The sequence below is a fragment of the Arachis ipaensis genome, chromosome B4, assembly GCF_059453495.1.
Source record: "Arachis ipaensis isolate K30076 ecotype BB chromosome B4, ASM5945349v1, whole genome shotgun sequence".
Lineage (NCBI taxonomy): Eukaryota > Viridiplantae > Streptophyta > Magnoliopsida > Fabales > Fabaceae > Arachis > Arachis ipaensis.
Window position 1 is genome coordinate 138,428,821 of NC_142439.1, and position 136,453 is coordinate 138,565,273.

A 136,453-nucleotide genomic window follows, 5' to 3' on the forward strand; every position below is an offset into this window, starting at 1 on the left:
CATCCATCTTTCTGACTGGATGCATCGGTCTTCTTCTCACATGTCCAAACCACCTAAGATGCGATTCAACCATCTTTTTCACAATGGGTGTTACTCCAACTCTCTCTCTTGTATCTTCGTTCCTTATTTTATCCAATCGCGTATGACCACTCATACATCTCAACATCTTCATCTCTGCCACACTTAGCTTATGTTCGTGCTCCCCTTTAACCGCCCGACACTCCGTACCATAAAGTATAGCCGGTCTTATAACGGTGCGATAGAATTTACCTTTAAGTTTTAAAGGTACTTTTTTGTCGCATATAAAACCAGATGCACTCCGTCATTTTGACCATCTTGCTTGGATCCTATGATTCACATCCTGTTCAATCTCTCCGTTATCCTGTATGATGCACCCAAGATACTTAAAACTTTGAACTTTTCATAGGATGTTTTCTCCAATCTTCACCTCTATATTAGGATTTTCCCTTCTCGAACTGAATTTGCATTTCATATATTCCGTCTTGTTACGACTTATGCGTAGACCATACACTTCTAAAGCTTCTCTCTTGTTAACAAAAGAAAAAAAATTTCCTTCGTAACTTAGATAAAATTGTTATACAATTTTTTTAAACTCAGCTAAATAAAAAGTTTTAAGTATCATTAATCAACATCATAATACTGTGTAAACAAAATATTTTAATATTATAAAAAAATTATTATTCTTAATCTTAACTGTTTTTTAAATTGAATAATTAATTTTTTCCATGATATAGATTTTTTTTTACAGTTTATCTATTTTTATTGACATAAAAAGCCAAGTATTAAGTGACTTTGGATTATTAAGGAGGTCATCAAAATTATTTTTTTTCTTAAATGATTATTATCGGCTGTTATATATAAATTGTTGCATATATAATTAAAAAATTAAACACTATTAGAAGAAGACATTAGTATTTTAAGCCAATGAGTAATAGTTCAAATGGCATAGTCTCCCCATACTCAATTAAGAGGTTGCAGGTTTGAGTCTCATATCTTTGGTAAAAAAAAAAAGACATTAGTATTTTAAATTATATTGTACTAACAATCACGTTTTTTTCCCTTCAAAACATATCAATTATAGTATAAATTTAAGAAATAAGGTAAGCTCGCGGAAAACCAAAATTAAATCTACCACAACAAAAATAATTAACAACTGTTACGATAAAAAAAATGACAATAAACAGTCAATTTTTTGAGAAAGTAAGCTACTTTTGATCAAATTAACAATTGGTTGTATTTGGTTTAGCGGTGAAAAGAAGAAAAGTACGTCTAACATATAAAAATATATGTTATTTTTAATTTAATAATTAAATATTAATTTTTATTATTAATTCATAAAATTAATATTTTTTTGTAAATTCTTATTTAAAAATAATTTTAAATAATATAATTTAAATAATATTTATTTTATTATAATTTATTTTAATATAAAATTATCAAACATAAATAACGTTAACACCAATTTATTTTTAATCAAAATTATTTTATGCAAATTCTCATTTACAAATCTTAATTCAAACACACACTTAGAGTCACAAATATCAAAATAGGCAACGTAACAAGATTGGTTCTATAGTAGTAAAAGTATATTTGAATTTTAGTGGTCCAAATAGAATCTTTTATCTTAACCATTAAAAAATAGTGATGAATGATTTAGATTAAATGATTATTATATATTAAAAATTATAATAATATAAATAAATTATTCAACATTTGTAAAATTTTTATTTTACTTTTTTATTTCTTTTTCTCAATTTGTTCCCTCTTTATCCTATCATCCATCTTACTATCTTTCTCTTCTTATAGTAAATTAGATATAATTATGAATATTTTTCTCTAATTAATGTAAAATTTGAAGCAAAAATAGAAGCTCCTCTAAAAAACAACACGCATCACTTACTTATCATGGGTATGAAGCATTCATAGCGCTTTTGACCAAGTGAATTCGTCCTTTATTAAGGTCTAGTCTAAAATACAATATATTGGATCTGTGAAGTGGCAACTAGCAAGGCATTGAAATTGTATATTAGTTACTGTTACGATGGGTAATCGGAGATTAATGGGCTGGATGGCGTTGGTTGGCCCAAACGTATGAAGGAGGAAGCTTTCGAGTGAATCTGCAACTCGGTGCCCTCTGTCCGACTTGTGTGTGTGGAAGAATGGGGGGTGGTACCTGCAAAGACACTCCGATGCCTAAGTTAGCAAGGGTGTGAGCAGGTTTAGAGAGTATTGGAACTTAAAGATACCTGAGGGGTGTCAGTGTATTTATAGTGGTGAACCAATAACCACCGTTGGAGTAGTGCCACTTTTCTAAGGTGTTAACCGTCCCTTTATCTTAGGGAAGTTAAGATATGGCTCGTGGAAGTGGTTAGAGAGATTCTAGGGGCAGTTACTCATTCAAATGAGTGCTTATCTGCCAGCTAACCCTTGTTACCGACTTCTTTAGAGCAAGTCGTGACGAGTACCGACTTCGTAGTGGCTGATCTGGTGAAAGGTGAGGTCAACCCTTTGGGTTGGGCCTTTTTACTTGGATCCTGGGCCTTAATCGTTGGGCCAGGGTATGAACAGTGCCCCTACTCGAGGTTGTAACCGACTTGTTGGAGGACCGACGTGATGGTCTAAAACCGACGTGACTTTTCGTGACCTTTTTGTTCTGACAGTTACGTCTAATCAAGCGTCGCGTCCGTTAGGGATGTGCGTGGGGATTGATGGCCTTGGAAACGATGCGTCTTTATTAATGACTGCCCCGTTTTTACCATTGTGCCCCTAACGTACTTATAAATACTTTTCCTCTCTTTCATTGTTTCGTTTCTGCGATTTTTCAAATTTTCCTTTCATTCGTTCGTGCTGCATTCTTGCATCTTCGAAGGCTTTCGTTTCCTCCAACCTTCATTTTTGGATAAAGGTTAGTTCTTTTTGTATCATGCTTTTCTATTTGCATGCCTTTATTTTGTAGATAGGTTGGTTTGTAAACTTTAGTTCCGCATTCCCTCCCTTTAGAGACCGTGTTTTTGATTTTCCTTTTCTTTTTCCCTTGTAGGTTTTTGTTACCCTTTTTAAGAAAAAGAAATGGCTTCCGTAGATGTCCTTTCCCAGTGGGTTGATGTCACGGTCCTAGGGGAGGAACCCTTGGTCGATACTGAGTTTATCACCAACCTTCGTACTCACCACAGAATTTGTACTTCTGAGGAGGACAAGCCGAAGTATGAGTTGGTAGTCCCGGGTCCTGAAGACCGGGTTTGCTTTGGGAGGGTCAGTGAGGCGGCCCCTCATTTTTTCTTTATGTATGAGTGTATGATCACCCGTTTGGGTGTTTTCCTTTCTTTTTCAGACTTTGAGATATCTGTTTTGCATCACCGCCGAGTTGCCCCTACCCAGCTTCACCCCAACTCTTGGGGTTTTTTGAAAATTTATCAATTTATTAGCCAGGCTTTGGAGTTCCCGACTTCTTTGAAGATTTTTTTTCTATCTCTTTCATATGACGAAACCCTTCAGTGGGCTAAACAATAAGTAACAGTGGGTGTCTTTCCGAGCCATACAGGGTCGGAGAGGTTTTACCCTTTTTGACGAATCCTTCCATGACTTTAAAAATTATTTTTCAAAGTTCAAGCTGTAGAGGGTCACCACCCCTTTTTTCTGGATGATAATTCTTCTCCCCGCTTCCCTTTGTACTGGCTGGAGGCCTCCCCTTGCGAGAAATATGGTCTCGATGACCTGGATGAGGTAGAAGCGGCCATTGTGGGGTTCCTCCGAGAAGTATGGGGGAGGGCCCCATACTTAGACACTAAAAAGTTTCTCCAGGGGTCTCCGACCTTTGTCCAGGCACAGCTAGGTAGCTTTTATTTGTTTGTTAGGTTACCGACTTGCTTGACCTTTCCGACTTGTCTTAACCTATTATCTTTTGTTTTTTCAGAGATGGCGAAGACAAACGCGCAGGAGTCTTACCAGAGGGTCCAGGAGGCTAAAGCAAGGTCTCGCGCCAGAACTGGCGGTGCTAGGGCGGTTATCTCTCCTCCTCCTCCTCCTCGGAACGTTGGAACCCCCTCTCAGCCCATTGTGATTTCTTCTTCAGCTTTCTCTCAGCCGCCCCCCTCCGCCCGATCTTCTCCTGAGCCAGAGAAGAAGAAGCGCAAGACTTTAGAGTCTGGCTCCTCTGGTGAGGTTAAGGCGGATGCTCTTGCATTCGTCCGAAAGAACATCTATCCCCATGCTCGTATAAGCATGGATGACGCTTCTGTTCGGCGCCACCTTACTACTCTGGTTGAGGAGAGCCTCAAGGCGGCGGGGGTTTGTGGCAAACTCTTAGATATTTTTGAGAAGGCTCCTCTCAGCTCTTTAGGGATGACGTCGAGGGTCGAGGAGCTGGAAGGAAGGCTTCTTATATATCAAGAGAATGAGGGGAAGTTGAAGGAGGAAGTCGCCAAGCTGAAGGAGGAGAGAGATAACCTCCGGGAGAAGGAGAGGAAATTGCAAGCCCAATGTAACATGGAGGTGGTCTTGAGGAAGACAGCACAGGACAGCTATCAAAGTTTATTTAACGATCTTGTGTCTGTGAAAAATGATCTGCTGAATTCTCGGAAGGCATATGCTGAGTTGGAGGACTCTATTGCTGATGGCGCTGAGGAGGCTTGGAGGATCTTTAAGGAGCAGGTCGGAGTTATTGCTCCTGACTTGGACCTTTCTCCTTTAGATCCTGATAAAGTTGTCATCGATGGTGCCATTGTGGATCCCCCTGTCTCCGAGGTTATTTTCGAGTCAGAATTGAAGACTCGGGGGCAGAGAATTATAGAGTCCCCTCCTCGCCCTAAGGACGCCCCGAGTTCTTCTACAGTTCCTCCGACCTCCTCTTCATCTCCTATGGATGCCTCTCTTCCTGGTCCTAGTGGCACTCCTCCTGCCTCTGGTGGTGGTGATCTGTCTACTCCTCTTGCAAAAAAGTAATTTGTTGGCTATTTGGGGGCCCGGCCTGTGGGTCCCCTCTTTTTTAAACTCTTTATTTGTTTTTTGGTAGTGTTTGAACAATTTTTTGGCCTTTTAAGGCCGTAAACAAAACACTTTATAATACCCTTTTTAATAAGGGTTTAAGTTAAAAAATAAGTACCCTTTTTGGATAAGGGTTTTAAGTTACCTTATGCGTGCATGCTTTTCTGATTGCGATTTTTTCGAATTCCCCTTGATCTTTTCTGAAAAAACCTTTTTCCTTTGCTTGTCTGCCTTTCTGAGCCTTTTTTGTTTTAAGGATCTTTAGGACAGCCCTTTAATCTTTTCTTGGGTTTTTTCCTATCTCTCTATTGTTATTCCTAGTGCTCAATTTCATTTCATTGAGCTTTTATGACTTAGGTTATTTTTGCGATGCGTTTCCTTGTTTCTCGGTTTATCTGACTTGTAAGTCAGATAATTGCCGAGTTTATTACGATCGACTTTTATAACCTCTTTACACCGACTTGTACCTCGTCGTTTTATCCTGACGACCATCTAGGTCGGTTCATGGGATTTTCACGCTTTGTCGAGCTTAAGTTGGCGCGTTTCGTAGAAAGAAAGAGAAAACCACAACAAAAGGAATTTATAAGAGATATTTGTAAGATGAAAAATGATCTTTATTAATTGGGGAGGTACTTCATTGCTACTAAGGGTTTTTGACAATCTATTTCCCTTAGCCCCTACTATGATGCCTCGTTAAAAATCCTTCTCCAGAAAAAACCCTTTGATTTTGGGGGAAAATCAGGGAGTAGAGTTCGCTTTTAACTGTAGTACCTTTTCATATTACAAGCATGCCATGACCTCGGTAACTCGGTTCCGTTCAGGTCGGTTACTTTATAATAACCTTTTCCTAAGACTTCATTGACCTTATATGGTCCCTTCCAATTTGCAGAGAGTTTTCCTTCCCCTGATTTGTTGACTCCAATGTCGTATCTGATCAATACCAAGTCGTTCGGGGTGAATGCTCTTCGAATGACTTTTTTGTTGTATCTTGTAGCCATCCTTTGTTTCAACGCTGCTTCTCTTATCTGGGCTTGTTCTCGTACTTCGGGGAGCAGGTCGAGCTCTTCTTTGTGCCCCTGTATGTTCCCGATCTTGTCGTGGAGAGTCACCCTTGGGCTTTGCTCATTGATTTCTATTGGTATCATGGCTTCTATGCCATAGACCAGTCGAAAGGGTGTTTCTCCAGTGGCGGATTGGGGGGTTGTCCTATAGGCCCATAGCACTTGTGGGAGCTCTTCAGCCCAGGCTCCTTTTGCCTCTTGTAATCTTTTCTTCAGCCCTGCCAGTATGACTTTGTTGGCTGCCTCGGCTTGCCCATTGGCTTGCGGGTGCTCCACCGAGGTGAACTGGTGTTTGATTTTCATACTGGCTACTAGGCTTCTAAAGGTAGAGTCGGTGAATTGGGTTCCATTATCTGTAGTAATGGAATGAGGTATCCCATACCTTGTGATGATATTTTTGTAGAGGAACCTCCGACTTCTTTGTGCGGTGATGGTGGCCAATGGTTCTGCTTCTATCCATTTTGTGAAATAATCTATTCCCACGATCAGGTATCTGACTTGTCCTGGCGCCTAGGGAAAAGGTCCTAACAAATCCATTCCCCATTTTGCAAAAGGCCATGGAGAAGTGATACTGATGAGCTCCTCCGGGGGAGCCACATGGAAATTTGCATGCATCTGGCATGGTTGGCACTTTTTCACAAATTTCGTGGCATCTTTCTGCAAGGTCGGCCAGTAGAATTCGGCTCGGATCACTTTCCTGGCTAGTGACCTTGTTCCGAGATGATTTTCGCAGATCCCACTGTGGACTTCTTCCAACACTTCGGTGGTTCTTGAGGTCGGTACACACTTTAATAATGGTGTTGATATCCCCCTTCTGTAGAGGATATTTCTCACCAAAGTGTAATGTTGTGCTTCCCTTCGGATCTTCTTAGCCACTTTCTCCTCCTTGGGGAGGATGTCGAATTTCATGTATTCGACCAAGGGGTTCATCCAACCGAGGTTTAATCCGACTACCTCAAGGACCTCTTGTTTGTCTTTTTCTTTTACTACGGAGGGTTTCTGGAGAGTTTCCTGGATCAAGCTTCTGTTATTCCCTCCTGGCTTGGTACTTGCCAACTTGGATAGGGCGTCTGCTCTGCTATTTAGATCCCGAGTTATGTGTTTGACCTCGGTTTCTGCAAAGCGCCCAAGATGTTCCAGAGTTTTTTCCAAGTACCTTTTCATATTTGGGTCCTTTGCCTGATACTCTCCACTTATCTGGGAGGTCACCACTTGCGAGTCGTTGTATATCATCACTTTTGTAGCACCGACTTCTTCCGCCAGCTTCAATCCAGCAATCAAGGCTTCATACTCTGCCTGATTATTTGAAGCTGGGAATTCAAATTTGAGGGAGACCTCTATCTGGGTTACTCTTTCATCCACCAGTATTATGCCTGCACCGCTTCCTGTTTTATTTGAGGATCCATCTACATAGAGTTCTCATGTAGTTGGTTTCTCCTCTTGGTCTCCTGCGTATTCTGCGATGAAGTCGGTGAGGCACTGGGCTTTAATCGCCGTCCGAGTTTCATACTTCAAGTCGAACTCGGAGAGCTCTATTGCCCATTGAACCATTCTCCCTGCAACATCCGTCTTTTGGAGGATTTGCTTCATGGGTTGGTTCGTGCGGACTCTTATTGTGTGAGCTTGAAAGTAAGGTCGTAGCCTTCGTGAGGCTACCACTAAGGAGTAGGCGAACTTCTCTAGTTTGTGGTACCTTAGCTCAGGGCCTTGTAGAACTTTACTGATGAAATATACTGGGTGCTGTCCGACCTCGTCCTCTCTTATCAGGGCCGACGAGACGGCCTTGTCTGCTACAGATAAGTATAGGACGAGGTCTTCCCCAGCTGTAGGTCGGGTCAGAATAGGAGGTTGGCTCAAGAATCTTTTGAACTCCTGGAACGCCTCCTCGCTTTCAGGAGTTCATTCGAATTGACATCCCTTTCTCAATAAGGAGAACAGTGGAAGGGATTTTAGTGCTGATCCTGCCAAGAATCTGGAGAGGGCTGCAAGTCGGCCATTCAGCTGCTGGACCTCTCTTAAGCAAGTCGAGCTTTTCATCTCCAGGATAGCTCTACACTTGTCGGGGTTAGCTTCAATCCCTCTTTGTGTTAGCATAAACCCTAGGAATTTTTCTGCCTCTACCGCGAAGGCACACTTTGCGGGATTTAGTCTCATCCCGTGTAACCTTATGGTGTCGAAGACTTGTGAGAGGTCTGCCAAGAGGTTGACTTCTTTCTTGGTCTTTACCAGCATGTCGTCGACGTATACTTCCATTAGGCTCCCAAGGTGAGAGGCAAACACCCTATTCATCAGCCTCTGGTATGTGGCTCCTGCGTTTTTCAATCCAAACGGCATGACCACGTAGCAAAAATTAGCTCTGGGCGTGATGAATGATGTTTTCTCCTGGTCTGGCTCGTACATCGGGATTTGGTTATACCCCGAGTAGGCGTCCATGAATGACAAGTATTGATACCCTGAGCTGGAGTCTACCAGGGTGTCAATACTTGGCAGTGGATAAGGGTTCTTGGGACAGGCCTTATTTAATTCGGTATAGTCGACACACATTCTCCATTTACCATTTTGTTTTTTGACTAGCACTACATTGGCTAGCCATGTTGGGTACTTGACTTCTCTAATGAAGCCGGCTTCTAGGAGCGCTTGTACTTGCTCTTCTACTATTAGGGCTCGTTCTGGACCGAGCTTGCGTCTTCTTTGTTGTACAGGGCGAGACCCCGGGTAAACCGAGAGCTTATGGGACATGAGCTCGGGGTCTATCCCAGGCATGTCGGAGGCCTTCCAGGCGAAGAGATCGGAATTATCTCTTAGGAGCTTAGTTAACCCTTGTTTTAGGGTTTCTCCTAGGTTGGCCCCTATGTGAGTATTTTTTCCCTCCTCTTCGCCGACCTGTATCTCCTCGGTTTTTCCTCCCGGTTGTGGACGCAGCTCCTCTTTAGCCCTTGCGCCTCCGAGCTCTACTGTGTGAACTTCTCTGCCTTTTCCTCTCAGGTTTAGGCTTTCATTGTATCATTTCCTTGCCAATTTCTGATCTCCCCTTACCGTTGCTATCCCCGCTGAGGTCGGAAATTTCATACAAAGGTGAGGAGTGGATACCACCGCTCCGAGTCGATTAAGGGTAGCTCTGCCAATTAAAGCATTATATGCTGACCCTACATCGATGACTATGAAGTCTATGCTTAGAGTTTTTGATTTTTTCCCTTTTCCAAAAGTGGTGTGGAGGGGCAAAAATCCTAGTGGCTTTATTGGCGTGTCGCCTAGTCCGTAAAAGGTGTCGGGGTAGGCTCTTAATTCTTTCTCATCCAACCCTAGTTTGTCGAAAGCGGGCTTAAAAAGGATGTCCGCTGAGCTTCCTTGGTCTACTAGGGTTCTGTGGAGATGAGCATTTGCTAGGATCATAGTTATTACCGCTGGATCATCATGTCCAGGGATTATTCCTTGCCCATCTTCTTTTGTGAAGGAAATGGTGGGGAGGTCGGACGACTCTCCTCCGACCTGGTAGACTCTCTTGAGATGCCTTTTGCGAGAGGATTTGGTGAGTCCCCCTCCCGCGAACCCTCCTGAGATCATGTGGATATGTCTCTCCGGAGTCTGCAGTGGTGGGTCTCTTCTATCCGTATCATCTCGCTTTCTCTTCCCATGACTATCCGACCTTTCTATGAGATATCTGTCGAGCCGACCTTCCCTAGCCAGCTTTTTTATCACATTTTTAAGGTCGTAGCAGTCGTTTGTGGAGTGACCATATATCTTATGGTACTCACAGTAGTCGTTGCGGCTCCCCCCTTTTTTATTTTTAATGGGTCTGGGGGGTGGCACCCTTTCCGTATTACAAATCTCTCTGTATACATCCACTATAGAGACTTTTAGAGGAGTATAAGAGTGATATTTTCTTGGTCTATCGAGACCGAGTTCTTCCTTCTTCTTGGTTTCCCTCTCCCTCTCTTTTGTTGAGGGAGGGTGCCCAGGTCGCCAGCTCAGGTCTCTCAACTTAGCATTTTCCTCCATGTTGATGTACTTTTCAGCTCTTTCCTGCACATCGCTTAAAGAGATGGGGTGTCTTTTGGACATGGACTGTAAGAAGGGGCCTTCTCTAAGCCCATTGACTAACCCCATTATGACTGCCTCTGTGGGCAGGTCTTGGATCTCTAAGCATGCTTTGTTGAACCTTTCCATGTAGGCTCGTAAGGATTCTCCGACCTCCTGCTTTATTCCCAGGAGGCTTGGTGCATGTTTTACTTTGTCTTTCTGGATAGAGAACCTCATCAAGAACTTCTTTGAGAGGTCTTCAAAACTGGTAACCGACCTCGGGGGGAGGCGATCGAACCACTTCATCGCCGCTTTCGACAAGGTTGTCGGGAAAGCTTTGCATCGCGTAGCATCAGAAGCATCAGCCAGATACATCCGACTTTTAAAACTGCTCAGATGATGCTTCGGATCAGTGGTTCCGTCGTAGAGGTCCATATCGGGGCTTCTAAAGTTCCTCAGAACTTTTGCCCTCATTATGTCCTCACTAAAAGGATCTTCCCCCCTAGGGGCGACTCTTCTCTACCGTCACGGGAGTTCTGACCTTTGAGGGAGGATTCTAACTTTAAGAGTTTTCTTTCTAACTCTTTTCGTCGCTCCATCTCCTCTTTTAGGTTCTTTTCAGTTTCTTTTTGTCGCTCCCGTTCCTGTTCTAACTGCTCGAGGCGACTGTGGACTAATCCCATGAGCTCAGTTACATGGGATGGTCCCTCTTTCTCTGATTCGCGCCCTTCTGAAGAATTCACCTTCGGATTTTTTATTCCGGAGGTGCCTTCCCTGTGTTGGTCATTGGCTTCCTGGTGAAGGGTCAGGTCTGCCTCATTGTTTCCGGTGTTCAGATTCTCTTGTTCAGAATCTGTCTCTACATGACCCTCTTCAGGGGATCTATCCACCATCTCTGGTTGATCTCTCGGGTCTCCGGCAACGGCGCCAATGTTACGATGGGTAACCGGAGATTAATGGGCTGGATGGCGTTGGTTGGCCCAAACGTATGAAGGAGGAAGCTTTCGAGTGGATCTGCAACTCGGTGCCCTCCGTCCGACTTGTGTGTGTGGAAGAATGGGGGGTGGTACCTGCAAAGACACTCCGATGCCTAAGTTAGCAAGGGTGTGAGCAGGTTTAGAGAGTATTGGAACTTAAAGATACCTGAGGGGTGTCAGTGTATTTATAGTGGTGAACCAATAACCACCGTTGGAGTAGTGCCACTTTTCTAGGGTGTTAAGATATGGCTCGTGGAAGTGGTTAGAGAGATTCTAGGGGCAGTTACTCATTCAAATGAGTGCTTATCTGCCAGCTAACCCTTGTTACCGACTTCTTTAGAGCAAGTTGTGACGAGTACCGACTTCGTAGTGGTTGATCTGGTGAAAGGTGAGGTCAACCCTTTGGGTTGGGCCTTTTTACTTGGATCCTGGGCCTTAATCGTTGGGTCAGGGTATGAACAGTTACCATTTAACAAGGCACAACCCAGTCATCAAAGATAAGTTCAGTTTAGTGTTAAAAATTGTATAGAAATTAATTATTACTTTTTACCACTGTTTTTATCTCAAACCAATTTATGAAATCTATGATTGTGGAGCATTGGAATTGAGCTAAGAAACCTTGTCCTAACAATATAAAACAGAAAAAACAATAATTAGTAATAATATAGTTAATAATGTTGGTTGTAACTTGTAAGTACTGTGGTGATTGCTATTGTTAGAAAGAAAAACAAAGATACAGCAAGTGCATGATGGTGATTATTATTATGAAGAAAAACAAGAGGAAGAAGATGATGGTACTTAAATAATTTACTATGTTATTTTTTAGTTTTTTTTATTTGGACCACTAAGATATATACCTTTCTCCACCTAAGACAAAGTCATATAAACAATACATAGACAAACCAAATTGACGATTCGGATGAAAAGTATTATTTAAAAAAATATTATTTTTATTATTCATATATTTCATCTATGATTACAAGATTCTTACCAATATATAGACTAAAAGTACGTTAAGAGTATCCTCGTTATGGAATAATATCCTAATAATTACATTGATTTTTTTTAATTCTCTTTGATATTTTCCTTATTTTGTTTTCTAATTATGATATTCTAATACTCCTCCTCAAGGTGAGTAGTAGGATCACCAATACTCAGCTTGGTTAGAACTTTAGCAATGACTTATCTTAAAACTGCTTTAGTAAGAATATCAGTCAACTAATCTTCTGATCTCAAAAGTGAAAGCTCAATAACGCTATTCTCAATTTTTTCTTTGATAAAGTGTCGATTCATGTTGTACGGGGTTCTCTAAAATGCTTATTGCGATTTTATTGTCACATTTCAACTGTCTTGACAATATCTGAAAGTCGTAGCCAAAATAATTATTAAAGCAGAACCAAACATTGTAAATTAACAATAGATCCAAACACAATTTTCAACTACTGCTAAAGATAGATCGAAACATAAGTTTTTCTATTAAAATTAGAAAAGATAAATCGAAACAATTTTCAACTACTGAAGTACTCAAAATTAAAGATAGATCGAAACATAAATTTCCACTATTACCTAAAAATAGAACTTCCGAATCTCTCAATAGAGTAACATTATACTACAGGATCAGAACTCAAAACACATACTAGTTAAATTTTTCTAGAACTTCAACTACTTCCTTTTTCAATGCATCATTCGTCTGAACAAAACAAAAGAAAAAAAATGATTCGATAAATATCTCAGGTAAATATGAAAATCTACTTTTAAAGATAAAATAATAAACAATAAAATTATACCATCTCAAAAATCTCATTTGGGTAGGAGATCAAAGTATTAAAATATCAAAATCAGGAAACAAAATCTGGAAAATGTCAAAGAGAATTAAAAAAAATCAATATAATTTATTAGGATATTATTTCATAACGAGTGTACTCTTAGTCTATGTATTAGTAAGAACCTTGTAATCACATATGAGAAATATGAATAATAAAAATAATATTTTTTTAAATAATTCTTCGTTTCTTCCTAAACTCTTTGTACCATAGTAACATGATTTTTTTTTTTAACCAAAAACTCCCAATAACCAATATTACCTCTTCTAAGAATAATATTCAAAATTTTTCTACACAGCAATGTCAGCTATAAAATAGATGAATACAATTAATTATGAATTTGACCACAAAGGAAAAAAAAATAGAAAACCTACAAAAAGAAAGTATGCATCCGCAAATGAGAAAAAGTTGAACTCAACTTTTGCCATAAGTAATCTGGTAAGTTTTACGTCATAGCGTGGTGGGCCCATAACCCACAGGTCCGTATATCAGAACTAGACTCTGATACCATGTTATAATGGTACAAAGAGTTTAGGAAGAATTGAAGAATTATTTAGAAAAGTATTATTTTTATTATTCATATTTCTTATCTGTGATTCCAAGGTTCTTACCAATATATAAACCAAGAGTACGCTAAGAGTACACTCATTATGAAATAATATCCTAATAAATTACATTGATTTTATTCTAATACTCTTTGATATTTTCCTGATATTGTTTCCTAATTATGATATTCTAATACAAAGGCATGCTTGTTAGCGCACATATTCTCATCATCACAGAAACAAGTTGGATTGTAAACAAGGCGGGCAACAAAACATTTGCAAACGCCGTCATTGCAGGGAGCGTGGAGACAGTAGCAAGATGTCTCCGGCTCGGCTACCGGAGCCTTTAAACGATTTCGACAAATACTACTCTTGCACATACAACCATCATGGCAGCTTGTTTTGTTAGCTTTGCATGGACATGTTTTCTCCATACAGGCACCGCTGCAGGTACATCCTCCTTGTTTTCTTCCTTACCTTTTTCTTTGTCCTTCTTCAGAGGAGCCTCTAACAAAAAAATATCCAGTAATTGGACAGACATTTTTCTTTTGGTAGAAAATTAGATAGAAGAAGATATGTATACAACCAAATATTTGATGTTATGAAGTATATATAGACGGTTCAGTATGTATACCAGCTACTATTTTGGAGGATCAAATTCCAAGTGGGATCCGGTTACAAGGTATTATTTTTATTATTCATATTTTTCATATGTGATTACAAGGTTCTTACAAATATATAGATCAAGAGTACGCTAAGAGTACACTCGTTATGGAATAATATCCTAATAAATTACATTGATTTTTTTTTCTAATTTTCTTTGATATTTTCCTGATTTTGTTCTCTAATTATGATATTCTAATACAAAGACATGCTTGTTAGCGCACATATTCTCATCATAGAGACAAGTTGGATTGCAAACAACGCGGGCAACAAAATATTGGCAAACGCCGTCATTGCAGGGAGCATGGAAACAGTAGCAAGATGTTTCCGGCTCGGCTACCGAGCCTTTAGACGATTTTGACAAATACTACTCTTGCACATGCAACCATCATGGCAGTTTGTTTTGTTAGCTTTGCATGGATATATTTTTTACATACAGGCACTGCTGCAGGTACATCCTCCTTGTTTTCTTCCTTTCTTTTCTCCTTGTCCTCCTTTAGAGGAGCCTCCAACAAAAAAAAATTCAGTAATTGGGCAGATATTTTTCTTTTGGTAGAAAATTAGATAGAAGAAGATATGTATACAATGTTATGAAGTATATATAGACTGTTCAGTATGTATACCAGCTACTATTTTGGAAGATTAAATTTCAAGTGGGGTCCGATTATTTGTAATTTATTTATCTTGTAACTTTGTTGTAATGTACAAGACTAACCTTATTATGAGAGAGAAAAAGACAAAATCGGACATTTAGGTAGCGTTTGTTTTCGGGGACAGGACACAGAGACATATTGTTTAAAAAGAGTTTGGAAGCAGAGACATGGACAGTGGACATATTGTCTCCAAGACAGTTTTTTATACTTTTGTGTCCACTCTTTCACGAAAGACAATGATGGACACGGGATTTGGAAGAGTGGACACCGACAATTTTATAAATTTTGTTTTTCTTTTTTTCCACTATTACCTCTTCTTATTTTTTCTATTACGTTGTTCAGAGATACATTTTTCTTCCTATTCTTCCTCTATCTCTTTCTTTTTCAGGTACTCTCTCTTTTATGTAGAATTTTTTTATTGGGGGTAGATAATTCTTTTCTTTTTATCGTTTTACTTCAATACCATTTTAACCTTATATTATATTATTTGATTTGTAATAAAAATAATAACAAAAATAATTAATCTTAAAACTTTTGAAAGATAAATATTAGTAAAAGTAAATTGATCTTTTAAAATGCTAAAAAATAATTTATAAATTGTAATTGATTTTATATAATTTAAAGAAAAATCAATTTTTTATAAAGAAAAATCAGTTTTTAGATAAAAAAAATTAGTTTTTTTTTAATAAAAATAGATTTTTATATGCAAAAACTAATTGTTTTTCATGTAAAAATGGATTTTTTTTAAAATTAATTTTTTATTTAAAATTAATTTGGCTTATTAACTTAAACAAAATTTTTTATTAATCAAACTCAAATTTATTTTTTTTGTTAATCTTAACTATATGTATTCCTACATATTAATAATAAATTTTAAAATAAAATAATTATATTTATAAATTTTATTTTAATATAAATACTAATATATTTTTTTATTAAAATTTTTTGCCTCTTCAAATATTTTTTTCAAGTACTCCTACGTACTCTCATTTTTTATTAAATTAATTTGTATTGATGTAGAAAATTTGGAATCACAGAGCTATTTTAGTCATTTCATATAATATTTTAGTCTTGTCCATGTGTATCCAAACATAATACTAGACATTACATTAGTGTCTTGTCCATCGTATCCAAACACAATACACAAAAGATAATTTTTAGTGTCTCCGTCCTATTTTCTCCATTTCAGTGTCATGTTCTGTCCTGTCTCTAAAAACAAACGCAACCTTAGTGTTATGTGGCACGGCATGATTGTGATGTTATTTATTTTATTTTTTTTTACCAAAATAAGAGATTCGAACACGTAATCTCTTAATTGAGTATGGAGAGACTATACCATTTAAATTATAACTCATTGGCTTGTGATGTTCTTATTCCTTCTTTGAAATGATGGACTTTGATTAAATTATAAAAATAATTACATAGGGGTATTAGTAACTTATGCAACAAATTATATAATATAATACTTTTATAAAAGAAAAAAAAAAGATTAACACATAAATAGTTTTGTATGTGAAATAATTTTAAATATCATGGTTTTTTTTTTCTTTAAATGTTAAGATAATCATAGTTAAGAACTTAAGATTGTTAAATTTTATATGTTCATGAACTTTTAATATGGTTAAAATAGTCAATTTTTACAAATTTTTGTGTGTTAAAATAGCTAAATCAAAAATAATACTTTATTAAAATAATTATAAATTTTTCTATATCATAAAAATAACAAATTATTTCTAATAAATAAAAAATTGTTTTTATTTTTAAAATTTTAAATTATTTAATACCTCAATAATTTTTTAAAAAAATGAGAATTAATTTTTACTTTATTTATAAGATATTAATTTGTTATTTTTTATTTAAATAAAAAATATTTATTTTCAATTTGTATTAAAAAATATTTATATTTATACATATTATTTGTTAATTTAACAACATAAGTTATAAAATTAAGAAAGAAATGAATATTTACAGGCACAAAAATACGAAATAATAAAACAAAAAAATCACTCTTATTTTCACAGGCTATTAGGTAGAATTATGGTAACAAATATTTAATTTTAATCATAAATATCAATAAAAAATATTTTAGTTTGTATTCAAATAAAATATCAAAAAATTTAAAAATTAATAAAAATTTAAAAACTAATAAAAATTTAAATTCAAAATAAAAAAATTACGTTCTTAAAAATCTATAAATTTAAATTATGAATTTTGATTTAAAAAAAAATAGACCTAATATATAACCATCTATAGTAGTACATGAACTTAAACTTTAGATATTTTAAAATTTGAAATAACAAATAATCATAATAAAACAACTTAAAAAGATCAACTAGATTTATACCATATATGATTATAAAATGTTAAAAAATAACATTAGTCAAATTATTACTATTATTTAATTTTTAAAATAAATATAATATAACAAATATTTTGATATGACTATCTGGTAATTCAAATTCAAACTCTAAAAAATTCTAAGTTTGAGTTGTTTTGTCCTATGTCATATGGAAGGTTATATCTTAAGTGTATTTTTCTTTTTAAATCAAAAGTCTTGATAATAGTTTCTTAGCTGATAATAAATTAAATGATAAATTTTAATAAATTGTATAAGATGTTAATCATTTTGTTTTATATTCATAAATGTGGTAAAATACAACTTTACTAAATTTGAATTAAAGCACAAAATTTAAATTCTTATTAATTTATTTTTTATATTTTATTTAAATTTAAATAGAAATACTTTTTATTAACATTTATATTTTAAAATTTATGAAAAGTAAAATAAATAATTAATTTAAACATAAAAAATATCAATGTCAGTAAAAATCTCTTTTATCCTATTTTATATGTATAGCTTGTGAAAAATAATTTAATTTTTTTTATTTTAAAATCAGTATTTGTAAAATATATTTTTTTTTAATTTTACAGTATACACCTACAAAATAAAGCTATTTGCAAAAATAACACTACCTGTAAAATAATAAATAATACACCTAAAAGTAAATAATTAGTTGTTTCCAACACAAATTAAAAATTAGTTTTTTTTATTTAAACAAAAAATTCTAATTTATATAGTATTCTAAAAGATTAAAAACTAATTTATTGTTGTTGTTATAATTATTGTTGTTAAAAACTGTTTTTCCAATTTTTTTTTATTAAAACTTAATCAAAATATTTTATCTTATATATGTAATAATTTATTAACCAACAACATACTCTTGAATAAAACTATATTTAACTAAATATCAATTTAATACTACTTTTAACATAAGCCAAATAGAAAAAATGTGACTCATAAACATAAAAGGTTAAAAAAAAGTTTGATTTTGGATTCAGTGATTATATTTATCCATATTACACTTATTTTAAATAAAGTACTTGTTATAAATTCTAGTAACTTGCGTTATTCTCCCTTTTCCGAAGATTTAAAACTCTTAACAAATTAATTAACTTTTTATTCTTTTACAAAATATAGCATTATTTTATTTTTTAAGAGTTTAATTTTTGATATTGTAATAGTATAAAATATTTTACACAATCATACAATCACATCAAATTTTTTTGAATGACCATTCACACCGCTAATAAAAATAATAGTTATTTTTAGTGATATAATATTACGTGATTAGATGCATATATAAAACTACTTTATATTAACAGAGCATCAAAATTAAAATTTTTAAATAATAGAAATATAAACAAAATTAACTATCCTAGCATCATTTCTCATTGCCTTTTAAATAAATGTGTAACACCCTACCACACAGAGCCTTACGCTTAAGTTGTAAAGCAGAGGTGGCGAGGTATTACGACTTCTAAAAAAAAATAAAATACATACTTATAGTAGTAGAAAGAAGATAATAGACTAAGAGCCTTGAAAAATGGGTAAAACAAAACCGCAAAATGAAAAGCGCCACGCTCCGGAAGCGGAATAACTTGCGTGTGAGTCAAACTATAACTATCAAACGTAAGATAATAAAAGTATGAATAGAAAGCCAAAGGTACAAAATAACAAGCTCCTCACTCAGTCCGCGAAGTCAAGGCTGGCTGGAGAATAATATATATATATATATATATCCAAAACCCAAAATGTACATAAACAAAACCCTGCCTCTCCATAAATCTCTAGGAGGATCAAAAAGAATAAGTTATGCGAAGAGAAAGCTAAGTACGTGTATATACATCACTACACACCAAAATAACCCAGTAACCACTTCGCTTCAGGTGTCCAGACGCCTAATGAGATACCTTTCGACCTGCATCTGAAAAACAACAACATAGTATGGAATGAGAACCGGAGGTTCTAAGTATGGTAAAGGTGCCCGCATGGTTAATATAAAAGGCCCCGGGAGAGCCAGAGGCATTCCTAGAACTCTGACACTCAGAATCATTCTTAAGGAAAATAAACTAAACGAAAAGTTAGGTAAGCTATCTAAGGTATTCCAGTTCTGAATCTAACTTTAACTTAATACTTCACTTTCTGACTCCTCCAATCCTCCGAGACATTGGTGGAACAACCCTCTCTCCTCACACCTTCGTCAAGAGGAATTTCTAAGAAAACATACACATACAGTTCAAACAAGAAAAACACAAATAGAGAAGCATTTACAGCAAGTAGAACAAGTAGCGGATAAGCAGAATTAAACAGTTAAGCAAACCAAAACAATGCACACTCAAGCAAACAAACAAATGCATATGATGTATGCCTGTCCTATGGCTGATGAGTCTCATCTGTCGGTTATACAGCCAACTCAACAAGTCCTGGTAGTTAACCATTGGATAGTCCCTCTGTGCGCGCATCCCCAAGCTCAATAATATTCCATGGAGTCAAACTCCAAGCTCAAATATAATATTCCATGGAGTTAAACTCCAAGCTCAAATAATATTCAATATTCATATTTATATGCATGCCCATGGGGGAATCCGGAGAGTTAAAGTGCCCGGTCACATCTTGCGACAGAGGGTCAACAAATAGTCTCAAATACACAAGCCACATAATAATCTCTTTCCCTTTTAAAATATTACCTCCAATCAAAACTCCAATTCTTAAAGAAACTTTGGCGATATCTCCTCTACGACTCAAATTTATGCCACCCTTCAAGGGTCCCAACTATCAAACCAAACACCTCTCAGTCACTCAAATCATTTTCAGTAACAAATTATTTCATAATCAAACAAATACCAATATTAAATCTTTTTCCAAACCGACCAACTTCAACAGCAAATTATTGACAACAGCTAAACCTCACATTTTATACCATATACACAATCCATCAATTATTCATTCATTTCACTCCTATCTTAAGGTCTTCTAGCCTATGTTTTCACGAGACATTAAACATTAACTACGAGAAACCAAAACCATACCTTCGTACGGAATCAAAATATTCAAAGCTCTGGAGAAACTTTCTGACCGAGCTATCGAAGAAGAAAACGTCCAGAATCGTCTGTGCCTCCTAAATCTTTCGTTAGCCAAACTCAAAGAGTATAGGAGTTACGTCACCGTCAACTTCTACCGATCAAAAGTGGTGCCAACGTGTAGAGGAAGAGGATACGAATACTTTTATCGGATTAGATTTTTTGTTGGAGTTACGAATTGCAAGAAATTGAAACTAGAAGTTTAGTGGAATTTACGGTTTGTTACGTTCTTCTCTCTCTCGTTTTCTTTTTCTTTTTTTTTTTTCTCTCGCATATGCTCATCATGTACATATATATGCATGCTTAATTAGTAAGCTGTTAAGCCGCCTTTGGCTTTCTTTTTTATTATTTTATATATATATATATATATATATATTCACAATGATAATGATAATATATATCTAACTTAATGAGAAATATAAACCGCCTTTGATCTCCATGCTTCATAATTAATAATAGTAACGATCATACTAGAAATAGTAATGATAATCATGTAATAATAATAATAATAAACATAATAATAGTAATAATAATAGTAATGTAATGAATATAATATATATAAACTTATAATGCAATTTAATACTTACTGTAATTATATACAATGTTAATAATAATAATAATAATAATAATAATAATAATAATAATAATAATAATTTGATTAAATTTAAATTATTATAAAATTAGTTCATTACTGATAATAAAAATAATTTCTAAAAGTAAAAAGCTTCAATTTATGAAATAAATTATAATTTATTTATATTTATATTTTTAAAACTGAGGTCGCTACATTCTACCCACCTTACAAAAATTTTTGCCCTCGAAAATTGATATAAGATGGAAAAGATTCATACTAACGTAACTTCCCTTCTTAAACATGTCAAAGAAAAACAGAAAAATTTGACATGCTTTGTTTGTAAATCCAGAATATTCTTATGGCTTGAAAGTCTACGCAAAACAAAAGGTACAAGATAAACTAGATGCAGAAAGGTTATAAGGCAGGTTGGTAATAGAATAACGGGTTTATCACTTCTAATACTCACTTCATCTAGCTCTTAAGTTCTGCCAATTCTATTGGTGTCACCTTATGTAATACAATCGAAACTGGTTCAGCCTCTGACACTGAATTTATCACAACTTACCCTTTCTCTCGGCACCTAACTGGTTATCAAACAGATATTTCTATCGGCCTAAACTCCTAGTCCGTATCCAAGTTCAAAACTATGTCCAGTCTTTCCAGTCGTAAACTTCCCAATTCGATTATGCAACCTAAGTGAAAGCGGGGTCCTAGCTCTACACAGAACAAATCCATTCTACGCATTCGGTATCATACTTACCTCGATCCTGTCGTGGCCAACCCGCATCTGCGGCTCTCCCACGCGAACAATCCCTAGACATATGTCCCGGTGCTCCACATCGAAAACACATTCCCAGTCCGTACCTGCGCGGCTCCTCTGGAGTGGTCTCACCAAAGCCTTCCTATAGCAGTGTCCACTTTATGGAGCAATCCTCTGTGAGCTGGCTCTTCTTAACCAACTCAGTGAAATTTGTTAGCTTTTGTGGATACACGTAATTAAAGATGTCTCTCCTTAGTCCTTTCTCATACTGAGCACACTTCCATTCCTCATAATCGGCTGGATTTCCTTGACAAGTTTTTGAGAAACGGCACAGGTTGTCGAATTCACGGGTATAGTCAGCAACAGACATATCCTTTTGCCTCAACTGCATTAACTCCAATTCTTTTGCAATGCGAAACGCATGCAAGAAATATCTCCCATAAAACTCTGTCTTGAATCTATACCAAGGGACATCCGTTAACTCCACCTGCAAGGTATGATACAATTTTTGCCACCAATTCTGAGCATCTCCCTCCAACATATGAGTCACTATCTCTACTGACTGTACTTCAGGAATGTGCTGAGTGTACAAAAACCTCTCTACTTCTCGAAACCACTGATCAGCCTCCAGGGCATTGGCATTTCCGTTAAACCGAGGTGGACCATTCTTGAGGAAATCAGTAAGGGTCATTGACCTATAGTATCGACTTACGTTACTCGTACTAGCACTAGAGTTTCCACCTCGACGTCCTTGCTTTGGTTCAACCACGGGATTTCCTCTCCGTATACCTCGTTCGGATCCACGAGACGACATTTGGTCCCTGTTCACACCAAACAAGTGATATTAAGTTGATCAGTCTCAATATCGCAAGTTTAATGCTTCAAGTTCCAAATGCATGCTCATGAATATTTATGCCACATATATCAATCAGATATCCTAATAGCACATACACACACCCAGAGTATGCCCAGAAGCATAATCAGTCCATCCCTCAGGCTCTATAGGAACGAACTGCTCTGATACCATAATGTAACACCCTACCACACAGAGCCTTACGCTTAAGTCCTAAAGCAGAGGTGGCGAGGTATTACGACTTCTAAAAAAAATAAAATACATACTTATAGTAGTAGAAAGAAGATAATAGACTAGGAGCCTTGAAAAATGGGTAAAACAAAACCGCAAAATGAAAAGCGCCACGCTCCGGAAGCGGAATAACTTGCGTGTGAGTCAAACTATAACTATCAAACGTAAGATAATAAAAGTATGAATAGAAAGCCAAAGGTACAAAATAACAAGCTCCTCACTCAGTCCGTGAAGTCAAGGCTGGCTGGAGAATATATATATATATATATATATATATATATCCAAAACCCAAAATGTATATAAACAAAACCCTGCCTCTCCATAAACCTCTAGGAGGATCAAAAAGAATAAGTTATGCGGAGAGAAAGCTAAGTACGTGTATATACATCACTACACACCAAAATAACCCAGTAACCACTTCGCTTCAGGTGTCCAGACGCCTAATGAGATACCTTTCGACCTGCATCTGAAAAATAACAACATAGTATGGAATGAGAACCAGAGGTTCTCAGTATGGTAAAGGTGCCCGCATAGTTAATATAAAAGGTCCCGGGAGAGCCAGAGGCATTCCTAGAACTCCGACACTCAGAATCATTCTTAAGGAAAATAAACTAAACGAAAAGTTAGGTAAGCTATCTAAGGTATTCTAGTTCTGAATCTAACTTTAACTTAATACTTCACTTTCTGACTCCTCCAATCCTCCGAGACATTGGTGGAACAACCCTCTCTCCTCACACCTTCGTCAAGAGGAATTTCTAAGAAAACATACACATACAGTTCAAACAAGAAAAACACAGATAGAGAAGCATTTACAGCAAGTAGAACAAGTAGCGGATAAGCAGAATTAAACAGTTAAGCAGACCAAAACAATGCACACTCAAGCAAACAAACAAATGCATATGATGTATGCCTGTCCTATGGTTGATGAGTCTCATCTGTCGGTTATACAGCCAACCCGACAAGTCCTGGTAGTTAACTATTGGACAGTCCCTCTGTGCGCGCATCCCCAAACTCAATAATATTCCATGGAGTCAAACTCCAAGCTCAAATATAATATTCCATGGAGTCACACTCCAAGCTCAATTGTATAGTATTCCATGGAGTTAAACTCCAAGCTCAAATAATATTCAATATTCATATTTATATGCATGCCCATGGGGGAATTCGGAGAGTTAAAGTGCCCGGTCACATCTTGCGACAGAGGGTCAACAATTAGTCTCAAATACACAAGCCACATAATAATCTCTTTCCCTTTTAAAATATTACCTCCAATCAAAACTCCAATTCTTAAAGAAACTTTGGCAATATCTCCTCTAAGACTCAAATTTCTGCCACCCTTCAAGGGTCCCAACTATCAAACCAAACACCTCTCAGTCACTCAAATCATTTCCAGTAACAAATTATTTCATAATCAAACAAATACCAATATTAAATCTTTTTTCAAACCAGCCAACTTCAACAGAAAATTATTGACAACAGCTAAACCTCACATTTTATACCATATACACAATTCATTAATTATTCATTCATTTCACTCCTATCTTAAGGTTTTCTAGCCTATGTTTTCACGTGACATTAAACATTAACTACGAGAAACCAAAACCATACCTTCGTACGGAATCAAAATATTCAAAGCTCTGGAGAAACTTTCTGACCGAACTATCGAAGAAGAAAACGTCCAGAATCGTCTGTGCCTCCTAAATCTTTTGTTGGCCAAACTCAAAGAGTAGAGGAGTTACGTCACCGTCAACTTCTACCGATCAAAAGTGGTGCCAACGTGTAGAGAAAGAGGATACGAATACTTTTATCGGATTAGATTTTTTATTAGAGTTACGGATTGCAAAAAATCGAAGCCGGAAGTTTAGTGGGATTTACGGTTTGTTACGTTCTTCTCTCTCCCGTTTTCTTTTTCTTTTTTTTTTCTCTCTCGCATATGCTCATCATATACATATATATGCATGCTTAATTAGTAAGTTGTTAAGCCGCCTTTGGCTTTCTTTTTTATTATTTTATATATATATATATATATATATATATATATATATATATATATAATGATAATGATAATATATATCTAACTTAATGAGAAATGTAAACCGCCTTTGCTTCATAATTAATAATAGTAACGATCATACTAGAAATAATAATGATGATCATGTAATAATAATAATAATAAACATAATAATAGTAATAATAATAGTAATGCAATGAATATAATATATATAAATTTATAATGCAATTTAATACTTACTGTAATTATATACAATGTTAATAATAATAATAATAATAATAATATGAATTTGATTAAATTTAAATTATTATAAAATTAGTTCATTACTGATAATAAAAATAATTTCTAAAAGTAAAAAACTTTAATTTATGAAATAAATTATAACTTATTTATATTTATATTTTTAAAACTGAGGGTCGCTACATTCTACCCACCTTACAAAAATTTTTGCCCTCAAAAATTGATATAAGATGGAAAAGATTCATACTAACGTAACTTCCCTTCTTAAACATGTCAAAGAAAAACAGAAAAATTTGACATGCTTTGTTTGTAAATCCAGAATATTCTTATGGCTTAAAAGTCTACGCAAAACAGAAGGTACAAGATAAACTCGATGCAGAAAGGTTATAAGGCAGGTTGGTAATAGAATAACGGGTTTATCACTTCTAATACTCACTTCATCTAGCTCTTAAGTTCTGCCAATTCTATTGGTGTCACCTTATGTAATACAATCGAAACTGGTTCAGCCTCTGACACTGAATTTATCACAACTTACCCTTTCTCTCGGCACCTAACCGGTTATCAAACAGATATTTCTATCGGCCTAAACTCCTAGTCCGTATCCAAGTTCAAAACTATGTCCAGTCTTTCCAGTCGTAAACTTCCCAATTCGATTATGCAACCTAAGTGAAAGCGGGGTCCTAGCTCTACACAGAACAAATCCATTCTACGCATTCGGTATCATACTTACCTCGATCCTGTCGTGGCCAACCCGCATCTGCGGCTCTCCCACGCGAACAATCCCTAGACATATGTCCCGGTGCTCCACATCGAAAACACATTCCCAGTCCGTACCTGCGCGGTTCCTCTGGAGTGGTCTCACCAAAGCCTTCCTATAGCAGTGTCCACTTTATGGAGCAATCCTCTGTGAGCTGGCTCTTCTTAACCAACTCAGTGAAATTTGTTAGCTTTTGTGGATACACGTAATTAAAGATGTCTCTCCTTAGTCCTTTCTCATACTGAGCACACTTCCATTCCTCATAATCGGCTGGATTTCCTTGACAAGTTTTTGAGAAACGGCACAGGTTGTCGAATTCACGGGTATAGTCAGCAACAGACATATCCTTTTGCCTCAACTGCATTAACTCCAATTCTTTTGCAATGCGAAACGCATGCAAGAAATATCTCCCATAAAACTCTGTCTTGAATCTATGCCAAGGGACATCCATTAATTCCACCTGTAAGGTATGATACAATTTTTGCCACCAATTTTGAGCATTTTATATATGCTCAGAATATACATATATATTTACGGTTAGTTACGTTCTTCTCTCTCCCGTTTTTTTTTTCTTTTTTTTTCTCTCTCGCATATGCTCATCATATACATATATATGCATGCTTAATTAGTAAGTTGTTAAGCCGCCTTTGGCTTTCTTTTATATATATATATATATATATATATATATATATATATTCACAATGATAATGATAATATATATCTAACTTAATGAGAAATGTAAACCGCCTTTGATCTCCATGCTTCATAATTAATAATAGTAACGATCATACTAGAAATAATAATGATGATCATGTAATAATAATAATAATAAACGTAATAATAGTAATAATAATAGTAATGCAATGAATATAATATATATAAATTTATAATGCAATTTAATACTTACTGTAATTATATACAATGTTAATAATAATAATAATAATAATAATAATAATAATAATAATAATATGAATTTGATTAAATTTAAATTATTATAAAATTAGTTCATTATTGATAATAAAAATAATTTTTAAAAATAAAAAACTTTAATTTATGAAATAAATTATAACTTATTTATATTTATATTTTTAAAATTGAGAGTCCCTACAAAATGAATTCAATAATATAACTTGCATACAAAATCTCATTAATTAAATCAATAATATGTATCTATATATATTTTTTCGTATTAAATCATACATTTTTTTTATATAGATCTTTAATTACCACAATAATTAAAACTTATTTATAATAATATACCAAATAATTTTTTATCAAATACTAAATACATATTTTTTTACGCAATAACTAATTTTTATTTTTTTACACAATAACTAATTTTTGGTGTATGAAATATGAACAATATAATTAAAAATTAATACAAGATACAATAAAACAAAAACAAAAATAGAATAAACAAAAAATTTCTAACACTGAGTGCATTTCGCCAAAGCCATATGGTTGGGAGAAAAAAGGCATTTTAAGCTTGCAAGAAGAGTGGAGGACAAATTAAGAATTTCAACCTAAAAAAAACTTGAGAAAAGAAGAGTCAGTTGTATGATCTATAAACACTCCAAACCTTCATATGCATAATATGTTTCATCCTTAAATCTGAGCCTTGTGTATTATTTAATGTTATATCTCAATGGTAATAATAATTGGAATTTCAGACTTCCAAAAAAAATACATGCCTAAAAGTTTTCTTATACTATTCACTCTTTGTTAATTTCCTAACTTATTGAACTGTATATAAATTATTGAGTATTAATAGGAATATTTAACTAGTAAAATTATCTTTATTAAATTTTTAACGAAGTTATATATTAGTTTTGTTTAGATATATAATTTTTTATATACGTATTTTAATTTATTTTTTAATAAATAATCTCATAATAATATTATAATTTTTATAATAAAAATTAAATTAATTTTTTATCATTCTAAGTATGTAAAAAAATAAAGAGAATAAAAATATTAGAAGATTAAATTTTATTTTTTATTAATTCTATCCATACATTACAGAATATTGTTTTGTTATACAAATAACAAAGTAGAAATACTAACCTTTTAATAAGGCACATATAAATTAAGTGTTTTATAAAACATTATCATAACTAGCAATTTGTAAGTAGTTGAAAACCTTTGTTTCTGAATCTTTATAATCTGAAGCCATAAACCTTAATTCATTAAAACTAGTTATGTATTTAATTTTTCTGTTTTGTTAACGTATGAAAATTAATCTTTGATCTTATTCGTATATATTTCATTATCTTAATTAAATAATATATGTTAATGTACATTGATGTGACCATATATATATATATATATATATATATATATATATATATATAATTGACTACTTATTATATATGATATAAATTAAAAAAAGAAAAGAAAAAGAGTTTACTTATTGTAACAAATTATCCTTTTAGATATTAAAAGTAAGAATCGTATCTTTCACCAAACGTGTAATTTTAATTGTGGACACATATGAAGTTATTTAGAATTCGTTTATAGAATCAAAATTTTTTTATGTATTCTAAATCTAAAAAATAAATACATACTCTTTTTATTTTTTGGTATGCACATTTTCAAAAAAAAAAAGATCTTGTATTTTTCTCTTTATCTAAAAAAATATTAAATTAAAAACTGAGTGAACAATTTATAATAAGTAACCTATCTTATTTAATTTTTCTGGTTATATCCGCACATGCCTTTTATTATCATCGGTGTTGCACACTCACACGGTCACTTCAAAATATATATATATATATATATATATATATATATATATATATATATATATATTAATTAGAAGTGACTCGAATCGAAAGGTGAAGATGGAAAAATTATGTTATTTGAGTTATAATTCGTTGACATTTATTAAAAGATAATGTTATCTATAATGCACAAACATTGACACGGATAGGATACGGGACACGCAAACACACAAATTTAATTTAAAATTCTTACAAGACACAGAAACACGACATATATATAAAATATAAAGTATTTTTAAGATAAATTATAATGATATTTTTATATTTTATTAATATTAATATATAAATTACTTTTTAAAGTATTTTTTATTTATATAAAATATTTAAAATATTTATTATTTTAATAATTAATAATATATAGTATTTTTATATTGATTTAAAGAATATATGTTAAGACTAAGAGTAAAGCTAAACACGCTGTTTAGATGTGTTCAAATGTGTTCGGAGAAGAATTTTTATTTTTTAACACGGTTGGACATAAAAGACACGCGTATGAGACGAGTATTGATAAGTGTCGTATTTAAAATGTGTCTGACATGCGAAAAAACAAATTAAAAAAGTGTTCGTGTTTTATAGATTATAGACAATAGAAATGGATAAATATATAATATAGTTATAAAAAAATTAAGAAACAAGAGTATATATAGGTATATTTATATTTAAGTCATTATTCTACTTAAATTGTTGAGTATTAATAGAACTGTTTAGCTAGTAAAATTATCTTTATTAAATTCTTAACAAAGTTGCATACTAATTATTTTTAGATATATAATTTCTTATATATATATTTTAATTTATTTTTTAATAAATAATTTCATAATAATATTATAATTTTTATAATAACAAAATTAAATTTAATTTTTATCATTCTAAGTATGCAAAAAAGTAAAGAGAATAAAAATATTAGAAAATTAAATTCTATTTTTTATTAATTCTATCCATACATTACAGAATATTATTTTCTTATACTATTAACAAAGTAGAAGTATTAACCTTTTAATAAGGGACATGTATATCAAGTGTTTTATGAAACATTATCATAGCTAGCAAAATATAAGTAGTTGAAAACCTTTGTTTTCTGAATTTTTATAACTTGAAGCCATAAACTTTAATTTACTAATATTAGTTATGTATTTAATTTTTCTGTACGTATGAAAATTAATTTTTATTTACTGTATATTAGAGTGTATTTACAATTTCAAATTTTACGAGAGTTTTTCTTTTTTAAAAACTGGAACACACAAAATAACATACGTTCCAAGTAGAAAAAGATATTTTTATCCGTACGATTGCAATACTGTAAACAACATGAATGCATTAATTTAATTTTACAATGCCTTTGTTAATTTAAAATTAAAATATTATACACACAAAAATTAACATATATATATATATATATATATATATATATATATAATATCTTATGAAAATAAAATTTTTAGATGAAAATGTAAAATTATATTTATTTATTTTTGTAATTTTTCATCATTTTTCTCTTTCATTAATAATAAAAATCCAATATACAAACTCAACACTTATGAACATCTTACTGTCTTAGTGGAATGAGAATCATTATAAAGATTTATATCACTAAAAAAAGCATATTCCAAAAAAAGATACTCTAATATCGCCATGTGTCGAACACAAGTGTAAAAGAAATAATTTAATTTGTGGTCAAGAAGATAACAAAGCCTCAAATTTGTGGGTAAAAATAATTTTTTTTCGTTGTAAAATAAATCGAAAGGTCCAATTAGCATGTTTAAAAATTTTTTTAACACTAAATACAAATTTGAGAATCAGATTTGTATATTTAAAAAATTAAAATACAAAAATAAATTTAACTTTTAGATTTGTATGTTTAAAAAAATTTAAAAATCACAAATTTAAAATATAAAAAATACAACTAAAACCACAAACACCAAAATTAATAAGATTTGTAATTATTTAAATTATGCTGAGGTTGTGTTGAGATTTCAACTTTAAATAAAAGAAAGTACTAAAATAGAAGTAAAATTTTATTTGATCAGATTTAGATAATACTCATAAAAAATATTTAATTAGTACGAAAATTATACAATACCAAAATAAAATAAAAAATTAGTTTCTCTCTTTATTTAGGTGAATTATGTTTTTCTCTTTGATTTATTTCCTCTCTTTATGATTTAAGATATTCTGTTTTGCTGTACACTAATAATAGTATAAATCTCAGCATTTCAATTATTATTGTTACACTTATTTTTTGTCCGTTAGAATATCTAAGTGCTTAATTTATATTGTATCAGGTTATTATAACTTTTTTTTCTAACAGAAAACATTGCTGATTTATTTTATGTGAATATAACTTTATTTTATTTCGACTACTTGATTAATGATATTTTGTATTTTATCTATCACTACAATTAAGTATCTTTTTAAAAAATGTCCTTTATTTAATCTTTAAAAGAGAAAAAAAATAAAAAACAAGTAACTTTTATTCTATATTAACGGTGTAAAAGTGGGTATAAAAAATTAAAATAATATTATTAAATTTAAAAATTGATCAAAGGCTGAAATTTAAAATAATAATATTTTCATTGATATAGTCTGTATTCTACCATTTATTTTGGTGAAACACTTGATAGCTTCACTTGCCTTGACCCATGCAAGGTCCCTACAACTAACACACCAACCAATCACAATCACCATATCAATATGTACAGCATATGGATGGCTAAGTTGGTAGCACTGAGCTTTTGCAAAAATATGATGATGATATCACTAGATTTATAGAAATCCCATTGCACATGGGTGAGTATATTATTATCATCCCTACTATTCACTACTATAATACAACTAAAAGTATTAGCCATTTAAGAGTACCAAGATGCACTTGCTTGCTTGCTACATTAAATTAACAAAGAATGAATTATATAAACTGAAACCAGCCTCACCAATCATTTATACATCAGTTTCAGTTTGAGCAACCTCATCCGCAATAGCATTGAAAGGAGTGCTCTTACTCCACATCCATAAGTACCGTTTGGCTCTCATGAGCACCATGAATCTCCTCCATCGAGAAAGCACCACCACCATCCTTTCCAACAGTCAAATCAACGACCTTAGTCATTGAAGCTAAGCAATTTTCCTCTTCTTCCCTGCACCTCGGTGAACCACAGATTGAGCACCCTCCATGTTCGTCCAAGACGCCTCTTTCTCACTTTTCATTTGTTTATTCACAAAAGCTTTCAAATTCGCAGTAGTCAGCGTCGGAGCGTTCTCACCTGAAATACAAACCCAGCACTTGTTACCTACATTACCCAAAAACACACAACAAAAACCATGCCCATTTTACCTAAATAATCCTCAATCGCCTCACTATCACCTTCAAGCTCCAACAAACTTGAAATAGACAGCAACTCACACGACGCTAGGAGCACAATTCAATTGAAACAACACCCCACATTAAATATCCGTAAAAGGAAGTCTCATCCCCAACTCAGTCAACATGCATGTATATAAGTAAAATTACGACCAATCCGAGCTTTTCTCACACACTTTGTCAGTTCCTTCGCAAGGTAAGAACTCTATTCCCAACTACTGCTCCCCACCCCTAATCCATCTGACCTCATTCAACTGAGACACCAAAGACACATTACCAAAAATAGAGGCACGACCCCTAAGAGAGAGAAAAAAAAAAAGCCTTGCTGTTGATGCCAATGAAGAAGTCAAGGAGGAGGCCAAGGAGGAGGCTAAGGAGAAGACCGACCATTTTGTCCCTGCAGCGGTGGCTGTAGGACGAAGACTTGCTCCTGCAAAAGTGCCGACAAACAATGCCAAGATGCTTGCTTCTAAGCTTTCATGAGTCTACCATGGACCACCATTCGGGTCCTTGCTTATAAGCTTTCATGAGTCTACCATGGAATCCAATTTCACATTATTTATTGCTGATCTGTTCTGCCTCAAAATGTCACTGGAGAAAGGAAATTTTCTTAGTGAGTAACATATGGAAGACCAATCCAACCATCTGTCGAAGTGATTCATTAATATAAATATAAGAGAGAATAATTTGTGAAAGGCTATGATAGCAGCCTACCTGGCATAAAACAAGGCATGATCTGTTGGCATCTTTGCAGGAACAGATCTTCTTCCTTCACCCACCGCTATAGAGACAAAATGATTGGTCTCCGCTCTCCTCCTTGGCCTCGTTCTTGCCTCTTCTTTGGCCTCCTCCAGAGTCGAAGTTGTAGATCAACTTGGACGAAGAATACTTTTTTTTATATTGGCATTGTTTCGGTACTAGTTATTATGTATTTAATTTTCCTGGTATGAAAATTAATCTTGATCTTATCCATATACATGTCCCACTATCTTAATTAGATAATATATATTCTACTACTTATTTTATAGGATATGAGTCAAAAAAGAGAGTTTACTTAGTGCAACAAACTATCCCTTTAGAGGTTAGAAGTCAGAACCGCGTCCTCTACCACAGGTATGATTTTAATTGTGGACGTACACATATGAAAATGCATATAAATTAAAAAAAATTACACACTCTTTTTACTTCTTGGTATACATATTGACAGGGAAAGGATCCTGTATTTTTCTCCTTATCTAAAAAAATAATAAATTAAAAACTGAGTTTTTCATTTGGCTTTTTTGGCAATAAGCGTTGAAAACGAGTGTATACGAAACGGACACTGAACAATATATAATAAGATATCTTATTTAATTTTCTTGTCATATTAGGGTGATAAGTAAACTCCGCCTATGTTACACTTGCGGTACATAGCCGGTCCCAAGCCCGGATAAAGGAGGAGGGTTGTGTTAGGTCTTCGGCAACCAACATAAAAATATAGCCGAACCCCCATGACATGAATCAAAGACATTATTGCGCTAAAGCTAGGTCGTTGCCCGGAAGCAACGCGCCGTATGGCTCGAGTACGGTGTCGAAGCAAGAGCCGCTGCATCGGTGCCCGGATGTAGTGTTAAATGAGCAAGGGTTCTCGCGTTTTCGTGAACGGACGAGGGTAAATAAACTAGTTCACAAAGGAAAAGGTAAAGGTCGAAGCGACAGAAGGTTGAGATTTGGGACATGGAACATAGGCACTCTAACAGGAAAGTCCATGGAGGTGGTGGACACCATGACAAGGAGGAAGATTAACATTATGTGCCTACAAGAAACGAAATGGGTTGGTGCAAAGGCTAGGGAGTTGGATACTTCTGGTTTCAAACTTTGGTATACAGGAAAGGTGAAGAATAGGAATGGGGTTGGAATAATTGTGGATAAGCAGTGGAAGAAAGACGTAGTGGATGTCAAGAGGGTGGGAGATCGGATCATCTCTATCAAACTTGTGGTAGAGGGAGGTGCTTTCCATGTGATTAGCGCCTATGCACCGCAAGTGGGTTCGGACGAACAACACAAGATAAGGTTTTGGGAGGATCTAGAGAGTTTGGTTCAAGGCATACCTTTGGGAGATAAGATTTTCTTAGGAGGAGATTTAAATGGCCATGTTGGGAGAGAAGTGACTGGATATGGGAGTATTCACGGAGGCCATGGTTTCGGGGTGATCAATGCCGAGGGTAAAACTATTTTGGATTTTTCCTCAACTTTTGATCTTCTCATCGCAAATACATGTTTTAAAAAGAGAGACGAACATCTTATAACCTATAAGAGTGGCATGACAAGCTCTCAAATCGACTTCTTCTTGTTGAGGAGAGTCGACCGGAAATTTTGCATTAACTGTAAAATTATCCCGGGAGAGAGTTTGACAACACAACATAGGGTGCTCGTCCTGGATTTTCGCGTTGAGCAAAAGTTGAGGAAAAGACATCATACGAAGAACCCAAGGACGAGGTGGTGGCGGATGAAAGGGGAGGAACAAAGAAGCTTCCTAAGACGGGTAGGAGAAGAGGCAAAGTGGGATGGGAATGGAAGCGCGGAAGAGATGTGGAGGGAGATGGCAGAAGTTATTAGAAGAACAGCAAAAGAAAGTTTTGGTGAATCTAAAGGAATAGGACCAAGAGACAAGGAGTCCTGGTGGTGGAATGCGAGTATACAAGAAAAGATAAAGATAAAAAGGGAATGCTTTAAAGAGTGGTCTTTATGCCGCAATGCAGATAACTGGGAAAAATATAAGGCGGCTAAGAAAGAGACAAAAGTGGCTGTAAGTGAAGCAAGAACAAGAGCATATGAGGGTCTCTACCAGTCTTTGGACACGAAAGAAGGAGAAAAATGTATATATAGAATCGCAAAGAGTCGGGAAAGAAGAACGAGAGATTTGGATCAGGTTAAGTGCATAAAGGATAAGGATGGAGAGGTGTTGGCTCAAGAGGAGAAGATTAATGAAAGGTGGAAGAGCTACTTCTACGAGTTATTTAATGAGGGACAGAAGACTCTTCCGAGCCTTGGTCGATTATGCACAAGGGAAGAAGATCAAAACTTTAACTACTATCGAAGGATTCGAGACTTCGAGGTAAAAGAGGCTCTAAAGCAGATGAAAAATGGCAGGGCAGTAGGACCTGATAATATCCCGATTGAGGTTTGGAAGGGTCTTGGAGGAAAAGGCATCAACTGGTTAACCAAGCTTTTTAATGAGATTTTAAGGTCAAAGAAGATGCCTGATGAGTGGAGAAAGAGCACCTTGGTACCTATCTACAAGAATAAGGGGGATATACAAAGTTGCGGAAACTATAGAGGGATTAAGCTTATGAGTCATACTATGAAGTTATGGGAAAGGGTGATAGAACGGAGGTTGAGAAAAGAGACACAAGTAACAGAGAACCAATTTGGATTTATGCCAGGCAGATCTACCACTGAAGCGATATACCTATTAAGAAGGATGATGGAGAGGTATCGTAGTAATAAAAGGGATCTACACATGGTGTTTATTGATTTGGAAAAAGCGTATGATAGGGTACCAAGGGAGGTTTTATGGAAGGTTTTAGAAAAGAGGAGAGTAAGGATCGCATATATTCGGGCAATTAAAGACATGTATGAGGGGGCCACAACTAGTGTGAAGACTCAAGGTGGTGTGACAGAGGAATTCCCTATTGGTATAGGATTACACCAGGGATCATCCTTAAGTCCATACCTTTTCACATTAGTCTTGGAAGTACTCACAGAGCACATCCAAGAGCCCGTGCCATGGTGCATGCTTTTTGCCGATGATATCGTCCTTATGGGAGAGTCAAGGGAAGACCTAAATAAGAAGTTGGAGTTATGGAGAGAAGCTCTAGAAGTGTATGGTCTGCGCATAAGCCGTAGCAAGACGGAATATATGGAATGTAAGTTCAGTCTGAGAAGGGAAAACTCCAATATAGAGGTGAAGATTGGAGAAAACATCCTGCGAAAAGTTAAAAGTTTTAAGTATCTTGGGTGCATCATACAGGATAATGGAGAGATTGAACAGGATGTAAATCATAGGATCCAAGCAGGTTGGTCAAAATGGCGGAGTGCATCTGGTTTTATATGCGACAAAAAAGTGCCTTTAAAACTTAAAGGTAAATTCTATCGCACCGCTATAAGACCGGCTATGCTGTATGGTACGGAGTGTTGGGCGGCTAAAGGGGAGCATGAACATAAGTTGAGTGTGGCAGAGATGAAGATGTTGAGATGGATGAGTGGTCATACGCGATTGGATAAAATAAGGAATGAAAATATAAGGGAGAGAGTTGGAGTAGCACCCATTGTGGAAAAGATGGTTGAATCGCGTCTCAGGTGGTTTGGACATGTGGGAAGAAGACCGATAGAACATCCAGTCAGGAGGGTGGATAAGATGGAAGATGGACAAAAGGCGAAAGGCAGAGGAAGACCTAAGAAGACCATCCATGAGGTGGTCAAACGAGATCTACATGTAAACGGTCTCTCTGTAGACATGATACATGACAGAGCACAATGGCGTCGTTTGATTCATGTAGCCGACCCCACTTAGTGGGACAAGGCTTTGTTATTGTTGTTGTTGTTGTATTAGGGTGATAAGTAAGTTTGTCTCCATATATGTTTAGCTTAAATGATATGTTGAGATGTTTTAATAGGAAATAAGATAACTGATCTTAGCACAGTTAGCATGCACCCGATAAAAACAGAAAGGAAATTATACACGAAATGCATTACTTTAATTACTTAAATGGGTTAATGGCGATATTTAAGTCTATTAATTAAAGAGAATCACTTAGATAAAAACGTTTAAAACGTCTTTTTTTTTTAAATATTTTTTAATAATTAAAATTTAATATATATAATTAATTAAATCGTATTCTTTTTGTTAAAATTAGATAGATAAATTAATTTGGCAAAAAAATTAGTAAACTATTTCTTGAACCGATCTAAATTAATATTTTTTTATAAAAATAACTACAATATCTGTATTATAAAAAATGACTAAAATACTCTTAATATATATATATATATATATATATATATATATATATATATATATATATATATATATATATTGAGAATTCTAAATCCTAACCCTTCTTTTTTCAATGTGCTATTATAGAGTTAGGATTTAGGATTTTTAAAATTAAATATATATATATATATATTAAAAATATTTTAATTATTTTCTATAATAAAATTATTATAGTTATTTTTTATAAAAAAATATTTATTTAAACCAGTTCAATATTTGATTTACCAATTTTTTGATCAAATCAATTTATCTAATCTAATTTTGATAAAAATAATACAATTTAATCGATTATATATATTAAATTTTAATTATTAAAAAATATCTTTAAAAAAAGACGTTTTAAGCGTCTTTATTTAAATAGCTCTTTTAATTAAATGGTTTGTTATTAAGAGAAAAATAGCAAAAATGAAAAAAAAAAAAAAAAAGACAAAAAGGTGATGTTTCATGGGAAGGTACAGAACTCAATTATGTTTCCGGGGTACCAGCACATGCCAAAAAAATCTTTGCCACACAAATTTTTATTATTGTCAGTGTCACTTAGTTTAATTTGCTCATCAAATTTTTTATTTTAATTTAATGTACATATATTCAAAAGATAATGTTATAGACAATTGAAATAGACAAATATATAATATAGTTATGAAAAAATTAAAAAACAAAAGTATATATACGTACATTTATATTTAAGTAATTATTCTACTTAAATTATTGACTATTAATAGAACTCTTTAGCTAGCAAAATTATTTTTATTAAATTCTTAATAAAATTACATATTAGTTATTTTTAGAGATATAATTTTTTATATACATACTTTAATTTATTTTTTTAATAAATAATTTTATGATAATATTATAATTTTTTATAATAAAAAAAATAAAATTTAATCTTTATGATTCGAAATGTGAAGAGAATAAAAATAAAATTGAATTCTATTTTTTATTAATTCTATCCATACATTACAGAATATTATTTTGTTATATACTATTAACAAAGTAGAAGTATTAACCTTTTAATAAGACACAACTATATCAAGTGTTTTATATGAAACATTATCATAGCTAGCAATTTATAAGTAGTTGAAAACCTCTCTTGTAACTTGAAGCATGAACCTTAATTTATTAGTACTAGTTACATATTTAATTTTAATTTCTTGCCATGCGAAAGTATAAAAATTAGAAAAAATCTATGGTCTGATCAGTATTTTTATTAAAATTTAGTCGGTATTTAATTATAAAAAAAAAAGTAATTTTATACTATTAAATATAATTTTATACTATTAAAAATATTAATAATAATTAATTAATAACTACAAATTACAAAATTTACTATTTCTAGCCCTCGCTAAAAATTAAAAATCAACCTTTGGTCTTATCTATATACATGTCCCACCATCTTAATTAGATACTATACATTGATATATATTGATGTGAACATATATATATCATCGGACAAATATTACTACTTACTATATATATGGTATGATCTAATCTTGCTGAATATATTAGTCTTGGCTTGTTGTAGATAATAAGCACGATGCATACATACATCAATGTACATATAATATTTTTATCTTTATTTGGATGATACTCATTGTCGTTTTCTATATATTAACAGTGTATTTACAATTCCAAACTTTACAAGAGAAAGAATATGTTTGGCTTAAATCATATGTTGAGATATTTTAATAGAAAACAAGATAGCTGACCTTAGCATGCACCCACAAACAGAAAGGAAAATTATGCATGAAATGCATTACTTTAATTAGTTAAATGGGTTAATCGTGATTTTTAGGGGGTTTTTATTTATATAAATTAAATAAATATTTTATTTATTGAAATAAATAATTTTAAAAATTATTACAAAAATACGCTATCTATTCTTATCTCATTTATACTGTAAACGAGATGATTTTTAATATAAACGAGATATATAAATTTTTTTTAATTTTTATATATTTTTGTTTTTGTTTACAGTATAAACCAGATAAAAATAGCCAATGAATTATGGGAGCCACTTAGATAAAGATGTCAAAAACGTCTTTTTTTAAAGATGTTCTTTAAAAATTAAAATTTAACACATATAATCAATTAAATTGTATTATTTTTATTAAAATTAGACTGGACAAATCAGTTTAGCAAAAAAATTAATAAATTAAATTTTAAACCGGTATAAATTAATATTTTTTATAAAAAATTACTACAATATCCCTATTGTAAGATCCAGAAAATTTAAAAAAATCTTATTAAGAACTAATTTTGATTTATTTATTCATTACATACCTTAACCTCAGAAATTATTTTATTAAGGATAATTAAAGCAAATTTTGATTAATTGAGTTTAAAGTAATTTAAGGTTTTATTTGATTTTATAATTATCGAATTATTTTCTATATTTAAATAATAAAGTTTAGCAAATTGATAGTTAAATGATACTTTTAAGTAATTTTAAGGGATTAAATTGGATTTCAAATTAATACGATATACTCTAATTTTATTAAAATTATCATCAAATTTCAATTTAATCCCAAATTCTCAAATCAAACTCTAACTAAACAAAATCCTAATTTTTCTACCTTAATAAGATAACGGATACCAAAATTGTTTTCTTTTATATATTTATATAAATTTTAACTAAATAAATATCTAATATAAATATTATATGCTATGTGTATTAAACAAAAAGACTACTAACCTTTAAACTGTTAAAAGAGAAAATAAAGATTAATAAACTATTAAATCATGATTCACTATGCATGCTTCTTTTGAATACCAATTCTCTTCTTTGACCTCATCATTAATTTTCTTTCTTTTCCTTGCTTATTGTTACCAGCCGCCACTAACCCCTTTTTCCCAAAACTCAATTACTATCAGCTTCAGAAAAAAAATTAAAGAAAGAAAAAAAAAAAGAGGAAAGAAAGGGAAGAGAAGGGAAGGGAGATGCAGGAAAGGGAGAAGGGGGAAGGAGAGGAAGGCGGCGTGGTGGGTGTATCACCGCCACCGCCGCCGCCGCTATTGGCAAGGGAGAAGGAGATCTGAGAGGAAGAGGGTGCCGGGATGAGGGAGCTGTAACAGAAAGAGAGATCCGCGAGAAGAGGAGGAAGAAGATCACACCTAACCACGTTCAGTCCGCCGACGCGCCGCCACTGCACAGCGTTGCCGCCATATCTTTGTTGCTATCGAACGCCGTCAAGAACGAAGGGAGCCAGACACCGCGGGGAAGAAGTTGCTCGTCGCATCATAGTCACCGTCGCTGGGGTTGTGAATCGCCGCTGTGAATCGCGCGAGAGCCAGTGGAGGAGGGAGCTTCTGCTGCGTCACCGCCGAGCTTCCATCAACGCCGAACCGCCATGCTGTCGCCGCTATCGTTCAGACTGTCGGAGACCGTTATCGAGCTCCTCGTTGCTGGGAGTTACCGTCAGAGCGTCACCGGAGCTGCGGCTGCCCCACCGCCGCCTCTGCTGCCGAAAACCACCGCTTCTCTGAATCCTCTATTGGTAAGCTCTAACCTTGCCTCAGCTTCTTTATTCGTTAAATTCTCCATTCCCATGAGAGTTATTGCTGAGGCTGTTTGTGATAGGGACCGCCGTTCTTACCACCGCTGATGAAGCCCATCGGAGTTGCTCGAAGGTTATTGCCACTCTATTTGGTTCTATTGGAAGATGCACTGTTGCGGGCGTGGTTGCCGAAAACTGCCGCCAGAACCGGTGCCTTCTTGGTAAACTCTAGCCCTGTTCTGGTTTTCCTTCATTGCCGGTCAAAATCCTGGTTATTATAAGAGTTGTTGCCGAAGTTGTTTATGCCAGGGATTATTTATCGCGAGTTGCTCTGTTGTATGTCGCCGTCGGAGCCACCATTCCACTGCTGCCGTCTTTGCTCGGAGCAGTTTGTTGTAGCAAGTATTGTTGTCGTTGTGGCTGCTCGGTTAGTCGCTCCTCTTTAGTACGGTAAGCTATTCCTTATTTCAATTTCGAACTTTGTCAGTCGTTGTTCCACTATATATTAAGATTCTGCGACGTTAATGTTTTAGGATCGAGATCCGGTTGCGGTACGTTGGTGAATTTAAGTTACTGCTGTGGGTGCGGATACCATGGAGCTGCGGTTGCGGCTGTTACCAATGTCGGGCCGAGAGGAAAAGAGTTCCGGTGACGTGTTTAGTTTATAGTCTCAGCTAATTGAGGTAGGGTTTTTTCTTAAATTCTATTTTATATTACGGAGTTGTTATAAATAGATATTGACGCAGAGAGATATACTTTTGTGATTATATTTGTCTTGTGAATGTGATGGTTTGTTAGACTGAATTATTGGTTGCTTGATTGCTTGAGTGAAGTACGGTTGTTGACAAGAAATGGGTTTGAAAAGTTATTTACTTAATTATTAAGAAAAATGGTTTTTTCTTGGTTTGGAGTTAAAGCGGTTTGGTTTTGAGTCGGTTTAATTTTATAAATGATTTAATACTTGAGCTGGTTTGATTTTAAAAGGAGTTTTATTATTGGAATTGGTCTGATTTGAGAATAATTTGATATTGGAGCTGGTTCAACTCTGGAAAATGTTTGGAATTTGAAAATGGTTGAGAAAAGGTTTGAGAAATGTTTGGGTGGGACCCGAAAAGGGTGGCAGTGTCCGAGTTTTAGAGGAGATGCTGCCGAAATTTTATAAAATTGAAAGCTTTGCCTGAAGTGATGATTTAAAAAGATTTAGTTTTTGAACGTTATATGTTTTAAGATTGATTTATTTAGAAAAGAAAGAATTATATTTTGAATTGAGATTGTTGATTAACGGAAAGAAGGATGATGAGGACTGATTTGAAATATGATTTTTGAATGAATTTGGAAATGGGATATGGATTGACGAATGATGATGATATTGAGAATGGCTTAGATGTTGATGAATGATGAATGAATTATTTATATGGCTTATGAATTTGAAATATCTGAGATACGAGGTTCCCTGGATTAAGTGCCGTGGCTTGCCACCACGTGTACCAGGTTGAAAACTCGATACTCTGTTGACCCTACGACGTAAGTGTGACCGGGCACTATATAAATTCCCGGGAATGATACCCCCATTGAGTAATATTGATTATTTGAGAAAAAGCTATGCATAGACTCTTGGGGATGCACGTCGGGGGACGGTCTAAGGACAATTCAGACTTGTCGGGTTGGCTGGATAACCGACAGATGAGCCTCATCAGCCATAGGACAGGCATGCATCATATGCATTTGTATGCTTTGCTTGGGTTTGAACTAGTTTTGGTTTGCCTAATTGCTAAATTGTTCTTAACTGCTACTTGAACTATTTGCTGTAACTGCTACCTACTTGTGCTTTCCTTGTCTGTCTTGCCTGTGTTTGTTCTGGCGTGCTACATTTGAGAATGAACTTGGATGCTGAATTAATGATTGTGTTGTTTGATTGCATGGTTGATTTCTGATTGAGATTTTCTTATAAGAAAGGAAAGATTTTGGATTTCTGAAAGATTAAACATTGTTTCTTTGAAAAGGGTTTTGAACGATTTCCTATTGGTTTTAAAAGATTCATAAGGCAATGATAATCACTGAGCTTGAAAACAATTTCTTATTAAATATCTTCTTATAACAACTTTGAAACTCCGTAGTGAGACCGTGTGGTTAGGTTCTCACCCCCTACAGCTTTACCTTTTCAGGAACCGGATGAAGAAGCATTAAGAAGTGATATACTGCGTTTGGTTTATAAGATGTTGTATTAATTAGATTATTTTCTTCCCTCGCCTTTGTTATTACGAGTTTATAAGAGGGATAGGAATTGTATGTTTTATATGTATATTATATTATGAGCTATTATGTAAGGAGTCTTGTATATGAATCTATGCCTGTTTGTATTTTTCTTAAGATAAAGTGTTTAATTTCGGTTTTTCTAAGAAATCAGCGATACAGTGTTGAGTCACAGGCTCCTATTTTAGTATTTAGTATAAGTAGTCGTAATACTTCTTGCTATCAGAGTAGCGCAGCCGGAAGCGTGACTTCTGATAGTGAAGGTGTTACATTATGGTATCAGAGCGGTCTTTCCTGTAGAGCCTTGGTAATGGACTGATTATGCTTCAATTGCATACTCTGAGAGTCTGTCATGTAGTAGGTCTTGTTTGAATAACGAGAATTAGAGCTTATGCACATGACGGTCTATTGATTAATGCCATTAGTCTTGCATTGCATTATTCCTGGTATTAAGTTTGGTCGGCTTAACACTAGTGAATTATGTATATGTAAGCACTAATGGGTTATCATAGATGATATGCGAGTCATAGATAACGTGAGTCGCGGGTTTTGGGAACGTTAGAAACTAAGTTCTAGAGATTAGTTCTGTTTCGACGTATAATCTTTGCTCGTGCTTGATGTTATTTTCTTTATCAATTGTATTGGAATCTCTAGTTCTTGATTTCTTTTTGGAATGTGTTTTGGATATGTTTCTACCATGTCTTGTCGTTCATATATATATCTTTGTTTGATTATGTTCCTAATTGTTGCTCGAATTTTTAAGGAACATTTAACCTTAACACTATTCATAAATTTGGTATTTGTTGATTTGATCTCGAATTAGTTTTGCTGCAACGTATAATCCTTGATTCTTAAATCATTAGAAATCCTAAGAGTGGCGATTCGTAGTAAACTAATTATGCGATTTAATTCTCATGTTTCGTGTTTTGCAACTATTGTGTATCCTGCTCGGATTACAATCTTTGGTTTTGTGTTTCTTCGTAAAAATGATAAAAACTTATCTTGTTTTAATAAAATGTATCAATTCTAGTAGTTTTCTTCTACAACTCTTACCTTGGAATCTCTTTTGAAAATAGTTCCATTTTGGTTCTTTTTCTGTTTGATTCTGATTGTAACCATTATTTGAATTTTGAATACGACAACCTTTGATTTTATAAGTATTTTCCTATAAAGAATAAATAATTTCCTTATATAGTTACCACATGCTTTTATCTAAAAGTACTACTTAGTCTTTATTTATCTTTACAAGAATACTTTACCTTAGATTTTTTCATTTGAACATAATTTGATTCTTTTGCAACATTATTCAAATTTTTATGCATATACATATATATTTACTTAATTATGTATCTACGAACTCTTCAAATTTTCTAAAGCAAGATTTCTATTTTCATTTCAGTTAATTTTCATTTAATAAACTTCACACAAATCATTTTAATTTGAATTTGATATAGTATAATATAATATTTACCTTTGTTTAGTTTTTTTTTTGAAAAATATTGTATTTATATACTTTCCTTAAAAAAAAAAAAAGAGATGAACCAATTTCCTTAGGTTCAATTTGAAGTTGTTCTAAATTGTTGTACTCTCTTTCCTATTATTGCCCATGTCGAAGCTCTTTGATTCAGAATTCCTTCTTAAACTTTCGAATTAACTCCCTTTACACTACACTTCATTGCTTATATATATACTTGCCTGTTGATAATCTCACATATTTTTTCAAATCCTTGCGAAGTACTATCCTTGTTCAACTGTGAACCTGAGTATTCTCCCGATTTCTTGCAAATACCATTTGTGTCTTTTGTAATCTTCTCAAGTTTAGTATTTCTTATATGTTAGTTTTTAGGGACGCGATTTGTGCGCGCAGAAAGCGAATTTGGTAAGTGTACAAGATTATAAGGAGTCGCGGAATTTCGAGGTAATTCAAACATCTATACTTTGTTCAGTTCCCTCCATTGTTTATTTCATATCTTCTCTTTTTCCTAGATAAGATGATCTTCCTCTTAAGTTTATCTATTCCTTGTGGACCTTTCATTTAATTGCGTTCCTACATATTCCTTTGGATTTTGTAAATGACGTCTTTGACTCTGGTCACTTCCTTGTGAATTTTGTACTTTGATTTAGCTTGAATTCAATTATAACGAATGCACCGTTCTCTTCTCATCGTCTCCATTAAAGTTCTTTAATCTCTCCATACGTTCGTCTCTTATTTGTAAACTGCTATTTGAATCTTTAAGAACATCTATCCTTGTCATTATACTTCTCTTTATGAATTTTGTACTCTTTGACAAGATATTGGAATTGTTTTGGGTACGATGCTGACCCTTAAATCTTTGAAAATGTAAAGTACCCCTTTTTATTATATTGTATTAGCTTATGTGTTCTAAATTGTGCCACTGAATTTGATGTATCGTTTCTCCTTCTCTTTTCTTGAAATGTAATTTAAATTCCCTTGCTTCGCATTTGTACCTTATGCATATTTTGACTGGTTACACTTTTGACTATGTTAAACCTTTTGCAACACGGCTATTGATTTCATATTTCTCCACGAACTATGAAACCCCCGTGATTATTTGAAGTTGTTTCGTAATAATGCGTCACCATAGTCTTTAATTATTCCTTTTCTATGAAATCTCATACTTCTTCAACTCAGCTTTGATGTGTTTTAAACTAATGCGCTGATTTTCTTCTTATTGATCCTGTTGAATTTTTTTTTTTATCCAAAGGCTATCCTTGAAGTTGTCAATTGATTTCTTTCTGGCAAACTTTATTGCTTGAAATCTTTGTTTACCTGCAATTTCATTCATTCTTCCAAATTCTCGCGAACGCGGTCCTTGTCGCTTTTCTTTCTTTTCTATGGTCTATTATCCTTCTGAGTATACTCGAGACTAGTTTTGGTATCTTGTGCGACCGATAGACTTAGTAAACAACACATTAGTCCTTTAGGACACATTTGGTGAACGCAAAAGGGTGAAACTTGTAAGTGTACGACGTCACAAGGAGTTGTGAAACCTTGTTTTACGTGAAAGAGTTCTGTTGATGTGGGACTTATGATCAGTAGTAAGGATTGCAAAGTGTTTGACAAAATTGAAAACCTTTGGATGACTTGTTCAATGAAGTACGGTTGAGAATGGTGGAGATAAGTTATGCTGAAATTTAAATAGTTAAGACTTTGAAGTTGGTATGAGATTAGTATGTGGACGTTAAGCACATCGTTTTAACCCCAGCTTGTTTTATAACCTTTTGCCGCCTTGCTTTACCATCACATGTTTGGAACATATCACCTTGTACATCAAGCCTATCTTGTAACTTCTGTTTCGCATAACACTTATATCCTTTATACCTTTATGCCATATGAAAATCCTGATATTTGAAACTATATGTATATATATATAGAGAGATGACTTTTGCATTTTCTTTAAAGGAGTTCAAGAGCGAAATGATATGAAATCTCTTTTATTTTGTATCAATTTTCGAGGACGAAAATTTTTTATAAGGTGGGTAGGATGTAAGATCCAGAAAATTTAAAAAAAATCTTATTAAGAACTAATTTTGATTTATTTATTCATTACATACCTTAACCTCAGAAATTATTTTATTAAGGATAATTAAAGCAAATTTTGATTAATTGAGTTTAAAGTAATTTAAGGTTTTATTTGATTTTATAATTATCAAATTATTTTCTATATTTAAATAATAAAGTTTAGCAAATTGATAGTTAAATGATACTTTTAAGTAATTTTAAGGGATTAAATTGGATTTCAAATTAATACGATATACTCTAATTTTATTAAAATTATCATCAAATTTCAATTTAATCCCAAATTCTCAAATCAAACTCTAACTAAACAAAATCCTAATTTTTCTACCTTAATAAGATAACGGATACCAAAATTGTTTTCTTTTATATATTTATATAAATTTTAACTAAATAAATATCTAATATAAATATTATATGCTATGTGTATTAAACAAAAAGACTACTAACCTTTAAACTGTTAAAGAGAAAATAAAGATTAATAAACTATTAAATCATGATTCACTATGCATGCTTCTTTTGAATACCAATTCTCTTCTTTGACCTCATCATTAATTTTCTTTCTTTTCCTTGCTTATTGTTACCAGCCGCCACTAACCCCTTTTTCCCAAAACTCAATTACTATCAGCTTCAGAAAAAAAAATTAAAGAAAGAAAAAAAAAAGAGGAAAGAAAGGGAAGAGAGGGGAAGGGAGATGCAGGAAAGGGAGAAGGGGGAAGGAGAGGAAGGCGGCGTGGTGGGTGTATCACCGCCACCGCCGCCGCCGCTATTGGCAAGGGAGAAGGAGATCTGAGAGGAAGAGGGTGCCGGGATGAGGGAGCTGTAACAGAAAGAGAGATCCGCGAGAAGAGGAGGAAGAAGATCACACCTAACCACGTTCAGTCCGCCGACGCGCCGCCACTGCACAGCGTTGCCGCCATATCTTTGTTGCTATCGAACGCCGTCAAGAACGAAGGGAGCCAGACACCGCGGGGAAGAAGTTGCTCGTCGCGTCATAGTCACCGTCGCTGGGGTTGTGAATCGCCGCTGTGAATCGCGCGAGAGCCAGTGGAGGAGGGAGCCTCTGCTGCGTCACCGCCGAGCTTCCATCAACGCCGAACCGCCATGCTGTCGCCGCTATTGTTCAGACTGTCGGAGACCGTTATCGAGCTCCTCGTTGCTGGGAGTTACCGTCAGAGCGTCACCGGAGCTGCGGCTGCCCCACCGCCGCCTCTGCTGCCGAAAACCACCGCTTCTCTGAATCCTCTATTGGTAAGCTCTAACCTTGCCTCAGCTTCTTTATTCGTTAAATTCTCCATTCCCATGAGAGTTATTGCTGAGGCTGTTTGTGATAGGGACCGCCGTTCTTACCACCGCTGATGAAGCCCATCGGAGTTGCTCGAAGGTTATTGCCACTCTATTTGGTTCTATTGGAAGATGCACTGTTGCGGGCGTGGTTGCCGAAAACTGCCGCCAGAACCGGTGCCTTCTTGGTAAACTCTAGCCCTGTTCTGGTTTTCCTTCATTGCCGGTCAAAATCCTGGTTACTATAAGAGTTGTTGCCGAAGTTGTTTATGCCAGGGATTATTTATCGCGAGTTGCTCTGTTGTATGTCGCCGTCGGAGCCACCATTCCACTGCTGCCGTCTTTGCTCGGAGCAGTTTGTTGTAGCAAGTATTGTTGTCGTTGTGGCTGCTCGGTTAGTCGCTCCTCTTTAGTACGGTAAGCTATTCCTTATTTCAATTTCGAACTTTGTCAGTCGTTGTTCCACTATATATTAAGATTCTGCGACGTTAATGTTTTAGGATCGAGATCCGGTTGCGGTACGTTGGTGAATTTAAGTTACTGCTGTGGGTGCAGATACCATGGAGCTGCGGTTGCGGCTGTTACCAATGTCGGGCCGAGAGGAAAAGAGTTCCGGTGACGTGTTTAGTTTATAGTCTCAGCTAATTGAGGTAGGGTTTTTTCTTAAATTCTATTTTATATTACGGAGTTGTTATAAATAGATATTGACGCAGAGAGATATACTTTTGTGATTATATTTGTCTTGTGAATGTGATGGTTTGTTAGACTGAATTATTGGTTGCTTGATTGCTTGAGTGAAGTACGGTTGTTGACAAGAAATGGGTTTGAAAAGTTATTTACTTAATTATTAAGAAAAATGGTTTTTTCTTGGTTTGGAGTTAAAGCGGTTTGGTTTTGAGTCGGTTTGATTTTATAAATGATTTAATACTTGAGCTGGTTTGATTTTAAAAGGAGTTTTATTATTGGAATTGGTCTGATTTGAGAATAATTTGATATTGGAGCTGGTTCAACTCTGGAAAATGTTTGGAATTTGAAAATGGTTGAGAAAATGTTTGAGAAATGTTTGGGTGGGACCCGAAAAGGGTGGCAGTGTCCGAGTTTTAGAGGAGATGCTGCCGAAATTTTATAAAATTGAAAGCTTTGCCTGAAGTGATGATTTAAAAAGATTTAGTTTTTGAACGTTATATGTTTTAAGATTGATTTATTTAGAAAAGAAAGAATTATATTTTGAATTGAGATTGTTGATTAACGGAAAGAAGGATGATGAGGACTGATTTGAAATATGATTTTTGAATGAATTTGGAAATGGGATATGGATTGACGAATGATGATGATATTGAGAATGGCTTAGATGTTGATGAATGATGAATGAATTATTTATATGGCTTATGAATTTGAAATATCTGAGATACGAGGTTCCCTGGATTAAGTGCCGTGGCTTGCCACCACGTGTACCAGGTTGAAAACTCGATACTCTGTTGACCCTACGACGTAAGTGTGACCGGGCACTATATAAATTCCCGGGAATGATACCCCCATTGAGTAATATTGATTATTTGAGAAAAAGCTATGCATAGACTCTTGGGGATGCACGTCGGGGGACGGTCTAAGGACAATTCAGACTTGTCGGGTTGGCTGGATAACCGACAGATGAGCCTCATCAGCCATAGGACAGGCATGCATCATATGCATTTGTATGCTTTGCTTGGGTTTGAACTAGTTTTGGTTTGCCTAATTGCTAAATTGTTCTTAACTGCTACTTGAACTATTTGCTGTAACTGCTACCTACTTGTGCTTTCCTTGTTTGTCTTGCCTGTGTTTGTTCTGGCGTGCTACATTTGAGAATGAACTTGGATGCTGAATTAATGATTGTGTTGTTTGATTGCATGGTTGATTTCTGATTGAGATTTTCTTATAAGAAAGGAAAGATTTTGGATTTCTGAAAGATTAAACATTGTTTCTTTGAAAAGGGTTTTGAACGATTTCCTATTGGTTTTAAAAGATTCATAAGGCAATGATAATCACTGAGCTTGAAAACAATTTCTTATTAAATATCTTCTTATAACAACTTTGAAACTCCGTAGTGAGACCGTGTGGTTAGGTTCTCACCCCCCTACAGCTTTACCTTTTCAGGAACCGGATGAAGAAGCATTAAGAAGTGATATACTGCGTTTGGTTTATAAGATGTTGTATTAATTAGATTATTTTCTTCCCTCGCCTTTGTTATTACGAGTTTATAAGAGGGATAGGAATTGTATGTTTTATATGTATATTATATTATGAGCTATTATGTAAGGAGTCTTGTATATGAATCTATGCCTGTTTGTATTTTTCTTAAGATAAAGTGTTTAATTTCGGTTTTTCTAAGAAATCAGCGATACAGTGTTGAGTCACAGGCTCCTATTTTAGTATTTAGTATGTAAAGTAGTCGTAATACTTCTTGCTATCAGAGTAGTGCAGCTGGAAGCGTGACTTCTGATAGTGAAGGTGTTACACCTATTATAAAACACAACTAATATATATATATTTAAATTCTTACCCTATAATGATAGAGAAGGAAAGGGCTAGAATTTAGAATTCTCAAAATTAATATATATAATAAGAGTATTTTAGTCATTTTATATAATAGGGGTATTATAGTTATTTTTTATAAAAAATAATATTAATTTAGACGGATTCAAAATTTGATTCACTATTTTTCGGTTAAATTAATTTATCTGGCCTAATTTTGACAAAAATAATATAATTTAAGTGATTATATGTGTTAAATTTTAATTATTAAAAAATATCTTACAAAAAAGACGTTTTTTACGTCTTTATGGGAGCATTCCTATGAATTATAGCTCGCTCAAATGACATAATTTCTTCATACTCAATTAAGAAGTTGCGAGTTCGAGTCTCCTATTTTTGGTAAAAAAAGAAAAAGAAAACCAGATAAAAGTAGATAATAAATAAAAAAACCGATGTTTAAGTCTATTACTTAAATAGTTTGTTATTAAGAGGAAAATAGCAAAAATGAAAAAAAAAAAAAAAGACAAAGTGGTAATGTTTCATGAGATACATAACTCAATTATGTCTCCGGCATATCAGCGCATGCCAAAAAGTCTTTGCCACACAAATTTTATTACCATCAGTGTCATACACTCACACTTCTTGAATTAATTTGCTCATCAAATTTTTTATTTTAATTTAATATACATATATTTGAAAGATAATGTTATAGACAATTGAAATGGACAAATATATAATATGGTTATAAAAAAATAAAAAAACAAAAGTACATACGTATATTTATAATTTTTAATTATATATTTTTTACCTTATTTTATATAATTATTAAAGAGAATTATTTAGGTAACATTATTAAGTTAAACACTTTAATTCTTAACAACTTTTAAATATTAACTTAATCTTTAATATTTTATTTTGTTAGACAAATATATTTTCACATCAAAATTCAATAAAAATTAGATAAATTAATCCCTATTAATATTTAATAAAAACATAATAATCTAAAAAAAATGATAAAGTATATTTTTTGTCCCTGAAATTTGGTTAAAATTTTAAAAATACCCCTCAGTTTTATGTTGTTTCAATTTTGTTCCAAAAGTTTTCGCTTTGCATCAAATATACCAGCGACAACTAAATTTTTAAAAAATTTAAGACCAATCTAACAATTATGCATGAAAATTATGCTTGATTTGCTTGTATTGAGGATTGTTCTTATGAAATTGTTATTGAATTGATCTTAAATTTTTTGAAAAATTAGCCGTTAGGAGTATATTTGATGCAAATCAAAAAATTTTGGGACAAAATTAAAACAAAATAAAATTTAAGGATATTTTTTAAACTTTTATCCAATTTCGGAACAAAAAATATATTTTATTCTAAAAAAAATTATATCAACTTTTTTATATAAATGAATAATTTGATAAAAAATTGATTTATGTTTAAAATTAAAGTTTAAAAAACAATACTAATTAAAATATGTGACTAAAGTTTTTGAAAAAATTAATTTAAAATAGTACTCTAATTATGTAGAAACAAATTTATTGTTTAAGAACAGAGAGATAAGAAAACTAAATGCAGGAAAGTGCAGCTAGAATTTCACTTGATATTTATATTATGAACTTGTGATATTGAGTACTCTTTAATTTTCCTTTCAGGATAGATAATATGATCTTTCGTATATATAAAAGATCGAAATGTAATGAAAGTTAGATAAAAATTGAAAAATAAATAAGAATTAGACTAAAGTATGAACGTGATCTATCTAGATTAAATCAGCTCCTCAAAACATAACAATTTTAACATGCTTTCATTTTCAATTTCATCACCTGAGTCAGTATGGATTATCCACTTATCCTCACAGAAAATATAATCAAATAATAAGATACAGCAGCTTGATGAAATTTTATAAGAGCAATAGGATTTAGAGGAAAAATTAGAATTGAGTTTTGGTAAAAACATTTAAAAATTGTTTTTGCTTCTACTTTTTTTTAAAAACAATGTATTATTAATTTTTAAAAAAATATTTCATTTTTTAATAAAAATATTTTTTTAAAAAAGTAATATCTAAACATATTTAAAATAAAAAAAATTACTTTTTTTTTTAATTAAAAAACTAACCCAAACTAGCACTTTAGTCTTTCACCTATATATTTTATCACAGAAGATTATACTCAAATTATTGAGTACTAATAGGACTATTTAGGTAATAAAATTATCTTTATCAAATTCTTAACGAAGTTATATACTAGTTATTTTTAGATATATAATTTTTTATATATATACTTTAATGTATTTTTTAATAGATAATTTCATGATAATATTATAATTTTTATAATAAAAGAATAAGAATTCAATTTTTATCATTTTGAATATGCAGAAAGAAGTGAAGAGAACAAAAGTATTAGAAAATTGAGTTCTATTCATAAATTCTATCCATACTTATAAGATCTTAATTGGTCTTATCCATATATATGTCCCATTATTTTAATTATTTTTTTTGAAGTTATGAATAAGACTTAAACTCAATACTTTTTAAATAAAAAAAATATACTATTTAAATTATAGTTCATTAACTCTACTATTTTATTAGATACTATATATTGATATGACTACATATATGTTATCTGATAAATACTATTACTTACTATATATGATATGATCTTGTTGAATATATTAGCCTGAACTTATTGTATGTAATAAGCACCATGCATATGTACATCAATGTCCATATAATATCTTTATCTTTATTTAGATGATATTATGGTAGTTTACTATATATTAGAGTGTGTTTGCAATTTCAAATTTTACAAGAGAGAATTTTTCTTTTTATAAAAATTGGGAGACACAAAATAACATACATCTCGAGAAGAGAAAGATATTTTTATTTGTACGATTAAATATTGTAAAAAATATAGATGCATTAATTAATGTCTTTGTTAATTTAAAAATATTATACGCACAAAAATTAACTGATATACATATATATTTAGAATGGATTTTATAAAAATAAAATTTTTATATGAGAATATAAAAATATATTTATAGTTATTAAATTAATTTTAATGGCTAAGATTAAATGTATTTAATAATTGATATATAAATAATACATTTATTATAATAATTAAATTTATATGTGAATATATTTATAATCATTATATTTATAGTTATTTTTTTTTAAGACAAAAAAATATTTTATTTTATTAAAAAAAATATAGAATCCAAAATTCAGGACATAAAAAAAGAAAAGTGAAAGACTCCCAAACTTCACAACACATGAGTTAGTAGGTAAAATAATTACCTTTTGGTCGAGCTTCTTGATTTCATCTACCACTTTTTCTAGTCACATCTTTGTTGTTCGAAAACTCTTTCATACCATTCTTTCCAAATACACCAAATAAGGATCAGCATAAATCTAATTGAGATATAGAGTTAGAAAGGAGATTGAGCTGAGTTTTCAGATTTCTTGTACATGTCCATTTTTGAATAGGCAATGAAGAAGAAGAACGTTAAAAAATAATTACGTGTCTTTATTCAAATATAATTAATTGTAGGCCGTTAAAAATATTTAATTATTAAAAATAATTAAATTTTTTTATAATATTTAAAAAAAAGACTAACTTTTTTATAAAAAAACAAACATATTTCTAATTATTTATTTATTTTTTATAATCTTTATATTAATATTTTTTATTTTTTCTAAAATTTTAATAATTTTTATTAGTTATTTATTTTGTTTATTTATTTTTGTGATTTTTTATTTTTCTAAAATTTTAATAATTTTTATTAGTTATTTATTTTGTTTATTTATTTTTGTGATTTTTTATTTTTTTTTTCATTAACAATAAAAATCCAATATACAAATTCAACCGTTATGAACATCTCAGCACAATGAGAACCATTATGAAGTTTATATCACTGAAAAAAAAGGCTGTTCCAAAAAAAATATTCTAATGTCGACTCCTGTCTTCTACAAGTGTAGAAGGAATAACCTAATTTGTTGTCAAGAAAAAAAATTGAAGCCTTAGATTTGTGGGCAGGTATTTTTTTTTCATTATAAAATAAATTGGAGGGTCCAACTAATATGTTTAAAAAAAATTTTAACATTAAAATGCAAATCTAAAAGACCAGATTTGTATATTTAAAAAAATTAAAATAAAAAAATAAATTTAACTTTTAGATTTGCATTTAAAAAAAATTACAAATTTAAAATACACCAAATTTTTACATTATTAAAAAATACCACAAAAACCACAAACACTAAAATTAAAAGAGAGTTACTAAGATAAAGACGTTTAAAACGTTTTTTTTTAAAGATATTTTTTAGTAATTAAAATTTAACATATATAATCAATTAAATCGTATTATTTTTATCAAAATTAGACCAGATAAATTAATTTGACTAAAAAATGGTTAATCAAATTTTGAAGCGAACTAAATTAATATTATTTTTTTATAAAAAATGACTACAATATTGTTATTATAAAAAATGACTAAAATACTCCTATATATATATATATATTGAAAACTTTAAATCCTAACCCTATAACGGCGGAGAAGTAAAGGACTAGAATTTAAGATTCTCAAAATTAATATTATATAATAAGAGTATTTTAATTATTTTCTATAATAAAGATATTGTAGTTATTTTTTATATAAAAAAATAATATTAATTTAAATCAATTCAAGATTTGATTCACTATTTTTCGGTCAAATTAATTTATCTATCCTAATTTTGACAAAAATAATACGGTTTAATTAATTATATGTATTAAATTTTAATTATTAAAAAATACCTTTAAAAAAAGATGTTTTAAACGTCTTTATCTGGCTCCCAAATTAAAAAAAAAATGAGATTCTTTCCCGAAGTATATATATACACACTATTCTATTTGTTCAAACCTTTGTTGTATTTGCAAATAGAAAACATAGTTGAATGAATGACACTTTATTTAAATATTAAATACATATTAAATTATACATGAGCTACAAAAAAAATAAAGAAATAATAAGAAACTAATTTTAAGTAAGTCAGAAGCTAGCATCAGTAAAAATAATAAGTTCAATAAGCTTTGTCCCAAATAGTTTGCAACTTGCTCTTCGGTCTCTATGGAGCATGAAGATTTACATTTTGAATGTAACACACTACCAGTTGATAATTACCAAGGTCTGCATATCTTTAATAATAATTATTAATATTCCAAGCCATCAACCTAACTAATGATTCCTAAAGCCACCTTGCCATGACAACATCAAACATCTTCTTAGGCCAAGAAAAATATACCTCAAAATTACATCCAAAATTATTCATATTTTACCATATGTTCATCTTCGTCAATGTCATCTGTCACCCACCGTATTGGCTCTTGAGTACCAGCTACCATGCATTAGTTGATAATATTAATATTAATTAAAATTAATCTTTAATCAAATTGGCCTCAGTTTACATCTAAAGCTGCACTATTTAATAGTTTTTAAGAGGTTAGAGGAAAGACTATTATTAATAGAGTAATACTAAGGAATTAACCAACTTTTTTTTTTACTAACATCAATACACCTTTTAAAAATTATTTTATTTATTTTAAATTTTAATTTTTTAAATTCTAAATTATAAATTTAAACACTAAAATTAATTAATATTAACAAACTAAAAATTAATTTTTTATGTTTTTTCTTATTAAAGTCATGCCCATTTGTCAATCTATCTCCACTTCCTTTGTAATTCTTCAAATTCGCAGCACGGTTTTGATGCTACTAAGGTACATATATTTGGTTGGGTAAAAATAAAGTGAAAGTTTTTAATGGATGAGTTTAACACATGTTTTTACTAAACAATTTCTACTTATAACTAACATTTTTTTTCTGTTTTTCACATCTAACGCATTTTCCCACATATATATACAATGTATTGTGATTTATAGTAAAAACCTCCAAAAAAGCGCAAGGTGAGGAAAATAAGTAACATTTGACTAAAATAATTAAATATAAAATAGATGTCACCTTTGTATAGCGAACAAACTTGTATGCTAACAATCACAAAAAAAAAGTCTTGTATGTATGCTAATAGAAAAAAAAAAGGGTAAGAATAAAATAAAGATATAATATAAGAGACTTAGAAAGGTAAAAAAATACAAAATACAAAATAAAAAAACCTAAGCTAGGGTAATATCCAAATAGGATGACAAAAAAAGTTTACCTCTGTTAAAAATGTTTGGAAACTTCCATCTTCCAAATCGAAGATGACAATCTCATAAGAGGGAGTAGTGTCTTCAAAGCACACTTCACGCAAGTAGATTTGATTTCCTTTACAATTCAAAGAATTACTTGGCAGTATTTGAATAGAAGAATTGAGTCCAATTAGTAGTATGTAGTTTCCCAAACTGTGTATTCTTGACCATGTTTTCTCATTTTTTTTCAATTCATAGATATCAAATTTGACAGTCTCGCCCAACCACTTATAATTCTTCATGCAATACCTATCTTTTGCCCCTTTTACCAGCATCAATAAACTTCCATTATCACCTCCAATTAGATAATAACAATTATACATTCCATTGGATGGAGGTGGTGTGGCTTCATGTTTTCCTCCCACTGGTCCTGACTTTGTTCTTGTATCAAATTCATATAGTTGGCCATTACCATCTACTGCAAATATTTTCTCTTCAAAAAATATGACATCATGAACGTCGTCTAGATCTTTTGTTGGAAATCTAATCCATCTATTCTCGTTTGGCATGTAAAAGGCCAATTCTAGTAATGATCCATATATGACCACTGCTATAAAATTACTGTCATCGTCATTGTTAGGAGCTGAATTTATAATAGCCTTCCAAATTTGGATTTGATGCATGAAAATAGTATTTCTAGTGATAATTTTGTCCCCACAATACATAGTACATTCATCCCCATTAATATTAATTATATTTGGAAGAGTTGAAACTGGAGGAAGATCCAAGTGAACCTTTGTAAATGGATTTAACATTCTTATCGTACCTTCATATACCATTACAATGATTAGCCATCCATGACAAGAACCACGCATGCAGTTGTCTTGCATATCTGGTAACATGAGGTGGTAAATCCCCTTCTCTTCGAGACTACGAGTGTGAAAAATTCCTTCATCTTCGGGAGCACGAACTTCTTCTTCAAGAGCATGAGCTTCTTCTTCAAAAGATTCTGTAGCAGCACTGCCCATAGATAGCACCAGCCACGGAACTTTGTTGCCATCAGGAATTTTCGGAAGTTTCAAATTCCATTGCTTACAAATTAATCGAAGTCGAATGTAATTGTCATATGAATAGAACCCCTTAGTAATTTCGTTTAACAAATCTTGATGAATGTTTGACCATCGATCAAACTCACCCATTGCAAATTTTAGATGAGACCCAAACATAGAATATAAAGGAGAAGACTACTTAAAATAGATATGGATTAGTTATTATATTTAAAAACGAGATAAGATCGATAAGATTTGGCACGTTTAAAATTAAGTGGAAACTAATCTCCAGTCTATTTCACATGAAATTGTTTTTAGATAAATGACACTTTTACTATTTGGTTTAAAAAAAATTGATTTATTTTATATAAATGATTTAATTAAAAAATCAATTGATATAGCTATGATGTTAGATTTTTTATTGTATTTTATTTTAAAAATAAATTGACTAATTTAAATTGGAAAATTGTAATTAATTGTTTATTATATAATTTTTTTAACTAAAAATAATTAAAAATCATTAAAAAAAATAAAATTATCTAATATATTGGACCAACTCAATGTTAATCAGGTTTTTTTATTATAAAATATAAAAAAAATTAATTTAAAAAAAATTATGTTATTTTTTAGGATTTAATTTTTTTATTGTATTTTCATAAAGTTTACACAAAATTCACCTATCACATGAATAGAGTAATACGAATACATATAATTAAGGTGAAAACTCATGTGCAATCGACTTCACGTGAAGTTGATTGCTGCGTTAGATAAAAATTTAGTTGACTGCATGTGAGTTTCCACCTATAATTAATCATATGAGTACAATAATACGAATACATACAATTTTATAAATCATTAATTTAAATTATATCTATTTAAATTTTAAATTACAAACTAATATAAATTTAAATATTTAAAATTCTAATTATTTAAATAAAATTAAATTTATTAAAAAATAAAAATATACTAATACAATTCAAATCGTATTAAAACGTAAACAAGTTTGTTAAGTCTATAAACAAACTTTACGTAAATAAATAAGTTTAGTCAATGTGATAGATGAATTTTGTACAAATTTTATGAAACACAATTAAAAAAAATTAAATTCTAAAAAATAACATGATTTTTTGTTGAGAATTAAATTTTTTTATATTTTATAATAGAAATAAAAAAATCTCATTAACATTGAATTGGTCCAATATACTAGATAATTTTATTTTTTAATAATTTTTAATTATAATTTTGGTTAAAAAAATTATATATTAAATAATTGACTACAATTTGTCAATTTAAATTTGTCAATTTGTTTTTAAAATAAAATATGGTGAAAATCTAATGTCATAGCTATATCAATTGGTTTTTTAATTAAATCATTTGTATAAAATAAATCAATTTTTTTTAAACCAAATGATAACACGTGTCATCCATCCAAAAATAATTACATGTGAAGTCGACTGCAGGTAAATTTTTACCTTAAAATTAACCATGGTTAGTTAGTTATTCGTGTTTTTCAAAATTTAAACTGATTTCTCATTTTTTAAAAAGATCCCCTACATATAGACCTTTTTAATTGAATCATTTTGTCAATAGTATAACAATGTATAACTCAATAATATTCACTAAAAAGTAAAAACCGAACTCAGTTTTTATATATAATTAAGAATCACAGTACTTAAATCTCTTTTTAAATTAAATCAAAATTAAATTTTAAAATTTCAAAATAAAAAATTTAAATTCCAACTAAATGTCTTAGCACTTATGAGAACATAATAAATCTAAAAATCAAATTCTAACAAACTCATAAATCAACCTTCCAAAAATTTATCTTCAAATTTATAATTTGCACCCATAAAAAAATATTAGAGTTAATAAAATATTTTTTATAAATTAAAAATATCTATAATTAAAAATTTAATTAGATATTTAATTATATATTTTTTAAAAAATATTATATTAATTTTAATATATTTGATATAAAAAAACTTAACTACAAATTAAAATAATATAAAAATTTAATTAAAAAAATAAAAATATCTAATTATAAATTTAGTAAATAAAATTATAGAAACTAATAATTAAATTTATAAAAATTATAAAATTTATTTTACTAAAAAGATAAACTTTTTTTCATACAAATCTCTTCAAACCTTTCTTTAAATCAAATTAAAATCAAATTAAAATTTCAAAATAAAAAATTTAAATTTCAATAAAGCCTCCTATAAAATAATAGGCGAATTCTTTGATATAGATAGTGTATAAACATCTACATATATAAATTTTTGCTAGAGAAACACTGAATAGACAAATGTTCTTTGAAGGGACAATTATTAGTAGCAGTAATTCACAATGTCAAGCACGTGCAATTTGTAAGATTAAAGGAAGATGATTGAGTAATTTGAATATCTGTGATTATTGATTAGATATTTACATGGACCATTTTATGGTACATGGCTTTAATATGTTTTCTAGGCTTATTTTCTGTAAAATAATTTAAAAAAAAAGGTTAGTTTTTGTAGGTCTATTTTATTTATTGTTTTATTTTAATTTATTATAACTTTAAAATAAATTCTTAATTTATTGTACATTTGAAATAAGTACTTGATTATTGGAATTAATTTTTAGGAGAAAATTTTATTTATTCATTACTAAGATTTAAAATTTTGTGTTATTTTATATGCAATGGCTTTATGTTTTGGTAAAATTTAAAATTTTTATTAATATTAATTAAAAATAAAAATTTATGTAAAACTTACTTATATCCTTAATTGAGAAAAGATATTAATAATATAAGTATTTACGTTGTTGTTTTTTTGGTTTTGTAATACTATTTAATATAATTATTATAATTTCAAGAATTTGGTAATTATTGCGAAATTTACTATTGTTAAATATTTTGTCAGTTATTTTTTGGGTTTTAATATTTTTATTATTAGTAGTAGTAGTAGATGATGCAGTTAGCTACAGAGAAAAAATCTAGTAGTACTAGTAGTAATGATGTAGAAGATGAAAACGAACGAAAAGATAACAATCTCTATCTATACAATAGAATAGAACAATCGATTAAAAATGACAATTTACAAAAAAGTCCAAAAAACACCTAATTAAACTTCATCTCCTGTTCCTTGTCCATTTAATATTTCTTCAGCAATAATCTATATATGTAGATATCTTTTTTCAATTTATAGTTCTACACAGAAAACTTTGCCTACAAAATATGAGTAGAAATAAGAGCTAACCGTGAACTCTTCGCCCTATATAAGTATACCTGACATTTTTCTCTGTCCTCGTGTCCGTTTTTTATTGTGGGAAAATTTTTCTTTCCATCTCCAATTAACACGGACATTATTTTATTTAACAAAGAGGAGTGGTACACATACAAGTCATTTAGTTTACAAGTTGGGTGAATCTTAACAAAAAGTACGCTGACCCATATATGATTTTTATGACGTGTTTCGTGTTTCTCCTTCTCCTCCTCTTCTTCTTTCTTCTTCTCCTACTCTTCTCCTTCTTCTTCCATGAAAACAAATTTCTTGCCAAATTTGTTCGATCTCCTTTGTGTGTTCTTTTTTTGCCTTTTTATTCGTTGTTTTATTTGTGTTTATTATTGGTATTCTTGCTTCGTTTTTTTTTTTCGATTTTCATGGTTTTTAAAATCAAGCTTTGAAATCATTTTGAAGATAATGGAACTTCAGAAATACACCAAAACGATTACAGAAATACACCTAACCGATTACAGAAATACACCTAAATAGTTACAGAAATTCACCCAAACAATTATAGAAATGCATCCAAAGGATTACAGAAATACACCCAACGGATTACAAAAATACACCCAAAGGATTTAAAAAATACACCCAAAATTCGTTGAAATATACATTATGCATAATTCAGAATTCTTCATCTTTCTTTTCCTCATCTTCTGCTGCTTCTTCTTCTTCATTTTTTTATTTCATATTCTCATAATTGTTGTTGGGAGGAAAAAATCAAACAAAGAAAAAAAATACATAATGTTGCAAAATCAAAAGAAGAACGAGGAGAAATACGCCGATAAAGATGAAACACTTCAAAAATGTAGAAGAAGAAGAAGAAGCACGGAAAAAGAAGAAGAAAAAAAAAAGGAGACATAAAAAAAATAAATAAATAAATGACTTGTATGACTTATATAGGAAAACACTTGTACGTGAAGAATTTCTCCTTAATAAAAACTATATTTGATAGACTTTTTAAATTTTAGAAAATAATTATATTATTTACCCATTATAGAATGAATAAGAAGAATGATGAAGTTTTATATTTAGGTGCAATTTCCTGATGAAATGACTAGAATGATTTTTATAAGGTTTATGTCGGCTAAATTTGTTTAACTTAAAATTTAAATGAATTTGATTTTAGAGATAAAAATTTATTTATTTAAATAGGTAAAAATTTAAAATTTTATATCTTTTCAAATTTTGCCAATGAGTAATAGCTCAAATGGCATAGATTTCCCACAGTCTCCTATCTTTCCAAATTTTTTGCCAATGAATAATAGCTCAAATGGCATAGACTTTCCATACTCAATTAAGAGGTTACGGGTTCGAGTCTCATATCTTTAGTAAAAAAAAAAATTTATTATTTAAAATTTAAAATTTTTATTTGATTAATTTAAAATTGGTTGCATTGGTTAGGTTCATAATTTAGTTGGTAGCTGATTACGAAAATAAATAACTATGAAACAATCCAGAGAGTATAGAATATTTGATTTAGTTACTATTTAATGTTTGGAGTTTTTATGGTAGAAAAAGTATATTTAGTACCTTTAAATACTAGGCATAGTTTAAAATTATGAAAAATTATAAGGATAAATTTATAATATTAATTTAATTATTTAAAAAAATTGAAGAAGATAAGTGTTTTGATACCGTGCATGTTAATGTCAACAACCTCTAGTTTTCATGGCGGTCATTCTCTTTATTCTCTAGCATTGCTTTGAGAACATCCTTTTTTATTTTGTTACTGCCAGCTCCTCCTCCACCTCATTCTACAACACCATCCACTTCTCCTTTTTTCACCTCAATTGGAGAGCAAGCAAATTAAATTTGAATTTAAACGAAAATTGAATTAACGAATCTCTAATCATCAATTTTAAATTTTAAATTTTTTCAACAGATCTCATTGAATTCTTTTTGAAACTCTTCAATAATAACAATAAAAATAATAATCCAATTACATTCAGAAGTTTTTGAAAATTATAAATAAAAAAGAGAGTCAGTGAAGTTCGATTTTCGCCGTTCTTTATCAACGGCACAAAACGTGCCAACAAAGTTGAAGCTTTGTTGCTTCAGTCGTGAAAGACATCCAAAAAATATTTTAAGAGAAACACTTGTGTAGTGTTTAAATGAATTGGGACTAAAACTTTGGAACGGCAGCAAGAAGTAACTATGGAGCAACGATAAAATAGATTTTTCGTTCAAGATGAAAAGATTGTTGATGTTTCAGAAAGCAGGCCACTCATAATGTTCAGTGAAATTGTAGTTCTGATGGCATCAATTGCTACGTTTTTATGGAGGATGAGAAGAAAACCAGGTGAACTAAGCCAGATCTGTAAATACATTTAATTTTGGGTTAAAACTGGCATTTCCAACAATCACTGGACGACAGCCATCCAACCCTTTATTTTGAATCTTGTTGCATGGTCCTTTAAGAGCCTTATTATTCTTTCTCCACCAAAGACATTTTCTTAATGTTTTGGGTAAAGTATTAAATTAATTTATTACGTTTAGGTGTAATTTTGTTTTGGCTTTTAAGGTCTAAAGTGTTTTATTTGAATCCAAAAAAATTTCATTTAGTTTTAATGTAGTTCTATCGTGAGGTCAAAATTAAATAATTAACGAAATGTCCTACATAACAACAATACAAGAATAAGGTCTATAATTTGAAGAACAAGCACAAGTTTCAGAAATATAAAATCAACCGTAGATGTATCAATACATTAATTATCATTCTCTTTAGTTTTATAAAAAATATTTCATTTAAATTGTAAGAAGAATAATAAATAAATGTATTGATACATCCGCGGTTGATTTTGTGCATTTAGAACTTATATTTGTTTTTCAAATTATTGATATTGTTCTTGTATTGCTGTCATATAAGACATTCTATTAATTATTTAATTTTAACCTAATATTGGAACTATATTAAAATTAAATAAATTTTCTTTTAAATTTAAATAAAAAACTTTAAATTTTAAAAACTAAAATAAAATTATGCTCAAATTTAAAGGACTAAATTAGTACTTTAGCGTGATGTTTGTTTTCCGTCGTTCTTGGGCTTAAGCCTTTTGTAATTTGTATACCGGAAAAAAGAAACTCTCCACCTCGTTTTTGTGGGCTAGAAGCACGAAGCCGTTTTCAAATTTTGAAATATTTAGGTGGTTTGAGAACAAGCTAACATAAGAATTAAGGGAAAAGTACAGATAGATCTCTCACTTTTAAAATTTTTGATAAATATATTTTTGACAAAATTTAAATACAAAAAATTTTTTGACTTTAATAAATAGAAGACAATTTAATTTTTTTGTCTATTTATCTCTCATACACCAAATGAAATTGACTGACGTGGTTAAAACACTGTCCAAGTGTCTGTTACGGTGTCACGCTGAAAAGGGAATAAAGTTTGAAGGACAAATAAGTCCTTGATGTCGTTTTGTCAATAAAGTTTAAAGGACAAATAGGTCCTTGAGAATTTAGTTCATTATGATTCTATATGTATCATATATTACTAATCTAATTGAAATATACCTATATTATGTATCATATATTACTATCTAATTTAATAATCAAATGTGTCACATGACACTTTTATTAAAATTGAGAGAAAATATTTTTTTCAAAATTAATAAACTCTATTCCTAAATTCTCTCGTCTACCTCTCTCCATTTTTCTATTTAATTTCTCTCTACTATTTTTACTCTATATATAATTTATATTTTATATTAGTAATTTGACAAATTAAAATATGTCATCCGATATTTTTTACAACTAAAATATTTTAAATGTAAAAGTATATACATTAAATTATTTTAAATTTTAGATAACGAATATTAAAATTAATTATTAATAAAAAAATTAGACTTTTTCATATAAAAATAATAACTAAAAATTTTATTATTTAATTTTTTTTATCTACAGATATCTTAGTCTTCTTAATCAGAGACTTTTGTCAACTTACGACTTTTTTGTAAAAGTAGTTTGATTTTATAAATCTTTTGTGTCATGCATAATTTATACTGTTAGAACAAAGTGAACTATAATTTAAAAAAAAAATTATTCCCGTAATGTTATTACGGATAAAAATATTAGTTCTAATATAATACACAAATACACTAATGCTAACTTAATACATGAATGATCCACAAGTGAACTAATACTAACTTGATGCATAATGAATTGACGCTAACTAATGCCACTAATATGATGAAAGCTGAACTAAGTGAACTAATACTAACTTGATGCATAATGAATTGACGCTAACTAATGCCACTAATATGATGAAAGCTGAACTAATGTAATTTAACAAATTCTAATATAATATATAAATGCACTAATCTATTATATCTATTATATTTATTATTCTATTATATATCTCTAATTTTAAGGCCAAAATGTGACATATGTCACTCTCTCATTGCAATTGAAATCAAATCTTTCCCTCCAAAATTAAATAACTCTCCCTTCTTCTCTCTTCCTTTCTCTATCTCTCTCATTTTTTCACTCACTCTCTTATATATCATTATCGATGACTAATTACGAATTTGACAATCAAAATATACAACATAACATTCTCTAATTGTATTTAAATTAAATTAAAATACTAAAATTGAAATATAACTATATTATATTTATATATTACTAACTAATTTAATAACTGAAATGTGTCACATGACATTCTCTTCTTAAAATTTAGAGAAAATATTTTTCTCTAAAATTTGTAAACATCCTTCTTATATTTTCTTATCTACCTCTCTCTTTTTTTCTATTTCTCTTTATTCTTCTCATTCTATAAATAATTTATATTTCATATTTTACATTAGTAATTTGACAAATCAAAATGTATCACCAGATATTTTTCATTATAATTAAAATAAAAAATTTTCTTAGCTTTCAAAATTAACTAACTCCCTCTCTCGTTATTTTTCTTTATCTTTCTCTTTCTTTTCTCTCATTCTTTATTTTTCTCTACCTTTATGTTCTACAAAAATTATAATTAACAACATAATATAATTTAAATAAAAAATATTATATATATATATATATATATATTTAATTTTAAATTTTTACTACTTATCTTTTTAATATATATTTTTACTTCATTTCTTTTAAATATTTATTACATATAATTTTAAAAAAATACTAATATTGTGATTAAAAGTTAAAATTAAGATTCAATTGTTTTTTAAAAAATGAGTTAATTTTATAACTATTAATATAAATTTTTTTATGTTAATATATATCTAATTATATTTTTAAAAATATATAAAAAAATATTATTTTTAAATAGCAAGTATAAAAATTAATTATTTCTATTTGTGCAACAAACTTAATATCTAATCAAATATAAAAATAGACACATCGAATTCTTTCAAATTTAAAATAAGGAATGTTAAAATTAAGTAAAAAAAAATTAGTTTCTTTCATTTGAAAATAATAACTAAAAAACTTATTATTTAATTTTGTTTAAGACTCTGGTCTTCTTAACCGATGGGGACTTTTGTCCCTTACGACTATTTTATAAAAGTAGTTTAATGCTATAAATTTTTTGTGTCATAATCTATAATATCAAGATCAACGTAATTTTATAAGATTATATTCCCGTAATAGTATTATGGGTAAAAATACTAGTTCTAACTAATGTGAGAAAATTGAACTAATGCAATTTAAGAAAAAAAAGTAGAAATAGAACAAGTCCAATTTCTGCAATTTTAATACGAATAATCTAAATTATAGAATGCAACAAATTAACTAAATTTCAAAATACAAGCATAATTTTATAAACTAAATTCTCATAATAATAGAAGCATAATAGAAGTACAATGAACTAAATTCTGAAGAACTTATTTGTCCTTCGAACTTTATTTGCAAAACGACGTCAATGACTTATTTGTTCTTCAAACTTTATTCCCTTTTCAGCGTGGTACCGTAACGGATACCTGGACACTGTTTCAACCACATCAGCCAATTTTATTTGGTGTATGAGAGACAAATAGACGGAATGATTAAATTGTTCTCTGTTCGTTAAAGTTAGAGACTTTTTTGTATTTAAATTTTGTTAGAGATATATTGATCAAAAATTTAAAAAGTCAAGGACTTATCTGTCTTTTTTCCTAAATAAAAACTATCCGCAAGACACAAAAATAATTACACCGATTTGCTTTATTTTTATATCTTAGAGAGTGAAAACTAGTTAAAACCATTTTGATTTATTTTCGTACGGAAGGATTTGTGTTTTTATTTATAATATTTTTATTTTTAAAATTTTGTAAAATAAAAAACAAAATTTTATTATTTTTAATGTGTTTTTTATAAAACTCTGAGAATAAAAATTAATAAAAAAACAAAAAATAAAACGTAAATCAAATGCATTCTAAAATTGTATTGTTTCATTGTTTTGTTTTTTCTTCTTCAAAAAATATTTTTCATTTCCTATTACTCCATCAAAAACTTTTTCATTCTCTTTGATTTATTCAACTGAATTATTTTTTTGTTTCTTCCTCGAATTATCTTTCGTTCTCAACCAAAAAGTAAATAAAAGTAGGTATATGTCGTTTGTTTTTACAGTTTTGCCTTACACTGCTCCAGTGGTAAACAACTAAAGCTATTTGCTATAACCAACAGTTTTGAATTGAAGAAACGCAACAGTTGTTTGAAAACTCAGGCACATAACCTTGCAAAAAGCTTTGGCAATTTGGATTGTTATACATTAATGAAAATTAATTTTGATAAAAAAATGGATGGCAACTATAAGAAAACAGAGTAAAGGAGAATATATGCAACAAAAAAACAATTTTTATTTCCATGAATTTCCCAAAGAAATTAATAGGAGGTGAAAATACATATACATACTGAGGTAATGTTCAATTTGATTCTTGAAATTTTTAGTGCTCATCAAAATAGTACTTGACTTTTGTAAATGACAAATTAGTCATGCATTTACAAATTGTGAATCTCATTCGTCCTAATTCAATTACCGTTAACATGGAAATGTAACTAGGGTAATATCCAAATAGGATGACAAAAAGAGTCCACATCTGTTAAAAATGTTTGGCAACTCCCATCTTCCAAATCGAAGATGCCAATCTGAGAAGCGGGAGTAGTGTTTTCAAAGTACACTTCACGTCTGTCATGCATGTCATCTGTAAAGTAGATTTGATTTCCTCTGCAATTCAAAAAATTACTTGGCAGTATTTGAACAGAAGAATTGCGTCCAATTAGTAGTATGTAATTCCCCAAACTGTGTATTCTTGACCATGTTTTCTCATTTTTCTTCAATTCATAGACATCAAATTTGACAGTCTCGCACTTGCAGAACCGCTTTTGATTCTTCATGTAATACCTATATCTTACCCCTTTTACCAGCATCAATAAACTTCCATTATCACCTCCAATTAGATAGTAAGAACAATTAGGCATTCCTACAATGGATGGAGGTGGTGTGGCTTCATGTTTTCCTCCCACTGGTCCTGACTTTGTTCTTGTATCAAATTCATATAGTTGGCCATTACCGTCTACTGCAAATATTTTCTCTTCAAAAAATATGACATCATGAACGTCGTCTAGATCTTTTGTTGGAAATCTAATCCATCTATTCTCGTTTGGCATGTAAAAGGCCAATTCTAGGAATAATCCATATATGACCACTGCTATAAAATCACTGTCATTGTCATTGTTAGGAGCTGAATTTATAATAGCCTTCCAAATTTGGATTTTATGCACCAAAATGAGATTATGAGTGATACGGTCGCCCTTATTATAACCCAGAGTACATTTATACCCATTAATATTAATTACATTTGGAAGAGTTGAAACTGGAGGAAGATCCAAGTGAACCTTTGTAAATGGATTTAGGATTCTTACAGTACCTTCATATATGAACCATACATGATGTTGTCTTGCATATCTGGTAACATGAGGTGGTAAATCCCCTTCTCTTCGAGACTACCAATTCCTTCATCCTCGGGAGCACGAACTTCTTCTTGGAAAGATTCTTTAGCAGCACTGCCAGTAGATAGTACCAGCCACGGAACTTTGTTGCCATCAGGAATCTTTGGTAGTTCCAAGTTCCATTGCTTACACACCAATCGAAGTTGAATGTAATTGTCATATGAATAGAACCGCTTAGTCATTTCGTTAAACAAATCTTGATGAATGTCTAACCATCGTTCAAACTCAACCATTGCAAATTTCATATGAGAAGCAAATTGATTTACAGAATAAAAAAAAAGGCTACTCAAAAGACATGGATGGTTATTATATTTAAAAACGATATAAGATAAGATTTTTTTTTTGTGACTGATATAAGATAAGATTTGATACGTTTAAAATTAACCATGGTGAATTAATTGTTGTGTTTTTCAAAATTTAAACTGATTTCTCATTTTTTAAAAAGATCCCCTACATTTAGACCCTATGTTTAGAGATAATCTTTGGAGTTTAGTCTTATATATGTTGTGTTGGTCTGCTGTATAAAAATAAAATTTCAGATACTAATTTGAAAAAGATCTATGTATGGGATTTAGTAGCACTTTTAATAGTTGTTTTAGCAAAAGATGTGGTACAACCGTACAAGAATGAAATAGAATATTATTTGTAGATGACTAAGATGAGTACTTGTATAGCCATTAAAGAGCCTACATAAATGCTTGGTTAAATTATTTTTTTTACTAAATGCTTGGTTAATTTTTTTGGTGACTAAATGCTTGGTTAATTTGTATTAGAACATTGGAAGTGATTTTGGAACGATAATAAAAATCAGTAATGTTAAAAGAGAGATAAAAAAATAATTCATTTAATTTATCATCATAATGTGATTTAATATTGCTAAGCAATTTAATACATTTTCATTAATTAAAAATATAAAGTTAAAATTAGTTATTTATGTTGATGGAAAAGAATCATTAAAAATTAAAAATATGCTTGATTTGTATTTTTTTTAATTTTATACAAAAAATTATATTAAAAAAAATAAAATATTATTTTAGTTGTTTAATCTAAGTCTTAATTTCGAATATGTTCTCCTGACCCATAATTTAGCCCGCCTAAAATAACTGAAGCTCACTAACATTTTATAAATATCATTATTTAATTAACATTCTACAAATATCAATATTCAAATCTATATTATTACCTATTTAAATAAATAATTAACTCCTATAATATTTTTTATTAATTTAGGAGAAAAATCTTAATAACTTTCTTAATAAAAGGAAACAATTATTTACCATCAAAGATGGAACCATCTTATAAAGTGGTTATTAGTTTATTGCTTAAAATCTTGCTAATTCTTGGACAGTGGAATAAACACCATAAAAGAATATAGACGTCACGTTCAGACTCAATCCACAAATTGTACGATGTAACATAACCTAATATTTAAAAGGACAAATCACTGATATAAGCCAAGAGGAGGAGAAATTTACACAAATCAGCCAAATTAAAAACTGATTCATGAATCAACTAAGAATCATTTATATATAGTTTGAATCACCCTAATTCGAACTTTATCTGCATGTAATTCGAATCACACTTATTCGAATTACACACACGCACACACTCAGTAATTCGAATCAAAGTAATTCAAATTATAATGCTGCACATAGTAATTCGAATTGGCCAGATTCGAATTACTTATGATATAATTCGAATTATGCTGTTAAAAAATTAATAATTTATTAAAAAAATTTATTAAAAAAATTAATAATTTAAAAATTAAAAGAATATATATTTTATTTCATGCATTAAAAAAAAGTTAACAAAATATTTAATTACGAGACTTCTTTAAAATATTAATGAGCTATCAATTCAAATTTCATACAATACTTTTTTTGCCCATTTTTAATAGCTCATGAATATTTTTTAATAAAATTATTTAAATTATATGGTGAGATATTATATGATTCGAATCACTCTGATTCGAATTATATGGTGAACAATTCAGATTCTATACAATACTCTTCTGTCCATTCTTGATAGCTCATGAATATTTTTTAATAAATTTATTTAAATTATACCACAAAAAATATTTTATTCTTGCAAAATAATTTAAAAATGGCTTAAAAGATGTTAATAGTACTATAAAAATTTGTAATGTCCTAATGACTTAGGACATTAAAGAAATACTCTACATAGTCAATAATAATTTAGAAATTAAAGAAAATATATTTTTATCATGTATTTACCTAAATCACTAGACTATTACAAACTTTTATACCAGTCATAACATCTTTTAAGCCATTTTTTGAAAATTATTTTGTATGGAATAAAATATATTTTTTAATTATTTTGTATGGAATAAAATATTTTCTTTAATTTTTAAATTATTATTGACTATGTAGAGTATTTTATTTAAAATTTGAGTACATGCATGTATTTACCTAAGTCATTAGAACATTACAAATTTTTAAAGTATTCCTAACATTTGTTAAGCCATTTTTTAAAAATTATTTTGCATAGAATAAAATATTTTTTGTAGTATAATTTAAATAAATTTATTAAAAAATTTTATTAAAAAATATTCACGAGCTATTAAAAATGGACAAAAGAGTATTGTATGGAATTCGAATTAATAGCTTATTAATATTTTAAAGAAATCTCGTAATTAAATATTTTGTTAGCTTTTTTTATGCATGAAATAAAATAATAATTTTTTTAATTTTTAAATTATTAATTTTTTTAATAATTTTTTTTAATAATTTTTTTAATAAATTATTAATTTTTTAACAGCATAATTCGAATTATACTATGAGTAATTCGAATCTGGCTAATTTGAATTACTATTTGTAGCGTGTGTGTAATTCGAATCGGATTGATTCGAATTAGTGAGTGTGTGCGTGTTTAGGGTTTAGGGTTTAGTGGGTGTGATTCGAATCACATACAGATGAATTTCGAATTAGGGTGATTTGAATTATATAAAAATGACTCTTGGTTGATTCATAAATCAGTTTTGATTTGGTTGATTTGTGTAAATTTCTCCTCTCCTTGACTTATATAAGTGATTTGCCCTATTTAAAATATTATATTTTCGTATGAATCGTCTTATTTTGTTATATTTTAATTTTGTTGGTCAAATTATTTTTTTGGGTGCAAAAATACTCTTTTATCCATTAGATTATTTAGGTAATAACAAAAACTATAATTGTAGTGGTCATGATAAATTGATAATAAGGGTAGCGATTTGAGAGTGAAATTCACAAGATAATAATAATAAAAAAGATAATAATAAATGAAAAAATAGTATTTTCGAGAAAAAAAAAATTTTGACTAAAAGATTAAATAGAACGAAATAAAATATTTTAAATAAAAATATGATATTTTAAATATTAAAAATAAAATTAAAATTATTAGAGATTAATATAATATTTTTTGATTTTTTTATTTAAAATTAAAATTTAATCTTGATGTGTTAATAATTTAAAATATTATATAATTGTGTAATTATAACTAATTTTTTAAAATAATTATCTATATAATTAATATAAAAATAATTATTTTACTAATATAGTATTATGTGATGGATCCACATGTTAAAATAAAATTCTAAAGATTAGGGAAAAAACCTACCAAACACCCTAATATGTCTTCATTTTTAATTAACGAAACCTTAAAAAAAATGTAAAGAAGTGGTTTGGGTGCGGAGGTGAAAGGTTTGAGTAGTCAGTGCCTTATCCGTTTATTAGGTTTGTGAATTGTGAGAGCTGAGTGAGTAACTGCCATGGAGGTTGTTATGCAGATGATGCAGCCTCTCTGTTCCACCGTTATAACCGCCAAAACTCAACACCAACCACCACCTCACCTTCTTCCACACAAAACCCCTTCTTCAACCCGTTTTCCCTCTTTAACTTCCTCCTCCAATCTCCACCATCATTCTCGTAATTCCAAACCCGGTAAGCTTCTGTCTTTCTTTTTGCTTCCAAAACCTTTAAGAATTGATTACTGATTATTCATTTGCATGTTTGTGAATTTTGTTTGGGTTTAGGGTTGTATGCGGCGCAGGAGAATCAATTGAGCGTGGGGAATGAGGAGGATACCGATTCAACTGAATGGGCTCTCCAAGGTAATTGAAATCATAGTTTAGTGTGCTTCAGGTGCTTAATTTAACTCATGTTCTAATTAGAGGAGACTAGGGTGTATTTTCATTGATACATAGATTACTGGATGTGTGGTTGAAAATGTTAGTCATGTTATCAATGTGAAGTGCGAACCATAACTACAATTTTAATGCAATATCTTTCATTTGTAAACTGTTTCATTTCTGAGGATTTTGCAATCTAAAATGTTAGTTTGTTTTCCATGTCAATGTGGCATTGGTGTTGGGTATTGGCATAATCTTGTGGACTTCTTTGGATTCTAAGTCATTAGACACTTTCTGGTTTCTTTTGTATGAGCCATTCTAATATGTGGATGTGGCTGATCAGAGGAAAGATTGTAAAATATTTGGATTAGTTGTCACAATGTTGAGCTTAACTCAGTATTGTTTTCAGATTTTTATTCCCTGAGGAAGGATGTTGAGCTTGCATCACAGCGTGTTGAAGAGATTAGAGGATCTTCTGGTCTGCAGCTATTGGAGCAAGAGCTTGCAGATTTGGAGGCGAAAGCAGCTGATAGCTCCTTTTGGGACAATCGAGCCAAAGCTCAGCAGACTCTTTCTACTTTGGCTGATGTCAAGGATAAGATAAACTTGCTCAATGAGTTTAAAACCCAGGTTAGATATTAATTATTCTTTCAATTATCCGTGTTTAGCTTGAAAAAATTTATGCCATAATAGGAAGAATTGACCCTGGTTAATGACTCTCATTGCAATGAATATAGGTTGAAGACGCAGAAACGATAGTTAAGCTGACAGAGGAAATGGAATCCATTGATAGAGGGCTTCTTGAGGAGGCTGCGACTCTTATTAAAGAATTGAATAAATCGCTAGATCGATTTGAGCTGACTCAACTTCTTTCTGGTCCTTATGATAAAGAAGGTGCTGTTATCTCCATTACAGCTGGTGCTGGAGGAACTGATGCACAGGTAAATATCTATCTCTCTAGTGCCTTTTCTCTACTTGTTTTTTGCTTGGAAATCGAGTACTTGGTGCTGGTTCTGAGTATTCAGTTTCGACTTCTGTACAAAAATTATCATATCCAGTGCAGGACTGGGCAGACATGCTTCTTAGGATGTACGTAAGATGGGGAGAGAAACAGAGATACAAGACCAGAGTGGTTGAGAAATCTCCTGGAGAAGAAGCTGGGATAAAATCTGCAACCATCGAAGTTGAAGGTCGTTATGCTTATGGGTATTTATCTGGGGAAAAAGGAACGCACCGCATTGTTCGGCAATCACCTTTCAATGCTAAAGGTCTTCGTCAGGTAACAACCAATTTATTAATGTAGCCGAATGTCAGGTTGCAAAATAGTTGGTTGGTTTTAACATTGTTTACTTGGTTGTAACATCCAAACAGACAAGCTTTTCTGGTGTGGAAGTCATGCCCCTTCTCCCAGAAGAATCAATGAATGTAGAAATTCCCGAGGAGGACCTGGAAATCAGTTTTTCAAGGGCAGGTGGAAAAGGAGGCCAAAATGTGAACAAGGTTGAAACTGCAGTTCGAATTACACACATTCCAACTGGAGTAACTGTTCGCTGCACAGGTTCTTTACTTCTTTTGCACTGAAAATTTCTCTTTTTTTGTGATCTATTTGCGCTATCAACTACTTCTTATCTGGATGAGATTCAGTTTTCTTGTTTTTTCAATTGCAAGTTTTAACTCTAATAGACCATTGTGCAGAGGAAAGATCCCAACTGGCAAATAAGGTAAAGGCTTTAAGCCGTTTGAAAGCAAAGTTGTTGGTGATAGCCGAAGAGCAACGCGCATCTGAAATTAAGCAGATTCGGGGAGATGCAGTAAAAGCTGAATGGGGACAGCAAATACGAAACTATGTATTCCATCCGTATAAACTCGTAAAAGATGTAAGAACAGCGTATGAAACCTCTGATATCACCTCTGTTATGGATGGAGAATTGGACCCCTTCATCAAATCTTACCTGAAATACAAGTACAATGAGGCACTGTCTGCAAGCGGAGTCAACTAATCAAACGCATATCTTAGTTAGTTATAGTTCTTTTTGTCACAATCACACTCTGGAGTGTAATGTTTGGTGATTGTATTCGCGGGCCTTTGTACCAGTGCCAAATTAATAACACTGCGAATTTATATTGCAGCAGTTCTTAAATGTCCGAAAATGAGTTGAATACATATTGTATCATTGTATTACACCTGCAAAACTCAAATCTGATGCCTTTGTCAATAGCTTTTTTGCGGGTGATGTATTTTTTTTAAATATATATTTATAGAGTTTTCAACGCTTAGAAGAGTGGTGGTTCAGGGACTTAAAATAGTCATGGCCTCAGCTTTTAGTTTCATTCATTCCTTCATTGCTCAGATAGAAATTTCACATTTGTCTTAGACTGTTATTCAGTTCGAGACAAATAGTACTTTTAGATATCAGTTTGAATGCCTTGCATTTATGGTTTTAAAGGTGTAAAGTCAATTTTAGTTTATTTAGTTCGACAAAGTGAGATTGAATTTACATAAGTTATCATAATATTATTAAAAACTATATTATTTGAATGGATAATATTATTTCTTTATTCTAACATAATTTTATTAGCTCTGGTAGGGCTGCACACGGATCGGATCAGATATAGCCTAAAATTCTATCCAATCTCATCGGATCGGATACGATATCCGCATTTTTTCAGGCTGGATCCGATCTGCGGATTAGATCGGATATCGGGTATATCTGCATAATTAAAAAAAAAAAAACTATTTTGAGATTTTATTTGGCTGTTTTTACAAAAAAAATATCCGGAAAATTCATTTTTTATCTGTTTAAGCCTATTTACTCCTAAAATATTATTAATAAAAGTTCTCTTGAATAACAAAAATAAAATAATAACACAAGATTTAAGTTTAATTATTCTAAGTTGAAGTACAACATAAAAAATTAAAAACAAGATATCATAAAATAACACACTAAAATTCATATCACATTAGGGTTTACTTTTTTAAACTATGCTATTTATATGAAATGTGCGGATATGCGGATTTGCGGATCGGATCCGCGGATATCACTGCCAAATCCGCAATCCGATCCTACCATAGTGCGGATTGGATCCGATCCGATCTGATGGCTCTGCAGATCGGATAATATCCACGAAATTCGGATCGGATGCGGATAATTACCGCGGATATGCGGATATTATCCGATTCATGTACAGCCCTAAGCTCTTGACAATTTCTCAGATTTTTTAAAAATAAGATATAGCTAAAAACCTAAATTATTTACTTTTTCTTAAGGTAAATATTTTTTTTTCCTTGGTGTCGACTTGTATTGTACAAAATTTATAAGACAACATGATAAACCCCTTCTTATGGTAAACTCTTGACTCTTAACAAATTCGCAAAATTAACCAATTTTATATGAATTCAATTCCTTATCATCTTTCCTGTCTCTATAATGATATTCAACACTTTTTTTGGTCAGAAATCATATTCAACACGTACATATTTAAATTTCAGTTATTTGAAATGGATAACTCTATCAATTTGAGTGTTTATACAAAAAATAACCATGGCATTTTACACATGCATGCATAGACCTTGAATGACAGCAAGCCAATAGGTTCAAAAAATAATCCTAACCTACATATACAAAAATGTGTACAACAAACGGACGACCTATTGCAAGAATTGCTTATCATTGCTGCTCCTGTCTTCCTTTGGCTTCTGAAACTCCATTTGTTTGTTTATGTGAATCTCCACACAACACATCAATTGCATGCACGTTTGATTCAACATCCTTAATCCAATTCATCAGCTTCTTGTGAACATCAAGGGAGACAAGATCCTTGTTCCTAAGTAACCTTACCAACTCCTCTGCTCCTTCCATATCTCCTTTATCTTTCAAGCATTCAGAAATGGCGGCCAAAGATTCCCAAAATGGCATCCAGTGATGCCCCAGTTAACAGACAGAAATGGCTTCTTTGATACATTCAATAACCATTGAAAAATTACCTTGTTCAATATACCCACTTGAGAGATAGGACCAAGTCTTTGAATTTGGCTCTCCATTGTTTATGATTGTCCAATCAACAACAGATTCAGCTGCCTCCATATTGCCCTTCTTGCTGTAAGCTCCAATCATCACGTTTGGAATCCGAATATCAAAACTCTGATTTTTAGATTCCCAATTCTTAAATATATTCTCAGCACTTTCAAAGTCCTCAAACTTAAGAACTGAAGCAATTACAGCTAAATAATCTCTACTGTATAACTTCCCATCTGTTGTTAAAAGTTTCCATAGTCTCATCACTTCTTTCTTGATCATTGCTGCATATCGAGTCATAAGGAAAGTAAGGGCCACTCTCCTCTTTTTGTTAGTTATGAGCCTCTCTGAATTCTTTAAGACATTAAAAGCTTTTTCAAAGAGTCCTTGTTTCCTATAACAATTGGCTGCAATAGCATAAACAGTCCAATCTAAATGCCAGTACCAATCCAATTGTGTCCTAACAGTGCGAGAAGCTTGTCAATTCCCTCCGTATTAGAAGAGGCAGCGTAAGCACTAATCAGGGTACCAAATGTATAGCTATTGAAATTAATACCCTCTTCTTGCATTTCACATACCAAATTTTCCAATTTGTCATAGTTCTGTGTTTGATAGTAGAGATTAAGCAAAACATTTCTTGACAAAATCGACGTTGCAAAACCCAAAGCTCTCATCTTCTCCATGATGCTCTCTCCTCTATCCACATCCCTAGGATGAGCATAGCAATTAAGAAGAGAGCGGTAACATTCTCCAGTTCTTAAGTACTTCGGAATGCTATTAAAATAGAATTCTGCTTCTTCGAGTCCATTAACTTTCCCAATCTAGTCTTATTGCAAGATCTCCAGATTTATGTTTGGAAAGCCCTTTCTCGAACATCCACGACGATACCTGTAGAGATGATTCATGTTACCCCATAGAAGGTAAATGAAAAGGCATAAAAAAAGTCAACACACCTACCAACATGCTAAGTTTGTTGCTGTAATAATGGAAGAATTTAAGGCTATAGAAAGATCCCAAAACTTGAGAGAAAGAAACATTATTTAAATCTTAGTCACACAATCAAATTGACCCACAAATCCCAGGGAATCAAAACACAGATATACCATTCTTCTATCGTTGAACAATATTGTCAATTAAACACTCAGAAACGACACCCAAAGAATGCAATTCATTAGTCCTTTTTAACAAAGGTTAGACCTTTAAAACACTCCCCAGTGAACGCTTTCAATCACACATACCATGAAGTAAGGTTCACTATGTCTTTTATCCTGCAACCAATATAACTTGGCTCCAACAAATTCCTCAACTCTGGGATAAAAGTCTTATCCAAGACCTTATTTAAAGGTAACAAACAAGTCTCAGACAACTTGAATCAATAAATTTTTATCAGAGCCAAATCTATCATCAAGTAATGTCTAAAATTCTTCTAATTGAAATCTCACTTATAGTGCTCAAATTTCGTGTGTATTCTCACCAATTGGATCGCATTATGCAGCTAGATCAAAATTCATCCTACACTATGATTAAATAAATAAAAGAATAAAACATCCACAAATTTAAATAATTTAATTAACTATTAAAAGTAATTAGTAGTAGCAAAAACAATACCTCGAGGGCGTTTCTATATCTTCTGCGTGATCTCAGTTTCCTGATAACAGATAGGAGTCTGTTATAGTTAACAGTTCCGCCATCTCTAATCCACTTCTCGGTTATTGGAACCACCGAGGACGTCGCTTCAGGAGCCGTAAAGATCCGATGGTACAAGTCGCGCAAAGGAAGCTTCTGGAAAAACGGTGTCCTCGGTGTAATGTTTTTTCACTATTTTTTATTTCTTCTTTTTGTCATAATCACACTTATGGTGTAATGTTTGGTGATTGTATTCGTGGGCCTTTGTATCAGTGCCAAATTAATTTAATTGCGGAATTATATTGCATCAGTTCTTAATGTTGTCTTGAAAATGAGTTGAATACATAATGTATCAACGCATATCACCTGCGAAACTCAAATCTGATGCCTTTGTCAATGGTTTTTGCTGGTGATTTTTTTTTTCTGAATATATTTTTATAAAGTTTTAAACGCTTATAAGAGTTGTGATTTTATTTTATCAGATATATAGAAATGATGTGAACTTAAATAGTACATGGCCCCAACTTTTAGTTGCATTTAACGGTAGGGCATCCCTTCATTGCTCAGGTAGAAATATCTAATTTGTCTCAGACTGTTATTCACTTTGAGAAAAATAGTACTTTTGGATATCAGTTTGAATGCCTTGCATATATGGTTTGAAAGGTGTAAGTTAACTTTCTATGTAAGTATGATTTTGCAAATTATGAACCAAATATACCAAATATACACGTAGCCAGTAGTAAAAATCAAATTTATTATTTGATACAAATAACTGAAGCACATTCACAAACTTAACCATGGCCATCACGATGCCTTCTTTTTTCCAAAGAGTAAGCTCAAAGAGTATGTGCTTCCCTTCTCTGAAACAGCAGCTTCTACTCTATTTTTTCCAACCTACAGGTCGTTTATATAAGCTTATCAATGTGTAACATTCATGCGTTGTGACTGGTGGAACAATGGGAATACATAACAAACCAAACGAAATCTAACAAAGCATAATCTTTTAGGGATGAAAATACCTTGTCCATGACCCAATGACCAACGGTTGGCATGTACTGAACGAGATACATGACGGCGAGCACAGGCTGCAAAAGTGTTCAAATTTACGAAAGAACAAAGTTGGGGGGGGGGGGGGGGGGCATTTAAGTTGAAAAGAGGAGGAATATTCAAACGAAAGCAAAATACTTATACAAAAACGTTACCTGATAAATTACCACTAAAAAAAAAAAAAACAGAAAAATTACCTGATACGATATCCAAGCTTCCTTTAAGCCATGGGTTGCAGCAATAATAGTCAGCTCCGCACACTTTTCTGCAGGCACACGTTTCTGCAAACAGATTTTCAAATAAAACGAACTTTCAATTACTCAAGTAATACAACATAGATCTAAAATTCAAGTAGACAAAACTTAACATGAAAACAAAAGGAAGAGGATACAGGTCAACAATTCATTATTTTTGGTTTTGTTCAGCAAACATGAGAACAGCAACCAATATGATTATTTTTAAAGTGTCAATGTAACATGATAAATCTTGCTTGAATAGTGTCAACAATCTTGATTTATCACTCGGTGGATGGGTAGATTCTAAGGATACATGTACTACAAATATGGTGGGAAGAAAATTCTGAAAATAATAGATTTAAGCTATCTTTCTTTTTCTTCAAACTACTAAAGAATGATTAATAAAGTAAGTACTAAAAGAAGAAGATGAATTAGCAAAAGAATATATACCTCAGATGGAACCCTTGATCCAGCATTATTTGATGTTGCTATTGGACCAGGACAGACAACAGTGACCCTTATTCCTTTCTGAGAGAGCTGTTGCCATAAAACAATCAGTGTGCATGTCCTTATGTGTACTCTATGATAACCAAAGTAAATTACAACAACCACTGCTGATATCCACTTTTTCTAATCTTAGGAGAAAATATTATGAGTTTTATCATCTAGTATTCTAATACAGTAAGGTTTACTGGTGTTGGCTGCTTCCCTTTTTCCAAGAGATAATGAACGCTATCTACATACCTCAGAACGCAGAGAACTGAAGTACCCATTTAGAGCAAATTTAGAAGCAGAGTACACAGCCTGACCTGGCGCAGGTGTCTTTCCTGCAGCACTGCTCATCTGATATTAAACAGAATAAACTATTGCCACTTTAATAAACAGAAAATGGGATTAAAATAAATATTGAATAAGCCATCTATAATTAGGTCTATTAGTAACTAGCATTTCACAATTAGTAATTAGTAGTGTGTGTGTGTGTGTCATTAGCATAGCCAGAAGTTAGCGCACCCAAAATATAAAACAAATGCCTTTGTGTAAAGCTAATTAGTTATACTCCTCACTTTTGCATTTGCACAATTCTTGGTTAGTAAATATATTCATTCACAAATATCTTCCTGCAAGCTCCACATATAGTTTCTAATCACATAGTATACTTTTGCTGTCCAAAATCCATATCCAAAATAAGATATTAATCAGAGCCATTCTCACATACCACCACAAAATGTCCTTGCCCCCTCTTCAACATGAAAGGTGCCAAGAGCTTTGTGAGTGTTATTGTCCCCAGAACATTGACATCAAATGTTGCCTGTTCAAGAGAAACAGGGTAATATAAAACCTCAGAATTGCTTCGAATGGTTTAAAAATAAAACTAACAAAGCAGAAAAAATAAAATAAAATCTTCCCTTGTAAAATAAAACTTTTGGTAAACAGTGAATGTATGAGATACCTTGAGACCTTCTTCCGTTACGTCTAAAGCTGATGATTTCTGCCAAAAGTGCAAAACAATAATAAATTCGAAAAATACCTTCAATTGAACAAGCATATGATGAAAGACGGATTTTTAAATTTGATAAGGTTAGGGGAAATCCATAAAGTCTGACAAAAGGAATCACTATAACATACTAGAATGTAACAATATGCAAGCACTTCATGTCATTTTCTCAATTCTGGTGTTCAGTCAATTTCAATGAAGACAGTTGCTACATGTAAACTGACTTGCAAAACAAACCCATAAAAATACATAGCAATCATGATAGGTCTTTGTTGCCTTATGAAATTTAAGCATTACATACATCCACTCACTTACAGGGCGCTCAAAAGCTGCATTATGGATCATATAATCAACACCAGAACCGGGAAAAAAGGATTCTGCTTTCTCAACAGCCTTCCTAAGAGATCCCTCCCCAGATGCTAAATCCAGAGGCAAAATCTTTACTTCACCAGGTGCATGTTTACCTGGTGTTATTCAAATAACTTAATAGTTAATAGTAGTCCATGGCATTACCCTATATCAACGACATAAGATGAATGCATCATACCTTTCAGCTGTGTCCTTACTCGCTCTAGTTCAGCTTCATTCCTTGCAGAGATGATTAGCTTGGCCCCCAAACTTGCAAGTTGGTTAGCCAGAATCTCACCTACATACACACCATCAAAGAAACAAAACCAACCATAAACAAGAAAAAAGGTTCAGGGAATTACAAAAATGGTACCTTAACCCACTGCACAATATATATCAGTTCAAAAGCAAAAGCGAACTAAGTTGGGAACCGACTGAGGCAATACAAAATTGCAATTTATCAAGCAGCATCCATTAAAATCATACGAGGTTATTTACATTTATATCGTTTTCGCTTGGTATTTGAATTCAATTGGCAAATAAACCACAAGTTTTATGTGTGTTTATGCAGTCTAATTATCACTCAGAGGAGATTCTTGGTTCTTACATATCAGCAGATTCATTTAAGTCTACTAATAATCTAACACTACGAACGAATCAATTATATATGAAAAGTAAGGAAAAGAAAGGCATAGTTATAGAATTATAGCTACCAATTCCACGGCTAGCACCAGTGATCCAAACAACCTATTTGAGAAAACATGAAAAAGAAATGATTAAATGAGAGTGAAAATATGAAACGGCAACAGGATTAGGTCGAGCGAGAAGCACCTTGTCTTCAATTTCTTGTCGTTTCGGGTGCTTCTTAGACATCAAAGTGAAATCGCCTAACAATTGGAGAAATGGAATAAGAAACGAGAGAATAGACAGAGAAATGAGAAAGGAGGTAAAAAGTAAGTACCATAAGCGGTGGCGAATCTGAATAGGAATAAGACGATAAGGCCGAGGAAGAGTAGCGCCACCACCATCTTGTTCCGCGAGTAAGTGCTATTGCCAACTGAACCTCCAACTGAATCCGTTACTGTGCGACTACTGAGTCTTAACTATTTACCATTTTAACCACAAACATGCTGAATCAACATAAACAACTACTGATCCATACTCCATAGTTTTTTTTTTTTACTAAAGGTAGGAGACTCAAACCCATAACCTCTTAATTGAATATGAAGAGATTATACCATTTGAACTATACCTCATTGGCATTCATAGTTTATATATATATATATATATATATATTTTTTGTTTTACCAAAGATAGGAGACTCGAATCCGCAACCTCTTTAATTGAGTATGGGGAGACTATGCCATTTGAGCTATAACTCATTGGCAAATTTGGAAAGATATGTAACTCGAACCCGCGACCTCTTAATTGAGTATGGAAAGTTTATGCCATTTGAGCTATAACTCATTGGCATTCATAGTTTATATTTACAGATAGGGTAAAGTATAGTTTCATTATTTTGTATTTTATAAATTAATCTACAAATAATATAATTGATTTTTAAGATATATAACATGACTTTTTTCTACCTAATCACACTGTTATTTTTTTGGTTGAAATTATTTTTTCAATTAATATGCCTTTTTGTTTGTTCTTTATTAATTTTATTTTTAATTAACTTAGTGTTAATTCTTATAAACCAAAAATTAAGTTAGATTCGAATTTTTGATGTTTATTTAATATTAAATTAAGTAAATAAATAAATTAATCACTTCACTGATTACTGATTAGTAAGTACCTAACTAGCTATCGTGTATGCCTTTGGGCCTTTTATGGCCTTGATGCTCAGCAAAGGATTAAGTTTACAGTTTAAAAATTGGATAATATGGGCCGGAAATGGAAGAGGAGCAAAGTTAAAAGGCTTTAGATTGGGGCCTAACAATGAGCTTAAAGCCCAACTTAACGGAAAGGAGCTTGATACCATATCAGTATTCAGTATCTATTTTCAGCTAAAGAGAGAAGAACTGAGAAGTGAGAACCGAGAATAGAGAAGAAGCAAAGAAGGGTTTTAGGTTTTTGTGTAGATCGATTTTGCAATGGCGGCGAGGAGAGTAGCTGGTTTGCCTCTCATGAAGTACCTCAGAGTTCAGGTTAACTCTCTTCCCAACCACGCTTCTCCTTTGAGGGTGGCACCCACCGTGTTGCTCCGCCGCTTCTCCGAGGAAGTTAGGGGCTGCTTCCTCGACAAGTCCGAGGTCACCGATCGCGTCATCTCCTGCGTCAAAAACTTCCAGAAAGTCGATCCTTCCAAGGTATTTTTCCATTCCCCTCATTTCTCGTTCTTGAATCGATGAATCTGATTCTCTCTGCAAATGCCGAATCGGTTCTGTTTCAAACTTTCAATATAGAGAGAACCCTTACTTTTATAATCGTAAGCGTTAGTTGTTGTAGTTACCGGCTTTACGAATTGAGCTTTTGTTTTAGGTCTCTGATTAGTAGTTCAGTACTAATTGATCGATCATACAATGTCAAGGGAGCAAAACTGAATTTCTTGAATTTAGGGAATATTGTTAAAAATAAATATATGATCGTAATTTCGAAGGCTTATGAGGGATTACTCGTTAAAATGTTTCATTTCGGTTTTTGGTTGCTATTTTTTATTTTATTTTTAATTATTCGTGCACACAATCAAAGGAATTTGCCTTAAATCAAAGAAGAACATGATCTTTTCAAAATAATGAGATAAGACTAACACTTCCTTTTCACCTAAGGGTATGTTTGGTAACATAAGGTGTACATTGTTATAGATGACTTCCATTAGTGATTTTCTGTATCGAACTCATCCTTAAAATTTTATATAAGAGTTATAGACACATGTCCAATTCTTATTGGTGGAACATGAATAAATAGGAACATGGCAGTGGGATAGGTGATCTCGATTCCCCTTTTTATTACATGTAACCAGACGTTTACCTTAAACATTAAAAAGTAGTAGTCATAGTCCTTACGCGATAATCCGAAAGATTAGCATATGGAAAAGAAAGGCCGTCTTTTGCCTAGGCTTAAAACAAATGCATCGTAATCTAGTATTATTATATTGCTTCCAAATATACTTGTTGATGCGTTTACTTGTAGTTATAGATATCCGTTAATCAAAATAAATGATAGATTATGATACTAAGCTTTTTAATTGAAATTAATAAAAAAAACTTGGTTGCTTTGGTTGATTTCCCACTTAAAGGGGTGATAACATTTGTTGCATGCTTTATGCACATAGGATGTAGTTGTTGATTTTGGATTGTTATGAGTGCATCTCATTCTCTAATGCACTTTCGCTTCCCTTGTAATGAACTTCAATTTCTGACAAAGAAAATGCTCCTTGATTTCCTATTATTGGTTCCCGAAATTTCCATTTGTAATGTTAAATTACATGTGTGGACTTGTTTACTTCAGACTTTCAATTTGGTCAATGCCATGCCTGATATCTACCACGAGTGTGAGTAGATTGGAAACTGTTAGTTCCTTTTGATAGTTTTACTGTCATACAATAATAGTAACCTAGGTGAATCCAAAAACTGACTTGTGCATTGGAACAAACCTCAGTTTTTGCGAGGTTCTACAAATGCAAGACAAGGGGTTGTTACCCTATCGCTGCCTAAAAAAATTTCTCTCATTAGTACATAACCTATACTTCTTCCACCTTTTCCAGGTCACCCCAAATGCTCATTTCCAAAATGATCTTGGATTGGACAGTCTGGATTCAGTGGAGATCGTGATGGCACTTGAGGAAGAGTTTGGGTTTGAAATTCCCGATAATGAAGCTGACAAGATCAACTCAATCCAACTTGCGGTTGACTTCATTGCATCTCATCCTCAGGCAAAGTAGAGCGATCGTAGAGGCTGGTGTATAATTTTTCTTTTGTTTCTCATGTAGTAGTGTAAAACCATCACTTCAAGATGTTTTTCTTATTCTACTTGTTTGCTTCTAAAATGCAACTCAACTTTCTTACCCCATATAAAATCCCAGAAGATTATTAGCTGGGATTTGCCAGCTTGAATGGTACTTTGCTTTTGGTAGAATTGGCTTCTCAAAACTATACTATATTTTTCCCCCCAATATTCATGTCAATAAAAATGTGTCAGATTTCTCCATATTAAGTATTGACTTGAGTTGCCCTATTCTGAGGATCCAATGCATATTGCTAATCTATTTTGCTTTGTTTTACATTACAATGCCTGCCCTTTTGACATTAGAGTCCTAAGTCCTACCTTCTAGTTAATTTATTGTGGCATGCCACTTGGACTTTTAACCGATTCTATACATTAATGGATATAAGTTGTTACATGTTCAAAACTCAAGTGGCATATTTGCCTGTCGTGGTATTAACATAGAATCAAGGAGGTGAAGGTGCCTAAATTACCTTATAGCTCAAATCAAACAACAGATTATACCCCATAGTTGACGATATTTGCAGCTTGCAAAGAGTGGTCTCAAATAATTGCATAGGTAGTTGTTACGGTGGGTAACCAGAGATTAGTGGGCCGGATGACGTTGGTTGGCCCAAACGCGTGAGGGAGGTGGCTATCGAGTGAACCTGAAACTCGGTGTTCCTCCGTCCGACTTGTGCGTGTGGAAGAATGGGGGGTGGTACCTGCAAAGACACTCCAATGCCTAAGTTAGCAAGAGTGTGGGCAAGTTGAGAATGTATTGGGACTTAGTGATACCTGAGGGATGTCAGGGTATTTATAGTGGTGAACCAATAACCACCGCTGAAGTAGTGCCACCTTTTTAGGTGGATAACCGTTCCCATATCTTAGGGAGGTTAAGATATGGCTCTATGAAGTGGTTAGAGAGTTTCTAGGGGCAGTTACTCATTCGAATGAGTGTTATCTGCCAGCTAACCCTCGTATCTGACTTCTTTGGAGCAGGTCGTGTTCAGTACCGACTTCTGGGGATGAAGGCTGGTACTGAGGGAGGGCCAACCCCTTTGGGTTGGGCTTCTTTGCTTGGATCATGGGCCCTATTTATTGGGCTAGGGTATGAACAGTGCCCCTACTCGAGCCCAATTTATTTTTAAGAGTTGGGTTCGAGTATTCAACTCGGGGTCATAGCCGATTTGTAAGAGGACCGACGTGATGGTTTGAAAACCGACGTGATTTTTCGTGACCTTTTGGTTCTGACAGTTACGTCCAATCAAGCGTCGTGTCTGTTAGGGGTGTGCGTAAGGATTTAATAGCCTTGGTAACGGTGCATCTTCATTAATGATTGCCCCGATTTTACCATTATGCCCCTAACGTTCTTATAAATATTTTCCCTCTCTTTCGTTGTTTCGTTTCTGCGATCTTTCAAATTTTCCTTGTATTCGTTCGTGCTGCGTTCTTGCATCTTCGAAGGCTTTTGCTTCCAACCCTTATTTCCGGATAAAGGTTAGTTCTTTAATATGCCTTTGTAGATAAATTTGATTTGTAGACTTTAGTTTCGCATCCTCCTCCCTTTAGAGACCGTGTTGGTGATTTTTCTTTTCCCCTTGTAGGTTTTGTTACCCCCTTTTTTTTTATAAAAAGAAATGGCTTCTGTAGATGCTCTCTCTCACTAGGTTGATGTCACAGTCTTAGGGGAGGAGCCCTCAGTCGATTCTGAGTTCATTACCAACCTTCGCACTCATCACAGAATTTGTACTTCTGAGGATGACGAACCAAAATATGAATTGGTAGTCCCGGGTCCTGAAGACCGGGTTTGTTTTGGAAGAGTCGATGAGGCGGCCCCTCATTTTTTCTTTATGTATGAATGCATGATCACCCGTTTGGGTGTTTTTCTTCCTTTTTCAAATTTTGAGATATCTGTTTTGCATCACTGTCGAGTCGCTCCCACCCAGCTTCACCCCAACTCTTGGGGTTTTTTGAAAATTTATCAATTTATCAGCCAGGCTTTAGAGTTCCCGACTTCTTTAAAGATTTTTTTCCATCTTTTTCATATGACAAAACCCTTCAGTGGGCTAAACAATAAACAACAGTGGGTGTCGTTCCGAGCCATACAAGGTCGGAGACTTTTTACCCTTTTTGACGAGTCCTTTCATGACTTCAAGAACTACTTTTTCAAAGTGCAAGCTGTAGAGGGTCACCATCCCTTTTTCCTGGATGATCATTCTTCTCCCCGATTTCCTTTATATTGGCTGGAGGCCTCCCCTTGCGAGAAATATGGTCTGGATGACTTAAATGAGGTAGAAGCAGCCATTGTGGGGTTCCTCCGAGAAGCGTGGGGGAGGGCCCCATACTTTGATACTAAAAAATTTCTCCAGGGGTCGCCGACCTTTGTTCAGTCACAATTAGGTAGCTTTTTGCGTTTCTCGCTTATTTCCGACTTGCAATTTCTTTTACCGACTTTGTCTGATTTTAGCTACCAATTTGTTTTTGCAGAGATGGCAAAGAAAAACGCTCAAGAGTCTTACCAGAGGGTTCAGGAAGCCAAGGCAAAGTCTCGAGCCAGGTCTGGAGGTGTTAGGACGGTTGTCTCTCCCCCTCCTCCTCCTCGGAACGTTGGGACTCCCTCTCAACCTATTGTAATTTCTTCCTCTGCTTCCTCTCTGCCACCCCCTCCCGTCCGACCTACTCCCGAACCAGAGCCAAAGAAGCGCAAGACCTTAGAGTCTGGCGCTTCTGGTGAGGCGGACGCTCTTGCGTTCGTCCGAAAGAACATCTATCCTCATGCTCGTATGAGTATGGATGATGTTTCTGTTCGGCACTACCTCACTACTGTGGTTGAGGAGAGTCTCAAGACGGCGGGGGTTTGTGGCAAACTCTTGGATATATTTGAGAAGACTCCCATCAGCTCTTTAGGGACGACCTCGAGGGTCGAGGAGCTGGAGGGTAGGCTTCGTATATATCAGGAGCATGAGAAGGAGTTGGAGGGGAAAGTCGCCAAACTGACGGAGGAGAGGGACAGCCTCAGAGAGAAAGGGAAAAATTTGCAAGCCCAATGCAACATGGAGATGGATTTGAGGAAAGCAGCGCAAGCCAGCTACAACAGTTTGTTTGCTGATCTTGTGTCTGTAAAAAATGACTTGCTGAACGCTCGGGAGGCCTATACCGAGTTGGAGGACTCTATTGCGGATGGTGCTGATGAGGCCTGGAGGATTTTCAAGGAACAGGTCGGAGTTATTGCTCCTGACTTGGACCTTTCTCCTTTGGACCCTGATAAGATTGTTATTGATGGTGCCATCGTGGATCCTCCTGTCCCCATAGTGGAGTCTGAGTCTGATTTAAAGACTCGGGGGCAGAGGATCATAGAGTCCCCTCCTCACTCTAAGGACGCTCCGAGTTCTTCTACCGTTCCTCCGACTTCCTCTTCAACTCCTGCTCCTGGCGTTCCCCCTGACTCTGCTGGTAGTGATCTTCTAAAAAAGTGATTTTTGGCTATCGGGGCCCGGCCTGTGGGCCCCTCTTTTTTAAACTCTTTATATTTATTTGTTGGTGTTTTGAACAATTTTTTGGCCTTTTAAGGCCGTAAACAAAACAATAATGCCCCTTTTTTTTAATAGGGGTTTAATTTATCGTTAAATAAATACCCTTTTTTGGATAAGGGTTTTGAGTTACCGTATGCGCGCATGCTTTTCGTGGTTCCTTTGACTCTTTGATCTTTTCTGGAGAAAATCTTTTCTTTGGGACTTGCCTGCTTTTCTGAATTTCCTTGATTCTCAAGGCAGCCTTTTTCTTAGTTTTTCCTTATCTCTTTTTGTTATTCCTAGTACTCAATTTTGTTTTATTGAGTTTTTCGTGACTTAGGCTACTTTTGCGATTCATTTTAATTTTACTCGGTTTCGCATTCTGACTTATGAGTCGGACTGCTCCCGAGTTTATCATGATCGACTTCTATAGCCTCTTTACGCCGACTTGTACCTCGTCGTTTTATCCTGACGACCATCTAGGTCGGTTCATGGGATTTTCACGTTTTGTCGAGCTTAAATCGGCGCGTTTCGTAGAAAGAAAATAAAAAAAAGGGAATTTAAAAGAGATACTTAAGAAAAAAAGATCTTTATTAATCGAGGAGGTACCTTGTTACTACTAAGGGCTTTTGATAATTTATTTCCCTTAGTCCCTACTATGATGCCTCGTTAAAAACCCTTCTTCAGAAAAAACCCTTTGATTCTGGGAAAAAATCATGAAGCTGGGAAAAGAGTACATCAAGGAGTAGAGTTCGCTTTTAACTGTAGTACCTTTTCATATTACAAGCATGCCATGACCTTGGTAATTCGGTGCCGCCTAAGTCGGTCACCTTATAATAGCCTTTTCCTAAGACCTCCTTGACTTTGTATGGTCCTTTCCAATTAGCAGCGAGTTTTCCCTCCCCCGATTTGTTGATTCCAATGTCGTTTCTGATTAAGACTAAGTCGTCAGGGGTGAAACTCCTTCGAATGACTTTTTTGTTGTACCTTGTAGTCATCCTTTGTTTCAACGCTGCTTCTCTTATCTGAGCTTCTTCTCGGACTTCAGGGAGCAAGTCGAGCTCTTCTTTGTGCCCCTGTATATTCCTGATCTCGTCGTGGAAGATCACTCTTGGGCTTTGCTCATTGACCTCTATTGGGATCATGGCTTCTACGCCATAGACTAGTCGGAAGGGTGTTTCTCCAGTGGCGGATTGGGGGGTTGTTCTGTAAGCCCATAGTACTTGTTGGAGCTCTTCAGCCCAAGCTCCTTTCGCCTCTTGTCACCTTTTCTTCAGCCCTGCCAGAATGACTTTGTTGGCTGCTTCGGCTTGCCCGTTGGCTTGTGGGTGTTCTATCGAGGTGAACTGGTGTTTAATTTTCATACTGGCTACCAGGCTTCTAAAGGTGGAGTCGGTGAACTGGGTTCCATTATTTGTGGTAATGGAATAAGGTATCCCATACCTTGTGATTATATTTTTGTAGAGGAACCTCCGACTTCTCTGTGCAGTGATGGTGGCCAGTGGTTCTGCTTCTATCCACTTTGTGAAGTAATCTATTCCCACTATTAGGTATTTAACTTGTCCTGGCGCCTGGGGAAAAGGACCTAACAAATCCATTCCCCATTTTGCAAAGGGCCATGGAGAAGTGATACTAATGAGCTCTTCTGGGGGAGCCACGTGGAAATTTGCATGTATTTGGCATGGCTGGCACTTTTTCACAAATTCTGTGGCATCTTTCTGTAAGGTTGGCCAGTAAAATCCAACTCGGATCACTTTCCTGGCCAATGACCTGGCTCCGAGATGGTTCCCGTAGATTCCGCTATGTACCTCCTCCAACACCTCGGTGGTTTTTAAGGTCGGTACACACTTTAACAATGGTGTTGATATCCCCCTTCTGTAGAGAACATTTTTCACCAAAGTATAGTGTTGTGCTTCCCTTCGGATTTTCTGGGCTTCTTTTTCCTCCTTAGGGAGGATGTCGAATTTTAGGTATTCGACTAAGGGGTTCATCCATCCGAGGTTTAATCCGACCACTTCAAAGACTTCTAGTGTGTCTTCCGTTTTTACCACTGAAGGTTCCTGGAGTGTCTCTTGAATCAAGCTTCTGTTATTTCCTCCTGGCTTGGTACTTGCTAGCTTGGATAGGGCGTCTGCTCTGCTGTTTAGATCCCGAGTTATGTGTTTCACCTCGGTTTCTGCAAAGCGCCCCAGGAGCTCCGAGGCTTTCTCCAAGTACCTTTTCATAGTTGGGTCTTTTGCCTGATATTCCCCACTTATTTGGGAGGTCACCACCTGGGAGTCGCTGTATACCATCACTTTCGTGGCACCGACTTCTTCAGCCAGCTTCAATCCTGCGATCAAGGCTTCGTATTCTGCCTGATTATTTGAAGCTGGGAATTCGAACTTGAGGGAAACTTCTATCTGGGTTCCCCTTTCATCTACCAATATTATGCCTGCGCCGCTTCCTGTTTTATTGGAGGACCCATCCACGTAGAGTTCCCAGGTAGTCGGTTTGTCCTCTTGATCACCTGCATATTCAGCAATGAAGTCGGCGAGGCACTGGGCTTTAATCGCCGTCCGAGTTTCATACTTTAAGTCGAACTCGGAGAGCTCTATTGCCCATTGTACCATTCTTCCTGCAATATCCGTCTTTTGGAGGATTTGCTTCATGGGTTGGTTCGTACGGACTCTTATTGTGTGAGCCTGAAAGTAAGGCCGTAGCCTTCGAGAGGCTATTACTAAGGAGTAGGCAAACTTTTCTAATTTGTGATACCTTAGCTCAGGGCCCTGTAGAACTTTACTGATGAAGTAGATTGGGTGTTGTCTGACCTCATCTTCTCTTATCAAGGCTGCTGAGACAGCCCTGTCTGCCACGGAGAGGTATAGGATGAGGTCTTTTCCGGCTATAGGTCGGGTCAAGATAGGAGGTTGGCTCAAAAACTTTTTGAACTCCTGGAACGCCTCCTCGCATTCGGGGGTCCACTCAAACTGGTGCCCCTTTTTTAGTAGGGAGAACAGTGGAAGGGATCTTAATGCTGATCCTGCCACTGCTAGTCGGCCATTCAGCTGTTGGACTTCTCTCAAACAAGTCGGGCTTTTCATCTCTAGGATAGCTCTACACTTGTCGGGATTGGCTTCGATCCCTCTTTGTGTTAGCATGAATCCTAGAAATTTTTCTGCCTCCACTGCGAAGGCGCACTTTGCAGGATTTAGTCTCATCCCGTGCGACCTTAGGGTGTCAAAGACTTGTGAGAGGTCGGATAGGAGGTCAACTTCCTCCTTGGTTTTTACCAACATATCGTCGACATATGCTTCCATTAAGCTCCCTAAGTGTGGAGCAAACACCTTATTCATTAGCCTCTGATATGTGGCTCCTGCATTTTTCAATCCAAATGGCATGACCACGTAGCAATAGTTGGCTCTGGGCGTGATGAATGATGTTTTTTCCTGGTCTGGTTTATACATCGGGATTTGGTTATATCCTGAGTAAGCGTCCATGAATGACAGGTATTGATACCCCGAGCTAGAGTCCACTAGGGCGTCAATGCTTGGTAGTGGATAAGGGTCCTTGGGACATGCCTTATTTAAGTCGGTGTAGTCGACGCACATTCTCCATTTACCATTTTGTTTTTTGACTAGTACTACATTGGCTAGCCATGTTGGGTATTTGACTTCTCTGATGAAGCCGGCTTCTAGGAGCGCCTGCACTTGCTCTTCTACTACTAGGGCTCGCTCTGGGCCGAGCTTGCGTCTTCTTTGTTGTACAGGTCGGGACCCTGAGTAGACCGAGAGCTTGTGAGACATGAGCTCGGGATCTATCCCAGGCATGTCGGAAGCCTTCCAGGCGAAGAGATCGGAGTTATCTCTTAGGAGCTTAGTCAACCCTTGTCTTAGGGTTTCCCCTAGGTTGGCTCCTATGTGAGTGTTTTTTCCTTCCTCTTCGCCGACCTGAATTTCTTCAGTTTTTCTCCCGGGCTGTGGTCGAAGCTCTTCGTTAACCCTTGCTCCCCCGAGTTCTATTGTGTGGACTTCTCTGCCTTTTCCTCTCAGGTTTAGGCTTTCATTGTAGCACTTCCTTGCCAGCTTCTGATCTCCCCGCACCGTTGCTATTCCCGACGAGGTCGGGAACTTCATGCAGAGGTGGGGCGTCGATACCACCGCTCCGAGTCGATTAAGGGTAGCTCTGCCGATTAAAGCATTATAAGCCGACCCCACGTCGATGACTATTAAGTCTATACTCAGAGTCTTTGATTTTTCCCCCTTTCCAAAGGTGGTGTGGAGGGGTAAAAATCCTAGTGGCTTTATTGGCGTGTCACCTAATCCCTACAAGGTGTCGGGGTAGGCTCTTAACTCTTTCTTATCTAAACTTAGTTTGTCGAAAGCGGGCTTAAAGAGGATGTCTGCTGAGCTTCCTTGGTCTACTAGTGTTCTGTGTAGATGGGCATTTGCCAGGATCATGGTAATTACCACTGGGTCATCGTGCCCAGGGATTACTCCTCGCCCGTCTTCCTTTATGAATGAAATGGTCGGAAGATCGGAGGACCCCTCTTCGACCTGGTAGACTCTCTTGAGATGTCTTTTTCGAGAGGATTTTGTGAGTCCCCCTCCTGCAAATCCTCCTGAGATCATATGAATATGTCTCTCCGGAGTTTGTGGTGATGGGTCTCTTCTATCCGTATCTTCTCGCTTTCTTTTTCCATGACCGTCCGACCTTTCTATGAGATATCTGTCTAGCCGACATTCTCTGGCTAGCTTTTCTATCACATTTTTAAGGTCGTAACAGTCGTTTGTGGAGTGTCCATATATCTTATGGTACTCGCAGTAATCACTGCGGCTCCCCCCTTTTTTATTCTTGATGGGTCTGGGGGGAGGCAGCCTTTCAGTATTGCAAATTTCTCTGTATACATCCACTACAGGAACTTTCAATGGAGTATAAGAGTGATATTTTCTTGGCCTATCAAGGCCGAGCTCTTCCTTCTTCTTCGCTTCCTTCTCCCTTTCTTTCGTTGAGGGAGGGTGCCCGATTCTCAAACTCGGGTCTCTTAGCCTAGCGTTTTCTTCCATATTGATGTACTTTTCAGCTCTTTCCTGTACATCATTTAAAGAGGCGGGGTGTCTTTTTGATATGGACTGTGAGAAGGGACCTTCTCTAAGACCATTGACTAGCCCCATGATGACCGCTTCGGTGGGCAGGTCTTGAATCTCCAAACATGCTTTGTTGAATCTTTCCATATAGGCCCGTAAGGGCTCCCCGACCTCCTGTTTTATTCCCAGGAGGCTTGGTGCATGTTTTACTTTGTCCTTCTGGATGGAGAACCTCATCAAGAATTTTCTTGAGAGGTCTTCAAAACTGGTAATTGACCTCGGAGGGAGACTGTCGAACCACTTCATCGCTGCTTTTGACAAGGTTGTCGGGAAAGCTTTGCATCGCGTAGCGTCAGAAGCGTCGGTCAGATACATCCGACTTTTAAAGTTGCTCAGATGATGCTTTGGATCGGTGGTTCCATCGTAGAGGTCCATATCGGGGCTTCTAAAGTTTCTCGGAACTTTTGCCCTCATTATGTCCTCGCTAAACGGATCTTTCTCTCCTAAGGGAGAATCTTCTCTATCGTCGTGGGAATTCCGACCTTTGAGGGAGGATTCTAACTTTAAGAGTTTTCTTTCTAACTCTTTTCGTCGCTCCATCTCCTCTTTTAGGTTCCTTTCAGCCTCCCTTTGTCGTTCCCGCTCCTGTTCTAGCTGCTCGAGGCGGCTATGGATTAGTCCCATAAGCTCACTAGCGAGAGGGGGTCCTTCTTTTTCTGATTCGCGCCCCTCCGAGGAGTTTACCTTCGGATTTTTGATTCCGGAAGTGCCTTCCTTATTTTGATCATTAGCTTCCTGGTGGAGGTTCTGATCTGCTTCATTGTTTCCAGTGTTCAAATTCTCTTGATCAGAATCTGTCTTCACATGACCTTCTTCAGGGGATCTTTCCGCCATCACTGGTTAATCTCTCGGGTCCCCGGCAACGGCGCCAATGTTACGGTGGGTAACCAGAGATTAGTGGGCCGGATGACGTTGGTTGGCCCAAACGCGTGAGGGAGGTGGCTATCGAGTGAACCTGAAACTCGGTGTTCCTCCGTCCGACTTGTGCGTGTGGAAGAATGGGGGGTGGTACCTGCAAAGACACTCCAATGCCTAAGTTAGCAAGAGTGTGGGCAAGTTGAGAATGTATTGGGACTTAGTGATACCTGAGGGATGTCAGGGTATTTATAGTGGTGAACCAATAACCACCGCTGAAGTAGTGCCACCTTTTTAGGTAGATAACCGTTCCCATATCTTAGGGAGGTTAAGATATGGCTCTATGAAGTGGTTAGAGAGTTTCTAGGGGCAGTTACTCATTCGAATGAGTGTTATCTGCCAGCTAACCCTCGTATCCGACTTCTTTGGAGCAGGTCGTGTTCAGTACCGACTTCTGGGGATGAAGGCTGGTACTGAGGGAGGGCCAACCCCTTTGGGTTGGGCTTCTTTGCTTGGATCCTGGGCCCTATTTATTGGGCCAGGGTATGAACAGTAGTCTTAAATCGTACGAAATACTACTAACTTGTCTTGATCAATTAATCAAATAATTGCATATGTAACCTCAAACCTAGCCATCTTATTGTAAGAGTTATTAGTGATGATTATTGATTAGTGATTACATATATCTAATATGCAGATGCGAAATTGAAACGTATACAAATTCTCTCATTCCGTATATTTGAGAGTTTGTACGCAAGAATTGAATATATGGCTTCAATGGGAGGACAATCCTGCCTAGTTTACATTTGTAGAACAAAAGTAACAAATTATAGTTGGGTTGTTTTACTTATTCTTAATTAAGATTTTAAGCACGATTGAAAAACATTATTAGTGATTAGATACAAGCGCCTTAGTTTAGTTCCCTTTTGTTTTTTGTTTTTTTTTTTTCAATATTATATCTTTACTAAGCTTAAACAAATATATTTAACAATTTTTTTTAAAATATTAGTTCAAAAATCCGAAGTTATGATAATCTTAGCATTTAAGACAATCATCAGGTTTGCAAGTTCCTGTTTAATCTTGATATGAGATTATCTACATTTCTTTTTAAATCAATTTTTCGAACTTTCATCGAAGAATTGAGAATGAAGTAGGAAAATGAGATAGAGCAATTGAATTCATAATTTTCATGTCATGACCATAAGCACATATAAGAGTGATAATTAGTAAATTTTTTCTATGGACCAAGTCAAGTGAATAAGGAACACAATAAGTTTAGTGGACTTTGGAGTTGACTGACATTGTCATCATCATTGAACATTCTAACGCGCCCCTTCTTGGAAAGTACCTTATTAACCCTTTTCTCTCTTTGCCTTATTGTTTGGTTTGATGACTTTCATGAAACACAAGGTCTCGTGGACCTTGACTTACAAAAAATTCATTCACATCAAATATATAATCCAAATATATATAAATATATGACAGAAAAAATAATAGAAATTATACCATTGGATATAGCTACGTCTAAATTGGCCCTCTATTGGACAAAATTTTAACACCAATCATGCTTTTTCACGGAATCAACATCGTGTGTTCCTTTCCACAAGTAGGGAACACACCAAAAGCATAAAGCAAAGATAAGTAAATAAATAAAAATAAAAAGGATTCTCAAAGCTTATTTTGTATTAGCATTATTATTAAAGTTCCAATAACCTTGCAAGTGGACCATAATTAGTGTGTGCATGGCATATAAGTAATTAAGAAGGCATGGAAGGGCTAAGAAGTAAAAGGGTCCTCTATAAGTAGCTCAAGTCTGCAACTTGAACTTGGCACTACCCAATATGGCTAATAATAATGCATTAGCTGGGTTAAAGAACCTTGCTTTGTTTTGCTTTGTTCTGATACATGTTTCTGTTTCTGTTTCTGAAATCATTTTTGAAGAGCGCTTTGATGGTTAGTATTACTGTTTTTTTCTGCTTTTGATCACTTGATGCTTATTTTTAATATTTCATTGGTATTATTATAAAATATCTGATTGGTTGGTTGAGTTTGGTGAGTTAGTTATAACTGAAAGTTAGTTACTTTGTAATAATTGGTTATATTATTAGTTATTATTTTTTACTATACTTTACAGCCAAACTCTATGGCTAGTGTTGTAATTATCTTACAATAATTATATACCATGTTTGGATTTTTGAAACAATAATAAAGTTCACAAACTAAGACTAAGAAGTCAAGTACCAAAAGTCAAAACAAATGTGTGTTGGATTGGGAATTCAGCTTATAGTTTTGCAGGGTGGTCTTGGTTTTTTACATTGATGGTGAAATATGGTTGTTTATGTGTCTGGATTTTTTTTTTTAGATGGATGGAAAGGTCGCTGGGTGACATCCGATTGGAAAAAAAGCGAAGGAAAAGCCGGTTCGTTCAAGCACACGGCTGGAGAATGGTCGGGAGACCCAGATGACAAAGGTACTTGTTAGTTGTTACTGCCATTTTTAGTTAGTGGCAGTTAAGTTTACAGCACTCAATGAAGAAAGGGAAATTTCATTTAACATAGTACATACTACATAGTATCATGTCCAAGTGAATTTTATTCTAGTTATGCTTGAGGCAATGACCAAAATAAACGAATGAATTTCATTCTATTGATTATGGTATTGGTGATGAAAAGCTAAATGAATGGATTCACTTTATGTTGTGAGGGACTTCTATTTGTCTCCTTTCCTTAATATGTAACGTTATGTGTGATTTTTTAGGCATTCAAACATCTCATGATGCCAAACACTTTGCCATCTCTGCAAAGATACCAGAATTCACCAACAAGAACAGAACATTGGTCCTCCAATATTCTATAAAATTTGAACAAGATATCGAGTGTGGTGGCGGTTACATAAAGCTGCTCTCTGGTTTTGTCAATCAGAAGAAGTTCGGCGGCGATACTCCTTACAGGTGTGTTGCTTATCCCACATTCTTCAATTTGTCAATGCTTCTTGAATTATCAAGTGATCAAATATCAATCTGCAATTTGAATAATCTAACTCTCAGAATATTAACCAATTTTCATCACTTCCTCTTTTGTACTAATGGCATTTAGAAGCCTAAGTAATGAGAATTAAAAGCATTATCAAAAAGGAATAAAAAGCTGAACAAAGTGGATGGATGTATATTTCTGTCCTCTTTATCCGAATTTTCGACAAAAATGGATGTTATACTGACAGAATCTCTACAGCTTAATGTTTGGACCAGATATATGTGGAACAGACACAAAGAAGCTCCATGTCATACTCTCATACCAGGGTCAAAACTATCCCATCAAGAAGGACCTGCAATGTGAAACTGACAAGTTAAGTCATTTCTACACATTCATTCTTAGGCCGGATGCGTCATACAGCGTCTTGATTGATAATAGAGAGAGAGATTCAGGAAGCATGTATACAGATTGGGACATTCTTCCACCACGGAAACTCCGAGATACCAAGGCGAAAAAGGTTTGATATTGAGCTGTTTTACTTTGCAAATAGCCAGTTCTAAACCAGGTTTATTAGCATGACATGGTGCTTTTAAGTTTGATTTCTTGTGATCAAGCTACGATTCTGTACAGTTTTATTTTGACATTAAAACATCTTCTGATTCGCAGCCTAAAGACTGGGACGAAAGGGAATTCATTGAAGACCCTGATGATGTCAAACCTGAGGTATCCAAAAGTTCTAAGTTTTCATGAGTTATAAGTGAACAAGGGATGGTGCTTTTGGTGTTTTGAGATGATCGCAAACTTATTTATTTGTTTTTTGGTGCTGCAGGGATATGATTCAATCCCAGCTGAAATTCCTGATCCAAATGCTAGAGAGGTTAGTTGATAGTTGCATCCTCATTTTCCTCCATTTCATCTTACATTCTTTCTTCGTTGGTTTGCATCATTTTGGTTTTTCAAAGCACTGTGATGATGAGATCAATGAAAAAACAATTTGAAGCAAAATATCTCATACTTATTCTTATGTTTGATTAGCCTGAAAACTGGGATGAAGAGGAAGATGGTATCTGGAGGCCACCAAAGATACCGAATCCAGCATACAAAGGACCATGGAAAAGAAAGGTTTGTGGCTGCAAGCATTAGGCCCTTTTTTCTGTGTTGTTTTTCCTCATCTTAGATTCAACCTTCATGTTAAACAGAAAATCAAGAACCCTAACTACCAAGGGAAGTGGAAAACTCCATGGATAGATAATCCAGGTATGTTCAAATGAATCCTTAGGTTCTTTGTCAAATTTTAGTGTATATTACAAACTCTCTTGCATACAATTGAATGCTTAAGTTTCATTCTATTTCTCTGTATCAGAGTTTGAAGATGATCCTGATCTTTATGTACTTAAGCCTATCAAGTATGTTGGCATCGAAGTTTGGCAGGTATGGTGAATTTCTTGGATTATACTGGAAACATTTTTTGGCCAAAATTGGTGGCAGCAGTTAATGAAGTAAACTGAATATTGTGGTTCAGGTGAAAGGTGGTTCAGTTTTCGACAACGTTTTGATTTGTGATGATCCTGATTATGCAAGACAAGTTGTTGATGAAGTTTTTGCCAATAGAGAGGTGAGCTTTTCTATTCGAATCGCATTCGATTTAGCTTGAAATCAAACTAGTATACCTTGAACAAAAAAGATAAATTAAAGGAATACATTGGAAAATTTATACATAATGGACTAATATAAGGACAACTTCAAATTGTATGATATTGAAGGCTTTCAAATTTCAATATGCAATCATAATGAAGCTGCTACTATGGATTATAATTGATTCTCCTTTAACATGAACTTTGTTTTTTGGCTTATTAGATTGAGAAGGAGGCTTTTGAGGAAGCAGAAAAAGTGAGAAAAGCCAAAGAGGAAGAGGTACATAGACATATATACATCTTTTTGAGTTCCACCATCTGTTTCGAAAGACAATCTAGTTTCCTTTCAAGGATTTTAAAACCTTTCTTTGTGCAGGAGGCTCAAAGAGCAAGAGAAGAAGGCGAGAGGCGCAGGCGAGAGAGGGGCCATGATCGACGATACCGGGACAGATATAAAGACAAATACAGAAGGGTTTGTACTGAGATAATACTCAAATTTGTCCCTAAAAGATAATACATTCTTCAAATTGGTCATTGAAAAATTTTGTTAGTTATATTAGTCCTTAAAAGATATAACCGTGAGTCAAATTGATACTTCCATTCATTAGGCAATGATGTGACACTTGGCATGATGACATGACAAGTTAATGTCACATGACACATTATCATTTAACTTACGAAATGACCAATTTGACTTACAGATAGGACTAATATGATTAACAAAATCTTTCACGGACTAATTTGGAGAATGGGTTATATTTTAGAGACAAATTTGAGTATTATCTCGGTTTGTACCTTTGCCTGAATTGACTTCAATTTTTACTCTTCTTTTGTTTAATGAATCTTGTTTAGATGCTGATTTCTGTTGCATTTCTTTTTCAACAACCATTGCACTGAATTGTTCTTTTTTCAATGTGCAGCATCGCCGTTATGACTACGATCATGTAAGTAGCATATTTTTCCAGCATTTCTTCTTTCTAATGTCAAATAGATTCACTGGAGATAGAGAGTAGCTTTTTTATGATCATTCTCAACATTTGTTCACTATAATTTAAAACCTTAAACGTAATGCCAAGTTTTCATATCATAGCATTCATTGATGAAAAGGATTAAGTGGGAAGAAGCTATCATGTCTTATATGTTACTGAAAAATATGTTCACTTTGATGTGCAGGATGAGCTCTGAAGCAGTTATGTTTCCTTCTTTTCCAATCTCGTTGACAAGAATTTGCTGACCAAGAAAAATGGCCGCCCTTCCTATCTCATCCACAAGAATCTCCCAATCGATCATTCGATCCCACGAGTTTAATTTCTATGTAGTGTCAATGTTTTGTTTTAAATTGTTATTATACGAGGTACGTGCATCGAAGCAGACTTGACTTTCGAAAATGACCAAATTAGTCCTGAATTTATAAATTGTGAATCTCCTTAGTCCTTAATTCAATTGTTAAAACAATGCCGACATGGAGTATTTAAGTGTCAGTGTGGCATCCACAATGGTAAGATGACATGGCTAAGTCTTTAATATGATCAAATAGGTGTCGTGAATTAGTTTCTTGGATTCATCTTGGTTTTATATTTGTGTGAGATACCTATTTGACCATACTGAAATCTTAGTCATGTTACCTTTTCATGTCAGTATTAATGCTTGTTGAATTACGGAAGAATGAGATTCACAATTTATAAATTCAATGACCAATTTGGTCATTTACAAAAATCAAGTACTATTTTGATGAGCGCTGAAAATTTCTGGAGCATTACCTCAGTATATATATGTATTTTTACTGTTAATTTCTAGGGAAAATTCATGGAAATAAAAATTGTTTTTTGTTGCATATTTTCTCCTTTATTCTGTTTCCTTGTTGTTGCCATCCATTTTTCATCAATGTATAACAATCCAAATTGCCAAAGCTTTTTGCAGGGCTATGTGCGTGAGTTTTCAAACAACTCTTGCCTTTCTTCAATTTAAAACTGTTGATTATAATCTCTATAGTTCATAACTTCATATATAATGGAGCAGTGTAAGGCATAACTGCAAAAGTAAACGAAATATACCTACTTTTATTTATTTTTTGGTGGAGAACGAAAGATAATTTGAAGAAGAAACAACAAATAATTCAATCACAGAGAATGAAAAAGCTTTTGATGGAGTAATAGGAAATGATACTGATTAAATAATGCAACCGCATCATTAAATTACTCGTTTATCAATATTCTCTTGAGGAACAATGGCAAAAGCTAGTGCACTCCAAGTAAAATAGAGAGTGCAGCACTCTTTAAAAATTAACTTGCTATCAAAAGTTATTAGGTAAATTAAATTTATTTATTATTATTATTTTTTTTTTTGTCATGGGCTGAACAAAACAAATTGACACTAACAACAAAAAATTAATTCCCTCATTCAACACGATGAATTAGTATAAAATATTACTGCTATAAAACTAAAAAAAATTCTTATCTGTATAAGAATAAGCCTAATAAATAATTATTCTATTTAATATATAATTAAAAGTATTTTTTTATTAAAATTTTTTTGTTGTGATAGTATTTGAACCAAAGAAAAAAAAATATTATTTTAAGAAAAACTAATAATATATTTTTAATAATATTCTTAATACAAAATAATAAATTTTAAATATTTTTTAAATAATATATATTAACTAAAATAATATAATTATTTCAAATAATATATTTTAAATATAGTAAAGTAACATATTTCAATAAAAAAATTATTAATAAAAAAATTATTTAAATATTTTTTATATGAATTTTTTTATTAAACTTCTTTTTCTTTTGCAAGAACAATTATAATATCATACAGATTTGATAAAAATAAACTTAAATATTTGGCTTTATTTTCTATTTAGTTCGAATTTGGTCAATAATAAAATATAACATATATAAATTGGGATCATACAATATAGATTATTTAACATAAACTACCTTATCATATATATGAGTATATGAATTTATTACATGAAATATTTAAAATATAGATCTTGTGAAAAATAATTTTGACAAACAAATGTATTGTGTGAAAAAAACCCAATACTAATTCTCATATTTTTGTTTGCTTTTAAAGTTGTATATATACTTTTTAAATTAAATTTATATAATACAAAATCTTTTATCATTCTATTCATATTTAATGTTATAATTTTGTTTCACACAAAATAAAATTATATATATATTAATTAAATTTATATAACACAAAATTTTTTATCATTGTGTTTATAGTTAATATTATATACATAATATGTATTTAATATTATTTTTTTAAGATTCTAATATATTTTTTTTTTTAGATTTAGTACATGGATTTTCAACTTATTTTTCATGTATTATTTATTTTAATTCTAAAGTCCAATAACTTTTTTTTGTACACGTGTTTAATATTTATATACTATTTTTTTATTTTGGACTTCAGCCCAATATTTAAAACTTACAAAAAAATCTAAAACTTATAAAAAAAATAGTTAACTTGATTAACAGATTACCTTTTTAAATCCAGACCATTCAAATAAAATATAATAAATGAAGAGTTTAGATTTAACGAATTAATAAAGTGTGCAACACTCTATACTTAGCAAGGAGTGTTTAAGGATGAGCCCCATAGAATCTGAATAGTTGTCAATAATTAAACATGGCATTGTCAAAACTCAATTTAATTGGGGAAGTTCTAAGACCATTGTTTCAAATCTTACCGGGAATACATGAACATCCAGTACAATTTTTTTCTGAATTAATAGTTAAAATCGTTCCATATCCGATTTTTATTTTGGTCATCGAAAGACAAAATTAATCGAAATTGTCCCAAAAAATATACGACTTTGTCACGTTAGTCCTTCCGTCAGTTGGATGATGATGTGTCACGTTAGGTGTCACGTGGCATGATGACATGGTGGGTTAACTTTGTTTAGGTTAACATACAAAAATTTTGATTTTGAGTATATATATATATATATTCCAGCAAAATGTAATAATGTAAAAAAAAGATTTTAGAATAAAAAAGAATAAGAGAGATTTTGAGAAGAATTAAAGGAGAGAGATAATTGTATTGTAAAAAATTTTAAAAAAAGATACAATTACTAATTTTTTTTGTCAATTACATTTCTATTAAAATTAGTAGTATAAAAAATTATTTCAAATTTAATATTATCAAGAAAAAATAAAAAAAATATTATATAAAGACTAATTTGATTAATTTTTAAAATTTTAGAGATGAAAATAACTTGTGTCTGAATTTTCAAGGACTATTTTGATTATAAATAACTTTTTTACATGTCAAGTGACGCCACATGTCACTAATCTGACACGTCATCATGTCACGTGACACTTAACGTAACACGTCATCATCCACCTGACAGAAGGACTAACGTGACCAAGTCGTGTATCTTTCGGAGACGATTTCGATTAATTTTATCTTTCGAGGATCAAAATGGAGATCGGAATATTTTATAGAAATGACTTTGACTATTAACTCATTTTTTTCCTTAACTATCAATCAATGATGTAAACTACTTTTAAATTATAGGTTTATCTATAGAGGACATGCTAAGATTATAAAATAAAAAAATTTTCATTAAAAACATAAAAAATTTAAATTTTTAATATATTTATTTTATATTCATCAAATAAAAATATTTAAATTTTTCACTAATAATAAACGGGCTACAACACGTGTTAACAAAATCCTTAAATTATTAGTACTAGGTATAATAACAATTCTAAATAGCTAACACAAATGTTCATGAAGTCAACTCAATTTTTTTCTGTCAAGGCCAGGTGCAAAAACACACCAAGCCCAAACAAGCAGAAACCCGAAACCCCACCCGACCCAGCGCCTAACACTATCTCCTCCATAGCTCCATCCCTGCAGCTTGTGCTCCGTGGCACTGAGATTGGGATCACCGGAGCCAAAATTAAAAAAGAATATATTTATTTATTCTCTGTGACCTCTCACTTCACAGAGCCGGTACCTGGACCAAACACACACCAAAACTGTGACTTGGGACTTGAGAGGTTTGCAATGTGACTGTGACCACACACACCAAAACTGTGACTAAGAAGGGTTTTCCATTCCGTACTAAAAAAAGCGAATATATAATTAAGAACATCAAAACTAATTCGGCGTCCTCCTTTGTAGTCTTCTAACTAGTTTTCTAACAAACAAAAAAATGTTCCCTGCTAGAGGAAATCAAGGAGGAGACCAACAATTTTGTCTCTGTACCAGTTTGTGTAAGCGGAAGACCTGCTCGTGCAAAAATTCAGGCAGACAATGCCAAGATGGTTTGCAGACAACGCGGGCAACAAACGAGGTCAGTGCAGTTAGAGTCTAGACAGGTGCCCGTAGACCCGCCGGTGACTTTTTTTTCGCCTGTCTAGATTCTGGTGCACTGACCTCGTTTGCTTTGTCGCACGAAGGGTGGTAGTGTTTTTTTTACATTGATGGTGAAATATGGTAAATTATGACTATTATGTGTTTCGAATTTTTCTTAGATGGATGGAGAGGTCGCTGGGTGACATCAGATTGGAAAAATAAGTGAAGGAAAAGCCGGTTAGTTCAAGCACACGGCCGGACAATGGACGGAGACCCGGATGACAAAGGTATTTGTTAGTTGTTCCTGCCACTTTCAGTTATTAACAGTTAAGTTTAGTTTGTTTTCAAGAGTATTATTGATATTAGTGATAAAAAACTAAATGAGTGGATTCACTTTATATCGTGAGGGACTTCTATTTGTCTCATTTCCTTAATATGTACATTATGTGTGATTTTTAGGCATTCAAACGTCTAATGATGCCAAACACTTTGCAATCTCTGCAAAGATACCAGAATTCACCTACAAGAACAGAACATTGGTCCTCCAATACTCTATAAAATTTGAACAAGATATCAAGTGTGGTGGCGGTTACATTAAGCTCCTCTCTGGTTTTGTCAATCAGAAGAAGTTCGGCAGCGATACTCCTTACAGGTGTGTTGCTTATCCCACATTCATCACTTTGTCTATGCTTCTTGAATTATCAAGTGATCAAATATCAATCTGCAATTTGAATAATCTTATTCTCAAAGAATATTAACCAATTCTCATCACTTCTTCTTTTGTACTAATGGCATTTAGAAGCCTAAAAAGCACTATCACAATGAATAAAAAGTTGAACAAAGTTGATGGATGTATTTTTCTTTTGTCTTCTTTATCCAAATCTTCGACCAAGATGGATGTTAAACTGATAGAATCTCTACAACTTAATGTTTGGACCAGATATATGTGGAACAGACACAAAGAAGCTCCATGTCATATTCTCATACCAGGGTCAAAACTATCCCATCAAGAAGGACCTGCAACGTGAAACTGACAAGTTAAGTCATTTCTAAACATTCATTCTTAGGCTGGATGCGTCATACAGCGTCTTGATTGATAATAGAGAGAGAGATTCAGGAAGCATGTATACAGATTGGGACATTCTTCCATCGCGAAAACTCCGGGATACCAAGGCAAAAAAAGTTTGATATTGAGCTGTTTTACTTTGCAAATAGTCAGTTTCTAAACATGGTTTATGAGCTTGACATTTGATGCTTTTAAGTTTGATTTCTTGTGATCTAGCAATGATTCTGTACAATTTTATTTTGACATTAAAACATCTTCCGATTCGCAGCCTGAAGACTGGGACGGAAGGGAATACATTGAAGACCCTGATGATGTCAAACCTGAGGTATCCAAAAGTTTTAAATTTTCATTAGTTATTACTGAACAAGGGACGATGCTTTTGTTGCTTGAGACGATTACAAACTTATTTGTTTACTTTTTGGTGTTGCAGGGATATGATTCAATCCCAGCCGTAATTCGTGATCCGAATGCTAAAGAGGTTAGTTGATAGTTGCATCCTCAATTTGCCATTTCATTTTGTATTCTCATTTTCCTCCATTCCATCTTATTTTATTTCTTCATTGGTTTGCATTATTTTGGTTTTTCAAAGCTCTATGATGATGAGATCAATGAAAAAAACAATTTGAAGCAAAAAATCTCATACCTTTTCTTATGTTTGATTAGCCTGAAAACTAGGATGAAGAGGAAGATGGTATCTGGAGGCCACCAAAAATACCAAATCCGGCATACAAAGGACCATGGAAAAGAAAGGTTTGTAGCTGCAAGCATTAGGCCTTTTTTTCTGTGTTGTCTTTTCTTTTTCATTCTTAGCCAATATATATTAGATTCAACCTTCATGTTAAACAGAAAATCAAGAACCCTAACTACCAAGGGAAGTGGAAAAACTCCATGGATTGGTAATCCAGGTATGTTCAAATGTATCCTTAGGTTCTTTATGAAATTTTAGTGTATACTACAAACTCTCTTACATACAATGGAGTGCTTAAGTTTCATTCTTTTTCTCTGTATCAGAGTTTGAAGATGATCCTGATCTTTATGTACTTAAGCCTATCCAGTATGTTGGTATCGAAGTTTGGCAGGTATGGTGAATGAAAACTTTCAAATTTAGTGATGGCTTCATGGATTATGCTGTAACCATTTTTTGGCCAAAATTGGTGGCATCAGTTAATGAAGTAAACTGAATATTGTGGTTCAGGTGAAAGGTGGTTCGGTTTTCGACAACATTTTGATTTGTGACGATCCTGATTATGCAAGACAAGTTGTTGATGAAGTTTTTGCCAATAGAGAGGTGAGCTTTTCTATTCGAATCGCATTCGATTTAGCTCGAAATCAACCTAGTATACCTTGAACAGAAAAAAGATACATTAAAGGAATACATTGGAAAATTTATACATAATGGACTAATATAAGGATAACTTCAAAATGTATGATATTGAAGGCTTTCAAATTTCAATATGCAATCATAATGAAGCTGCTAGTATGGATTATAATTGATTCTCCTTTAACATTAACTTTGTCCTTTGGCTTATTAGATTGAGAAGGAGGCTTTTGAGGAAGCAGAAAAAGTGAGAAAAGCCAAAGAGGAAGAGGTACATAGACATGTATACACCTTTTGAGTTCCATCATCTGTTTTGAGAGACAATCAAGTTTCCTTTCAAGGATGTTAAAACCTTCTTTGTGCAGGAGGCTCAAAGAGCAAGAGAAGAACGCGAGAGGCGCAGGCGAGAGAGGGGCCATGATCGACGATACCAGGACAGATATAGAGACAAATACAGAAGGGTTTGTACCGAGTTGATACTCAAATTTGTTCCTAAAAGATAATACATTCTCCAAATTGGTCATTGAAAAATTTTGTTAGTCATATTAGTTCTTAAAAAAAATAATCGTGGGACAAAGTGACACTTCCATCCATTAGGTAATGACGTGTCACATGTCATGTGGCATGATGACAATTTGACTTAGAGTTGTATCTTTTAAGACTATGATTAACAAAATCTTTCAAGAACTAATTTGGAGAATAGGTTACATTTCAGAGACAAATTTGAGTATTATCTCCGTTTTTATCTTTGCCTGAATTGACTTCAATTTTTACTCTTCTTTTGTTTAATAAATCTTGTTTAGATGCTGATTTCTGTTGCATTTCTTTTTCAACAACAATTGCACTGAATTGTTCTTTTTTCGATGTGCAGCATCGCCGTTATGACTACGATCATGTAAGTAGCAACTTTTCCAACATTTCTTCTTTCTAATGCTAAATAGATTCACTGGAGATAGAGAGTAGTTTTTTTTATGATCATTCTCAACATAAAACCTTAAAAGTAATGCCAAGTTTTCATATCATAGCATCGATGAAAAGGATTAAGTCGAGGAAGAAGCTATCATGTCTTGCATATTACTGAAAAATATGTTCACTTTGATGTGCAGGATGAGCTCTGAAGCAATTATGTTTCCTTCTTTTCCCATCTCGTTGACAAGAATTTGCTGACCAGGAAAAATGGCCTTCTTTCCTATCTCATCCACAAATACTCCCAATCAATCCCACGAGTTTAATTTCTATGTAGTGTCAATGTTTTGTTTTAAATTGTTATTATACGAATATATATGGAGGTACACGCATCAAAACAATCTTGACTTTCGAAAATGACCAAATTGTTCTCTGAATTTACAAATCGTGAATCTCCTTTGTCCCTAATTCAATTGTTGTTAAAACAATGCTGATATGGAGCGCTTAAGTGTCAGGGTGGCATCCACAATGGTAAGATGATATGTCTAGGACTTTAATATGATCAAATAAGTATCCTATTAGTTACTTGAATTCATTTTGGTTAATTGGTTTTATATTGGTGTGAGATACCTATTTTATCGTACTGAAATCTTAGCCGCCATGTTATATTTCCATGTTAGTACTGTGTTAACGGTAATTGAATTAGGACGAATGAGATTCACAATTTGTAAATTCATGACTAATTTGTCATTTACAAAAGTCGAGTACTATTTTGATGAGCGTTGAAAATTTCAAGGATCAAATTGAACATTACCTCGGTATGTATATGTATTTTCACCTCCTATTAATTTCTTGGAGAAATTCATGGAAATAATAATTGTTTTTTGTTGCATATATTCTCCTTTACTCTGTTTCCTTATAGTTGCCATCCATTTTTTATCAAGAGTAATTGTCATCAATGTATAACCATCCAAATTGCCAAAGCTTTTTGCAAGGTTATGTGCATGAGTTTTCAAACAACTGTTGCGTTTCTTCAATTCAAAACTGTCGGTTATAATCTCTATAGTTATGATTCAGGTTCAGCAAATAGGGTTAGTTGTTTACCACTGGAGCAGTGTAAGGCAAAACTGTAAAAGCAAACGAAATATACCTACTTTTATTTACCTTTTGGTTGAGAACGAAAGATAATTCGAAGAAGAAACAACAAATAATTCAGTTGAATAAATCAAAAAGAATGAAAAAGTTTTTGATGGAGTAATAGGAAATGATACTGATTAATAATGCAACAGCATCGTTAAATTACTCGCTTATCAATGTCCTCTTGAGGAACCATACAATCTGAATAGTTGCCAATAATTAAACATGGCATTGTCAAAACTCAAAATTTAATTGGGGAAGTTCTAAGACCATTGTTTCAAATCTTACAGGGAATACATGAACATTTTTTTCTGAAAGCTATTAAAATGTTACATAAACAAAGAGGTCAACCTAAGATTCCATTCATTACTAATGTCCTCAAATAATCCCTTCTAGTGTAAAAAAACCAAACTAATCATCTTCTCCGCACACCAGCGTTTGATCCACGCTGTCCTGCAGATCCTGGCTGCTGCTGTCCTGGAGCACCACCTTGCCCACCCACTTGTTCCTCAGCCATATTCATTGCTTGTGTAATGGCATTCATTACAATGAGTCCAAGAGGGATCAAGTACATCCACTGGAGTTAAGACAGGTTCCAGATGAAAAGTTCAATTCACAAATGTCAGAAATGTTTATTTGTAGATCTGCAACTAAAAGATCAAGCTAATACGTATATTGTATAATCAGTTACTCACATATTTAGCCCAAAAGGACCTCTCTACTGGCTTTACAAGTTCACCTTCTCCCTCTTCCCCACCAAGCACGTCTTCAGCAAATATTGGAGTTCTGCAGAAGCCAAAAAATATTAATTGAATGAAGAAAGAAGGTCTCCCAGTAAAAACTTGTAGAGAGAATGACACAACGGCTACTTCATGTATGATGTTAACATGCTAAACTGCAGAAGGTATGCTCCCTGTCCCTTCCTAGTTTATCAAATCAAGACAATTGTCATTGTCAATCAAGAAAGTCCAGCAAACTTCATGACCCAAGTTGACTCTTCCTTAGATCTACCCCAAATCCTACTGAGCACAAAATTTTAGTTTCACATCTGCTGTGCACAATATTATGGAAGCAAAACACTTGAAAGAGTCTTTCAAAACCCTGTTGGGAAATTCTTAGACACTTCTGTAAACTCTTGGCAATGTTATAAACTTTTATATCAACATAGTTATAGCACAACATTAGATATACTATCAATATTAGTTGGAATGACTCATGCTAACATTTTAAAATTGTTTCCCTCTGCCTCTTTAGTTCAAGGTCTGTGGTTTTATGATAATTTTATACTAGTGTTACATATTGTACTATTGATGAGCCATACCTTATAATCTATAAAATTTTCCATATTCTTGTGTCTATGTCATATCTATGCTCCAACAAAATTACCTTCGTGTTGCTACAATAAACCCCTAATCCAACTCTTTCTAATCACAAGTTCACCCATTAAAACTAGGAACTTCAGGTTCAATATTGTTTTATCAAAATTATAATTATTTTTATAACCAAATGAAAATCAAAGCAAGAAATCTCATAAAATGACCAGCAGTTTTCTAGCTTGAGTTCAATGAGCTTTAATCTGAACTGAGAGCTCTCTCAAGACTATGTGAAAGAATGATTGGTTAGAAAATTGAAGTTCTCAATCATAACATATACCTTGGTGCTTGTTCACTATTCTTCAAAATAGTGTGAGACTTGAAAGACCACCTCGCAGGCTAAGGGCAAAAAATTAAAATCATGTATAAGGTTATAGTATTAAAGTCCAGCAATTGAGAAGAAAACTTTAGTCAGCACCAAAAATAATGAAATAGACTTGAAAGCAATTGCTACTAGGGCTTTCTGAAATCTGATTACTCTCCGCAACCATGACAAGTTGTGGCATAACAAGTTATAAAATCAACCACAATAAGTTCATGGAGTCTTTCAGGTAGATTAACTCAAGTGCAATTGTCAAAAGCATAACTGTCTTACACGCTTCAGTTGCCGGGGATAAGGGCAAGCCCCAGGGGCACCATAATTGACAGCCAAGATGTTAACACCTTCCTGTGATTTTTATTTAATATTAAAAAAAAGGAACAGAGTGAGACTTAATAAAACTACTACTATTATTATTATTATTATAAGAAAAAATACAAGGATAAATCAGCACGGAAAGCCATAAAAAGCCCACTTCTACACTTTTTTTTCCATTTCTGTGAAATATGAACTAATCTAATGAACTTGGCAAACCCTACTTTGTCTACTTTTTGAAATTCCACTGTATTGGCAGAAAAACTAATAGCTATTAAACAGTTGAAAATAAATTTAGGTATGAGTTCTATTTTTACTCTTTACATTTAAAATAATAAAAAAGATAGAAATACTTAAAGAAAAAATAAGAATGAAACAAAATTCCTGTTATATAAAATTAGCTTTCATGTTTCAGCTTGTTATTTCACTATCTTTCCAGCTGACTTGAGAATATGCAAGAGAAGTTCTTTGTGTGTCAAAATTTGAGTTGAACAGAGGAAATTTATCTTCACCAGTATCAGGACATGAATGGAGCATAAAGAGCACATTTTATGATAATAAATAAGACAATTACCGTATGAATTACAAAATGCTCTTCCAATCCCTCCCCAGGAAGACATCGCTGGATTCAGAATGGTGAAACAGTTAGTTCTACTTGGAGTCAACATTCACCCAAATACTAAACAAGAGCGCCAAAACAACCAAATTAATGATCAATGCTGAAAAATAAATGAAGCTGTTGGAATACATCCTTATAATGGAAAACACTACCACAATATGTAAAGAGAAGAAAGGGATTATACTTCATTTAACATCAGATAATAAGTGTGGGACAAGATACAGAATGATCATAACAGTATTACTAACTATCATACCATAAAACCACCATGCCATGCTAGAAAAGGGACTTCATAATCAATGAACTAAAATACTATGTGTGTTAAACAGTCAGGGCCGCCATGCTTGAGTGAAATCTACCTCAATTGTTAGTTTACAAAAGAAAACGGAAAATTTGCTAGAAATATATCGAAGAATTTGATTCATACTTACAGCTTTCACTGAAGAAATAATATAATCCCTGCCTGGAGGGCTCAAAACATTGGATGGAAGTCTTATCCTATAGAAATCATCTGTTTGCAACAGCTCCTGCAATAATTAGAAGAGTGCCGACCCTTTCATAAAATGCTAATATCCCAATATATACTCACAAAAACACACTAGTTAATTACTTGAAATTTCTTCTGCTCCTCTTCAGTCAATGGATTCCGCGAAAACCGCAACTTCGTCAGTGTCTGTCACAATTGAAAACTTCTTTCAAGTCCAACAAAGCATGACTTTGAACATAGCATGTGCATTAAAACTCAGAACATAACATCGAATTGGTATCCTAAAAACATTTGTAAGATTAGCATACAAAAAGAGTAATTTCCATACTAGACTAATTCATTCATAGGTTATACTCTCAAGAAGACCACCAAAAAGAAAAAAAGGAATAAGAAGCTATATTCAGAAGTAATAAAGGCTCTCATATCCATTGATAAGATGAGTAATAAGAAATTGCGCGTTTAGATTAGCAAACGTTAGGATCAAAAGCTTTTATTGAAAATTCGAATAGTTCAAAAGCCTAACGATATGTTCGGATTAACCAACGTGTAAACAAAAACAGAAAGAGATTTAAAATAATATTAATAATAAGAGAGATTATGGTGTAACCTGGCCGCCGTGACTCCAAGTCTTGAGGCGAGCAGAGAAGTTGCCGGCGTCGGAGAAATCGGAGTCGCCGAAGGCGTGGTGGAGGGAGAACTGTATCTTAGAATCGGAGGAGGAAGATTCGGTGAACCTCTTGCGAGGAGCGGGGGTGGAAGGGGAGGGGAAGTGAGGATCGGAGCGCGGCGGTTGTTGGTTACCGCCTTCGAGGCCGAATTCATCGTCGTCGAGGAGGAGCTCGTCGGATTGGAAAGCGAAGCAAAGAGAGAGAGTGAGTGAGAGAATGAAAAAGCGAAGCGAAGACATTGTTATTGTCTTCTCTCAGTCTAACCTCAAGATTGAAGAGATCCGGAAGCTAATTTGTCAAAGCTCTTTTATTTAGCTTTTTTCATGTTTCTTTTTCGTTTTAAGTTAGAGAAAATAATAAATAGATATCTCTCCTTTTTTCCACGAATATTTTTGTTTCTGATTATTGAAAAATATTTTTAAGTTTGACATTTACAAAATTTGGACGGATCAGTTTCTGATGGAGAGCATTTGGACGGAGGGACTGATCCGTCCAAATTTTGTGAAAGTCAGAGACTTAAAAATATTTTTTAGTGGTCATGAACTAAAATATTCGCGGGACAAAAACTCGGGGGCTTATTTATCATTTTTTCTAGATTTTTTGAAGAAAAAAAACAAAACAATGAAACAATACAATTTTAGAATTTTATTAAAAAATACATTAAAAATAATAAAATTTTGTTTTTTATTTATACTTTTTTTACAAATAAAACACAAATCCTTGTGTGCGAAAATAAATCAATAAGTAATTTTCACTTTATAAGATATGAAAATAAAAAAGATCGGTGTAATTATTTTTGTGTCTTATAAGTAGTTTTATTTACAAAAATAAAACATTAAAACATAAACATAAAGATATAAAATTGTATTTGATAGCATAACTATTAATATTATATTTTGTAATATTAAATTTGTGTATTTTATATTTTTTTTGTCAATAAAAATATAAAAATATGAAGTCATATTTTATTTTTTTATTTTTTATTATCATTATTTATAATTATATTTTTTATTTTTTTATTTTTATTTTAAATTTTGTATAAAAAAATAAAATAAAATAAATTTTTTATTATTTATTCTATTTTACTCAATAAAATAAAAAAAGAAAACATTAATTTTTTTATCTGTCTTAGTTTTTTTTTTTTTTTTTTGTCTGGAGTCTTAGTTCTCAAACCACTGAAATGTTCCAAAATTTGAAAAGGGCTTCGTGCTTCTAGCCAACAAAAACGAAGTGGTGAATTTCCTTTTTTGGATATACAAAAGGCTTAAGCCCAACAATGGAGGTGAAAAAAACCATTAAACAGTAACTAAATGGTTAAATTACATTGTTGATCTCTAAATTTTTAGAAAAATTACAAATTGGTTCTTACACTTTAAAAGTTTGTAATTGAGTTTCTAAAAAGAATTAAAATTTATAATTTAGTCCACACCGTTCAAAAGTATTTGATTTAACAGAATATACTGAGAATATTCTGTTAAATCAAACACTTTTTGAACGACGGGGACTAGATTGTAAATTTTAATTCTCTTTAGGAATCCAATTTACAATTTCACCAAAAATATAAGGACTAACGATGTAATTTAACCTAACTAAATCAGATATTCTATACTTTCTAGAATCTAGATTGTTTCATAGTTATTTATTTTCTTAATCAAGCTACCAACTAATAAACCCAACCAAGGCAACCAATTTTAGATTGATTCAATAAAAATTTTAAATTTTAAATAAACTATAAATTCTTATCTATTTAAATAGATAAATTTTTATCTCTAAAAATAAATTCGTTTCAATTTTAAGTTAAATAAATTGAGCCACCATAAACCTTGTAAAAGTCAGTTTAGTCGTTTCATCGGAAAATTGCACCTAAATGCAAAACAACATCATTTTTCTTATTCATTTTATAATGGGTAAATAACATAATACTCAATTTGGTCTCTAAACTTACACACGAGTCTCAACTTAGTCTTTAAAATTTCAGTTGTCTCTATTTAGTCTCCAAAGTTTATAAACGTGCCTCATATTAGTCCCTGAGATGATTTTTAGTATAAAAACGTTAATGGAGCACTGTTATAGACTATCAGATATCATGTTAAAACTTGTAAAATGATGCAGTTTTGGTTTTGACATTTAAATAGCTCAAAAACGGCATCGTATCACTTATTTTGTCAAATAAAATTTTAATAAACACCATTTACAATGTTATTTTTGGATTATTTGAGTGCCAAAACTAAAACGAAATCATTTTACAAAGTTTAGTGTGGCATCCGGCTGTTCACGATAGTGTTCCGTTAACATTTGTACGTTGAAAATTGTTTCAAAGACTAACATGAGTTTTGTTCACAAAGTTTGGGGACTAAATAAAGGCAATTAAAATTTTAAAGACTAAATTGAGCCTTGCATACAAGTTCAAGAACCAAATTGAGTATTATGTCAAGGGGGATGCTTCCATAAAGACGCAAAAAACGTCTTTTTTTTAAAGATATTTTTTAATAATTAAAATTTAACACATATAATCATTTAAATTATGTTATTTTTATCAAAATTACGTCAGACAAATTATTTTGACCGAAAAATAGTGAATAAAATTTTAAATCACTCTAAATTAATATTATTTTTTATAAAAAATTACTACAATATTCTTATTATATAAAATGATTAAAATACTCTTATTATATATATTAATTTTGAAAATTTTAAATTCTAATCATTTTCTTTTCTATTGTTATAGGGGTTAGAATTTAAAGTTTTCAAAATTAATATATATATATATATATATATATATAATAGGAATATTTTAGTTGTGTTTTATAATAGAGATATTATAGTAATTTTTTATAAAAAATATTAATTTATACCGATTTAAAATTTAATTTATTAATTTTTTTTACTAAATTGATTTGTCCAGTCTAATTTTAATAAAAAAAATATAATTTAATTGATTATATGTGTTAAATTTTAATTTTTAAAAAATATCTTTAAAAAAAACGTTTTTAACATCTCTATCTAAGTGGCTCCCTTATGTCAATATAGTTTTTATTAAATAGAATAATGTCCGTGTTAATTGGGGATGGAAAGAAATTTTTTCCCACAATAAAAATCGGACACGAGGATAGAGAGAAATGTTAGGGTATACTTAGGGGTGGCAATGGGTAGGATAGGGTAGGGTTTGGAGTCAACCCTAACCCTACCCGCAGGTTGAGATTTTTATATAAACTCAACCCTATTCTACCCGCGGGTTGAGAATATCTCAACCCTAACCCTACCCGCTCTTAACCCGCGGGTACCCAACCCTATCCGCGGGTTACAAAAAAAATACAACGTTATTATATAACTTGATGATAATTTAAAATAGAACTGACTTTTATGTAAAAAAAAAAAATTATTAAATTATCAATTAATGATCTTCTTTTAATGATTAAAAATTTTTTGTATTTAGTGAGAAGTCTTTAGTTCAACATCTACTTAAAATATATTTTTATATAAGTATATAACATATACATATATAGGGTGCAGGTTGGTCGAATAGGCCTGCACGAAAATCCTACCCACTACAGATCGGATTGGCAACCCTACCCGACTGGGTGGGATCGGGTTGGATACCCGCGAATAGGGTACATATTGCCACCCCTAGATATACTTGTATAGTTGTATAGGACGGAGAGCTCCTATTTCTACTCATGTTTTTTATAGGAGCCTTTGGTGGAATTTAAATTTTTTATTTTGAAATTTTAAAATGTTGATTTTGATTTGATTTGAAGGAAGATTTGAGGAGATTTGTATGGAAAAAAAGTTTATCTTTTTAGTAAAATAAATTCTATATTTTTTATAAATTTAATTATTGATTTCTATAATTTTACTATTTTATTAAATTTGTAATTAAAAGTATCTATCATTTTTAATTAAATTTTTATATTATTTTTAATTTGTAGTTAAGTCAGTTTTATATCAAACATATTAAAACTAATATAATATTTTTTTTAAAAAAATATGTAATCAAATATTTAATTAAATTTTTAATTATAGATATTTTTAATTTATGAAAAAATATTTTATTAATTCTAATTTTTTTTATGGGTGCAAATTATAAATTTAAAGATAAATTTTTAGAAGGTTGATTTTTGAGTTTGTTAGAATTTGATTTTTAGAGACATTTAGTTGGAATTTAAATTTTTTATTTTAAAATTTTAAAATTTAATTTTGATTTAATTTGAAAAGAAATTCAAGTAGTGTGATTCTTAATTATATATAAAAACTGAATTCGGTTTTTACTTCTTAGTGAATATTATTGAGTTATACATTGTTATAGTATTGACAAAATCATATCAATTAAAAAAGTCTCTATATCTTTTTGAAAACTGAAAAATCAGTTTAAATTTTGAAATACAAAATAACTAAGTAACCATGATTAATCTTAAGAAATCACTCAATGCATTTAAAATATATTTTTTTAAAACGTTTTTTAATAATTAAAATTCAACTTATATAATCGATTAAACTGTATTATCTTTTTCGTCAAAATTAGGCAGCAATTACTTTTAAACGTGACAAATATTATGTTATCTCGTCCTTAAATATAATAACTATTCATGTCTTTTAAGTAGCCTTTTTCTTTTTTCTGTAAATCAGTTTGCCTCTCATCTGAAATTTGCAATGGTTGAATTTGATCGATGGTCAGACATTCATCAAGATTTGTTTAACGAAATTACTAAGCGGTTGTATTCATATGACAATTACATTCAACTTCGATTGGTGTGTAAGCAATGGAACTTGAAACTTCCAAAGATTCCTGATGGCAACAAAGTTCCGTGGCTGGTACTATCTACTGGCAGTGCTGCTAAAGAATCTTTCGAAGAAGAAGCTCATGCTCTTGAACAAGAAGTTCGTGCTCCCGAGGATGAAGGAATTCTTGACGCTCGTAGTCTGGAAGAGAAGGGGATTTACCACCTCATGTTACCAGATATGCAAGACAACATCATGTATGGTTCTTATCATGGATGGTTGATCATTGTAATGGTACATGAAGGTACCGTAAGAATCCTAAATCCATTTACAAAGGTTCACTTGGATCTTCCTCCAGTTTCAACTCTTCCAAATGTAATTAATATTAATGGGGATGAATGTACTCTGGGTTATAAGGGCGACATGATCACTCAAAATACCATTTTCGTGCATCAAAGCCAAATTTGGAAGGCTATTATAAATTCAGCTCCTAACAATGACAATGACAGTGATTTTATAGCAGTGGTCATATATGGATTATTCCTAGAATTGGCCTTTTACATGCCCAACGAGAAGAGATGGATTAGATTTCCAACAAGAGATCTACACGACGTTCATGATGTCATATTTTTTGAAGAGAAAATATTTGCGGTAGACGGTAATGGCCAACTATATGAATTTGATACAAGAACAAAGTCAGGACCAGTAGGAGGAAAACATGAAGCCACACCACCTCCATCCAATGTAGGAATGCTTAATTGTTATTACTATCTGATTGGAGGTGATAATGGAAGTTTATTGATGCTGGTAAAAGGGGCAAGATATAGGTATTACATGAAGAATCAAAAGCGGTTCTGCGAGTGCAAAACTGTCAAATTTGATATCTATGAATTGAGGAAAAATGAGAAAACATGGTCAAGAATACACAGTTTGAGAAATTACATACTAGTAATTGGACTCAATTCTTCTGTTAAAATACTGCCAAGCAATTTTTTGAATTGCAAAGGAAATCAAATCTACTTTACAGATGACATGCATGACAGACGTGAAGTGTACTTTGAAAACATTACTCCCCCTTCTCAGATTGGCATCTTCGATTTGGAAGATGGGAGTTACCAAACATTCTTAACAGATGTGGACTTTTTTTATTATCGTCCTATTTGGATATTACCCTAGTTTAGGTTTTTGTCGTCCTAATATGTATATTAGTCAAATATTTAATTAAATTTTTAATTATAAATATTTTTAATTTATAAAAAAATATCCTATTAATTTTAATATTTTTTTATGGGTGTAAATTATAAATTTAAAGATAAACTTTTGGAAGGTTGATTTATGAATTATGAGTTTGTTAAAATTTGATTTTTAGATTAATTGTGTTCTCATAAAAGGTAAGACATTTAGTTAAAATTTAAATTTTTTATTTTAAAATTTTAAATTTTAATTTTGATTTAATTTAAAAAGAGATTTAAGTTGTGTGATTCTTAATTATAGAAAAAAAAAAATGAGTTCAGTTTTTAGTTTTTTACTATTTATTTTTTAGTGAATATTATTCAGTTCCAGAACGTATAAAAAAACAATAATAATTGTAAAAAATGTAAATAATGAATTGAAAAAAAAAAGTAAAATTAAAATTAAAAATTAAATTATTAATTAATTATTTAATTTTAAATTTAAAAATTTTAAAAATTAAGATTAACAATTAAACTCATTCATGTACAGTTACTTCTACTCTCCCCATAATCTCTCAATCTCTGATACACGGCTAAAACTTACTGTCATCAATCGCTGGTCCACGGCAAAAACTCGCTGTTGTTGCCTGTTACAGCCATTCCAACGGAACATAAAGCCGACGTCCCCTCCATAGCTGCACCCATGCATCTCCTTTGCCGTTGCACCCCTTTGCCAGCCGTGCCGATGCCACCCGCGCCGATGCATGCCAACCGCAACCCCAGCCGCACTAATGTCTTCCCCCTCATATGTTCATTGATGGATGTTGAGTTTAATAGGTTGGTGGAAGGTTATTGTAATTCTTACGAGGATAGTTAGTTTAAGTATATATAATAAATATATGATGGATGTTCATTTTATTAAGTAGACGGATTAGTCGTGAGAGCTCGACGACGGATGGAATGAGTGGCATAGAGCGACGGGGTCGACGAGATCAGCGGCAAAGATTATGTCGGTATGGGAAGAGAGAGACGGTGGTGATTGAAAACCACCCCGAAGTTGGCTTTCGGCGCGGAAGAAAGATGGGGCACGAGGGATGCACGACAGAGAGGACGAGCCCCTCGGCGATGTTAGCTGCCTGCAAGGGAGAGACAAACGTGCGACGGGGATGACTTTCCCTCTGCGACATTGGCTGCCGGCGAGTGAGAGAAAGACGCGCGTCGAGAATGACGGACCCTCCGCGACATTGGCTGCCGGCGAGGGAGAGAGACGTGCGGAGGAGGAGGCTAAATATTTTGGTAAATTAAGATTTGTGATGGTTAATTATTTAAAATAATTGTGTGAGTTTTTTTATTTAGATAATTTGAAGATCATTATACATTATTATTATTCTATTCACAAAATGATATCAATTAAAAAGGTCTATATGTAGAGGATCTTTAGTCACCAAACAAAATATGTAGAGGATCTTTTTAAAAAATGAGAAATCAGTTTAAATTTTGAAAAATACAATAAATAACTAACCATGGTTAATTTTAATTATAATAACTATACAAGTCATTTGAGTAGTCTTTTTCTTTATTAAATAAAAAGGAGTGTTATGGGACAGTAACTTTTGTGATTTATAGCCATTAAGTAGCCATTAATGATATTTTTAGTGGTGTGAGATTTTATCTAATGGTATAGAATTACTCACTCTTCTTTTACTGGTTACATGTTAGGCCAAAATTTAATAAAGTTCTTGCCCTAGATTTTTTCTTATATAAATCAGTTTGCGTCTCATCTGAAATTTGCAATGGGTGAGTTTGATTCGATGGTCAAACATTCATCAAGATTTGTTTAACAAAATTACTAAGTGGTTCTATTCATATGACAATTACATTCAACTTCGATTGGTTTGTAAGCAATGGAACTTAAAACTTCCAAAGATTCCTGATGGCAACAAAGTTCCGTGGCTGGTACTATCTACGGACAGTGCTGCTAAAGAAGAAACTCATGCTCTTGAAGATGAAGGAATTCTTGACACTCGTAGTCTCGAAGAGAAGGGGATTTACCACCTCATCTTACCAGATATGCAAGACAACAGCATGTGTGGTTCTTGTCATGGATGGTTGATCATTGTAATGGTATACGAAGGTACGATAAGAATGTTAAATCCATTTATAAAGGTTCACTTGGATCTTCCTCCAATTTCAACTCTTCCAAATGTAATTAATATTAATGGCGATGAATGTACTATCTATTCTGAGGGTAATATTATCACTAGAAATACCATTTTCATGCATCAAACCCAAGTTTGGAAGGCTATTATAAATTCCGCTCCTAACAATGACAGTGACAGTGATTTTATTGCAGTGGTCATATATGGATTATCACTAGAATTTGATATAAGAACAAAGTCAGGACCGGTGGGGGGGAAAACCGAAAACATGAAGCCACACCACCTCCATCCATTGTAGGAATGTTAAATTGTTACTATCTAATTGGAGGTGATAATGGAAGTTTATTGATGCTGGTAAGAGGGGCAAGATATAGGTACTGCATGAAGAATCAAAAGTGGTTCGGCGAGACTGTCAAATTTGATGTCTATGAATTGAATAAAAATGAGAAAACATGGTCAAGAATACACAGTTTGGGGAATTACATATTAGTAATTGGACTCAATTCTTCTGTCAAATACTGCCAAGCAATTTTTTGAATTGCAAAGGAAATCAAATTTACTTTACAGATAACATGCGTGAAGTGTACTTAGAAAACACTACTCCCCCTTCTGAGATTGTCATCTTCGATTTGGAAGATGGGAGTTATCAAACATTTTTAACAGAGGTGAACTTTTTTTGTCATCCTCTTTGGATATTACCCTAGCCTAGGTTCTTTTATTTTGTATTTTTTATATTTTTACCTTGGACTTTCAAGTCTCTTATATTATATCTTTATTTTTGTATTCCTTTGATCAAGGTACGTTTATCACCTTTTCTATTAGCAAACAAGACTTTTTTTTTGGGGGTGATTGTTGGCTGATTTTTTTAGATATGATTTGGGGGTGTGAGTTATGCTGGGATATGATGATTACGGGTGATTTACACTGTTATGACGGCGTTGTTTTTTTGAATTTTGGGGGAAGAAATCGGAGGCACCGATTTGAGGAGGAAGGAATCGGTGCCACCGATTTGTGTGAGGGAGAGGCTAAGGGGTATTAAATCGGTGCACCGATTTGAGGAAGAAGAAATCGGTGCCACCGATTTGTGTGAGGGAGAGGCTAAGGGGTATTAAATCGGTGCCACCGATTCGTGGGTGCTGAAAGACGTTAGCTAAGAGTGCAGTAATCGGTTCCACCGATTTCCGTCCCACCCATCGGTGCCACCGATTTTTTCATTAACGCCATCACAGCTCCGTCAAACACCCCAAAACTCCATAACGCTGCGAAACACCAGCACCTTCCCCATATCAAAATTAAAAAACTCGGTGATTGTTAGCATACAAGTTTGTTCGTTATACAAAGGTGACATCTATTTTATATTTAATTATTTTAGCCAAATATTACTTAGCAAAGAGAGAGAGTGAGTGAGAGAATGAATAAGCGAAGCGAATACATTGTTATTGTCTTCTCTCAGTCTAAGCTCAAGAGTGAAGAGATCCGGAAGCTAATTTGTCAAGGCTCTTTGTTTCTTTTTCGTTTTAGATTTTTTTGAAGAAGAGAAAACAAAAGAATGGAACAATACAATTTTAGAATGCGTTTGATTTTTTTTTTTGGTGACTGAAATAAATTAAACAAAGAAAAACAAAAGAAACAAAACAAGGAACTGCTTAAATAGAGGGACAGTCCCGTTTAAGACTACTCTTAAACTCCTCCCAAGGTGAAAGAATCTCCACATGCGAAAGTTGTAACTTCATCGCCATCTTTGCCATAGTATCTGCCACCGTGTTTGCATCTCTCATAATCAAACGAAAGTCAACACGCCAATTCCAATGCATGATATCTCTTATTTTGAGCACCAGTGGATCAATAAACCCAAAACCATCTTGAGTAACAAGATTAAATGCTTCCACACAATCCGTCTCACAAATAACATCTCGTTGACCCACATCCCAAGCTAAGAGATATCCTCTCCAAATAGCAAACAATTCTCCTTGAAGAATACTATTACTCTCAATCATTCCCAAACACCCCCTTTGCCAGCTCCCATTACAATCTCTAATAACACAAGCAAAACCAACACTATCACCCGAACCAAAATAACTAGCATCACAATTAATCTTAAAAGTACCAATGGATGGGGGATTCCAAAAACCATTTAGAGTAGAGGGAAGGGACATACGTTGTAATTCAAAAATATTTCTAAGCTCCTTTTCTGAAGTTAATGCCAGACAAATGACTTTTTCCGGAGGCCAAGTTTCATGGGGATTAAAGATGTCGTTATTCCTTGCTCGCCATATCCACCAAAGTCCCGAAAAGAACTTGAACGGGTGCTCTCTGCTATGATACAAGAACCAGTTCTTCAAATCCTAAGGATGACAAGGAATATCCAACCTTTGCCAGACAAGCTGAGCTTTTGGACAATCCCGAATACAATGTATAACCGATTCCTGGCTAGAAAGACATCTTGGACACCTATCCGATGACGACATCCCTCTTCTAAAGCGAAAACTTGCAGTAGGAAGAGCCTGTAGAACCTATGCAGAATTACTCAAGAGGGGGGGTGAATTGAGTATAGCAACAACAATGAATCTTTTTGCGAAAGTTAAAGACAATATACAAAAGTGTTATTGTACTAGTATTTTTCCAAGAGCTTAACTCAATTGCTAAGCATTTATAAGGAGCTTTTACTTTCCAATAGACACCAACTCAAATAAATTGATCAAGCTTTTCACCAATCGGACTTAAGCTATTCCTTAAGTACTTACGAAGCTACTTTTCGATCACAATTTATTTGCTCAAAGGTAAAAGACAATAATATTGAAGAGATGAGTTTGGAGAGATGCAAACGCTATTTAGAGTGGTTCGGCACAATCCTTGTCCTACGTCCACTTTCTTTCTCAATCGCTATTGAGAAGTTCCACTATTGCCAAGCTTCAAGGTGCTCGCGCAAAACCTTTTACAATCCGAGTCCTTAGTTTCTAACACCTCACGGTATATGATCACCACTCGTATACTAACCTACTCCACTTAGAGATACCTTCTCTAAGATTTGCCTTGAGTACTTAGTATACTTCTTTGGTATCCTCACCAACTATAGTGTTTATAACTCTTGACTCAACCTTGGAGATCACACTCCAATTTACAAAGTGTACAAGAAAACAATTCTCAAAGAATTGTTGAGATGAAATGAGTACTCTCTAGAAGAGTGTATGATTACAAGTTTAGCACTATTGAACCAATTGATATTGCTCTCTCAAATTGTGTATTATAACACCTTAAAAATGTGTAGAATGAAAGAATATGAACAAGATAGTTTGCAAATACTCACATGTATGAAATAAGGCTTTAATCCACCTATTTATAGACTTCCCAAACCTTAGAAACGTTTGGGAGTTAATGGGATGGAGCCGTTTTGTTAAAACTAGCCGTTTTTTATGTTTTTGAATCATTTGCATCGATGCATAACACTTTGCATCGATGCAAATGTGTCTTTGAAGCTGAAATTTGAATTTTCAGCTAGGTTGCATCGATGCAAACATCTTTGCATCGATGCAACAAGTCGTTGCATGCTTTGCATCGATGCAAGATGAGTGTGCATCGATGCAAACCTTAAAGAATGGCTTAAAATCACTTCAAAATACTTAGGATTGATCTCAAACTTGTTGGAGTCAATTCCTATGCTTTTGTACCTTTGAAAACAAGTTTTTAAACCATTTGGCTAGCATCGAATTGCAAGATGTGCATCAAAACATTTTGTGAGTGTGTGTTGAGAGATTTAGCAATTGGTTCTTAACAAGAAGTTACCTAAGTCCTAAGACACTATACTTGTCTTCAAATGTTGTGGACTTGAGTTTCTTGTTGTTGTTGTGTTGCTTTCAACTCTTCATTCCTCAACGTTGAATGTTGGTTGATCTTTCAACATGCTTGTTCATTCAAGTTATTTGTTGGTTTGTCTTTCATGTCGTTTGTTGGTTTGTCATTCATCAAAACCTATGAATACAAACTTCGCATACAAGCAACATGATTTACAATTTCCCCCTTTTTGATAATGACAAACCAATTTTGAGGATATGCATTTATAAATGATTTTTGAAAGCAACAATAATGCACTTTGTTTTATAGAAAGCTTTGGAGAGGACTTCAAAAAAAATTTTGCAGGAGTTCCCCCTAAATATGTGCATTTGTTCCCATAATGGGCGTTTATCAAAGAAAACAATTTAGATATCAAAGTTTTTGCTTAGCGGAAGTCTTTTTGAAAAAATTGTTTCGCAAACTTATTTCTTCTTTTCAAATCCTTAAACTTCTTCTTTTTCAAAAGTTTAAAATTTCAAATATCCTCAAACTTCTCTTCCCCCTTTTGACATTATCAAAAAGAAAGGATTTTGAAATGTGTCATAGAAGCATGCATAAAACGATGAAAATAGATATGTCCCCCTTTCAAAAAGAATTTGATTTCCTCTTTTTAAAACAAGCATGCATAATTCCCCCTAAATAAGTGAAATATATTAAAGCATGCTCATTAACTTAAAATAGGGGTACCAAGCCTATTTTGAGTTATTCACCAAATAAGCATACAAGCATTAATCATTAAACAAAATTATGAAGAGCATATCAAAATATTAAAACCATAATAGAAATCCTTAGCTTACTAGGAGTTAGTTTAATAATGCATATAATGAAATAAACATAAAGCAATAAAAAGTGACTTGATGAAGAGGAGACAATCAATCTTGGTCTTCATCATCATCAGTGTCCTCTTCATATGGTAGGTGGATCCCGAAATGCTCATATAAGTCATCAATACGACGATCCAAGCGACCCGTGCGACGATCTACACGAGACACACGACGATTAAGTGCTTCAAGTTGCCTACCATGCTCTACGTCAATCCTTTGGATGTTTTGGTTGATGGATTGTAATTCTCTCATTATATCAACCAAGGAGGGTGGTTCTTGAGCTTGAGGTGCTTGTGGAGGAGCTTCCTCTTGAGGACCTTGTTCATCAACATTTCTTCTTCCCATTTTGTTGAGAATATGAGTGTTGATACAAGATTGAGGAGGTACTTCCTTGGTAATTTCATTTGATACATCAATACCAACATAATCAAAGACTTTAGACCATAGGCAAAGGAATCCTAATCCACCATTCCTATCCTTCATCTTGAGCCTAACCATATGTTGTATTATAAAGTATGGCCAATTAATCTTAATTCCATTCATCATAGCCCACATGACAATCAAATCTTCATCATTTACATTCGCATGCCCGGATATTCTAGGTTGCAATACATAGGTGACTAGATATAACAAAGTTCTATGTTCCGCACTCATTGAATTGCAACTAATTTTGGAATGAGCTCCCTGTACAAGATTGAACAAATGCATGGCATTGTCCTTTGAATAACCCCATTCATCAATTGGGGTTTTACCACCTTGAAACAAGTCACCTTGATTTGGCAGCTCCCAAATGGTGGCTAACTCATCACCATCTAGCCTATAATCCTTTCTTCCTATCTTGAAGAATAATGTGAAACTTGATTCATCTTCCTCATCAATCTCAATCATGAGTGTACTATAGGCTATGGCAACTAAATCCGGATAAAATTTACTCTTAATTTGAACAAAATCCATGAGACCTTGATGAACTAGAATAGCCTTAAGAGTATCAAAGTTATGAATGACAAGAAGGGTCGGATCCAAATACCTCGGAGGAATTTCCTTTCTTCCGGCGAGCCTTGCCTCATAGAATTGAAGATCTTTATTAGAAGCAAAGTACCTTGCCAAAGGATGATTATTTGGAGGTGGAACCACACTTGAAGAACCTTTTGACTTCTTGACGGTTCTCTTGATTCTAGGCATTGTGGATGATTTTGTTTTATGGGTTTTGTAGAGGAGAATGTGGGGACTTCAAATATGTAATTTGTTTGTAGTGGGTATCTAAGTTTTGTGAGTTGTATGAAGCTATATGTGAGCTTGTTTTGGAGGTAATGGAGGTTTGGAGGTGGAGATATGAGTTGTGAGGTTGAAGATGATGAAAAAGTGGGGTTTTGTTTGCACAAAAATGCCAAATTTACGTGTTTTTATGTAATTTGGTCTTGTTTGCATCGATGCAATGGGCTTTGCATCGATGCACATAGCACGTCGTGTGCTTTGCATCGATGCAAAGCTTGGTTGCATCGATGCAACATGCATCATTTTGCCCAAAATCACCAAATTTTCATCCTTTGGTGGTTCTTTCTTCAATCCTTTGAGTTCCATCATGTATATACTCATTTAAACTATTATAAACTTCAATTTGTTGATCCTCCATTGTTTATAATCTTCAAATTCTTCAATCTACCTCAAGATTAATCACTCATTCATCAACTCATAAACCTACAAAACAATGGCTAATTGGATATCTCCAATGCTTAAGTTAGTAAGAGATAAAATAGCAATATAAATACAATGAATTCAAACAAATCATATTAGATTAGAATCCAAGATACCAAGTTCATTTCGGATGTTAAAAAAACTTTCTTTACATAAAGGTTTAGTGAAGATGTCCGCTAGTTGTTTACTAGTTTCGACAAATTCAATAACCACATCACCCTTTTCAACATGGTCTCTTATGAAGTGATGTCTAATCTCAATATGCTTGGTTCTTGAATGTTGAACCGGATTCTTGGTTAAATTTATTGCACTAGTATTATCACATTTGATAGGAATGTGATCAAGCATGAGTCCATAGTCCACAAGTTGTTGTTTCATCCATAAAATTTGGGCGCAACAACTACCGGCGGCTACATACTCGGCTTCGGCGGTAGATAAGGCTACACTTACTTGTTTCTTGCTATGCCATGAAACAAGAGAGTTTCCTAGCAAGTGACAAGTGCCGCTAGTGCTTTTCCTATCCAATTTGCAACCGGCAAAATCGGAATCGGAATAACCAATCAAATCACAAGTGGATCCTTTCGGATACCACAATCCAACATTTAAAGTTCCTAGGAGATACTTCATAATCCTTTTCACCGCACTTAAGTGAGATTCCTTAGGATTAGTTTGGTATCTCGCACACATGCATACACTAAACATGATATCTGGCCTACTTGCCGTTAGATAAAGCAATGATCCTATCATGCCTTTTTATCAAACAACATTTTGAGTCAAAGGTAACTAAGTTTCCTTTGTCACAAAGTTGGCTAACACTAATGAGATTATGTTTGAGACCTTTGACAAGTATAACATTATCTATGGAGGTAGAAGAATTTTTACCAACTTTTCCAACGCCGATTACTTTGCCGGTGTTGTTGTCTCCATAGATCACATTTCCTCCGTTTGTAGGCTCTATTGCGGTGAACTTTGATTCATCGCCGGTCATGTGTTTGGAGCATCCACTATCAACATACCAATTTGTATCCTTAGCTCCAACACGTACCTACAAAACAATTAAAATTGGGATTTAGGTACCCAAGTGAATTTGGGTCCTTGATGGTTAGTATGAGCATAATGCCCATAAGGTGCCCATCTCGTATCTTGACTACGAAAGTTTATATGTTTAATTCTTGTAAAGCATACGGGTGCTATATGACCTACTTTATTGCAATAATGACATATGACATTTGGATTATGCATCCTATGCATGTTTCTAAATGGTTGCCTAGATTGTTTCCTAAATGCAACATCTTTTCATCTATATGCATTGTGATTATAATTTCTAAATGAAGCATGTTGAGGAGGATGTTTAAAGGCTTCATTCCTTTTAGGCATGCTTGCCTTTTGGGCTTGCGGTTGCCTAATAGGAGTTTTAGTATTTTTAAATTTTCCTTTTTCAAAACCTAAACCTTCCTTATTATGAACATGCTTTTGATTTTTCAACATTTTATCTAAGTTCTTTGAAGATTCATTGAACTTAGCTAAAGTGTTCTTAAGATTTGTAATTTCATTTTCATGCATTTTACAAGATTTGTATGGATCACTACTTGTGCTACACTTATCTTTTCCAAGATTGATATTCTCATTTTTCAACATCTCATTTTGTTTTAAAAGATCCATATTCTTTTTCTTTAGGAGAGAATAATCTTGGGTAAGTTTTGTGTACACCTCAAGTAAGGCATCATATTCATCTTGTAAATTAAAAGAAGTGGAGTTGTCATTACTAACCTTTTCTTCGCTTGCCATTAAGCAAAGATTTGCAACCTCGTCGTCATCGGAGTCGGATTCATCCTCGTTCTCCCATGATATGTATGCTTTCTCCTTCTTCTTAAATTTCTTGTTTTTGTCCTCCTTTTGAAGTTTTGGACAATTGGGTTTAATGTTTCCAACTTCTCCACACTCATAGCATTTTGGTACCTTTGTTTCTTTAACGTGGTCGGTTCCTTCGTAAGTGATTTGGAGTTTATCCCAAATCTCTTTAGCAGTTTCACATGTAGAGATCTTCATATAATCATGCTTGTTAAGTGCACAATGAATGAAGTTGATGGCTTTATCATTCATTGCCACTTTCTTCCAATCATCGTCACTATATTCATCTTCTCCTTTTGGTACTTGCTTTAAGACGGAGACTTCTCCTTCTTTAGCGCTTGTTGTCTTTGTTGGAATGTGATTTCCATTCTCAATCATTTTCCAAATTCTCACATCTTGAGAACGGATCCAAATTCTCATCTTATTTTTCCAATAAGAGTAATTTGTTCCGCTAAAAAGAGGAGGTCTAGCGGTTGAGTTACCTTCACTAGTGTTGTTGTTGTTAAAGCTTGTGCTTGCCATGATCTTTTCCCTTAAACGGTTAAGTCTTTCAAAGGGTTAAGCTCTGATGCCACTTGTAGAACCTATGCACAATTACTCAAGAGGGGGGGTGAATTGAGTATAGCAACAACAATGAATCTTTTTGCGAAAGTTAAAGACAATATACAAAAGTGTTATTGTACTAGTATTTTTCCAAGAGCTTAACTCAATTGCTAAGCATTTATAAGGAGCTTTTACTTTCCAATAGACACCAACTCAAATAAATTGATCAAGCTTTTCACCAATCGGACTTAAGCTATTCCTTAAGTACTTACGAAGCTACTTTTCGATCACAATTTATTTGCTCAAAGGTAAAAGACAATAATATTGAAGAGATGAGTTTGGAGAGATGCAAACGCTATTTAGAGTGGTTCGGCACAATCCTTGTCCTACGTCCACTTTCTTTCTCAATCGCTATTGAGAAGTTCCACTATTGCCAAGCTTCAAGGTGCTCGCGCAAAACCTTTTACAATCCGAGTCCTTAGTTTCTAACACCTCACGGTATATGATCACCACTCGTATACTAACCTACTCCACTTAGAGATACCTTCTCTAAGATTTGCCTTGAGTACTTAGTATACTTCTTTGGTATCCTCACCAACTATAGTGTTTATAACTCTTGACTCAACCTTGGAGATCACACTCCAATTTACAAAGTGTACAAGAAAACAATTCTCAAAGAATTGTTGAGATGAAATGAGTACTCTCTAGAAGAGTGTATGATTACAAGTTTAGCACTATTGAACCAATTGATATTGCTCTCTCAAATTGTGTATTATAACACCTTAAAAATGTGTAGAATGAAAGAATATGAACAAGATAGTTTGCAAATACTCACATGTATGAAATAAGGCTTTAATCCACCTATTTATAGACTTCCCAAACCTTAGAAACGTTTGGGAGTTAATGGGATGGAGCCGTTTTGTTAAAACTAGCCGTTTTTTATGTTTTTGAATCATTTGCATCGATGCATAACACTTTGCATCGATGCAAATGTGTCTTTGAAGCTGAAATTTGAATTTTCAGCTAGGTTGCATCGATGCAAACATCTTTGCATCGATGCAACAAGTCGTTGCATGCTTTGCATCGATGCAAGATGAGTGTGCATCGATGCAAACCTTAAAGAATGGCTTAAAATCACTTCAAAATACTTAGGATTGATCTCAAACTTGTTGGAGTCAATTCCTATGCTTTTGTACCTTTGAAAACAAGTTTTTAAACCATTTGGCTAGCATCGAATTGCAAGATGTGCATCAAAACATTTTGTGAGTGTGTGTTGAGAGATTTAGCAATTGGTTCTTAACAAGAAGTTACCTAAGTCCTAAGACACTATACTTGTCTTCAAATGTTGTGGACTTGAGTTTCTTGTTGTTGTTGTGTTGCTTTCAACTCTTCATTCCTCAACGTTGAATGTTGGTTGATCTTTCAACATGCTTGTTCATTCAAGTTATTTGTTGGTTTGTCTTTCATGTCGTTTGTTGGTTTGTCATTCATCAAAACCTATGAATACAAACTTCGCATACAAGCAACATGATTTACAGAGCCTCCTTAAGACACAACCAAGCCAAAAACTTATGCTTTTCCGGAACAAGCTGACGCCAAAGCCAAAGCCAATTCTCCCTCTCCTCCCAACCAAACAGCTGCTTACACAACCACAAGTAACCATTGCGTGAGTCATAGACTTTGGCAGCAGACCAACTCCAATACCAACCCACTTCCGGACCTGCTTGTTCATCTGGATTGTAAGAGAGAATATTATCTTTCAGATTTTGAGATAAAGGAGAATAAAGAGTATCCAAATGCCACCTACCAACCGACCAAATATCCTGTATCCGGAGATTCGAATCAGAAATGTGGACATAATCCATCTCATTAGATAACCGTCCTTCTCTCCTCCAGCTAGAAAACCAAAAATTCTGGTTCAAATCTCCAATACACCAAGCAAACCCATCCTTCAACACTTTCCAAGCCTTGCAAAGACACCTCCAAATGGGAGAGTCCTTGTTCTTAGGATAACTAAAACAGTCATATAGAGATGATCGGTATTTGGCATCCAATAATTGGACCCATAGCTTGTTTGGCTGCTGGAAAAAAGTCCAAACTAGCTTCCCAAGAAGAGCAATATTTACACAATAAGGATCTCTAATCCCCAAACCTCCATATTTTTTTGGAGTAACCAGTACCTTCCAACTAACAAGATTCAATCCTCTTCCATCAACTTGTCCTTTCCAAAGAAAATTCCTCATCATAGACTCCAATTTACTAATGATTCCTTTGGAAAAAATAGAGACCTGCATCTGGTACGTGGGAATAGCAGCGGCAACAGAATTAACCAAGCAGAGTCTACCAGCCCGATTGAGTAAACTCCCTTTCCAGCTTGCTAGCCTACTCCGAATCTTATCCAGGACACCATTGAAAGCTGAACGAGTCACTCTAGAATGGCTAAGGGTAACTCCAAGATACTTGCCCAAATCCTGGACAAATCTGATAGAGGATACCCCAGTGAAAACCTCTTTCCTTGTTGCAGAGACATTCTTGGAGCAAAGCGCTTTAGACTTCTCCACATTAATCTTCATCCCAGATGCTTTGCAAAAAGTCTCTAAAACCAACATCACATTTTGCACTTGTCTCTTTGTAGCTTTACAGAATAGAAGCAAGTCATCCGCAAACATTAAATGGGATATTCTTGGTCCCCCTCTAGAAATAGCAACCGGCTCCCACAAGCCCAAATCAACCTGATGACTAATAAAGCATGCCAGTCGCTCCATACACAACACAAAAAGATAGGGTGACATAGGGTCTCCTTGTCTAAGACCTCGGCTAGGAGTAAAGCCATTCAGACGACTCCCATTCCAAAGAATAGATAAGGAAGAAGCAGTGACACAATTCATAATCAAATTAAGTGTAGGAATAGGAAAACCAAAGCTTTTAAGGGTATGAGCTAAAAACCTCCAGTCAACTCTGTCATAAGCTTTCTCCAGATCAATCTTAAAGGCCAGTGTGCCTTTCTTTGATTTAGTCTTCTTCATAAAGTGGAGGACTTCTTGAGCAATAATGATGTTGTCAGGAGTTCCTCGTCCCGGAATAAATCCTCCTTGAAGCGGGCCAACAATCTCCGCAAGATGAGGACGAAGCCTATTAACAAGGACCTTCGTGATGATCTTGTAAACTACATTGCAGAGACTAATCGGCCTGAAATCTTTCATAGATACCGGTGATTCAACCTTTGGAATGAGAACCAGTAAAGTCTCCAACATTCTCGGATCAAGAGTAACACCGGAGAATGCCTGCTTAACCATCTTCCAAACATCAAGACCAATGATCTCCCAATATTCTTTGAAGAAGAAAGCTTGAAACCCATCCGGACCTGGAGCTTTAAAAGAGTTCATGTGAAAAACAGCTGTTTTGACTTCCTCCATAGTAACTGGTGCCGTAAGATTATTGCAAGCTTCCTCATTCAGAGAAGGAAGAGGCACATCACCAAGGCAACCCAAATCAACATCATCCAAATGACAGAATAAGCTTTTATAGAAAGACTCTGCTTCTTGACTCAGAACCTCTGGATCAGTTTCCCACATTCCATCCTTGAGAAAAAGGCCATGAATCTTATTATGCTTCCTTCGCGCAAGAGTTTGAATATGAAAGAATCTTGTATTCCTATCCCCGAACCTTACCCACTGCTCTCTGGACTTTTGGAACCATAGGAGCTCTTCTTGCACTAGAGTATTATTATAATCATCAAGCAACTGTTGCTCTTTCTGACGCAAATAAATACTATCCACCACTTCCAAACGCTTTTGTAAATAATTAATCTGCTGCTCTAATTCACATTTCTTAACAAAAATGTTACCAAATACCTTCGAGTTAAACTCTAGTGAATTCTTCTGTACTTCTGAAAGCTTGCCATGAATTCCTCTATTACCAGACCACCATGACTGGTTCACAATATCTTTATACCCAGGATGAGTAGCCCAAGCAGCAACAAATCGGAAAGGTCGATTCCCTTTAGGCTGAGGACGACCTTTACAACGCACCAGAATAGGGCAATGATCAGACTGCAGCCTATTTAAAACTTCTGCATAAGCCTCTGGAAAGATAGATAACCAACTACTATTTATACAGACCCGATCAAGCTTTTTTGCCACGTCAACATAATTTTTCACCCTCCTGTACCAAGAAAACTGCCTCCGGATAGTCTTCAGATCAAACAAACCACTATCCCCTAATGAAGTAGCAAACATGTCTGCTCTTTGATGAGAAAATTGACAGCCCTTAGATTCATGAGAAAATTTGACTTCATTAAAATCACCAAGAACAATCCAAGGTCCTTGAAAAACCATGGATTGTGCAACAAGATAATCCCAAAGGAGAACCCTTTTATTAAATTGAGGACTGCCATAAATACCACTACACCTCCAGATTAAATTATCAAAGTGAACCTCAACAGTAACACCCTGATCAAAAGCATCAATGAACTTACAACAAACACCCTTCATAGAGGATAGAAACCAAATACCTCCCTTATGCCCCTGTGCCTCTACTATACCAACAGAGTGATACCCCAACCTTTCCCAAAATAATTTTAAATGCTGAAAAGGGGAGTGAGTTTCAACCACAATAAAGAAAACAGGTCTAAATTTCCTAACAAGTTCCTTACAATGCACCCGGGCTAACTTATTAGAAGCACCCCTAATATTCCAAACAATCATATTTAAACTATCCATAAATAATAGGGACAGAATAAATAAGAACATAAACTCTAAACAGAATCACCAACCTCAATAGGTGGTTTGTCCTGCGGTACTGGCACACTCTGATCCTCAATAATTGTCACCTTTGGACCCCCTGACACTGCACTTGCCATGCTTCCATCTACTAAGGTTTCCTCCGTTGTGCCACCATTTTTATCAACTGGCGAGTTCTGCAAGGAGGAAGGCCGAGGACACTTCCGTAGAGAAATTCCACGACGTGCAGGAGTTCTGCGCGATGGAGATGACGCAATTTCATGTTTTTCTTGCTTCCCCATCCTAATGCCAGTTGATTTGCCTCCATCACCATGCAAATTGGGCCTTGGAACCCTTCTCGAACCAAACTTGTGCTGCTTTCCATCTTGGTCCTTCAAACCTGATGACTGGCCCATTGTAAATTTTTTCTTACGCAGCACTTGTTGCCAGCCCTCTCCATCATCCATGCATGCCTCATTAACAAGACCATCAGGCACGTGAGGAGCCAATGATTCCGTAACCACATCCTTTCCTTTAACAACTCCTAATTTCTCACCCAAATCACGAGCTTCTGATTCAGCCTCTTTTTGAATCTCATGATTGTTGTGTGGCACTAGTGTTGGGGCTTCATTATTTTTTCCATCACCAAAGGAATTTATGTTTCCTTCCAAGGACTCATTCTCCATGCAAAACGATTTATCATGCCCATACCGTGCACAAGTAGCACAAATCAACTGTAAACTCTCGTACTCCACTTCATAAGTCACACCCTCCACTATAATATGTTTGATTACAGGCAACTCAAGATTAATTTGAACACAAGCTCGGGCATATTTTCCTCTTTCTGCGAGCTTAGTAGCCAAATCTACTTTCACCGTAATCCCAATTGCAGAAGCAATTCGCAGCATTGCTTGTTCCTGGTAGCACCAAATTGGAAGTCCCGAGACTCGAATCCATACCAGCGTTGATCCAAAGGATTTTTCGCATGGCCTAAAATCCACATCCCATGGCTTTACTGCAACATAGTGACCATCTATCAACCACGGGCCACCAAGAATGACTTTCTCACGATCCCCAGCAATATCAAATTTAACCAAAAAATATCCAAATCCCACATCCAACAAATCAAATCCTCTTTGATGCGCCATACTATCCGGAGCTTATGCATGAGAGCCGTGTAGCCATAATACTTATCCAGCACCTTGATCACGATGGCTTCTTTATAAGGTTCAGCTAGACAGCTCTTTGCCTCCTTGGTAAAACTGACACTTGGTGGACGAGAATCACCCTGCTTACCTGTCACCGTCGCGATACCATCCCCAGATAAAGACCCTACTAATGCAAAGGCCTTAGACTTTTCTGCACCAATGACTTTATCTCTAAAAGAGACATTGGATGGCTTTCCTAACCCCTCTCGAGAAGAACCCTCCTTAACACCGGATACACACCCACCCACGCTCTCCCCCTTATCTCTTCCGATGGCATGGCCATCTTCCTCACCGTGTTTCACCCTCAACCGCTCGCCCCCGCTTTCCCCTTCTCTCATTCTCTTTGAGTACGGAGTACGTACTCTTTCTCTGCTAGGGTTTTTTTAAATAGAATGCGTTTGATTTAAATTTTATTTTTTGTTTTTTAATTAATTTTTATTCTCAGAATTAAAAAAAAACATTAAAAATAATAAAATTTTGCTTTTTATTTATTTATTTTTTTTACAAAATTTTAAAGAAAAAATATTAAAAATGAAAACACAAATCCTTCTGTGTGAAAATATATCAAAATGGTTTAATTAGTTTTTACTCTCTAAGATATGAAAATAAAGCAAATATGTGTAATTATTTTTGTGTCTTAATAGGTAGCATTTGTTTATAAAGATAGGACATTGAGACATAAATTTAGAGATATAAAATTGTGGTTAACAAGTAAGACATAAACATCGATATTGTATTTTGTGATACTGAATTAATGTATTTTGTGTCTTTTCTGTCAATAAAAATACAAAAATATGGAGACACACTTTATTTTTTTACTTTTTCTTTTATTTTCACTATTTATAATTAAATTTTTTATTATTTTATTTTTATTTTAAATTTTGTGTGAAAAAATAAAGTAAATTAATTTTTTTATTATTTATTTTGTCTTATATTTAATTTATCCTCAAACCAAATTAAGAAACACTAGTTTTTGTGTTCGTCTTGTTTTCAAACCACCAAAATGTTCCAAAATTTAAA

The 136,453-nt window shown here is 33.4% G+C and overlaps 10 protein-coding genes, 2 long non-coding RNA genes and 3 pseudogenes across 13 annotated transcripts; 8 read left to right on the plus strand and 7 right to left on the minus strand.

Moving 5' to 3' along the window:
• Positions 1 to 3,730: 3,730 nt before the first annotated feature.
• LOC148569425 (uncharacterized) lies at positions 3,731 to 4,829 on the plus strand (annotated as a pseudogene).
• A 14,385-nt stretch (positions 4,830 to 19,214) lies between these two features.
• LOC107637185 (uncharacterized) lies at positions 19,215 to 22,315 on the minus strand (annotated as a pseudogene).
• An 8,820-nt stretch (positions 22,316 to 31,135) lies between these two features.
• On the minus strand, positions 31,136 to 32,617 carry LOC110271305 (uncharacterized). Its single transcript, XR_002361910.2, has 3 exons — positions 32,446 to 32,617; positions 31,705 to 32,322; positions 31,136 to 31,633 (listed from the first exon to the last, which is right to left on the minus strand). It is a non-coding gene; the product is annotated as an uncharacterized LOC110271305 (long non-coding RNA).
• A 23,225-nt stretch (positions 32,618 to 55,842) lies between these two features.
• Positions 55,843 to 57,212, minus strand: LOC107635923 (F-box protein SKIP23-like). The gene is made up of 2 exons (XM_016339470.1): positions 56,043 to 57,212; positions 55,843 to 55,872 (listed from the first exon to the last, which is right to left on the minus strand). Exons 1-2 carry the CDS (start codon positions 57,210 to 57,212, stop codon positions 55,843 to 55,845), a joined length of 1,200 nt encoding a protein of 399 aa, XP_016194956.1.
• Positions 57,213 to 67,306: 10,094 nt separating this feature from the next.
• LOC107637186 (F-box protein At2g26160-like) lies at positions 67,307 to 68,442 on the minus strand. The gene is made up of 2 exons (XM_016340624.1): positions 68,179 to 68,442; positions 67,307 to 68,062 (listed from the first exon to the last, which is right to left on the minus strand). Exons 1-2 carry the CDS (start codon positions 68,440 to 68,442, stop codon positions 67,307 to 67,309), a joined length of 1,020 nt encoding a protein of 339 aa, XP_016196110.1.
• Positions 68,443 to 71,895: 3,453 nt separating this feature from the next.
• On the plus strand, positions 71,896 to 74,616 carry HCF109 (high chlorophyll fluorescent 109). The gene is made up of 7 exons (XM_016338554.3): positions 71,896 to 72,198; positions 72,291 to 72,368; positions 72,796 to 73,016; positions 73,124 to 73,327; positions 73,450 to 73,665; positions 73,758 to 73,944; positions 74,082 to 74,616. The coding sequence occupies exons 1-7, from the start codon at positions 72,027 to 72,029 to the stop codon at positions 74,384 to 74,386; spliced, it is 1,383 nt and encodes a 460-aa protein (XP_016194040.1). The 5' UTR covers positions 71,896 to 72,026; the 3' UTR covers positions 74,387 to 74,616.
• A 1,246-nt stretch (positions 74,617 to 75,862) lies between these two features.
• LOC148569426 (uncharacterized) lies at positions 75,863 to 78,505 on the minus strand. The gene is made up of 2 exons (XR_015880902.1): positions 78,011 to 78,505; positions 75,863 to 77,290 (listed from the first exon to the last, which is right to left on the minus strand). It is a non-coding gene; the product is annotated as an uncharacterized LOC148569426 (long non-coding RNA).
• Positions 78,506 to 78,703: 198 nt separating this feature from the next.
• On the minus strand, positions 78,704 to 82,295 carry LOC107635171 (NAD(P)-binding Rossmann-fold superfamily protein). Its single transcript, XM_016338555.2, has 12 exons — positions 82,116 to 82,295; positions 81,986 to 82,041; positions 81,868 to 81,901; positions 81,354 to 81,452; positions 81,122 to 81,270; positions 80,762 to 80,800; positions 80,528 to 80,620; positions 80,056 to 80,154; positions 79,762 to 79,848; positions 79,273 to 79,356; positions 79,048 to 79,113; positions 78,704 to 78,922 (listed from the first exon to the last, which is right to left on the minus strand). The coding sequence occupies exons 1-12, from the start codon at positions 82,180 to 82,182 to the stop codon at positions 78,833 to 78,835; spliced, it is 963 nt and encodes a 320-aa protein (XP_016194041.1). The 5' UTR covers positions 82,183 to 82,295; the 3' UTR covers positions 78,704 to 78,832.
• Positions 82,296 to 83,130: 835 nt separating this feature from the next.
• On the plus strand, positions 83,131 to 85,231 carry MTACP2 (mitochondrial acyl carrier protein 2). Its single transcript, XM_016338556.3, has 2 exons — positions 83,131 to 83,466; positions 84,864 to 85,231. The coding sequence occupies exons 1-2, from the start codon at positions 83,251 to 83,253 to the stop codon at positions 85,038 to 85,040; spliced, it is 393 nt and encodes a 130-aa protein (XP_016194042.1). The 5' UTR covers positions 83,131 to 83,250; the 3' UTR covers positions 85,041 to 85,231.
• A 2,342-nt stretch (positions 85,232 to 87,573) lies between these two features.
• LOC148569427 (uncharacterized) lies at positions 87,574 to 88,560 on the plus strand. Its single transcript, XM_088485966.1, has one exon. It carries the CDS (start codon positions 87,574 to 87,576, stop codon positions 88,558 to 88,560), a length of 987 nt encoding a protein of 328 aa, XP_088342092.1.
• Positions 88,561 to 96,181: 7,621 nt separating this feature from the next.
• On the plus strand, positions 96,182 to 101,017 carry LOC107635173 (calreticulin-3). The gene is made up of 14 exons (XM_016338558.3): positions 96,182 to 96,530; positions 96,940 to 97,047; positions 97,335 to 97,527; positions 97,808 to 98,066; positions 98,216 to 98,272; positions 98,379 to 98,426; positions 98,585 to 98,671; positions 98,749 to 98,806; positions 98,913 to 98,980; positions 99,072 to 99,164; positions 99,407 to 99,463; positions 99,560 to 99,655; positions 100,104 to 100,127; positions 100,357 to 101,017. The coding sequence occupies exons 1-14, from the start codon at positions 96,419 to 96,421 to the stop codon at positions 100,366 to 100,368; spliced, it is 1,272 nt and encodes a 423-aa protein (XP_016194044.1). The 5' UTR covers positions 96,182 to 96,418; the 3' UTR covers positions 100,369 to 101,017.
• A 3,272-nt stretch (positions 101,018 to 104,289) lies between these two features.
• On the plus strand, positions 104,290 to 105,581 carry LOC148569428 (calreticulin-3-like). The gene is made up of 4 exons (XM_088483360.1): positions 104,290 to 104,420; positions 104,682 to 104,789; positions 104,962 to 105,154; positions 105,443 to 105,581. The coding sequence occupies exons 2-4, from the start codon at positions 104,765 to 104,767 to the stop codon at positions 105,528 to 105,530; spliced, it is 306 nt and encodes a 101-aa protein (XP_088339486.1). The 5' UTR covers positions 104,290 to 104,420; positions 104,682 to 104,764; the 3' UTR covers positions 105,531 to 105,581.
• On the plus strand, positions 105,534 to 108,237 carry LOC107637188 (calreticulin-3-like; annotated as a pseudogene). The gene is made up of 11 exons (XR_015880725.1): positions 105,534 to 105,675; positions 105,837 to 105,893; positions 105,999 to 106,046; positions 106,232 to 106,318; positions 106,415 to 106,473; positions 106,580 to 106,647; positions 106,764 to 106,856; positions 107,101 to 107,157; positions 107,252 to 107,347; positions 107,758 to 107,781; positions 107,993 to 108,237. The product of XR_015880725.1 is annotated as a calreticulin-3-like (transcript).
• Positions 108,238 to 109,047: 810 nt separating this feature from the next.
• On the minus strand, positions 109,048 to 113,035 carry LOC107635174 (ER membrane protein complex subunit-like protein). The gene is made up of 8 exons (XM_016338559.3): positions 112,650 to 113,035; positions 112,166 to 112,228; positions 111,987 to 112,082; positions 111,511 to 111,558; positions 110,898 to 110,969; positions 110,583 to 110,641; positions 109,625 to 109,715; positions 109,048 to 109,506 (listed from the first exon to the last, which is right to left on the minus strand). Exons 1-8 carry the CDS (start codon positions 112,947 to 112,949, stop codon positions 109,345 to 109,347), a joined length of 891 nt encoding a protein of 296 aa, XP_016194045.1. The 5' UTR covers positions 112,950 to 113,035; the 3' UTR covers positions 109,048 to 109,344.
• A 4,325-nt stretch (positions 113,036 to 117,360) lies between these two features.
• On the plus strand, positions 117,361 to 118,605 carry LOC107637189 (F-box protein SKIP23-like). The gene has a single exon (XM_016340626.2). It carries the CDS (start codon positions 117,361 to 117,363, stop codon positions 118,603 to 118,605), a length of 1,245 nt encoding a protein of 414 aa, XP_016196112.2.
• The last annotated feature ends 17,848 nt before the right edge of the window (positions 118,606 to 136,453 follow it).

Coding starts and splice junctions, on each gene's coding strand:
- MTACP2 (XM_016338556.3), top strand. CDS start 83,251: ATGGCGGCGAGGAGAGTAGCTGGTTTGCCTCTCATGAAGTACCTCAGA. Junction 83,467..84,863: donor AGAAAGTCGATCCTTCCAAG/GTATTTTTCCAT, acceptor CACCTTTTCCAG/GTCACCCCAAATGCTCATTT.
- LOC107635174 (XM_016338559.3), bottom strand. CDS start 112,949: ATGTCTTCGCTTCGCTTTTTCATTCTCTCACTCACTCTCTCTCTTTGC. Junction 112,229..112,649: donor CTTGGAGTCACGGCGGCCAG/GTTACACCATAA, acceptor CAATTGTGACAG/ACACTGACGAAGTTGCGGTT. Junction 109,716..110,582: donor AATAGTGAACAAGCACCAAG/GTATATGTTATG, acceptor TGGCTTCTGCAG/AACTCCAATATTTGCTGAAG.
- LOC107635173 (XM_016338558.3), top strand. CDS start 96,419: ATGGCTAATAATAATGCATTAGCTGGGTTAAAGAACCTTGCTTTGTTT. Junction 98,981..99,071: donor TTGGCATCGAAGTTTGGCAG/GTATGGTGAATT, acceptor ATTGTGGTTCAG/GTGAAAGGTGGTTCAGTTTT. Junction 99,656..100,103: donor ATAAAGACAAATACAGAAGG/GTTTGTACTGAG, acceptor TTCAATGTGCAG/CATCGCCGTTATGACTACGA.
- LOC107635171 (XM_016338555.2), bottom strand. CDS start 82,182: ATGGTGGTGGCGCTACTCTTCCTCGGCCTTATCGTCTTATTCCTATTC. Junction 79,357..79,761: donor GATCAAGGGTTCCATCTGAG/GTATATATTCTT, acceptor ATCTGTTTGCAG/AAACGTGTGCCTGCAGAAAA. Junction 78,923..79,047: donor GTCATTGGGTCATGGACAAG/GTATTTTCATCC, acceptor AACGACCTGTAG/GTTGGAAAAAATAGAGTAGA.
- LOC148569428 (XM_088483360.1), top strand. CDS start 104,765: ATGGACGGAGACCCGGATGACAAAG. Junction 104,790..104,961: donor CGGAGACCCGGATGACAAAG/GTATTTGTTAGT, acceptor TGTGATTTTTAG/GCATTCAAACGTCTAATGAT. Junction 105,155..105,442: donor GGCAGCGATACTCCTTACAG/GTGTGTTGCTTA, acceptor TGTTTGGACCAG/ATATATGTGGAACAGACACA.
- HCF109 (XM_016338554.3), top strand. CDS start 72,027: ATGGAGGTTGTTATGCAGATGATGCAGCCTCTCTGTTCCACCGTTATA. Junction 72,199..72,290: donor TTCTCGTAATTCCAAACCCG/GTAAGCTTCTGT, acceptor GTTTGGGTTTAG/GGTTGTATGCGGCGCAGGAG. Junction 73,666..73,757: donor ATGCTAAAGGTCTTCGTCAG/GTAACAACCAAT, acceptor ACATCCAAACAG/ACAAGCTTTTCTGGTGTGGA.
- LOC148569427 (XM_088485966.1), top strand. CDS start 87,574: ATGGCAAAGAAAAACGCTCAAGAGTCTTACCAGAGGGTTCAGGAAGCC.
- LOC107637189 (XM_016340626.2), top strand. CDS start 117,361: ATGGTTGAATTTGATCGATGGTCAGACATTCATCAAGATTTGTTTAAC.
- LOC107637186 (XM_016340624.1), bottom strand. CDS start 68,442: ATGACTAAGCGGTTCTATTCATATGACAATTACATTCAACTTCGATTG. Junction 68,063..68,178: donor TGTATGGTTCATATATGAAG/GTACTGTAAGAA, acceptor GGTTATAATAAG/GGCGACCGTATCACTCATAA.
- LOC107635923 (XM_016339470.1), bottom strand. CDS start 57,212: ATGGGTGAGTTTGATCGATGGTCAAACATTCATCAAGATTTGTTAAAC. Junction 55,873..56,042: donor TCCAAACATTTTTAACAGAG/GTAAACTTTTTT, acceptor TGTGATTGTTAG/CATACAAGTTTGTTCGCTAT.